The sequence below is a fragment of the Agelaius phoeniceus genome, chromosome 5, assembly GCF_051311805.1.
Source record: "Agelaius phoeniceus isolate bAgePho1 chromosome 5, bAgePho1.hap1, whole genome shotgun sequence".
Lineage (NCBI taxonomy): Eukaryota > Metazoa > Chordata > Aves > Passeriformes > Icteridae > Agelaius > Agelaius phoeniceus.
Genome location: NC_135269.1, coordinates 33,726,344 through 33,848,383, shown reverse-complemented (window position 1 = coordinate 33,848,383; position 122,040 = coordinate 33,726,344). Strand labels below are relative to the sequence as shown.

The 122,040-nt window shown below is 38.3% G+C and overlaps 2 protein-coding genes across 6 annotated transcripts; one reads left to right on the top strand and one right to left on the bottom strand.

Moving 5' to 3' along the window:
- Positions 1–8,353: 8,353 nt before the first annotated feature.
- On the bottom strand, positions 8,354–14,261 carry CCDC59 (coiled-coil domain containing 59). Its single transcript, XM_054631250.2, has 4 exons — positions 14,076–14,261; positions 12,627–12,849; positions 11,766–11,865; positions 8,354–9,222 (listed from the first exon to the last, which is right to left on the bottom strand). Exons 1-4 carry the CDS (start codon positions 14,209–14,211, stop codon positions 9,061–9,063), a joined length of 621 nt encoding a protein of 206 aa, XP_054487225.2. The 5' UTR covers positions 14,212–14,261; the 3' UTR covers positions 8,354–9,060.
- On the top strand, positions 14,248–121,465 carry METTL25 (methyltransferase like 25). Of its 5 annotated transcripts, none has more exons than XM_054631565.2 (12): positions 14,248–14,538; positions 18,476–18,640; positions 23,222–23,322; positions 29,532–30,164; positions 32,416–32,560; positions 41,871–41,965; positions 44,406–44,435; positions 45,530–45,603; positions 47,719–47,812; positions 58,436–58,510; positions 59,131–59,202; positions 60,777–61,048. In XM_054631565.2, exons 1-12 carry the CDS (start codon positions 14,286–14,288, stop codon positions 60,873–60,875), a joined length of 1,836 nt encoding a protein of 611 aa, XP_054487540.2. In that variant the 5' UTR covers positions 14,248–14,285; the 3' UTR covers positions 60,876–61,048. The 5 variants fall into 5 exon arrangements, 4 of the variants coding, with proteins under 4 accessions (XP_054487540.2, XP_077034898.1, XP_077034897.1 ...); XM_077178784.1 differs by lacking the exon at positions 14,248–14,538 and adding an exon at positions 15,312–15,656; XR_013182405.1 differs by lacking the exons at positions 59,131–59,202; positions 60,777–61,048 and adding an exon at positions 50,932–51,123.
- Positions 121,466–122,040: the final 575 nt, after the last annotated feature.

Below are 122,040 nucleotides of genomic sequence, written 5' to 3'. Positions count from 1 at the left end.
CATAAAGAAGCTGTCTAGCTATTTTACAACCTTATATTGTAATAACATTGTATTATTTGCTGGAATAAAGAGATGCCTGAATTGAAGTGCATGCCAGGGTCAGTAGTTTTTTCAAGTATTATTCCCCAGTATGTAATTTGTAAATAACAACTATAATTGAAATATAATTGAGGCATGGTCACTGGAACTGAGCTACAAAAATTTATAATTCTGTGAGATAACTCATCATCTGTCAGAGTGAAGGATAAGACCAAATATTCCTGATCTGAATGAAGTTATTTTGAAAATAATTATATAAGATTTTAAGAATAATCTTGGTACAGCTGATACCATTGAGTATAAAATCTTCAGTGAAAGGCTTCTTTTTTTCCCCTTAGAATCTATGCATACAAGATGATATAGATTATTTTAGAAAACAGGATAAAATACTTGTGAAAATATTCTTGTACTTCAGGACTGTTAGGCATTACAAATATAACAGCTAATGCTATTTTTATATGGAGTATCTCTGCCTCTTTATGATGCTCATTTTTTGAATAATACTAAATGAGCTGAATTTATGCACATAAATTAGTACTTCTACATTTTCATTTTTATTACATATATACATCACAGGGTTGCACAGATTAATAAAAAAATCCTTTTTATGTTCAACAGAGCAGAAACAAAGAAGGATAGCAAAATGAATATCAATAAAAAATTGTAGAAAGTCAATAGAGGAATAGGATATCCTTGTTAAAGGATAACAAGGGAACTCTATAGCTGACAGTAAGGAAAATAAAACTAACTTAAGCTCTATTTAGGACAGACGGAATCCTAACAATTCTATTTCAGCAAAAACTGATTAAAAATCATAAATGGCCTAAATTTTCAATAAATATTTCTACTTGCTACTTGGGGAAAAAGGAAAATGGGATACAAATTGTGTATTTACCATTTAAAAAATATTATTTAACAGGTTACAAGATGGCTAAGAACTTACTGGATGACTGCACTCAAGAGGGTCATGGGTTGCTGGTTGGAGATAGTGAAAAGTGGAATAACAGAAGGGTCTGTCCTGTCTTGTCTGACCTATTTATTAGCAACCTGGGCACAAAAGTGGGGCTACCAATTGCCATGCTCAAAGGCAAAGGCAGGACTTGGATTCAGACCTAGGCAGGCCAGAGGAACAGGTAAATAGGGGCAAGGACAAAGGGGAGTCCTGGACTTGGGTTGGAAGGACCTGGCACCACGTCACATGATGCACTCCTGAACTTTAGGGCATCCTGGCCTGGGTGTAAACACTGCTTCCATCACCAAGTGCTTTTGTACTTTACACTGTATTGTGAAAAGCAACAGAGCCAGTAGTGCTGGAATCCAATTCTGCAGAGGATGGAACTCCTGCCCATCTTGCCTTGGGTCAGTGCATAGGCTGAAACCTTCATTCTGTAACCCCATCTGAAGGCTGCCCTCACTCTCCCCAGTGGACTGGTCATCCAAGACTCAGGTCTCATGTGACACAGTAGAGTAACCTGGGCTCAGACTGACACTAAAGTGCTGTGAGAAGGTCTGTAAAGTGACAGAAGAGACAAAAGTCTCATCGAGGGGTAGTAATATTGATACAGTATCAATAGTAACTCAAAGATACAAGAGAGAAAATACCAGGATGCAAATATGAAAAGGCCCAATGGGAAAACAGGGAGGTTAGTTGGGATGGTCTCTTTAGTTTGGAATGAGTTGTGAAGCATTGGGTCAAACTGGCAGTGTTGTCAGTGTTGATGCTGCTGGTGGCAGACAGCATACTGAAGGGGTGAGGATATATGGTGGTGTCCAACCCTTCCTCCTTCTGAATGATTCCAGACTGTCTGCCAAGGTTTTTCACATCAGAGGTGGTGGGCACACTGTTGTTTAGGCTAACAGCTCATTCCTAGCTTCTCTTTAATGTTAAATAATAAATTTTTGCTGTTTTACTTTACAGGTGCATCTGACTTCAGGCTGTCTTCATGCCTGACTGAAGATGCCCAAGTGAACCAGCCCAAAAGGGAGTATAACAGCATTGCAGCAGCACAGCATCACATGGGTTGACCTTGGGGCACTGACTTGTCTCACAGATGGGTCACAATTTGCCAAGACTCCACTTAGTAATTGCAATTCCTCTGGAGACTCTCCACAAGCATTTCCCAGGAACAAGGAGCACAGAATAGGCATCTATAGACAAAATTACAAAGCCTGACCTTCTGGTACTTGTGCCTCCCCTACCTAGAACTGACTATGTGGATATTAGTCAAAACTCTAGCTAGATCTCATTTCACTTTGTTTTTCCTTCCCACACAGTTCTGCCAAAAAGACTTGATACAAAGTTGCTTTGAGAGACATCAACAGAGGAACAGTCAATGACAGATATCATCACCATTACGGCTGACAGACAGAGGTCCTGGGCTGAAACTGTGTCCAAGACCCAGAAAAGCAGATTAGGCAGAGGTTATCAAATCCCAGAACCTCACAGTGCTCCATTAACAATCCGTGTATATACATGTAATGGATGCCAATAACCAGCTTTTGGCCCTTTGTGGCATTCACATTCTCTGAACATGAGTCCTTTGCCCAGGATTTTTTCTCCTGGAAAGCTGAAAGGCAGAGAGAGGCCACAGAAAAAAAGAAAAACAACTCTTATTGCATTTGCTTCTCCTGTGTTGTGCTCATGTGGAATGTGTTTGGAGATTGCTTATCCAAGGTGATTGCTTGATTGGACTCTGGTGTGAGTTGTTTTCACTCATTGGCCAATTAGGGCCAAGCTGTGTCAGGACTCTGGAAAGAGTCATGAGTTTTCATTATTATCTTTTTAGCATTCAGTAAGTATCTTTTCTGTATTCTTTAGTATAGTATAGTATAGCATTCTTTAACATAATATGGTATAATAAAGTAATAAATTAGCCTTCTGATAAGATGGAGTCCTCCTCATCATTCTCTCCCCTTGCCAGGGTTGCCTGAATTTACAATAGCCCTTTACTCCCAGTTCTGTCTACAAGGTCACAGACTCCCCTGAAGCAACATCTCCAGCAGAATCACTGCAGGGGGATGCAGGCACATCCCCTGTGGCATTTTGGATTGGACTCCTAAAGCAGGGGCTCACGTGGCTAAAAGTATTTGAGCTGCCTGTGACACTGCAGCCACCAAAATGCTCAGCCACAGCTGTCAGCACCTGTGGGAGAAAGCTGAGCCCAGGGAAGCTGTGGAATTGTGATTAGTTTCTGCTGTAAGAAGGGTTTTTTGCTGATACTACTACCAGGGCAGCAAGTGGGAAATGAGGGATTGTGGCAAAGACTCTTAGCTTTGGATAAGAGTATAATGTAGTAGAAAACAAGGTGCTGTACAACGCACAATGGCTTGTAGAACAGTTAGCCTTGCTCAGCTTTCATGCCCCTATCAAGAGAAAAATATTGATAAACTGGCAATTCGCTCTGAGAAGAGTCCAAAAATTACTGAAGCAGATTCTATACTGCAAGACTTCAGAGTTCCATCTAAGTATTTCAGGAAGGATAAATACATAATACATATGCAACTATTACAATATCGTTTGTGTAACTGGCAGGAGATGGCCAAAATTTTAGGAAACAGCATAAAATTAAAACTAAGGGATATATCTGAGCAATTCAAGAAATTTTTCCATTGATTCTGTAATGCAGACAGAATTCTAAATTATAATCACAAAATTTTAAGGAAGATGAACACAATTTCAAATAGCTAGCAAGTTTTAAAGACTTCATTAAGCAGGGCTGCTGGGTTTTGTTCTTCATGTCCCTTCCTTTTTTTACATTTTTTAATCTACAAATTCCTGTCTCCTGATGAAATTTAGCTCCATGCCTCCACCCAGTGGGCTTTTCTTAACCAAGAACAAAAGGAGACCCTAAAAAGTGCATGCACACACTGTACAGCACCAGCAGCAACATTGGTGGTGTGAATTATTTCTTTCCATCTTTTCTGTAGAGTGGATCAGCTGAAATTTAGATACGTATTTGATATTTCCTTCTGCAGCTAGATAACCACAATTTGTGAGATCTTTAAAAACATTTTAATATTGCTTCCATCATACATTTGCCATTGCATAGAAACAGTAATTGGGAAGCATCCAAATCCAGTTGTCACCAGACAAAAACTTAAATTTCAGAGTGGGGTTTTTTTAATCTAAAAATCTGAAATTAGTTTTAATTTTTAAAATAAATGAGAAGCAGATTACAACACTGGCTTGTGATTATAAATAACCCTTTACTTTGTAGTATTTCTTTTCCATACGTAAACTAAGGAAAAGTATTTTCTATATTTTTTTTCTTTCCAAATGAGATTATTTATTGACTTGCAATGGCACCTCTGCCTTAAACTGGAAGAACTATCCTGGATATATATCCTAAAGAGCTTATAACAAAATTAGTTCTGTAGATGTCAACTTCGTGGTTAAATTACATATGGTATTTCAGATATATGCACTGGTTTTGTAAAACTGTGGTTCATATAAACTGAATAGTGTTTACACTAAGAAACACATGGTTGTTACCAGTTCTCCAATTGTCTTTTCTTTCCATTCCTTTCTTTTCTGTCAGGCCTCCTACTAAACTATGGTGTGTTACTATACATTAAAAAATATAAACTTAAGAGGAAGTGCACATTTAATATATCCAAGAAGAAAATACAGTTTAGGGAAACGCCTTTATGCCAAGCCATGAAGAAGAACAAGATCCCTTCCTTCGTTCCAGACTGAGAAATAAAAAATACACTTTTATGATCCCCCACCACTTTAATGACAACATCTTCCTTACTTCTAATACCAAATCCACTCCAGAATAAACCTTTTTCCCATACAATAGCTCTACTACTCTCTGCAAAGATCTGTTTACAATTTACTAATACTACCATAGAACTGAAACTAAAAGACAATGAAATCAAAAGATAATGAAAAGCTTTTCAGCCTGCAGCTGTTAACAGATAAGAAAATCTGAAATCTTCAGTACAAATTAGATTTTGGTGGAGTAGGAATAATAGCCCAAACATATTAAATAATGATTCAAACTGCAAAGAAGTTGAATACACTAATCTTCTGTTCTTACATTTCTTATACCATAGGTCAAAGAATCATTTCTATATCAAGTGCATAATTTTCTAGGAGACTGCACTGTTTTGAGAGATACCTAATACAAACTGACAGACAAAGATGCTTTGAGCTAGTCCTGCTTTTTGGAGAGGGGAGTGTATTGGTTTTTTTGTTGCATAATGTTGTGGATTTTTTACAGCTGCTAAAGGTCTGAGATAGCTTAATTTCACATTTGCCAAATGACATTCTAGGGAAATGGAAAGAGTCTTACCTACACATTACAGTTTCAGGTAAAGTTCACTTCTGATTTGTTTTCTCCCCTTTCCTTGATTTTCAGTTACAAGCTTTTCCTTCAATAGTTAATATCCAATCGTCACAATAACAATGTTTTTGGTTTGTGAATCCAAATCCAAGGAAGATAACTATCTTTTATAAAAGACTACAATACAACCCAAGAATCTTCAGAAAGTTAAAAATATTTTAAAATTGTCCTAGTGTCAAAATTATGACTATATTTTACTTTTATAGAATACCTGTACCTTTCAGAATCAAGGAATTTGGAAAACACTATTCATTTGGATTTTATGCAGAGAATGAAATGCACGCCCATCTTCTAATCAAAATCCTTAGGCTTTCTTCAGTTTTGAGTGCTGCAGGTATGAACAATATTCAGAATTTACTTGTGTCGTGGTTTGAGAGGAAGTAAGTTTTCTGGGGTATGCTGTGGTCACACCAATGGGTGCTCAGATTTGAATATTGGCACCTGGTGTGGCCACTGGGCACATGGATACGCCTCTGAGAACACAGGGGTTAAAAGCAGAGCACTCCCGGGGGAAGCTCTCTTGGGTTCTGGTGAGGAAAGAGAGTTCGGATCTCTCCCCCATCCAGCTGCGGGCTGGGCGGGGCAGGGGAGCCATGAGGCTGGGTGAGGTAGGCCGGGCCTTGGACAGAGATGGGAGGTGAAGAGGCCCCGATGGTGGAAGGGTGGGAGAAGCACCAGGAGGCATCGGGCAGCCCCCCCAGGAGAGAGAGAGAGAGAGTACAGGAGTACAGCCTGTGCTTGGGACTGTGCTACCTTGAAACTTGATAACATGGGCCGGCAGCACCGCTGAGAAGGACAAGGGAGCGGGGGAAGGAGTGCAGCGAGAAGGTGTCCGGGCCCTGTGGGAGTTCCTAAGAAGGCAGAGCCCGAGTTTTTAACCCTTTTTTGGACAATGAAAACTTTTGCAGAACATTAACCTTTCCTAGAAGAGAGATAGAGATGAAATGGAAGAAGGAAATGTGCAAGTGTGCAGGTCTGGGCAAGCGAAAGATGTCAGGAGAGTAGAGAAGAATCTTAGGTGGGAAGAGATGATGGAGTGGCCTTAGCTGGACTCTTCTTGTTATAGCCATGGACAGAACCATGTTCCTTGTGACACAGAGACTGCATTCAGGGGGAGGCAATGGCTCAGAGCCAAGAGAGTTCAGTGTTGAGACCCCTCGGCCCCAGGGGGTGAAATGTGGGGGGGGGACAGGTGTCCCAAAGGTGAGAGACTGTGCTCTTTTTGGAACAGGACAAAGCATCCTTAAAAGGACGACCCTAGAAGGAGCTCTGGTCCATGTGCAGTGGTGAGAGCACTGGACATGGAAGGAAGATGTCACGATGGCAGATGTTCTCCGGGCAGTGCCACGAGTGACATGGAAACACATGAGGCTTCAGCTGTGTTTCTAGGGGAAGCCTATGGCACAAGAGGGACTCCTTTCCTCTTGATGAACTGAGAATTGATTGTCTGAAGGGTGGTGATGGACCGAGAGGTGGTGATTTTGGGGATAGATGTATTGGAAATTTGGTGGGGGGAGGAGGAAATGTTTTTGGAAAGTTTTCATTTTCCCTGTGTGTTTCTTGTTAATTAAGAGTTGTAGTTTAGTTAATAAAGTTTTCGTTATTTCTAAGTGGGGGCCTGCTTTGCTTATTCCTGGTCACATCTCACAGCGGGGCACTGGCATTGTGCCAGTGTCAAACCATGACAACTTGGAATTTAAAACTTGGGTGAAAAATTTCTTTCAGTGTAGAAATATTTCCTAATATTCAGTCTAAACCTGGTGCAACTTGAGACACGATTTCCTCTTGTCCTGTCACTTGGTACCTGGGAGAAGAGGCTGACCTCCCTCTGGCTACAGTCTCCTTTCAGGCAGTTTCAGAGAGGGATAAGGTCTCTCCTGAAAGAGTGTCAAAGGTCTTGCTAAAGTTCAAGTAGTTAACATCCACACTTTCCCTTATCCACTAAGCACATCACCTTAACACAGAGATGAGGCTGGTCAAGCAGCACCTGCTTCTCATACTCCCGTGCTGGCTGTGCCTTATCTCCTGGTTGTCCTGCACCTGATGTGTGATGGCAGTCAGGGTGATCTGCTCCATGACCTTCCCTGGCATTGAGGTCAAACTGTGAGACCTGTAGTTCCTCAGATCCTCTTCTGGTTCTTCTTGTAAAAAAAAAAAAAAAAAAACAACAAAAAAAAAAAAAACTACTCTGCCAGAAATTAGTAAGGCTTAGGTTGCAACTTCAGGGAAAAAAACTAACAAGCTGTCAGAGAAACAATGAGGTAGCTTTTTATTTTTCATTTTTGTTTCTCTTTAGGTGATTAACATCAAGAATGTGTTTAAGCCCCACTGACTGACAGTGCAGCCCATTCCTAGGTGTGTTTCTTCTGAACAGATACAGCAAGTGAGGGTGTGGGCTGGAAGAGCTGCCCTGCCCCCACTCATGCAGTGAAAATTGGATAACTTGCTCTAATCCATAGTATGATGTGGAAGTGGAAGGTGTTCCTGTGTATGTTGTTAACTGTGTTTAGTACTCTTTCTGCATTCCCAAAGAAAATATTTGTTAAACACAAAACATTTCTAAGTTTTGGCATGATTTATTGCTCCTAGTACAAAGGCAATTTATGAGCGTACCTCCACTGCCTTCGGAGCAGATTAGTGTATGGATCAAGGAGCAGCAGCTCATACACTTGAACATTCAGCAACTGAAATTACCACAAAATGATATCTATATATAGAAGATTGGTTTTAAAATAACATTGACAACAGTAATCACTACCACCTGGACAACAAGGCACTGTTTTAAAATAAGAAGTGATCATAACATACTGCCTGAAAATCAGACCAGTGTTTACAGGTACGTATGTGAAGATATGGGTGTGTAAATTATATCCACAAAGTGGGATCCTCAACTACAGTTTCTCAACTGACAAATGTTGTGTTTTCTCAACTGGGTGATGGCAAGATATTAAAAAAAGACACAAATGTAGAGATAACCTCTCTTTTCAGGAAAATACATCAATCCAGTCTTGATAATATTGATCCAAATTGCTATTAATTAAAAGCTACATAGAAGAAAACAAATTTCATGACAAGGCTGTACACAAAAGGTAGAACAATTCACATGTTACAAGTTACAAAGCAGCTTTACGAATGGGACAAAATTATTTTACCAAGATTTTTATATCCAAACCACTTCTGAACCTTTGGCAAGTTTTATTCTTTGTGGAGAATGAGAAATAAAACTAGCCATCCAAGTATAGTATATGTACTTTGTTTTCATATGCCCAACCTACCGAAGAGCACACAAAACATGCTCCTAAATCTGGCCGTTCTTGAGATATCAAACACGTCACATACATCATTTTAATCCTCCCAAGTGAGTGCAATTTTAGTAGTCACAATTGCAGGAAGTATTAGATTCATGGTCAGATGGTGCTTCAGCCTATCATTTTGAATTCAAGATGTCACACAGCTAATAGAATTTAAGTTTAGAAATACAGACCATTTATTTCAAGGTACCAAATCCCTTTCACTCTCAGCATAGAATATATATTTTTCAGGATGAATATGTCATTACTGGACTGATGAGATAAATAAAGGCAATAACAAAAGTAATAGGGAAACAAAAAGACATTATTTATTAAATGTAATAAAATAAAATGTCCACAGCTAACTTAAATATATGCAGGGGTTATGTATTTTGCTGTATTTTCTGAAGAAGAAATTCTACTTGTAAATTTAGATTTGGCTGTCCTTTTTTTGTCTTCTTACTCAGTATTTTAAAAGCTTCCATTTTCTTTTTCTTGTACAACCGTTGAGCTTCTTCTCTTTGTTGTTTTCTTTTTTCTGCTTCCTGAAATTAAATAAATATGTAATATTATGAAACAATTACAAACCCTCTGGACTGTGAAGCTATTTATAAGCAATAAAGTTCATTTTTGTATAGGTACTGGCAATTAGGTATTGTACTGCCAATAGAAACTCCATTTCTCTAAAGCTGAATCAGGATGTTCTTGCAGCACATACTGCAATCAGAACAAATTATACAGCCTCAAGCTTCAAGAGAAGAACCAAGCCTTCTTTAGCAGAACATCCTACAATAAGGCTTGCTGCTGCAATGTATACTACTTCCTTTCTGTGAAATGTGCTCCTTGAATACTCTCTTTAAATGACAAACTGGCAAAAAATTGCCCACTTTCTCCTCTTGAGTGCAAGAAAGAAAAAAGGGATGCAGCAGCTGCCATGTGAATATCTTGCCAAACCAGACGTGCTAGGATACAGGACACCTCTGCACGGGACAGGCTGATAGGATATGGGACCTATCAGGACCATGTGTTGGGCAGGTTTGTGATACTAGGACAGCTTTATCTAGGGGAAATTAATCCAGACCAAACTACTAGTGACCTGCTCTCTTTAAAGCAACACAGACTCTGTCTTTACTTTTCAAAGAGATGGAATGAAAATACAAACCTTAATCAAATTTTTACCTGTAAAACCTTTCACAAAGCACACATGCAACCAAACTACTAGTGGAGCATTAAGCATATATGGATGGACTATTAACACTATATGGATAATCACCACAATGTTACATTCAGATTTTATCCAACATCTCACACCCCCTTCTCCAGCATTGTAATTTTACTCAGTAATTTGGGCAAACATCCACAAGCCAGATAAACAGCTTACTTCACTCATATCATGTCGTACCAAAATATGCAAGACATCACAAATCAGACTGAAAGACTGCTTCAGTTCATTTGGATAATTTCTTCTCATACAGTTTATTCTTTGAAATGCAATGCCATGCTGATCCCATAGACAAGCATTTCCGCATAATGCCTGAACAGATGATAATATATGGATCATATTTTTGTTTTCCACAGCATAGATGGCTTTAGTGATGTACAAAAACTAGTAAGAATTGCTCTCTGATATAAAATTTACAGGATATAATTCAAGGAAAGATTTCTAAACAGAAATCTAAGAAGCCTCAGGAAAAAAACTCCAAACATTCAAATAAATATGCATATGCAAAAATATGCACAGATAAACTCTCGTAGATAACCTCTTCAGAATCCTTGACTTATTTTACCATAATGACTAAGACAATTTATTCCCTCTTTTTTAAAAAAAATAGAGCAGCATCAGCTCTAACTTACCTGTAATTCACTTTCTATCTAATAATTTTTCTGTTGTTCAGCATATTCTTGAAAACAACATCCAAGTTAAGCTACCAACCAAATGCTTACTTCAAAGCAAGAACATTCATCTTACTGTCTAGTTGCTATTTACTTTCATATTTTTTCTGATCTTTACTAAATACTAGCTTTTTTTTCATCATGTTCCACCTAAGTACTCCACCTAAATGATTACTGTTATTGAGGCACTTAGCTCATGTTTTGCCTAACTTTCTTTAACAAAAATAAAAATGCCAACACCTGCACTCAGGCAACTCCTATGTGCTGCTCAAAAAGAACTCCCTGCAGTCTTGCTGGGGTTATGCTTATTCCCATCTTCTCTAAATAAGCTGGTCATAAAATTAATTTGACACCATCTGTAGCTAATACACAAAAAAGCAGCCATCAGCTGAATAATCATGTAACTCACCCAGAATCACAGATCAGCTTGCATAAAACTAAATATAGCTGAAAAAGCAGCATCTTTTATACAGCTATATATTCAATATTTATACTGTAGCTACTGAAATTTAGTATGTCATGAGGAAGTTACACAACTTGTACAATGCTACACTGTGTGCCATTTTACAGCACAACGAACACTGTCCTGGGAGAGAAAAAAACTAAATAAGGACCACTCAAATTAATAATTCAAGTGAGCTGATTGAAAATGATGATATTACAATATGTCCTGTAATAATTCCAATAAAATAATTCCAATTAAATTCAAATGAAGGGAATGACTAAAAATTTTAACTGTGAATACTATTAAATTTAATTGTTTCACTGTTGGTCAAAGTTCATAAAAAAGTAAAATGAAGACTGCATTATGATAATGCCATAAGAAACAGGATGGGTATTTCATTTTTCATCATAAGATGATGGTATTGCTATTACTTCCCCTTCTACAAAATTTAAGAGGTCTAATATAATCCACTGGGGTATGCAGATCAAGCTCTAAGCTTTTTTTCATGTACCAACTGACATAATAAAATCCTGCTACGGGCAACTGCAAGATGAAAATAGTAAGAACAAAGAGAATGATCCTTTGAACACCCACGTGCCTGAATACCACTGTCAAGTTGAAAAAGACTGAAAGAGTGAGTTCCAATACCTCCTATGGTCTTCCCTGGGTTCAGATGGAAGACAGGGAGGTGGGAATGGTATTAATCTGGATTTTGTTTAACATCAAGTAAGAACTCTGTTTAAGATTTACCTCTTTCTTTCTAGCACGCTCAGCCTTTATTTTCTCATAGTCTTCTTTTGCCTTCTGATTGGATGTTTTATTTTTAAAATTCTCTTGAGTCCCAACTGACCTGGGGGAAAAAGTACACCTTCTTGAGACACTGAGTACCATCAAGCAGACATAACCACAGCAGAATCACAGCACAGTCTTCCACTGCTTTTTGCACATTCAGGGAAGTTAACTACAAATACACATTTCAGAACACTCATCCTTCTACATTGAATGGATTCTTTGCACTACTCTTACATGATACCAACACCATGCCAGGCCATACACGAGCAGTCAGCAAGAAAACATAACAAACTGAACTTCTTCAATGCCAAATGTACCAAAGACCAGAGTGCACACAACTGTTAGTAATGCTGACACCTTATCTGCTGTATCTTCACACGGATGATGTTTCCTTAAGCTTAAAGACTGCCTAAAACAGTTTTCCCCATCATTCAAGCTCCTCAGAGCTAGAAAACTTGAACATACTACCTTAGAGCTGCATTCTCTCTTTCTAGTTCCAAGACATGGAAGCAAGTGCAGAGAGATGAGAATATTCATTTAGAAATATCACTCTCTTATGGAAAAACAATGAAAAATTTTTCCTTTATTCTCACCTCCATCTGCTGGCAATACTGTGCAATGACGCCTCACTGTCTCAAGTACCAAACTGTTATACTGCCATTTATTTTTCTAACAAGCAGGAAATCACATTTAAGACATAACAGCATTTTTAGTAAAGTAAATCACCACACTAAAGTCCATGTGAACTTTTAAGATCTAAAATATTTCTTTAGTGATGGAAAAAACTACTTTTTTTAAAGACATGCTTTGAAAACTTACTCGGCTGCTTTATTAAGCTTTTCTTCTGATGACACTGAATCATCTGGAGTCCTGCGCCGCTTCTTAAGCTTTGCTTCCTCTGCAAGGTAAAGATGTTTCAAGTGCTCTGGATAGGTATCTGTAAACTGATCATCCTGCTGGGAATGCACTTGTCTTCTCTTTTTCAGCAATTTCCTGTACTGCCGTTCAATCTTTTGTTTCCTCCGAAACGCAAATCCTCGTCCTGAAAGCACAAGGAAAAGGCAGTTAAACAAACCTGCACTAAAACAGCACCAAACCTTTCAGCTGTTTGAATGACAGGACCCTTGCCATCTGTCTTCTTCCCAAACTGAAAAAAGCCACAATTTCAATAAGGACCAGTCATAAGTTCAAGGAAAGAAGCACTATGATTAGGTCGTTCCCTACTGCAGCATTGCAGCTTGCACAGATTTACTGAAAATGACTGCCCAAACCCCGGGAGAGCACTGCAAACACTGCTGCTTAATGCCCACTCACCACTGCACCTTTGCCAATGCTTTCTGAATCCAGGGAAAAGATGTATTACCATTTCACTTCACTCCTACTTTTGACAGCTTCTAAAGCAATATGAAAATAGATTCTACAATAAGCTTCCAAAGGCAGTCTCAAGGAAACACTAGTAATAACTCTGGCAGCAGCAGCAGAAGCGTGCGGCAACTGTGACACAGGAAAAAAAGTCACTAAATCGTCCTATCACTCTACATTAATAATCCACTATATCTTTCCACTTAAATAGTATTTCCTGCTACTACTTTCTCTCTACACGTCTAGGAAGAGCTTTTCTACAACGACATCATAGAATCATTTCTGCTTAAAGGAAAGCTCAGACATTGGCTGTTTCAGGCTCGACCATTAAAGAAAACTTATCAAAGTTGAAGATGCCTTTTTTCCTCATGCCTTATTTTTTATTGCACTACTCTTAAGATCTACTGACTTTCAAAACATTCACCAACAAAACAGTTTCGAAAGGGAAGTCAAATTAGCCCCAACTTTTCCTTTTATTCTTTCTCCAAAGCTGCCACTTCAGCAAAGTGCTGCTTAAGGCCATGCTGTTTTTCCTATTCATTTTTACATCTGCATAACTACCTATCAACAATCTGAACCTTTCCTCAAACATGCTTCTTTTTAAATGTACGCTTATCTATGGAAAAAACCCAAAGCGAGTCCTAAACTCGCCACGCTTCCCAGGGGCTGCAATCCGAGCCCCGGAAGCTCCAGCTCACACAGGCCGCCACAGGCTGCCTCAGCCAGCCCTGCAGCCCCCAGCCCCAAGTCCACGGCCACGAACACCGGGGGCGAGGTGGGGCTGCGGGCTCCGCCAGCCCAAACCCCCCGCCAACCGGGACGCTCGGGTCGAGCCAGCTCGCAGCTGGGCCAGGGACTCGGGCCTCCTTCGGCGCTCCCTCCGGCACATCGGCGGCCCAGACTCACCCTCCTGGACACTGCCGACAACGCTGCGCAGCAGGACGGGCCTCCACCGCCGCTTTCGGCCGGGTCCGCGGGGCGCCGCGCCCGCCTTGACCGCCGCCGCCGGCGACCCAGGCCCATCGCGCTTCGCCGCCGCCATCGCGCTTCTGGCGCCGCGCACTGTGATGACGTCACCGAGCCGCGCCGCGGCGCTGACGGGCCGCGCGCGGGGCCATGTCGCGGCCGTCGCGCGCGCTCCCGGCCCAGCCGCCCCCGGCGGCCGCGGCGCGGGCGCTCCGGCGCGTGGCGCGGTTCGTGGGGCGCGCGCTGCCGCTGTGCCGCGCGCACACCGTGGAGTTCTTCACGCGCGGGCTCTGGGAGCGCCACGTGGCGCCGCGCCCCGACGCCGTGCTCGAGGCGCTGCGCGCGGCCGGGCCGCTAGCGCGCCCCCTGGCGGCGGGCTCGGGCACCGCGGCGGCTCCGTGCGGTGAGTGGGGCCGGCGGGCGTGGGGAGCGGCGGCGCTCGGCCGTGCCGGGGAACGGGACGCGGTCGGACCCGCCCCGCTTCAGAAAGGCCGCAGCCGGCCCGGGAATTCCACTGCCGGGGCTCGCGGTAATGCCGCTCGTGACGGTCCCATCAATTTCATCCTGTTCGTTTGGAAAGGGAACTCCAAACTGTCGGATTCCTTCACTCTGACTGAGCCCTGAGGAACACAATTAAAATGAAAAAAACCCCAAATCAAATAAAGCGTACAAGAAACCTCCACGAGTGGAAAGATGTAACATTGAAAGTTAAAAGAGTGTTGGAACTGGAGATGCAGAGGACAGCTGGAAAAGGCTTAAACGCCGCTTTCCTGTGTGTCTGTAATAGTGTCTGGCACGGGAAAGCAGCTGCTTTATTTCTGACGAGATCTGTTTAGGAAGCACTTCATATTTTTAATGATTTTCACGAAAGTGAAGAGGAAGCCAGCTAGGCTGCTGTGTTGCTGAATGTGCTGCAGTCCAAGTAGGAGGGGAAAGTAGCAGTAATGTTGCTTCAGGCAGGGCACGGAAATGAAGATAAAGCATCTGAAAGCTGTGGTGTTTGGGGGACTGAGCCCAAGCAGAGAGATCACTTTCAAATCCAAGGTGAAATCTCTGACAAAGCAGTTAGCTGAGAAAAGCCAGTGTCGTGCCAAAGCATATGGAGTGTAGATAGCTGTCACATTGCATTAGCTCTGAAATGCTACGGTAAATAAATGGCACTCGAGGCAGGAAAGTGTGTGCAGTGTGAGAGGAGGTTCCACAGAAAGTAGCATGTGCTTTTTGGCATAGAAAACAAGCTAAGATAATGATTTGGACTCAGAAAGAGATTGAAGAACTGTGAATTGCTACATCACTAGCAACATTTCTCTGTTGGATCTGAAGACCTCTCAAAATATTAACTGTAAGGCTCATTTTTAAAGGGTTGAATTATTTGGGAAAAATCTCACAGAGTTTATTTGTATATGGAAAAGACACTGGATTATGAATTACCTTGAAGAGCCAGATGGAAACAAGACAGTGGTCTGGTCAGCCAGCAGAAGTGTTGGGAAGCAGCAAGGGCAGGCTTAATGTTCTTGACAGGTAATGTCAGAGTCAGAATGGATTCAGAGCAATAGGACATAAAATTGAATGTAAATAGAGGAACAAAACTAATCAGATGCAATCATCATAAAGAAAACAGTAAAGGAAAATTACTCTGCTCTAACTTGTTTCTCTGGGAAAGTCCATGGAATGATTCAAACACCAAAGTGGTGGCCTGTAGAGTAGCATGAGAATCAGGAGGGCAGAGTATTGTTTTGTAGAATTCAAAATTGGATAATAATTTAATAATCTGCATTCAACATGCATGTTACAGAATCTGATGCAGAGATTACTGTAACAGAAGGACAATTTATGTCTAAAATATGGCATATCTTTTGAAGAGTATGAAGCTTTCATGCTGTGGCTAAAGTACAACGTTTCTTCGGTTTCTGCAGGAATTGTTTCTGCTAATTAAAATAAAAAAGAAAGAACTGCCCCTTTTTTCTGACTTTAAATTCTAGTATGCTAGTTAACACAATGCACTGTAGCAGAGTGGGCATATACTTGCTGATTTGTTGGTTTATGATTTACTCATTTGACTGCATGGTATCTGTCCATCCAGTCATATGATGAAAATACTTCATAATAGAATATGAGTTTTTCAGTGAAGATACCTGCAAGCATCTACTTACATTTGCAAATTGATGCACTGCTAGCCTGTATTAAAATTAGGAGGGAGAGAGAGACATGTAGTATCATAGCTTATTCGAGTGCATTAGTGCAACTCAATAACATGAGGGATCAGAAACTGACCATCTTGAAACCCAACATGAACAGAAATTACTCTTCTTGTTCAAAGTCATTTCCTTTTAATGACCATGTGAAGGATAGGACTCTTGTTTTCACTTGTACCCTGCAGAAAAATGTAAGATTGCTTTTTAGGTTCAGAAACTGGTTTGAATACATCAAAAAGCTGACACTTGCCATATTGCATTTTGCTAATCACGTCATTGCTGTAAATCGGACCCAGGCACAGACAAATCTGTGTTTAAGTATTTTCATAATTTACTGTAAATTACTGTTTGTACTGTGATTCCAACTTTGGGGCATGTATTTCTTTCCTCTCAAGATTTGTTTGCAAATGTATACACTAACTGGTTTAAACACAAGCTAGATTTTCTCTTGTGAGCATCCAGAGTACAAATGTGTCCAAAAACCTAACATTTTTTATATTCATAAATAATGCCAAGTTCACCAACTGCCATTCTGTAGCTTGAAGTTAGGCTTCAGATGCCTTAATGCAGTTGGTTCCTGTTTTTTAGTTATCAAGCTGGGACAAAAATTTAAGTTAGGTGAGTGTTATTATGGGTGATCTTATATGAGCGTCTGCTAGTTCTGTCATGTTCTTCCACCAGATAACCAAGTTAAGGAGTGTTATAGAACATAGGCATTGCTGCATTGGATTTCAGTTAAGTGGGATTTGTAAGAACAGTAATTATATTTTATGTCAGCTGCCGAAAAAGTGAAAGCACATCTATTTTCTTATCTTTCTGTAATAAATCTTACAGAAGAGACATTGTAAAGCAAAGTTGCCCCTTATTCCTGAAAGCTGCGGTCTTTATTTCTCATCTCTAATATCCTGTTACAATCTTACCCTTCATGAAGACTACACTAACTAAAATTTGTTCAGACAAGGAAGCTGTTTATGGAGAAACGTGGCTTTCTTTTTAGATTTTGTAACAGAGAGGAGTAAGTGCTGTGCAGACAATGAAACCATGTTAATATTTATGCTTTCTTAGATACAAAATTTGTTTGCTGTGCTTGTGCCTTTGTAGTGTCATATAATGAAAATTAACATGGTTTGGGACTGATTTCAGTGGACTGTAATATATGCATGACCTTTCATTGTGGTCATGCAAGGAAATTAAGAGCATTCAAGCTGAGGTCAATCAAAACAGCTGTATCCATTGTCATGCCAGATTCAGGAAAGCCACTGTGCTAGGTATGTACTTCCTCATAATCTACCTATGACACAAAAGACAAACCAGGAGACTTTTTGCAAATTTTTGTAATTGTCTGATTGCTGGACTGGGTGCCGTTTAAATATTGAAAAGAATTTCAAATATATAAAAATCATTAGCAAAACTATGTAGAATTCACAAATAGTTTTAGGTAAAATAGAGAGGAATTAGACAATTCAAAACAATCTCAGAATTAATAAATTATTCATACTAATATGTTTCCCTTAAAAATAGATGTACATTTTTGAAACTCAGTAGTAAGCAATACCAAAATGAGGTATTTCATCATCTAACAAATCCAACAAAATGTGTAGAAATCCAGTTCTACACATTGGAATCTAACTTTTATTCTGACCAACACCTGGTTGGAATAAAAATGAATTTAATTCTCCCAGTATTCATCAGTTACAAAGCAACTTGGGAAGTACCTGAATTGAGTGATTGTAAATCCAAACATTTCATAATAAATGAATACTAAGCAACTGCATTCCTTTAAAAAATCTAGCAGCATATATTGGCAGGTTGGGCTGACTAGGACATGTATAATGAGCAAGTCTGTAAACAGAAGAGAAGTGATAATGTTGACTGAATTAGCTTGTCATTTATACTGAAGTAGGTCTGCTGAAACAACAGATTTTGTCACATTTACACTGATTCAACTAAGAGCAAAATTTGACCTCAGTTCTGGAGGGGGAATGCAGCTGAAGAAAAATAATGAGTTTTCCCACTTAGGGAAGCAAGATAAATGGCCAGTTGTGTGTGATACTAAGTATTTATTACCTGTAGTTCTCTGTCAGCAGTATTAGAGAGCTGTTAAGCACTGCTTACAAAAATCTTTTCCTTTTGTTTTATGTGCAGATGATGACATCTTTTCCAGTGCATTTTGTGAAAACTCTGAGAAGCTTATCAATGTACATTTGTTTGCCCTGGCTGCTAAGTATTATTCTTTGTCCAACCTTGGAGTGTGCACCCCATTAGAAGATGTGCTTGAAGCACTGAAAGGAGACAGTGAAGGAGCAACAGGTATATTTTCATTTGTATTTTAATGTTTACTTATTCACTATAGGACTATACAAGAGGTTTGGTTTTGGAGGGTAGTTTGTTGTTTGAGGATCTTTTCCTACATGATCCTCACTTCCATTTTCATTTGTTCTTGGATAGTTTCTTTATTGTCTCTGTTTACGAAATGGATTCTCTTGCTAAAATTTGAGCATTTGGTGTCTATAGACCTCATCATGGGATTCAGTTTTAAAGGGGATGGGACAGAGAAGAGGGCACATCACTATATGAGATACCTTGTTAATTCTCTTTTTTTGTCTTGTCCCCAAGTGGCAAGAATCATAGTTTCTACTCATGCTTGTCTCAGAAGTATCACCCTAAAATATGGCAAATATATGATGTCTTAGAAAAAAAGATTTTATTAATTCTGTATTTTTGGGACTAATACCAATTATATGTGATAAAAGAAGAGTAATTTCATTTTCTGTAGTTAAAGAAATTGAATTAAAAGACTCTTAAATTGGCATCAAGTTGGACACTGGGAATCTTACCCTGCTTATAATTTTTGAATCAGATGATAAACTGACATTTGTCCTTATTTGGACTGCTGTCATTTCACTGCAAATGTGCTATTCATGGAGTCCTCAGCCTCTCTACATTTTGAAATTTCTCATTAGTTTTTAAGAGACAGACTGGGCAGCTCTCTGCCTTTGCCTTCTAGTGCCTTTTATCTCTGGCATGCATTAAAACTCCTGACATTTCTTATCCTTAGTGATAGCACCACTGTACAAATGTTGTGCATCTCTCCCATTTTCTACAGTGGCCTCTTTCCAATTTAGCCATTTTTCATGGTTGGCTCCTCAGGTTGTTTTAGAAGTACTGGAATGCCATTGCTGAGGTACTCCTAATGATTTGTAGTGCTCTCCTCTTCCTTTCTGGCTTCTTTCCTTATGCCCTTAGTTCATCAGAAACCCTTTTTTCTTCCTTGACAACTGTATGCTTCTTTTCTTTCCCACTAGCTTTTTCATTATTTTCATTTTTACTATATTTCATTCTCCATGTTCCTCTTAATTTTCTGTAATTCTCTAGTTCTACCTTCTTGTACTTGAGTTCATACCTGGATTAACTTTTTTCGCCAAAACTTTGAGGATTCTTTCATTTTCTTATCATGCAGAATGGACCATTCAGATATTCCTTCGTGAATAAGGGAGTTGCTGAATATTTTGATTTCTGTGTTGCAGAAGTGATGCTTGGTTGGGTTACCAGGGCCTGGGCTTGTATTTTTGCAGTACTTCTGAGCTGTACTTCTTGGGAAAAATAAAATGTGTTCCAAATGTGTACAATAGAATTATAATTCAGAACCTTTGTGCTGAATTGGCAGTAAATGTCAGTTAAATTAACTTAATTGAAGTTCCTGGTAATCATTTGGCAGAGGCAAAATACCAACTAAGGGATTCATAGTGTGGAAGTTGCCAAATGAAAGTTGAGATCATTGAGGTATTTTAGATATTTTGAACTAATTTCTGTATTTCAGAAGATATGTTTGTTCCCTGACATGCCAAAGCTTGCAAGTTGAAAGAAATGGAAGTCTGAGAAAACTGGCAACTTTATGATGGTGTTGCTTATATTCTGAAAAATATGCATCAAGATAATTCTGTTTATGTTTCAGATGTTTTTAGTTTATTTTCTTCCTCTAAGACAAACAGACTTTTGAGCCTATTCCCACAGTTTGCATACTTACATAGTTCTCTAGCTCCTTTGCAATCTTACTGTAGATATAGTGCTATCCTTCCTGGTAATAACTGGGAAGCACAAATATTTTAAGCATGTTGTGGACACAGCTACTCAGAATGGAGTTCTGAGTCTGAAGGGTATTCCCTTTGCTTCATAACCACCCACAAGAGAGGGCTGGATTGAGAGTACTCCACCTTTGCAGTGTGTTCAGGGCCATGGTAATAATCATGCCATGCAGTGAATACTAATGAATCCATCTTTAAATTCCATGTGCTGGAATATCACTCTCCTCAGGACGGGTTTTTTTGAGTATATGGTTAGTCCAGTTCCTCACTCTGGATCATGGATTTAGATCATCATAGTAAACTTCTGTATAGATGGTGTTTTGTGGTGTGGACTATGGATTTATACGTCTGTATCTGGTGTATCTGAATTTCCACACGTCTCTGCGGTATAAAACCCCTGCACCCTGCCACAGGAGATCTTAAAAACATCTGTGTTAGCTGTATATAAAAACAGTCTCTCCTCAATTTGCTCAGCTTCACAACTAAAGATGCAGCTGTAAACAGCACTACAGAGTTAAAGCAGTGCTTCAAATGGAATACAGGTACTCATGCTAGAGATTCCCAGTGGAAATGAGCAGCATTTCATTACCAACTAAAACTGGTAACACGAAGCTTTCTGTTACTCTATCATATCCAAGCTGCTTCTGTAAAGCATTTGAAACCACACTATCTTTTTTTCATCACAAAGGGAGATGGTTCTCTAAATTTCTGGTTTTTGAAATTAGTATTTGTTCTGCCTGCATCAGTTGTATACATAATAAGGAAATGTACATGTATAATGTACATGTGTAATTTTGTGAGAGCAGAAAGAATTTACACAGTTTGAGTCAAACTAATATTTTTTTTTTAATTCAAATTTTCAGTTGTCCAGGCAATATAGAACAGTCCCTAGATACATTTGTTTGCATTAGTTTGTAATATGTGCTTGTTTTTCAGAATAATGAAAAACCTATCAGAATTTTGCATAAAAAGCAGGGAAAAATTTATTTTAAAAAACATAATTTTCTCCAAAAGATATAGTTTTCCCTGAGCTGAAATATAAACAGTGTGTTATCCTGCAGAAAGTAGGGAAAGAAGTCAAAAAGTGCTTAAGAAGCTTTCGTAGCTAAGGTGATAAATAAACTATATATGTAGATATAAACAAATTATGCCTTTTCTATCTGAAACCTCAGCTTTTGTAAGTTAGGTAATTGTTCTGGATTTCTACCATGTTTGAAATGCTTAATTTGGATTAAGTACTCTCTGACAGTACTTCACCTAGCATTACCCCATTCAGTCTTTTGAGTTCATAATAGAGAAAAAAGTAAAGGTGCAGTGTGTGGTCATTGTCCAAAGTGACAGTGCTGCTTTGGAGAAAAAACAACTTTTATTTCTGTCAAGAAGTTAAATGTCTGTTTCTTCTCATACCAATTCTGCTTCTTTTTCTGATGAACCTATCCAGACACACAAATATTCAAACATAAACAAAAAGAGAGACTTCTTTTCTTTTTAAATTTTTTTTCCTGTCTATTTTTCTTTAACCTGATATGTTACAAATTAAGAGCTCTTTAGGATGCTGTATAGACCTTAACAATTTTAAAGTTAAGGAAATTCTTCAATGAGATGACAAACACTTGTTTCTGCTATTTGTATTGTTTAAGTCTTTTAGTCTATTTTTCCTTTTGTCAGTTCATAGAGTCTATATTAGATTTTAAGTATTGTCATAACAGTTTATTATAAAAACCCCAGATGTTTAAGAAATAGGCAGATCCCTTGGGGTTTGGGAAAAATAGAGAAAACACTGGGTTTCTTATGAGCTCAGTTCAATTCCCCACTCTCTTTTAAAGAAGTAACACACTTGGTTCTGCTCCCAGCATGATCTGATCAAGAAATGAGCATGGTTTTTGCCTAATGATCAGTGTCTGGACAGATGAATACATACTGTGCATAAAGCAGAAAATGGGAAAGTATATTAATCTGCCCAGTCATGTAGAAAAGTCCTGTTTTCTAGGAGCATGCTCATCACTAATGATCCAGTTTCTTCTACCATCACTCAGACTTACCATCAATTTAACTAGATCCAAGTGTACTGCAGCATTGGACCCCTAAGAGAAACATGTGGGTTTTTCCCAGGGAAGTGACTTCTGAGCTCCTGCTTTGGCTGGGTGGCGCAGAGGTTTGCAAGGGAGTGCTTGGTGTTCTCCACAAGCAGTTAACCCATGATGGAGGTTGACTCCATCTCATTAACACATTCTCCATCAACACTGAAATGAGTGATTTTCTGCCATAAAGGTGTAACAGTTCTATAACCAATCCAGAGGGTAAATAAAGAAAAGGAAAGTTCATCTTACTCTGAATTTTCCTAGGATCGCTCATAGCTTTTAGTAGAGATATCTCCCTCTTGATACTGTCAGCAAATCTGCAGCATTAACAGGCTGTGTGCAATGTGATTATTTATTGTCCCTGCCCTTATATTTCATTTATGGAAAAGTAAATGTGATAAATGAGACAAAAATAAATATTTTTCAATGAAAAGGAAGAAATAGTACCATTTTATAGTTGTAGCCATTGTCTAATACCTTGTCAGGTATTAAATATGCTACATCTTAAAAACACCTGAGTTTTACACGGTGTTGAATGTTTCTAATTCATCCATAGTTCAGAAGCTTACTCTTGTAATAATTTAGTGAGTTTTTAATTAAAAATTACTACTCTGAAAATATATAAACAGTGAAGTCTATAGTAGCTTTATTTTTTCCTGATTGATCAAGAATCCTTATTATTACAGGTTGTGTTAATGCGTATTTATTTTCCTAATCTGATACAGGTATCAAACCAGATGAGTTTATGAATAATAAGAAATCACATGAAGTGCAGGTGATGTCAGAGCTGGTAGACAGCATAGCAAATTATTGTGGGATAAAGCAGGTAAGAAAGCATTTCTTACTTTGTGTTACCAGGCACCTTCTGAATTATTCTCCTTTTTTTGTGCAAATACACCACTTTGATTTTCTGTCGCTGCTGTTCTTATTTTTCCTGTACCAAATTGGAGCTAAAGAAGAGCTGTTGGAGCCAAACTGAAGGACAATTTTGTTTACAAATGTATTGTTCCAAAGGAACTGCCTTTCAGTGACTCATAATCACTCATGAGTAATTTTAAAAAGTTAAGATCATCCTCTATGTGTTGAGCAGCTAAAAACTGTTCTGCTTTTTGGACCAGTACTGCCTTGTTTGTCAGTATTATATTGCTGGCAGTGTTGCACATGTGTCAGTAGGAGAGCTGCCTTGTGTCATGCACACAAGGGTGTCACGCAGAGACCAAGGCTGAATACCTTGAGAAATTTTGAAAGCTCCTCTTATTCTGACACAAGATTTAAATAATTTCCTATTGTTTAATGCTGTTCACCTCTGTTGAACATGGATTGAGATCTATAAATTGGAAATCTAGTTATGATGTTTTTAGTTTGAAGAGAGACCAAGTTAAGCAGAGATTTATGTGAGTGTGTATGAAATACATTTGGTAGAACATGTATGAGGCCTGGACACCCAACACCATTATCACCAAGCAATTACTGGCTGAGTTGGCTGTTATGTACATCACATGCTAGGTTTCTTTGGGTGGTGAAGAATTGCATGATTCCTTTCTCAAATTTGATTGTAGCTTAAACCTTTTTTTAATATACATGTAATTATGACTGCACATTACACTAAGATCATTGTTTCAGTAAAACCTTGTAGAGGTTTATTTATGGATCTGTTGACAAAACACGAGCCCCTCAGCAATACTTGACATTTTTGAGTACTATGTTTCATATTTTGTTAGACAAAGTGCACCAAAACCATTTCCTCAGTTTACATACATATGCTTTTTTGTAAGCTTTTTTAGTGGTAAACCTTATGTTAAATTCCATACTTTAGGCCTGTGTTGTGGTAAGGCTAAATTTTTCAGGTGAGCTGAGTTCGTTTATTCATTTTAATCTCTGTAATGCTGGTAACTGGCCAATGTAGCTTCATCCTTGCTTTAAACTGGAGGTGACATGGGACTCTCAACAGACATTTGTTTTCTTTCTACATCTGAGCTGCACTTGCTTTCCATGCAAGGAGCTGTAATTGTAAATGGAGACTTATTTCCTCCAGGCTAATATTCATTCCCACAAATATTTGTGGAGAACGAACTATATTTGTTTAAAACCAAAGGTTAATAAGGTACCTGCCCAGATTTTATAATGAAGGTATTTTCTCTGAGTATTCTTTGAGTATAGTTTTAAATGAATGTACCTGCAGCATCCCAGGTTGCTGTTGCTCCCACCACAGGGAAAACCCCAAAACTTGGATTCAGCTCTGAATTGCTGAAGCTGAACTTTGGTTAGGAGGTTATTTGGCTCAGACTGAATTTAATTTAGATAAGTAAATGATGCTGTACTCTTGCTAGATTTGGGTCAGGCCTTTGTGGCATCCTTGGAAACAGAGATCAAAATTCTCAGTTCCTGACCATCTGTTTTGTGAGGAACAGCTGATGAAGACAAAGTTTTAGGCAGTATTCTTACACCTGGGATTGTCAAGTAAATAGAGAGCTTTAATTAAGGCCAAACATTTCAGGGTGAGACGCAATCAGTTTGTGAGCATCTGCAATCACTTACAGCCATGGAAGGCGGGCTCTCCTGCAGCCCTTGAAGAGCCACCACAGTGACAAGTGTGGGTGCCCTCCACAGCCCCAAAGTAGGGGTGTGTCGTAACGGTGGGAGAGATGCGACACACCATATGCGATGAATAGCAAATCTCGAAGTTTATTGAAAGCTTACACATTTTTATATTAGTGTTAATGAAGCTTATGCATATTGCAAAATCTGAGCTCATTATTGGTTAAAGCACACTATAATCAAACACACTTACTTCTATCTCTTAACAATTATTTTGTTTCTATGTGTACATTCTTCTAATTTCTCTACCTTGGGATAACTACATTTTCTGGCAAGCAATTTTCTCCCCCGTCTTCCCGTTTTAGAGAAGGTCACTGTGACCTTCGTCAGTAATTAGGCACCGGTTGCTCAGTTCCCAGCTTGTTTCTCTTACCCTTATCCATTGGTATCACATCGGAATGTCTTTTCTCAGCTAACCAATTCTCCAAAAAGCTCTCTACAGGGGTGCTCTGTAGAGAACAGAAATACATCAGCAGCACACTTGTGGATGTCTTGTATTCTCTCATGAGAATTTTTTTTGCCTTGTTTACCTTTTGTTCCAGGCAAATATTAGTTTGTTCTGTCCTTTCACGTACTGAAAAAGCTGTAGGAGGGTATACTTTCCTTACAGTGCAATAGTAAGTGGTTTCTGCATTTGCTGGAAAGTGGTGTTTCATATAGCGTTTTCATTTGGATTTAAATAGTTCCTGTGAGATTCAGGATTGAAAGGAAAGCAAAAACCCTGTTCAGAAAGTAAAAAAGTAAAGCCATCTTAATAACTTAACCAAAGGTTTGATGTAGCTGGTTACTAATAAAATCACAAACCAATCCTTACTAAGTATTTGTCAATATGCTGCAGTTTCATCCAGGGATTAATACTTTTATCAGGTGGCTTGGAGTATCTCTATACATGGGGTTATTTTCTGTTTACTTTTTAAAAAAATTATAACATTAAATGAAAAATATTATTGCAGTGTATCACTGAATATGAAATGCTGACTTCTCTATAATAACTTTTTTCCATTTTAGTCATGCACTATAAGAATATTTATTTGTGCAAAGTTACAAATCTCTAATATATGAGAAGAGCTTTCCTGTTACTTTGGAAAATAAAGAAAAGCCTCCTTCTTAGTCTTTAAAAAGCAACTCCTTTTGTTTTTGTTTTCTTTCAACTTAAAAAAAAAGTTGCAATTATAAATTTTTAGGAGTTTTTCCTTATTGAATTTTTTCTCTCCTTCTTGCAAAACAAAATAATGTAGCATTTAATTAAAAAATCTAGAACCATGAAAACACACCACATGTTTTACAACAGCACATGTCCTCCGGGTGTTTCTTTCAGATATTACAGATCACTGACAGCTTGGAAAATGCCCTCCGTTTCACCTCCATACCCACGTTGTATAATGGGTGGTAGAGGATATTGCTCTCTGTTGGTATTTTATAATGTACAATAGTGAATAGCAAAATAAGAATAAAAGCAAAAATTTTATTGCCACTTTAATCACTTCTAGGTTTATGATTTTAATTTAAACATTAAAGCAAAATACCTAAAGGGCTTTTTTTTTCCAGTAGTTTGCTGACCCTTTTAAGCACTGTTCCTATCATATAAGTGGAACTTTATTTTTTATGAAATTCTTGATTAAACTCTGAAAAGAAGCCAGTGTTGACTCCTCTTTGCTTAAGCACACATTTGTTTTATTTAATGTATTGGTCAAAGTTTTCCTTGGAAATTGCAGCATGTGCAGCAAGACTTGGAGTGTATAATGTAAGGATGATTTAATTCTGCATTCAGCATCCATTACATTTGTGATTTGGTGCTGGGAAATGTTGGAATGCTTGATTGTGCCAGAAACTGTGTTTAAACATAGGACCCAACTCACTGTGGACAAGACCTTTGGAGTTTATTATATCATGGAAATTTCATTTTAAAGGTTCATGCTTGACAGATATGCTATGGATTGCTTATTACCTTTCCCCGTGTAATCAATGGAAGGTAAAGCAGGGACTAATTTAATTCAATTTATTTGTTTAGCCCAAGATCATTGCTTGCTATTTTTAGTCAACTTTTCCTTTTGTTTCTAAATCCCAGTGCTAATTTAACAATGTGTTACTATTTTCTATTTACTTGAGAAACCTTCCCCTGAGCTGCAGCTGGTCTCTATAGCCACTAGGGGTCACACTTAGGAATTATTCACTACCCCTCTCTTGGGTCCAAAAGCTGCTTTTTACGGAAAAAATTCAAAACTTGAAGTGGAGGTGTGCATATTCTACACAATTGCAATAGCTGTTAAACAAAAGGGTGGGTAAAATTATTCCTTCAACTCTTCTCTTTCATTTCAAATGACAGAAACACAGAATGGGTCTGGTTGCAAGGGAGCACAGTGGGTCACGTGGTCCAACCTTCCTGCTCAAGCAGGGTCATCCTAGAGCACGTGGCACAGGATGGTGCCCAGATTATTCCTTAATATATTAATATTCCAGTGCTCAGTCACCTGCACAGTAAAGAAGTTCTTCCTCATATTCAGGTGGAATTTCCTGTGCATCTGTTCCCACCTGTTGCCTCTTGTCCTATTGCTTGGCACCACCAAGAAGAGCCTGGAAACATCCTCTGACACACTCCCTTCACATACTTATACTCTCAGCTGTCTCCCTTCAAAACTGAACAGGCCCAGCTCCCTCAGCCTTTCCTCATAAGAGAGGTGCTCCAGTCCCCTCATGATCTTTGTTGCCCTCTGCTTGACGTGCTCCAGGAGCTCCAGGTCTCTCCTGTGCTGAGGTGCCCAGAACCGGGCACGGTGGTCCAGGTGTGGCCTCACTGGGGCTCAGTAGAGCAGAGTATTGGTGATGAATGTGACAAATGAATGACATTTTAAAAAGTATGCCTAGGTTATATAGATTCCATTTCATTTAATTCATTCCTGTACAGATTTATTTAAAAAAATTTTATGGTTGAAGCTTGTCTAGATTGCAAATATTAATCAATATCACATGATGACTACCCATGAGAATGCCATGTGCTACATGAATAAAGAATTTTTACCTAATAGTATTCTCCACTATTTTGCATAGTCCTTAGTGACTCAAATTTTTCTTTCTAATTCCATGGATGTCCAAATCTTTTTTATTACAATAATGAATAAATCTTTCTTTCTCATTGAGTAAGAATATTGAATATTTTTACAATTTTTACCTAATAGTATTCTCCACTATTTTGCATAGTCCTTAGTGACTCAAATTTTTCTTTCTAATTCCATGGATGTCCAAATCTTTTTTATTACAATAATGAATAAATCTTTCTTTCTCATTGAGTAAGAATATTGCTGTATTGAATATTTTTACCTGGTAAAAAAACTATGCAGTTGAGTTTAAGATGTATTAATGTAGTGTTTGATGCAATTTAGGTTTAACAGTAGCAGTGTAAGATTTCTTATGAGCTTGTGACGGACCAAGGACAAAACATAGATGTTCTTGAATCAAACACTTCCACGAACTTCTACAAAGAAGTCATTATATCTAGTCAATATTATTTTTTAGTAGATAACTGGACAGAAGTGAATGTTATAATTTTCTTTCCTTAGAGAAGTGTCACTCTGTCAATTCTTATAAAATATTGTGTTATGTATTTATTACATATTAAAACATACATTATATAAAGCTGTGATTATGTACTGAAAGGTCTCAGGTTACTCTTGCTTTTGCTAACACTTTGTAAGGGTATTTCCCTCCTGAGTTACATCAGTCACTGAACTAGCACCATATCAGCTGTAATACAAATTAAACTGGTACCTATCACTCCTTCCTCCAGAATGGGCAGTGGAAAGTACATGTGGATTATGAGACCCTTTGTTTATTAGAAAAGCATCCTCATGTTAAACAAAACTGTATGGGTTGTTTTCACAGAATTGGAAAGCAGAATAAACAAGCATTCTGACATAAAAGAGTATCAACATCACCCATCTTTAGGTCAGATCTGAAGGGATTAAATTAAGCACTGAAACTAAAGATGCTTTTTGCTGTACACCCACTGGTTGTAGGCTCCTCAGTGTGGAAATTAGGTGCCTAAAGCTGAATACTGTGAACTGTCTATTTGCTAACTCTGACCCAGTTCAGCAAGGGCAGGTGGAATTGATGGTGGTTTATGGTTATTTTTTTGGCAGAAGAAAGGTCTCTGTCAAAAAATGTACTGAAAGTCCTTACAAGAAGCAGGGCATGTGAATTGCATAAACATTGCAATGTCTGTTTTCTGGAGCACGTCAGTTAAGACTTAATTCTGTGTTTTAAAGTCAGAATGTGGACCAACAAAGCAAAAGAACTAAGTGCATTGAGAGGTATGGTGCTAATAAGGTAACTATTCAATCTATGCTTAAATTTTTAGGGAATAATTTTGCACTTAAAGTGTGCCTTGTTGCTCATTAATATAGCAATTTTCTTTTCCTTTATTTTTTCTCCATTATCTAGGTGATTGATATAGGTTCTGGGAAAGGCTACCTGAGTTCATTTTTGTCCATGCAATATAACTTAAAGGTTTATGGCATTGACTCCTCAAGCTCCAACACAAATGGTGCTCATGAAAGAAATAGAAAATTGAAGAAACACTGGAGAGCATATCAGAGTCGAGGAAAAGAAAACCTCAAAAGCCAGAGTTTGGAAATGTCAAATGACAGGCCAGTGGAACATGAACTTAATTGTAAAACAATCAATGAAGAGCTCTTAAATAATGCCAATAGTCTTCAAAATCAGGGCCAAGTGATTATCCAAGATTTAGTTCCTTCTTGTGGTTTCACAGAAATGGTTACACTTGAAACCAACACAGAAACTGAAGCTGATTTAGGGACTGGGACACAGTCTCATGAGACCAAACTTTCTGAAGAGGTTCTTGCTGTTCTAAATGTTCTTCCTGTTGATGCTGTAGAAGATTTTTCTTCATCTCATTGTAACTGTGGGGAACTCTGTGAAGAGGAAAAAGTACAAAGAAAAATGACATCTCTCAAGACTAAAGCAAGAAAGTCAAGTGAATCGAACCTGTATCTTCCATTGACCTCTTGCATCACTGCAGAAACAGAACTCAGTGACATCATAACAGATCTGGAGGTTATTTTACTCTAAATATTTACTGTATTTAGATTGTCTGTTGTCTTTATATTGCCATTTTAATGTGTACATGTTTGCTGAGTGTACATAGAGTACTATCTCTGGTGTAAATGAATATTCTGGCCCAATAATGGTTTTTAACCAGATAGCAGAAGTATGTCTATCATATAAGGATTGTATTTATATTTTGATATATGTGTTGGGATGTTTTTGAATCAGTCTTTAGAATTTATGAGGTAGATAATAATCAGCTAGCAAAGTTAAGAGCATATTCAATTATTTTACAACTGTCATTACAGAGAAAATCTAATTATTATGAATTTATTATTTTTTACCACATAGATGCATATATTAAGCATTCGAGTTTCAATTTTCCTAAAAGTTACTTTTTCAAGTTACATATTTTTATACCTTCATTCACACTGGGAAGGCATAGGAGAATTTATTGTGCATAGTATTCAATATGAAGATTTTGTAAAGAATTATTTTATTTTGACTTAACAAAATTACTTTTCTTTCATTTAGTAATTTACTAGCTAGCAGGGTTTGTGTCTACACAAATAAGCCCAAGTTCAGCTGCCAGTGGCACAAGTCTAGAAACTCTGAGGTTGTATGTTTAGTTTTTATGCCTGAACTAACATGCATTGATTGAGTAGATGCATTCAGTCTTTTATTGAATGATAAAAACTTCTCTGTGTTCAGTAGTGACCAAGCTATTTTATTCCAGGGTATAATAATCTCTGATTCAAGACCATTAGTTTGTGCTGATAGCCCTGTAATTTGAGCTATAAATGCAGCTGAGTATCTGAGAACATGTGGAGCAAACTCATGTCTGTCTGCAAAAGACGCCCTTGAGCAGCAGGGTTTGTTGATGAAGCATATGCCTATACATTTGCACAGCTGGATTGTGCATCCTCTTAGTGTGTAATTTGTACAATACTGAAGGTGGAAGAAATCCTATATCACTGCCTTTTTGATATAAAAAAATACTGTCATGGAACATGAAAGAGGAAAGCAGAAGTTTTCCTGTTTCAGACATGAATGCACTGTGTAATACAGCTGGGTGAGATAATCAGATAAAATCAGAATGATTATAGAATGGTATCTCAATTGAGTGACTCTGGCCTAATTTCTTGTTGATAACCTGGAAAAGTGACAGCTCTGGGTAGACTTTATAGCACATTCCATTATAGTACCTAAATGGGACCTTACAAGAAGGCTGGAGAGATAATTTTAAGAGGACATGTAATGATATAACAAGCCTTAAGATGAAGGAGGATAGATTTAGATCAGGTAGATACTAAAAGGAAATTCTTTACTGTAGGGGTGATGAGACACTGGAAAAAAATTGCCCAAAGTTGTGTATGCCACTAGAAGTGTTGAAGGCTGGGTTGGATGAGGCTTTGAGCAACCTGGTCTTGTGGGGCAGGGGGGTTGGAACTAGGTGATTCTAAGGTCCTTTCCAACCCTAATGACTTTTTGATTCTGTGAGTAATAAATATGTCTGTAATTCAAAGCAACACCATGTTTGCCACGTGGATCCCAACTGATAATGTCAGAAGGGAAATATCTTGTTATGAATGGTTAAAAGAGAGAGAATTTTCATGGAGAAATGGAGGCAAAAGCAAAGGAAAAAAGGAAAGTAGGAAATAGAATGGACAGAAGAGCAGAGCATCTGAAGCTGAAGTTCTTACTTTGTGCTGTGAAGGAGAATGCCATTTGTTGTTGAATAGTAGCAGACATACAGAGAAACTGTGAGTGATGGTGTTTGGAAAATGACAAAGCTGCTCTTCACCTTAAACCTGTATTTAGGAAGTTGCTTTGATTTCAACAACTTAAAACTAGCAGGAATGCCTTAGATAGGTTCAGCCAGATTTACAGCAAGAAATCTTTACTAAGAAAAGTAGCAGTGGTACTAATAACATGAACAGGAAACCTAAGAAAGACTAGAGAAAATGGTCTGTGATCAGTAAACATGTAGATATTCCCTTCCCTGCAGCTATGTTAGTCATAGTCTTGAACTTCTGCATCATGGCCAGTTTTCACCATATTTTCTTAGCATTGAAGAGCTTTGATTAGCGTTGAAAAATTCTAGAATAGAACAGCAGGAGTCCTCGTGGAGTTGGGTATTTCTAACTTACAGCTCACTATTTGCACCACATTTGGGTTTTGGAGTTTGTTTTTATTTGTGCTCTATCAGTTGATGAAGGAGATGATTTATTGTTGCCTTTTTTTTTCTTTTTCTTCTTAGGACTGTATGATGGTGGGTCTACATACATGTGGAGATCTTGCTGCAAATACTCTACGAATTTTTACTGCCAAGCCTGAAATCAAAGCCGTTTGCAGTGTGGGCTGCTGCTACCATCTGCTGTCAGAACAGTTTGAAAACCAAGAAGGTAATTCTGAGCTTAACATGTGGCTGCCAGTTTGCATGTTAAGAGTATTATACCTTTTAATTAATAACCTCCTTGTGTTTGTTCCTTTCCAGTGGCTTATTTAGTACTGGTTTTATTTGTTTTATGAGGGTCATTCACTCCCAGATGCATTGTTGCTTTTCCATTATGCCAAAGTTCCTAATATTTTTACTGAGATTAGGGACATAAGTGCATAGTGTTTTTATATGGTTATAACTACAGCTGGTTTTATTTCATTAACTCAATTATAAATGTACAGACTCTTTTAGTCCAGTATGTTTCCATCCTTTTGAAATATTTTGTACCACATTTTGTCCTTGGCTATCTGCGTGCAACATCCAGTTATGTTAATTTGTACATATGAAACAATGAGCAGAGTTAAGATTTTGTAATGTAAGGTAATACTCAACAAAACAGTCATCTGGGTACTGTGCCAGTCTTTGCCCATCATAAAACAGTACATATATAAGAGTTTTTCTTGGGAAGATAACATGAAAATTATTTGTGGATTCAGAATATAGGCATATTTTCTTACAAATGGGAAGGAGGGGGTTTCATTTTTGAGAGAAAGTTGGTATTTTTACTTGAAATTGTGTATAATGAAAAATACTTAAGGAACTGGCTTTCTTGAGACAAGTGGCACGTAGCTGATATGTCTAAATGACCATCTACTGACATGCTACAACCTGATCATCATATCAATAAATCTGAAAAAGGCATGGCTTGGGAAAATTTACTTCAGCTCTTTCAGGGAACTTCACAGACACAAAGGCATGTGAGACTCAGCTATTGCTCTTAAGGAGTTAGCTGCTTAAGTAGTCACAAGCACAGCTCCACACTGACCATGACACATGCTAGCTCTTTCTTGCTTTAATAATCTTTTCATGTTGTTTTTAATTAACTCTGCAACTCTTTTAAGAGTTTTTTTCAGTGTATTAGTCCTAGTAATTTCAAAATACTCCAGCTCACTCCAAAAGCAAAGAAAATACAATTGAAATTTCTATGCTACAAAAAAGCAGTTAGAGAAAAAATACACAATTACTTTTACATCAGAGTTTTAAGACATTAAAAACTTTTCAGGTGCTTCTCATTAAGTCTGAGTGTCTGAAACATTTGGTTCTTTCTTATTGCAAAGAGGACACGGCTTCCTGTGCTGGCTATATAGGATTACTTTTTTGCAGACCAGTGCATAAACTCAGACACCCCCAAAGGATCAGGCATGATAACCTTTTCAAAGTTCAAACAAACAGATATATGTACATGGTTAGAAGAGATACTGCAGTTTCATAGCAGTATGAAAATGAAGTCAAATTGCATGTTGAATTGATTTTACTCTGCTTGAAGGACAAAATTATTCTCAAAGGAGAACATTTGGACAGAACAAAAGGAAATGACAGTATACTTTTTTTGGGAAAGAATATATATATTGTCTTAATAATGCTCAAAATAATTTATTTTTTTTTTACTATTACTATGAGAGTGCATATTCTAAAGTGTATAATGCTGTTGTATTCCCCTACTAAGTCATCCACCATATGGCTTGTTCTTATATGTGCAGTGGAGGGCTAAGAGAACAAGGACTGACAATATCTAAGATTTAAGATTTCTTCAAATGGAAAATGGGAAAGAATTCAGACTGTATTTTGTGTCTGCATTTCCTGTGCATGGACTTCAAACTGACAAAGCATTCTGGAGGATGCTAGGGGACTCTGTCTCTTATCAGATGGTATTGGTCCAACAATTCAAGCAGTAAAAGAGCTCCTCTTGTAGCTGTCAGAAGCAAGTGGATTTTAATACTGCTTCCAGAATGGGCCAAATATAGCATTTAAATAGCAAGTAACCAGATCATGGCACCAGATCATGGCAGATCAAAGCAGGGCCAACTTAGATCGTTTCAGTCAGGGTCGTGTTTTGAATATCTCCAAGGACAGTGATACAGTAGCCCATTTCAATGTTTGCCCTCACCATGAATTTCTTTCCTTCATATCCATTCAGACTTTGTAGTTATTGTGCATTATCTATTGTCTTTTTCATTTTGCACTGCCAAGAATAGTCCAGCTTAATCCTTTTTGTTGTCTTTCCTTTAGGAAAACAGCAGTTAGATCCCTTCTTGGCTGCAGCCCTTTAGTGCTTTTGCCACCAATAAATTCATTTCAGTCATTATACTGGGCTGAAGAGCCCAGAGGAGCACTCCAGATACTCTCACAAGTGCTAACAAGGGAGAATAATCACATCCCTTAATCTGCAGGCTTCACTGTCAAGCTTCAGATTACTATTGATTTTCTACCTATTTTTGAATGCACCTGTCTGAGTCATATCTTTCAATTTTGTCTATAAAGATACGAAGGAAACTTTGCTGAAAGACTTCATAAAATCAAGATAAACTATGACTCTGCTGTCCCCTAATTCATGGAGCCAGTCACTGCCTCACAGAAGGCAGTAGTTTGTCAGTGCCTGATGAATTCCTGCCAGCTAGTGTCAACCTTCTTTGTGGGCCTGGACATGGTTTCCAGGAAAAAGTGCTCCATAAACTTGTTGAGACTATCTGAGCTTATTTAGGTGAAGATGAGTGTGGTTTTCACCTGTTTCCTGTAATCAGGATGGACATGACCTGGCAAAGATGATAGAGTATGGTTTTCATGGGGCACCGGTGAGTTATGTGGGCCTGCAATGCATCCCATGTGGCCACATGGAGATTTTGTGTATTTCTGGTTGGCCTGTGTGGTACCTCAGCCAGTATGATCTCTGCTGTAGATACTCCTTTGCTTGCCCAGGCTCTGACACTGAACTCAGGAAAGCTACTGGCTACTCTAGGCCATCAGTCAGAGATGGCAGACACATGTAGATGCTTTGTGTGGAGAGACTAGTTTGAATATTAGCAAGCAGGTTTAGAGCTACATCTCTGCAGTGACAGATCTTCTAGAAGCAAAGAGAATTGGGCAGAACTTGCTGCAACACAGGAAATTACTTACTCATTGGAAATCAGTCCAGTAAGCAAGGGCTTGGCTATGAGGACACAGTGGGAAGTTCTGTTACAAAGCATTCTACAGTTATTTTATCTTGACTGAGTAGCCTCAAAGTTTTTCAAAATCCGTTTTTAAAATGTCATTTGTTCTCTTTAAAAACTTTTTTTTTATTTTCTTGAGGTGTGCACCATTAAAGTCAAGGTTGTGGCAAGTCCACCTCAAAGCTCTTGCCCCCAAAGTAGCACATTTTCAATCTTTGCTGTGTCTTTAATGTAAACTCAAAGGGCTGTGCTTGTAAGCACAGTTGAAGCAGAGGAGCCAGCTCACAGAGGAGCTGCAATGGACTTCTGGGTGCCATAAATTGGTATGGCTGGACAGTATGTTCTTTGGCACTTAAGATTTAATACCAAGATCAGTCTTGATGAGGCCAATGAAAAATTACTTTTTCAGTTCATATTACAGTTTATATTAACTGGAATTAACTGGTATTCATGGGAATAAAATTTACCTGTTATGATGCCTAACCTAGTGTTTATAAGTCTGAAGTGTTGACAAAATATCAACAAAATGTTATTATGGTGTTTTTGTTGGGCTGCTGAATTACCTTGCTTATCACAAGTTTGGGATTTTTTTTTTTGTTTGTTTCTGAGATGACTTCAGTGAATAATGCGTTACATTTCTCACATACTCTAAAAATAGTACAGATATTGCAAGATTGGCTGATTCAGTTTGGTGTTGAACCTGCTGTGAATACTTTGTGAGCATTTCTGATGAAAGTAGGTGCCAGCAGTCACAATTGTGAATAATAATGCAATCAGTATATAGTGCCCTTCTATGTGTCTCTAAATAAGCTGAATTCATCTGGAAATTTTTGCAATGGGACCACGTTTCCAATTATGCTGGGAATAATTTTGAACTGTTAAGATCATGAAAGTCTTTGCTTTGATTCATTAGCAGCTAAAACAACCAAGAGGTGCTGTGTAACATCAAATTTCAACTCAATTTTAAAAAGTTGAAGCCAGTGTCTTTTAACACCTGTCTTTAAATTTCACTGCTGTTATAAGCATGTGAAATTCTAAGTTTCAGTTAATAAGGAATAATATGACAAGTCTTGGAAAATTCTAAGTAGTTTTACTTTGGCTCTCTCTAAGGAGAATTGTCTGTTTATATAGAGATTCTTGTATGGATAAAATATACATAGCCATTAGTATAATTGATTCCTTTGGGGGTTTTCTTCTCTGTTACTGCATTGGGTAGTCAATTACATCAGAGTAGAAAGGATTTTACTATTTATCAGAGATATTTTACATAAACCTATTTACATAGTGAGCCATTATGTCAGTTTTTCTGGGAAAAAAATCTGTTTGCTAATGATTTTTAGGCTAAAACAAACCCTGTGTCTCTGTTCAGGAGATATTCTTAGGATTTTTGGGAGCTGTTTTATCTTACATTCAGCTAACATGTTTTTGGAGTAATGTATCAGCTGGTCTATGATTATCCCTAAACAGAGAAGAACTGAAAATTTAACATATTTTAGAAAAGATTTTACTTTCCTTGAAAAGGAATTTGGGTTTCTGTGTTCTGGTTCTCTTCTTTCCATCCTCCATATCACCAAATACATCAATACCAGTCTAGAAACCAGTGAAATTCTTCAGTATTATATCCTTTCTTTTGAGGAAAATACACATGAATGTTGCTTTGCTTTGGAGCTACTGTTAAGACCCACCACAGAGATGGGGTAACTGAGATTCCCTTTCATATATCCCTTGGGGTGGAATAGAGTGAAACAAATGACAGGTTTATATATAAAGTGTGTGTGTGTGTGTGTGTGTGTGTGTGTGTGTGTGTGTGTGTGTGTGTAGGTATATATATTTTAGAACAATTGGGTTGCAATAGAAATGTAGCCATTTTGGTTGTTATCTATAGTAATATGACATTATAAAAGCATGAAAATATCACTGAAGAAAAAATATGAGGAAAGAAAGAAATTATTAGAGTAGCTAGCAGAGAGGAAAGATATCATTGCCCATCATTTTTGCACTTCAGGAGCACTTAGCACTTCAGATGTCCATTGGTTGAAGTGACAGTCACAGTCTTGATCTCTCAGGGGTGGGGCAAGAAACAAACACTTCAAGGCTCAGGTTCAGGTGGAAATGCCCAGGTACCTCCCCTGTGGGGGGAAGTTTTAATACTTTGGATCATGTGCAGTCCTCAGCACATGTGGTCACAGCACCAAGCCTGACAGAGTTCCAGAAGTGTTTGGGCAGTGCCCTCAGGCACATAGTGTGATCCTTGGGGATGGTGCTAAGAGGTGATCTTGATGATCCTTTGGGTCCCTTCCAACTCAGCATATTCTTTGATTCTGCAATTTGAAATAAGAGATAGATGTAGTTGTGTGGATGCATTCAGTGATAGCTGTCTGATAGAAGCTCTTTTGAGGTTGGCTTAAGTACGACAAAACATAAACTCCATCTTGTGTAAAGATTTCCAAAGTCAGGTCACTGCTGGGTAGAGAAGTTCTAAAGGCCTCCAGGAAGCTGTGGAAAGTAGCTTCTTAATAAGGCACTCTGAAAGAAGTCAGCAAAGCTTTTGCAGAATAAACTTTGACTATTAAAAGCTATTGAACATAATTAAGGGAACCAAAAGGGTTGCAAAGGGTAGTCAAAATTCACATACAGAATTTTATTAGACTTGTGAAACATGGGAAAGCCTTGAGTAAGGTGGATTCAGAGGACAAATACTACGAAACTGAATTTTCTAAAGGATTACTTACATAAATATAATGGCTTGGTATCACTCTGTTCCACTCAAATTTAAAAGATTACTCACTGTTTCAGGGTATTAGAGTACAGATGATTTATGTGTAGCCTAGGTATATTTTCAAAGATATTCCACAGCCAATGTCTTAAAATAGCTACCACTGATACCATGGCAACACAGGAAAACACTTCCAAGCAACAGATCAAAAAGCTTAATTTCCTTCTCAAGGCATTTTTAGATATTGCTGCATAGGAACCTTTCCATGTATTTGTGACACAGCTAACTAGTCACTAAACCCAAGATGTTTTCTATAAAAATTGATTCTGAAAAAAATATGAAACTTGAAAAAATACTAACAAGGTAAGCTTTACAAATGTTAAATGAAAAGTATTACCTATTGAAGTTATTATGGTATTTTTTCATTAATTAATGTAGCAAGAATATATTAAAACCTGAAACCATCTTACATTTGTACTTTTCTCAGTGTGTACAAAGTATGAGGTTAGAATTGAGAATGCCAAAGTTTTAATGCACATAATTAAAACATACTGTAGGTTTAGGTGTTGGAAATTATTTTGGTGACAGCTTATTCTGTTTCCTGGAATTAGAGAGCATTTTTCTTCCCCACTGTCCTCTGCTTTCCCCAGCAAAATCCTGCTTAGTCAGGGCACTTTTTTTGAAAAATACAAACTCAAGGAACAGTGAATTACATGGCCAAGGAAGATTTAATCTTTTCCATGAAGGAAAAAGGCAGTTTAGTAGTTATCTATTTTTTTGGGAATAACAGAAGTAGACTGAAAATCTACAATGTTGTGGAAGAGGCTATGGAGGATCTGAAAAAGGTTATTTGTGTTTTAGTACAACTTTGATGAAGTTCACAGTATATACAAAGACACAAAGTAGGGTATATGTGAAAAAAACTGAGGAGGGTAATAAAGAATAATTTCCACTGAAAAATCTCAGACAAAAAATGCCATTTTAATCCATTGAATTACATAATCAGCCAAAAGCAGCAATTAGGTTTAGGGTTGGGATTCAGAGATTCTGACAAAGCTTACAGCTCCAGGGTCACCAGGGCTGCCAAGGGGAACAGGATGCTGCACCAACATTGCTGTCTCCACAGCTTTCTGATCTGGCTCATCCCATGGAACTGAAGTCAGGCTCATTTTTTCCAGTAACATTAAAGCTTGTTGGTCCTGTTTTTCTATAATGACCATATTTTACTGTAAAGCTTTGTGAAGTAAAATTTGAATATTAGCACACTAAAAATTGCAGTATTATTCTTAGAAATGAAAATCGATGGAGGGACTAATATTAAAGGTATTGGAGAAGCTTGTCCCATTCTCTTGAACTTCCTTGTCATCATTTGTGCACATACAGAGTTGGCAAACGTGAAAAGGATTTTATGAAAAAAGGATTTTCATAGAAGTAATTCTGTCTGATTGGCTACTCTGTATTGAATTATAACATGGTTGCTTCATGCATTGTTGGACACTTGAGCTGTTTCCTGTGAAATGTTCCATGGAATACTTAAAATATACTTAAAATGTTTCTTGAATATTTTTTGAGATTTATACAGTTTAGAACTGCTGTTGTGTTAGATAGAAGCACAATATAGTGAGCTATATAGTATTAAGTATATCTGAAATAATTGCAGGCATTAAAAAAATCCAGTTTTTTAAAATATAGCTTGTAAATATATGAACTTTATAGCATGTTAATCCTAAAAATTTTTAAAGTGTGCTTGAGAGCAGACTGGATGTGAAAAAATAAGTAGAACTTAAAGCAATATTGTAGATGCGTGGTCAACTTTTGATATATGTGAAAAATTTATTTCTAACTTGAAGCATTAGTTTCCCTCTCTTTTTCTCCTACTTTACAGTTTCAGTAATTTAAATGAAGATGATGTTTTGACTGATAATCTTTTCCAAAGACTATCTGAATTATGCATTAATACAGTGCACTGATACTGACATTGTAGCTGACAGGGTAGTAACTTTAACTTGAATGAATGATTAGTTTGCCTGGAGGACACGGTATAAATTGGAAGAGATTTGCTTGAAAAGATCAAGGATTTAATCTTTCTAACTCAGTTTGCAAATTATTATTTTGAAATATTTTAACAATGATATTAGAAAGACATACAATAGGAACCATGTCAGTCATTGTTTTCTTGCACTCAGTAAGTTCTTACTGACATCCCTGCAGTAGAAATATCCATGTGTTCCATGTACTCCATAATTAGACTTGAAGTTCATTAATATTTTAGAGCTTGTCATGAGGCACTTAAAAATTCTTACTACATTTCTAGTGCTGAAACCACTTGCAATCTGTTTGGTCAAATTTCATCATTATTTCTAAAAAGTCTTCTTTCTCCTTCTGTTAATCATGCTAATAATTAAAATCCTATTCTAAATCATGATTCTTAAACCAATATTCAGCCCCTAAGAGCCTCTGGCATCCCTCAGGGTTAAAAGGAGAGCAAAGTGTGAGGTTGCCTGCAGAGGTTTCTTGCCTGCTTGCTGTTACTCTCTAATGGTCAGCTGAGACTGGGCACTTCTGCCAGAAAGCCAAAGGCTTTCCCTCCCTCCCATGAGTTGTGGAGAGGGTTCTTTATAGTTGTTTTTTTTCTTTGCTTAACTTTTATGGAGTGAATTTTACTTATATATCTCGACTGTTGGTAAATTTTCTGCTGTCCCCTCTTTTCAACCCCATTATATGATTTATTCTGAAATATGCCCCAGTCCCCTTCCTGTGCTAAAAAGCCAGGATCTCAGCCAATTTGTGGGTTTTTTTTTTAAAGAAAGCAGTAAATCTTATTCACTGTTCTAAAAATCAGCTGACAATGTGTTAATGAAAACTCTAAACATTTAGAGTTTGTGTACATTTAGACGTGACTATTAAGAACATCTATAAAGTAATCTCTGTACCAGTTTTCCCACATTTGCATTAGGGTTAAACATGAATAATTGTCTTGTTATTCAAAATACAAATGATACTGAAACTGAGCACAGATTGTGATGCAAATGCTTCTTGGCGTTTTGAAGAAACAGCAAGAGCCTTTGCAGCTGCTCTTTTCTGGAAAACAAACATTCTGCCTTACAGCAGAATGTTGTTTCAGAACTAGAATAAACAAATACATATTGTTCTGTGTGATGTTTGAAAGATGTTTGGGATAGAATAAGAAGACAATGAGAAGTGGGACTGAAGCCCTGCTGCATGGAATGACTGCTTGGCCTACATCTTGTGATTCATGGCATGGTGTAGGTTACCATGAGTGTCTGCAGACTTTTCTCTTGTCCCTGTGACTGCTTTTTCAGTGGATTTTTGTAAAGGGCACTCACTTAAAATTGTTTTGGAAAATGTGAAATTATCAGCAATTCAGCATAAACCAAAAACATCTGTTAGGGGGAAAACATGTTTTTTGTAGCACCACCACAAGTTTTGGTATTGGATGAGAGCAGTTAAGTGTTTCTACTACATTACCTACTGTTCATCTTGCTCAATCCATTGTGTAGTCTGTAAGAGGAAAAGCTGTGCCTTTGTTTTTTTCCTCTATATTGCAGAATGCCATGACCAAGTCTGGGGATTTCCCATGTGTCAGTACTTGAAGGATGAAGGCTGGTGCTGTGGTCGCAATGCTAGGATGTCAGCATGCTTGGTATGATTCCCCTTCCTTTCTTTTTCAACTGAGAGCTTTGTCCAGATGTTACAGGATTCATTGTTTTTGGCTTCTGATCCTGAAGCCATGACTTTAATCCAAGAATCTACAGGATAACATCATTAATGTTGTAAGCATGATGAATTATATCTAAAAAATATAGTATTGACCTTCCAGCTTTATAAATTTTATACTTGCTGGAGGTATGAAAAAATGAGTATTGATAGAAATGTATTTTAAGGGTGGACAGAAAGGCCAAAACTTTGCTGAAACCTAAACAAGGTAACCCCTCAGGATTATAGTTCTTGGCCAAGGACTTAGGGAGAAACAAGGTAATTTTAGAAGGATTGCAATCAGTAACTCCCTCAATGCCTTCATGATTCATAATATTGAATGTTCTAGCTGTTTAAAACCTGAACAACCCTGCCTATTCCAAAAACTAGAGGAGCTCTAAAAATCCATGTAGTTTAAGAGTCTGGAAACTTCTTTTTAACATTGCACCAAGAGAAGAAGTACTTTTAAAGACTTAGCCTCATCAAGATAGGATGATGAGCTGTTGTCTAATATGAAAAAACAGGTAGGTACTGAAAATTTTGACCACTGTCAGAATACCACTATTCCTTCCCTCTATTAATTTTTAATTTATGGTATTCAGATAAATCACATCAGTTTCTAGCTAAGCTCTGCTGCTAGGTCTGTACCTCCATTACAGAGTATTGACTAAAGACTCAGTGTGGACTAATGTATTGAGGTTATGTAAACTTGAACTACCATGATAATTAAATGCTGTCAGGAGAAAATACAGGAGGACAGTTGTTTAGGATCCATAAGGCTTAAATGTGTTACCCTTGGCAAAGTAAAGGAAAAGAATTGTTCATTTTAGAGATGTAGCTGTAAAACTCAGCAGAAGTGCTTTCTAAAGGGATTTGCCTTTTCTCTTTTTCTTGTCAGTGTCATACAATACCGGTCCTTCCTCAGCTGACACATTAGTTGTTTCCTATTCCATTTCTTTTGGAAAGAAAAAGGCTGGGCTGTTTTTCAGCAGTGGTAGGAAGATAAATTTTAAAAGCAAATGGCCCCCAAGAGGGTACTGATCTTCCTATATATATCTATTTTAGATTTCTCACAAATCACAGAAATTTGGCAATTAAAAACTTTTTGTTTGAATATTCACAAAAGGCAAAGAGTTCTCCTGTGTAACTAGATACTTCTCCTGTTATGTTTGTAGTTGTCCATATGCATTTTTCATGACTAGGATTTTCCTTGCCATGTAGAATGTACAAGGGAGCCAGCATAGAGCCACTAAGCACCCACATTTCTTGGGCTAATGGCTGGTTAGCAGAAAGTCTGCTGAGCAATGACACTCAGAGTTCAAATAGGTTGAATTACCAAGGGCCAGAGGTGTTGGGCAAGAGTTCCAGCTTCAGAGCCTTACAATAATATATCTTGGAAGCCATATCCATCTCCTCAGCAGCAGCAGATGGATGCTGTAGTAAGAACTTATGCAGCAGAAGGCAAACCTGATAGTTGGCCAAAGCCATGAATAGAGGAGCTGCAGCTATGTGGACTTTGTTTGAAGAGCAGTGTGAAATACCAGATCAGTTCTACCACAAGGAGAAGGAAGTGTGGGTGATTGTGTAACAGGCAGTCTTACTTACTGTAGTGAAGTTTGGGAATAAAGGTGATAATAATCTGTAAATGATGAGGCATTTTTGGTTTGCTACCTAATTTGATGTAGCATCAGATAATCAGATACTGAGGTTTTGTCTTCATTTCTGCTATGATCTTTAAAACTCTGATGAAAATTTTGTGGGCACACTATCTTTTCAACTGTGAAGGAGTATTACATGCTTCTAAATATTTGTTGTTCTTTATCACTATGCATGATAAAAACCATGTAGTCTCACATCTACATCAGCATTTATAGTACGAAGACTCTAGTGAAAAATAATGCACAGTATTTTAAACTGCAGTCTCTCTGAAGTTACTTATTTGCCTGTATATCAGCAGTCTGAGTAGTAGTGATTAAAACTAGTATTATCCATTGAACTAGTATTTACTTTTAAATAATTAAATATGCAAAATGTATTACTTGTACTTCAGTAGAAATATATTCAAGAAAAATGAATTTGCTTTTAGCACTTTCACAGAAAGTAATCCTCTGAAACTCTTGTACAATAGAAAGAAAAACAAGCAAATTTTCCATGTATATATTTCCACACAGTTGGATGTCATTGCTTCTCTATAAATAAACCAAAATAACAGGAGTAGCTGCTTATGAGTGCCTAAAGGTATTAACACTTTAAAGTGTACAAGCTCATGTTATGTCACACCATTAATCTTTTTAAATGTCATCTCCTCTGACTTTTATACAATGTGTTTATAAAATGTTATGATAAAGAATAAACATATCAGCAATTTAATTCCTTGACTCTTAAAGGCTTTGGAGAGAGTTGCAGTTGGCCAAATGGTAAGTAATACTGTTTATTTTAGCCATTCTAAGATAAAATGTGTTTTTTTCCCCTTGAATGTTCTTAATCCATGGCCTTTTTTTGAACTTCTGCATATCTGGAATCTGAAATACTGGCCTACACTATGTCAAATCCTGATAGATTGCATGTGTCATCACAAAATCACATTTTTATTGCTGTGCTTGTACTTAGTGAATCTGTTTTCTTTTTACAATTAAGAGTCTGAGAAAAAAAAAGCACAGCTTAAAATTTAAAGCATCAAACTACCCTTCCTAACTTCCTTTGCTATCTTTCAGCTAATGCATCAATTCAGTGCAAATGTCCTTCTTATATTCCTGGTTTGGATCACTCTATCCCAATGTTTTATCAACTAATGTAAAAATAGACATTGTTATGACAAAAGCTTGAACCTGTTAGAAACAGCATCATTCTCATTTTTAATCCCTGTATATTTTTTGTCTGTGAATATTTTGATTAATTTTTGTGCAAGTTATCCTTAAGGGATGGTGGGCACCAACTGTCCAAGTATTTAAAAGGCCAGGCTGAAAGACTTCTTTTCATATTCAATAAGCCCACTGGCCCTAGCAGTCTTTTTCTGTGTATTTTTAATTGGCAATCATTAACTGGTTTTATGCAAACATATTTTCCATAGACAAATGTATGAAATTCTTAGTATTATTTTTTTAGCATAGTACTTTCTACATGGTTCAGGCTACAGTCTGATTGCAGATCATTCAGCTAGGTAATTACTCCTTTTGTCTTCAAAACAACTTAGATAATTGTTGTTTATTTTGCATATTAGAATTCAGATCATGAACAGTGCATTTTCCTCTGTTGTCTTTCTTTCCATCAAGAGAGTCTGGGTTTCTTTTTTTTTTTCTTTCTTGCATTTATGGTTATGTTAGAATCTGACTTAAAAACATCATTTTAACTGGATGCAAGAACATTAGTAAATTATCCTCTTAAATCTGGTATGACCGATCATAAAGTATATAACTCAATAAATAGTTAGGGAAGCCAATACTGGTTTTGTTACTCTGATCCTAATTTCAGTGCCAATTTTAAATCCTTGCTGTTGTAAAACTTTTTGCAGCTGCCTACAGAATCATTGTTTTATCGAGCTGTTCTTCAGGTTATTATAGAAGAAATTTATGGTGTCACCAAAAGGTAGGAAGCTCTGAATTCACAGAATACCAACCAAAGATTGATCTGATTCTCTTCCACCTCTGTGTTGTAGAGAAAGTATGTTTTGGAAAGCAGAAGGACGTAGGAATCAGTCTCATCAGGTTGTATATACACATTGGTATTAAAATGCAAGGTAGATTTGCTTGTCCTCAATCCACATCACAAATGTATTGCCCTTCTTTTATCTGTAGCTGAAATAGGCCCCCTTTGGTACTGGGTACACAGGTAAAGCACATCTTCACACCTGAGAATACTCAGCAAATGCCCTGAAAGTCAGCGCAGTCCTGGGCTACCCTGTCATGCAGAAGTCCTGGCAGCTTTGATACTGCAGATGGGAAAAGGCATTTCTGTTTGTCCTGAGTAAAACTGCTGACAGCTTGATGGCCATCATGGCTCTAAAGAGCTACTCACTGCCTGTGCCTACACTGGCAAATGCTGCTTCCTTGTAGGAATGGGATTTGGAGAGCTGCTGCTGAGGATCTGACATCTACATTATACTCTTCTGTGGTTGCAGTTGGATGAGATTTTATCTTGTTCTGTGGGATGTATGCCTGTTAGCACTTGGACCACATCCAGAAGCACACCTTCCAGTTTAATTTAGTTTGAAAATAACCCATTTTTTGAGCTCTGATACTATTTCACGGTGTGAGCCAAGGCATAAGAGGTGGGAAAAACCAGAAAATTCACTTCAGAAGTATACTCCTGATCTAAAATAAGTGCTAATGCAAATACTCTTAAAACTTTTGCTGGATGTAGAGTCAGTCAGACAGCTTACCCTTCAGAAGGTCAAATTCCTGAAAGAAGAAATGCTTCTTTATTTTAAAATTGCATACACTATCACAAAAAAAGTCATGGCTGCTGAATTGCAGAGAAAAGAAAAACTGTGAGGTAGATTTTTCAATTTTTGAAGGAAGTATAATTTGGAGGAAATAATTAAGATCATATGTCTGTAATGGAAGACCTGTCTCACCCCCATGTTTTGGGTTTTTTTCTGAGCTAGATCTTAAATGCCCATCTTCCTAGGAATGATGTAACAACATAATTATTAACTGATTCACAGTCTGCATCAGCCTAAATGTTTAGGTGCATTTGAATATTAAATATGACAGCAAAAATTCTTTTCAATGAATGAGGGTCCTTGACAGCTAAACAGCATTAGAACTGCCACTGAGTGAAATCTTTTGAAATCTTTCTGTTGACTTCAGATGTTTGTTCTGGGTTTTAGGTAAGGAGATAGGTTTTACTAAGAATAAAGAGGGAGAAAAGTAGGATACTAAGATACTTCTGTTCAGTTTTTCACTGGGAGGGTGCAGGGAGAGGGTATTTCTTGTTAAGTTATTCAGTAGCTGAAAATTCTGTACCTGAATATTAAACTCCTACTCTAGAAGAGAAATGTTAGGCTCAGTCAAGAAAGTGAATTCAGACTTAAAAAAAAACTTTTGTATGTTTTTTCTCCAAGATATTTTAAGCACAGAGAAGAGAGCAAATATGAGTGATCTGCTAGGATTCATTCTTCCTATATGTTTTTTTAAGTTTTTGTGAATTATTTTAGCGTATTTTTTGAAACAAGACACATTTTCATCTGTCTTGAAATGCAAGCTATTGAGTTGTGAACAGGACAGAATTCTGGCATCATTTAGTGCAATAAAAATTGAAAGGATAAGAACACCAGGTAACAAGCAAAAGTCACATTTTTTCAATTCAGTGGTTGCTGTTAAATAAATTACAGCAGGATCATGGTAGATTATGGAAATAATTTAGAAGTATAGAAGGAAATGTGTCATTGGAAATAATAATTTTGTCATTCATATAAGGAAATTAAAAAATTTTAGTGAAGAAATTAAAAAGAAACGTCAACTCTCTCAGAGTTTTTGGTAAAATAATAACTGTATTATAACCATAATACAATTACACCGTTGCTGTGTCTAGAAGTTACTTCAAGTATTAGCTAGATTGTTTTAAGTGGAAGGGGGAAAAAGGAAAGTTGTTACTAACTTGGCAGTAGTAGCCATCCAACTGATTTATTTCTCCTGTTAAAAATATCTGAATTTTGTTGTTGGATGTATAAAAGCCTACACCTCAGTACTGTATTTGCAGTGATCGACATGTTGGAAAAACCTTCTCCAAATCATCCTCCTTCATAGATTATGTCAGACGGTCTCTGAAAAAGCTGGAACTGGATGATTCAAAGGTGAGTCACTAGTGACTATATGAAGTTGTTATATCTATATAATTTCTTAAGTCAGCACCACAATGCAGTGTTTGAGCCATTGAGTTGATTTATGTCATATATTGCTGTGTGAACATTATATTTGAAGACTTAATACCTTTAAATTAGTAAATGTTAAGGAAACAGATGAAGATTTTAAATCACTTTGTTAAAGAAAAAGAAGTAAATATAAAGTAGAGATTTAAAATAATTTTGAGGTTTTATTTATGTTCTTGAGTATCTTGTCTTATTCTTAGTCCTACAACTGCTCAATTGGTCAACAGATGGCAACATAGCATTAGGCATGGAATATGACTGTGTGAAGATCGCAACCATGTTGTGAGAACAAGTTGTGCAAAGGAGACACTAGAGAGTACTAGACAGATTGTTAACAAATTAAGTACAATCAAAGGAAAAGTGGGAGTGGCAAGAATGTAAAATATTTAAGTGTTTTTGCAGTCTCTGGTAATGTTTAAAACCTGTAGTCAAAATGTCAAATCACTTAAAATCTGCCAGGCACATCAAAGCATGAGCTAGGAGAAACAGGCAAAACCAAATAAGCGATTAAATTCAAATGACATTGGAATCATCCTGACAGCATTAAGAAAAGGACTTATGCCTGAAGTGTGCTGTATTTTAAAGGGATTATATTTAATTCTGTAGTTAGCAAATCACAACTAGAGAATGTAGTTACCTGTTTGCTTTTCTGTATGAATAGGTACTAACAAGATGCGTTCACCCCAGCTAGAAATAAAATTATGTCTTTCTTCATGTGTGTACAGTCACCCAAAAGCAATAGTGGACTGTTTGTGTAATAATCAGTTCACAAGATCATTGACTGAACTCTGCTAATGCAGATTTGTTCACTGTTTTTTTTAAAACCAGTAAGCATAGAAAGTTTGTGTCAAGAGGTCTGATTTTAGATATGTTGCCTTTTGCTAAGAAGGGTCTGGACAAATGCAGGTTGCCCTGAGACAAAGATGTCTGTCAACACTACTGCAAGCTGCACATTTATGTGGTTGCTAAAGACCTGATTCAAATAAATGCTTGCTTTTGCTCATGTTTCTCCTCATTTTATGTGCAGCTGGCTGCATACTGAAGACTGGATTTTATGCTGATGTAAACAATATTATTTTTTATTTCCCAGCTATATTGAAATCTGCAGCAGCACAAAACCAGTGCTATTTTGATACTACTGAGAGGAAAGTTGTTACTGCTCCCTTAACACTGGTTCTGACCCTGCAGTTTTCATGGTGGAGTCAGCACTGTATCTACACAATATTGGAGAATGTGTTAAATGCCTCTCTTCAGAAAAAAAAAATACTTACATAGCTAGAAATGTGATGAAGCCTAAACATTTGCTCTGAAAGACAACAAAATCAAAGAGAAATTTATGTGGAATTTGGGTTTTTAGCTCTATTTAGAAATGAACAAAAGAGCAGCTGTACTGCACAGACCAAATGTGTACTTTGTCTCTGGCAGTGGACAAAAACCAATGCATTGGGAAGAATATAGGGTGGGAGCAAGCATATATGAAGCACACTTCCAAAATAATCAAAAATGTCCTTGTCATTCACCAAAAAAAAAAAGGGACATAATAATTTTCTTAATGCATAAATATATTTAGGTTGTATTTAAAAAGCAACTAAAACTTAGTCACATTGTGTAATACAACCAGAGAACTATGAGAAAAAATTGTTTCCATATGGGTCTCTGTTTCACATGTGCAAAGATATTTTCTAAAATACAGAAGTCAAGAAACTGTGAGTCTCCAGTCTTTTACTAGGCTTTTCAGAATATTAAACAGAATTTCATCTCTGTATGATAATAAAAGTACTGGAAAGGAAAATAGAGGAGTAGAGGCACTGTTTTTAGGAGTGCCTGCCAGGGTTTGGTAGCTTGTCATGTATGGTAAAATCTTGCATGGTTTTTATCACTGAAGCTGAATCTGTACTGTGGGATGTAAACACTCTTCTAAACTTAATGGTTCATGATAAGCCTCACAGCTGCTTCCTTTATACACACCAATACCTCTGTTTCTGATCAAAAGGTAGCCCTGGGGCAATCCAGTCATTTTCCAGTGTGGACAGTTGTGGAGGCAGGATAAAGAGTGCAAGTATATAGAACACCTAACCTGCCTTGATACACATTTTTGTAAGTGTGTGCCTTTTGCTAAATATTACAGTGGTGAAGACTCACCAGGTATAATTATCCAAATACTAAGGTTTTTTTGGCTGTTGATTTTAAGTAAAGATAAGTTCTTGAATCCTGCCAATAATTCATGTGAAGAAACCCCTCTGTGTCTTTCCTTTGTGAAATAGATATGAAGTTTTTGCTTATGTGAAGCAAGAATTAGACTTTTTATGAAAAAAGTCTCAGTCAGAAATGAGTTAGAGTGAGACAACATAGTAAAACAGTTTCTCCACCAAAAAAAAAAAAATAGGCATTTATCAATAACCTAGTACCATTCATTGTTAAGAATTACTGTTCAAGGGCTGAAGTTTCCTATTAAGTGAGCCAAAATAATTTCCTACCTTCCATGGTGTTTCTTTTTTAGTGTGGGAGAGCCTGTCAATTAAACATGTAGATGCAAATGAAATCCTTTTTTCTGACTTGGTACAGAACCATTCCCTTCACACATCACTGCAGTAGTAAAAATGAGGTTTAAACCATGACTACTGAATTTCTGACAAAACAATCTCATTCTGTGAGGGCAGGGAAAGGTCTTGTAGTGTGAGCATGATGCTTCACAGGTATGGTTATATTGCTTATAGCATCAGAATTAATGGACTTGCTCTCTGGACCATGGATCATAAAATGATGTTAATGATCATCTAGTTCCAACCGCCCTGCTGTGGGCAGGGACACCTTTCACTAGGCCAGGTTGCTGAAAGCCCCATCCAGCCTGGCTTTGAACATCTCCCTTGCCAGAGATGGGGCATCCACCGCTTGTCTGCACAACTTGTGCCATGTCTCACCACCCCCATAGTGAGAATTTCTTCCTTATGTAATCTAAACCTATCCTCATTCATTTTAAGGCATTTCTCCTTGTCCTGTCACTACATGCCTTTGTGAAAAGTCCCTCTCCACCTCTCTTGTAGGTCCCCTTTAGGTGCTTTAAGGTCTCCTTGGAGCCTTCATTTCTCCAGGCTGCACAGTCCCAACACTCTTAGCCTGCTGGCCACAACTCTTTTAGTGCAGCCGTTCTGCGAATTCCTTATCCACCCAGCGGTCTCCTGTTTAGACACGAGGTTGTCATGTGGGATAATGGGAAATGTTTTGCACAAGTCCAGGTAATGATGTCAATTGCTCTTTCCTTATCTACAAATGCTGTAACCACTTCATAGAAGGCCACCAGATTTGAAGGCACAATTTGCTATCAATGACCATGTTGGTGTCACCAATCACCTCTTTATTTTCTATGTGTCGTAGCACAGTTTTCAGGAGGATCTGATGCATGATCTTAGGCATCAAGGTGAGACTGACTGACCTGTAGTTACCCAGGCCTTCAGTTTTTTTCCTTTTTGAAAATGAGTTATGGATTATGTTCCCCTTTTTCCATGGGAACTTTACTAGGCTGACATGACTTCTCAAATATGCTGGATAGTGTCTTAGCAACTTCTGCCAGTTCCTTCAAGGCCTACGGATGTATCTCATCAGGTCCTATGGACTTGTGCATCTTCAGGCTCCTAAGATGTTCTTGAGCCTGATCTTCTCCTACAGTGAGCAGTTCTTCATCCGTCCCTGCCTTTGTATTCTGAAGCTCAGGTGGGGTGGCGGAAACACTTGCTGGTGAAGACTCAGTCAAAAAAAATTTGTTATCTCAGCATTCTCCATAAGCTGTGCAACCAGTCTCCTGTTCTGGAGAGTGTGCACATGTACCTATTAAAGCTTTACTTGTTGCTCTTGATGTCAGTCAAGTTTAATTCTATGAGAGCTTTATCTTTCCTAACCTGATCCCTTGGTGCTTGGACAATATCTCTGTGTTCTTCCCCAGCTACTTGCTCTTGCTTCCACTCTTGATAGCTTTCCCTTTTGTTGTTTAGTTTGGCTAGAAGATCATTGTTCCTCCCTGCTGCCCTCATGGTATTTTTGCCTTACTTCCTCTTTAAGCTTGGAGTATTAACCAGATTTAATGGGCCTCTTTTCCCTCCAGGGCTTTATGCCATGGTACTCTGTCAAGCTGATCCCAGAAGTTTGGCCTCCTGAAGTCCAGGATGTTTAGTTTACTGTGTGCTCTTCTTGCTGCCCCAAGGACCTTGAATTCCACCATTTCATGGTCACTGCAGTTAGGGCTTCCCCTTAAGCTTCACATTCCCCACCAGGCATTCCTTATTGGTGAGAATTGAGAGCATTGGCTCCCCATTCCTTCTATGGGAAGGAAATACTCATCAATGCATTCCAGGAACCTCCTGGGTTGCTTATGCCCTGCTGTGTTGTCCCTCCAGCAGATACTGGTGTGGTTGAAGTGCCCCCTGAGGACAAGGGCTTGTGAAAGTGGGGCCGCTCCTTTCTGCTTGTAGAGGGCCATATCTAGGGATGCCTGCACAGGGCTGCAGTAATTGGATACATACCAAAGCAGTATTTTGTTCCTGATTGTTTTCTTTGTCATAGTTCACTCTGTTCCTACAGACTCTGTGTTGTACAGACAGAGCATTAAGGGTCACATAGATTTTGGAGACATTCTTTCTATCCCAAGATTTCTTTTTCCTTTTGTTCACTGTTTTACCTAATTAATGTAAATGGGGAACTCTCTTTTGGGAGAATGGAGCATTCATCCCTGTCCTCTCTCCTAGAGTAGCTGGCCCCTCTGATACTTGTTAGCCTTTTTGCTTTGAAGCTGCAAGAGCAATTCCTTCCTCTTCAGCTCAGAACACGTTTCAGCTGTTTGTATCTGCTTTGCAAATGCATTTAAAATGAAGCCTCTTTATTAACAGATCTGATTGATGCTTAAGGCAATAAGTGCTACAAATAGCATTGCCAAGGCAAAAAGTCCTCATATAAGTATTTATGTATTTCTAGAGTTTTTAAGAAAGAAAACTCAAAACTCCTTAGGTTTCCTGGTGTCCTGTTCTTACTGGGGTAGATTAGCAAAAGATCTTTCAAGGGGACTAGCTTAAGTTGATTAAATGGAGAAAGTACTTACAAAGCTAAGGCCTGGATATGTGTCTGACAGCCTTTGGAATCTATTGACTTGGTGCTTTTGCAAACTCCAGACTATTCAATTTTGAGTGTTAAAGCTGGTAGACAATACTGAAATAAGAATTTGTGCAAAAATACTTTTTTTTCCCCACTAATTGCTTACTTTTTATCAGACAAGTTTGGGGTTTTTTTTCATTTGATGAGTGGATATGAGTTACTCTTAGCTTATTACAGACTGTCCTTGACTTGTAAATTCTCCTCAGCAGTGACTCGTGGAATATCATGAAATGCAGTTTGCAAATGAAGGGAGATAACATGAAGCTTACTGTGTGGCTTAATTTTCTCTTGCTTTAAAAAATGTTGGAAAGCCACTTACTTAAGACTGGGAAACTGTCAGTAGTGGAATTGTGTAATACATTAAGACATGAACTAACCTGAATATATGCATCTGTACTGGTAACTAACAAGAATTTTTGCAAGAAATGGGGAAGAGAGGGACTTTTAGCCTAAGATTTCTTATTATCTTAGGGTCTACGCCACAGCCAGTATCAGTGTGGATATCTTGAAATGACAGTGAATATCTGAAACTTTCTGGTCTTTGCTAAGAATATTTGTAATTTGGTATGTTTTATTGTGTTCAGCCATTGGGCAAACACGGAGCCAAAGCCAAAACAATGCTCTCCACTTTCCCCTGAATCCTGAAAGAGCAATTAACTGAGACAGTCAAAGCAGTCAAAAAATGAAAGTACTACATGGATTTACACACTTAATGCATTTTGCAATTGTTGAAGAGTTGACTTTCTTCACTGTTTTCTTGGACAGAAGGAATTCCATCTCACAGACTTCCTGTGTCCTTTGTTAGTTGGGGAAGTACTAAATGACGGCTCAGGTAACACTTGCATAGCACTCTATAAAGTGTAATGCTGTTTTTAAGCATAACTGTTTTTCACATAGACAAAATATTATCCCGGTTATGGCACTATAGCATTTTACTCTGACAAGGAGTCCTAATAGATGTGACTTGTATCTCAATTAGGTATAATTATAAATAATATAGATTCCATTCATTTGAAGTGCATTTTAAACAAAGTTCTAAATAAACTTACGTCTTTCAGTAATTTCATTATCCATTTTACATTGTTTTACAATATATAACATTAAATTATTTTTAACTACCTTAGTCATGGAAAAGTTATACAATTTCCTGTTAGGTATGTTCTCCCAAATGTTTTGAACTGATCTAAGTCACTGCTCTGCTAGAAGGATTGCCTTACAATTTTCTTGTACTCTCATTAGCGTTCCTGATAGTGCTGGTACAAGTAGAGAGAGGAAACATGGAATTGTGCAGTGCAGGAAGAAGCAGTCCCTTTGAGGTAGCAAAGAGGAATTGCATCTAACAGACTGTGGAATAGCATCCTTCGGCTGTTTCTTCTCTGGAGAACATGTGCAGCATTGGGCAGTAAAAGAGACTTTGATTCAGTGAAAATACTCTTAGTCTAGGAAAGGATACAGAGCTGAAAAAATCCTCTGTAAACAAACATGAAGTGTGGTATCAGTAATTGCCCCACGCCTTATGCCTGAATATCTTCTTTTCAGCCTGTGCTCTATCAGCATGCTTGTGGGACTGCAGTCCAAGGTGGGTGTGCTCAGGTGTGTGGTATCTCACATGCTCTCAGAGCTCTGCTGCTTTCACAACAGATCACTGCATTCACAACAGATCAGTCAGCCCTATGGCTCATGTTTAGTGCCATCTCCACCACATGGTATTTAAGGTATATATGGTATACCTATATGGTATTGTTACAACTAGGTCACTGGAGACCTTGCCAGGTTGTCCTGCTTGTTCTGGCTGTTGAAGTGACAACATCAATCCACAAAGAAATCAGTTCAAAATAAAGCTTGCACCACCATCACAATGCAAAGAGACAAGGTCCTTTTTTGACAACCTGATAAAGACCAGGAGACATTGTAGCTGTATCAGGGAGGAAATACTGGCCAAAATGAAATGAAGGTCACTTCAGTGTCAGTAACAAAAGCTAGATCTTTGAGTGCAGAGTCATTATTAAGATAAATGTATATATTTGCGTTTTTTCATGTTTATAGTATCAACATCAAAATGTAAGAAAAAAGTTCAATGCATATATATGAAGAAATTTTTTTTGATACACAAATGAGTGACAACACAGAGAACAGTTGCTTGGACAACTTCAGTGGCTGAATGGGGCTTGCTTTGCATGTGGAAGTACAATTCTTCAAAAATGCCAAGAGTAAACTACTCCCACTTCACCTTAGAAGGAGAGCTGAAGTTTGTGTTAGGTACAGAAGGCAGGTGGAAAGCTATTGCAGTTTCAGATAAAGCCAATGTTATCTGGATTTTAGTTGTTTCCCAATAAATTCACCACATGGCTAACTACCAGTTACGTGTTTCATGCCCTTCTCTACCAACGGTTTTCAATGGACACTTTCTCTCTTTTCCAGCTGAGCTGTTACATTGAATTGGTTTGCTCACCAAACTGTTATCTGAGACACAGTTTGGAATAGTACCTAGTCTATCCATGACAGCAGGATGTGTTCAGTCAGAATGTGTGATAGGCAGGGAAGGAGTGGAAAAGCACATACTTGAGTACGGCAGTGTGCAAGAGACATTTTTGACCCACTTTTTATTTGCCAAACATTTCACAGCTTATTTTCTTTTAATTTGAATGCTTCATCTTGAAAAATAGAGAACTTTAAGGAAGCAAAAGCAGAAAGGTTCCAAGATCACATTTTTCCAAATATAGATCTTTGTATTTTAATTCCAAATAGCCTGTAATTTCAAAAATCCATTATACTAAAACCCTATTAATACTCAGTTGAAATGAAAAGCTTATAGGGCAGAGGTTAAATAAACTATTTTGTTTATTTAATGACCAGTATATTTTAGTTGGTTTGGCTGTTTAGAGGGGAAGAGAAAAACAAAAAGAAGTCTAAAATATTTGCACAGCTTCACAGGAAATAAAATAGCAATAAGACCAAAAAAATTCTTGTTAGTCCGCACTAGTACTGCTGGATAAGCTACTCAACCTTGCCTTTGCAGTTCGGAGAATTTATTTTCTAAATTTAAAAAATATGACTGAAATACTACAAAAGTTTTTTCTGATCTCTTGTTTTAAAGCAGAGTTAGAATTATGCATCATTCCTGAAAATAGTATTTGTCAGATCTTCTAAAAGCTTTTTGTGATTGAGACTGACAACCTTGCCAGTCCTTAATTAACCTCTAAGAGAAAATGTTTCTTCATGTTTTTGGCTGACTGGTTTGTTTGGGTTTTTTTTTGTTGCAATCCAAGCCCATTAGTTCTTGCCCTATGTACTACAGACATAGTGAAAAAACTGTTCCCTACTTCTTGGTGATAGCCTTGTAAAAACTATTATCCCCACTCTCAATTTTGTCTCATTTAGCCTGATCAGTTCCAGTTCTCTGAGTCTTTCTTCATAGGTCATGTTTTCTAGATCTCTGATCTATTTTCCCTCTCAGGGCTTTTTCAGACAGTTCATTTCTTTCTTTGAAATCTGATGCCCAAAAATGGATGCAGTATTCCAGCTAGAGCTTTTCCACTGCCAGAGTTGAAGGATTACTTCCTGCACTTTGCAGGCTGCTCTCCCATACATGTAACAGAATGGTGATTGTTTTTGGGGTTTCTTTTTTGCAGTAGCAAAACTATGACTCTCACTCAGCTTATGATCTGCTCTGTCTTCCAGACTGTCATTTGGTGCTCCCCATCCTGAACAGCTGATTTTTTCTGCCTGAGCCTAGTCCCTTCTGCTTTTTTGTGCAGCATTTCAAACTTCTTCTCTAAGCAATGCTCCAGTTTCTGAAAGTTATTTTAAGTTCTGGCAATGCCTTCCTGTTGCACATTTGCAGACTTTGCTAATGTGGTTTCTGTTCTATTGTCTGAATTCTTAATGAAAATACTGCATTCCTTAATGGACCTCCAGTCAGCAGGTCATTCCAGTTGCTCACAGACCCATTAGGAACCACTCTCTGGTTATGGCTGTTCAAACAGTCTTGCTGACATTTTGTACTTTATACTGAAGCTTGTTTCCCAAATTTGCTTATAAGATTATTAAGGGAAATGTTATCAAAAATCTTCCTGAAATCAAAATATATGAGAACCAGTTGTTTTTGTCTGTAATGAATCCTTTTACCCTCCTTACAAGTGAAGTAGACTGACTTGTGACTTATTCTCGATGAATTTGTGTTGATTATTACTCATTTGCTCTTCTTTGAGTGGTTTTAAATTCTTTATTTGTTCCATTTTTTCAGTGCATTGCATCTGAACTGTCTGTTCTATAATAAAAGACATATATCTGCTATCTGTCTGACATATTCTCTTTGAGAACTTCTCAGTGACAATGAGTAATAGTTCTGGGTCACTTCAGTCCTTTCTTGGCTGTCCCAGGATAAAGTTTATAATACTCACCTGATTTGAAAACTTACATATTTTTTAAATGTTTCCTGGTTTGTTTCCCTATTTTAGACAAAGATTTTACTTCTTTGCAACTGTATTAGCCACATGCTCTCAGATGATTCTTCTAACAAAATGTGCAAAAATTTATTAAGCACTTCAGTTTTCCTGGTCTTTTGTCATAGAGTCATAGAATCATTTGGGCTGAAAAAGACTTTTAAGAGTAGCAATTCCAACTGTTAACTCAGCACTGTAAGTCCACCACTAAGCCATGTCCCTCAGTGCCATATCTCCATGTCTGTCAGAGCCGTTACTTTTCTGCTAAGTTTGGATTCCCTCATTCCATAGCCATGACAGAACAGCCATCCTGCAAAAATCCCAGTACTGCATCAGGCTCTTCCAGCTCTGCTCTTCCCAGCAGCCTCCATCAGCAATAATGCTGCAATCCTACCTCCCACTTCTTTGGCCAGCTCAAGTGTGTTGTTCAGCGTCCAGGACTGTGGCCTGGCCAGCAGAGCAGACACATTGTGACCTTCAAAAGCCAGGAGATGTGGTGGTCTGGCTGCCCTTTAGAGAACATGCTTTGTGAAGAGCACTCATGGTCACAGCTGCAGCAGCTGCTCTGCTGCACTGGCCAGCAAGGGCTGAAAAGGCTTGGTCAAGTTCATGGACTGTCTGTGTATGAAGTTCAGCCCCAAATTGTGGCAATTACAGTCATAGCAGCAGTGCTGGCTACTCTCCACATCACTGTGTAATTCTCATTTAAGAATTACTGGAGTTTTCTGAATAATGGATATATGTCAGTATTTCATGTCAGTGGAAAATGCTGTGTGAAGAACAGTTACTCTAAATAAGAACTGAGAAACTGCTATTGGAAAATTATTATAAATATTAGCTAAGTGCTAATTTCAAAAATGAAACACAGATTTCATTTTGTAGTGTGACAATATTTAATTCTAAATTTCCCTTGAAAAAGTAACTACAATAACTCTGATATCTCTTTTTTAATCCCTTGCAGCTCCCAGACAGCTGTATAATGGATTACTATGAAAAGTACAAGCACAGAATGAATGAGCTTGAAGCATTTAATATGGTAAAAGTTATGGGATTAATACTAAAACCTTGCATATATATGTGCTAGTCTAGAACAAAGCCCTGTTAAGTTTTATGTGGAGGTGGTGTCTCACACTGTGGTATGCAATCTCAATAAACAAAGCAGTTCCCCCTTCCATACTTTGGAGCGTATCCTATTCCAGAACTATATTAGGTGTAAGTAAAGTAATAAAGTGAACACATGGTAGATTCTTTTTCAAGAGGGACTATTGCACTGGAAAATGGAATGTCAGTCTCCTTTTAAATCTAGACTGGTCTCCATGCAGTTATTTCATAAAAAACTCTTTTTATTGAAATTCATTATTTCCCTCTTTAAAATTGTTCTGCTACTTTTAATATTATTTTCTTGTTGGACAATGTCTGAAAAACAACTAAATAACATAGTTCCCTGACTTTATGGCATTCCATGTACTTTTGATCTTTAATATAATCCTTTTTGAAGATGTCCATCCCATAGGGAGAACTAGCAAGGTGACATTTATACAACAGAAACCTAAAAAATGATAGACCTTCCTGGAATTGTTGTGAGGAAATATAGCCATTTGGAAGTGTATTGCCTGTCTTTCCCAAAAGGATTATGGCATCTAATCTTTCTTTCAGTTGAAGGTTGTTCTGGCTCCTTGCATAGAAGTTTTGATACTTCTGGATCGTCTTTGCTACCTCAAGGAGCAGGTATTTTTGCATTCTCTTTTATGATACCTAAAGGCTACATCACAGAAATGAGGCTATTTCAGTCAGTTTATTACTGTGCAGATGAAAAGTCTCTGTTTCAGAATTATTATTCTCATCATATTTGCAAAAGTATAAGCATTCATGCCATTTAGTATAAACATATGCCCAGCAGATGTTTTTATTTTCAACAAAGCAGCAACAGTAAAGTTTATGCTCTCTTAATTGTATAGTAATTACTAGTCAATAGATAGTAAAAAATAAATTAATCAAAGATGCATCAAATCTCATTTTATACACCATAATGAGATATTTAATAATTTAAAATTTTTGGAAATGCTAAACAAATATTGTGCTGTTAATACTCAAACTTTCAATTAATGTGCTATGGAACATATAATTCAAAAAATTTTGAATTAGATCCAAAATGTTTATGACTTTCTTTTACTGTTTCTTAATTAAGATCAGTAATGAGAGAGAGTGCACTTTTTCTAACTGTATGGGTCAGCTGAGGTACATTTGACTAACATACAGCCTGGATATATTTTACAAGTATAGATCTGGGATATAATAAGCAAATGCTACTACATTTACTCCACAATGACTTCCATTACTACACTGTTTCTTCTAACACTGATTTGGAGCTTGGCCTGGTTAACTTGAAAGCACTGGTAATACTTTTTCTGCACCAATAAACATTTTTCACACAACTAATAATTTCCTAGGAGGAAATAGTAGCATCTTCCAGCTTCTGTTCTGGGCCATGTTCAAAATAAAATTTTTAAATAAAGTTTAAACTCATTCATATGAATAGCTGTGGTTTTCCTCTATAAACCTTTCATTTTAACAACTCCATTTTATCATAAGTGAAAACTCACTTTATTCTCTGTCATGGTGCACTTGGAACAACTGAATTGTAGTAAATGTATGCCTTTGTTCTAACTGGTATTTTTACAGAGAGGCAATTTGAAATAGTTAAATAATGATGTATTTTCCCAAATGCCAACTGGTTAAAAATTGCAGAGAAATGTATATGATTTCCAAGGTGGGAGATCAAACTTGCTGTATATACCACTAATTCACCTTTTCTAAATGTAATTTATGCATGGATTTAATCTTGTACTGAATGATTCACAGAATATCTTTAGGAAGAAAAACAAAAGTTATAAAAGCCAAATGCAGGATGATGACCAGATCCAGCCAGCCTGATTCATTTGAAAAGTCAGTTAATTAGCTTCAGTAGTAGAATGTGCAACATAAAATGAGTATGACATGATCCTTAATTTCTTTGCTCTAGTCCAGCCAAAAAGCAAAGCTTTATTGATGAAGCAGGTGGGAAGCTATCACTTGATAGCACCAGAAATAATTAAATTACTTTAAAATTGATCCTGTTATGGGCGTCCTTTTTTCACCACAAACTTTGCCCCATTTTCTTATTATATAAGTGGTTTTCCTGCTTTGCATTAGGATAATTCTATTTATTTTCAATTTTGTATTTCAAAATGTGGACTTAGTACAATATTTTAGCTTACAAGTCAAACAAATTTTTATGCACTTCAATCATACGTCATTTTCAGAAAAACATTGCCTGGTCTGGACTTGTGAAGTTATTTGATCCTGTGAAGTCCCCGAGATGCTATGCAGTTATTGCTCTGAAGAACCAGCCTTGTTCTTAAGTGGAAGCAAATTGCAAAGAGATTGGAAATTCTGAACTGATAGTCCTGTTTCCTCCCTTTTATTCTGTTATTTTTTATTGATTCCTCAAGTAAAATGTTTGCTTTTCAGATGCAAAAGAAAAAAGTGCAATGCTTCTTTGAATCTTCAGAAATAAATACCTCCTTTATAAATATGATTGTTTCCTTATGTCATTTATTAATGTTGAACATCTGACTTAGTTTATAAATGTTACGTTATAAGTGTGATTATTATTTTAAATAGCATTTCTATTTCTTCTTTTTAAGGTATTATGCTTGTATATCCTTTCTCTTGATACTTCTAATCTCAAGATAACCTCAATTTTTACCTGTAGCTGGTATCAGCAGTCTCAGACTAGGTAAATTTTTCTTTTCTGGATTCAGATGGTGCAGAGTATAAACAGAAAAAACCCTTGCACTGTAAACAAGAGGCTTGTAGGCACACAGTTTGTGGTAATTGGGAGTGGGGCTGGGGCCCAGCCTCATCCCCAGTGGGCTGCAGCTGTGGAAAGCAGGTGAGCAGCACTGACAGCAATGAGCCATGGAGTGCCCAGGGGCACTGACCAACCACCAAAGGGAACAGAGGGCACACAGGTGCAGTGCATCAACATCAGGGGTATAAAAGGTGGGGCTAAAGGACAAGAAGAGCAGACACTTGCGGCCTTCTGGAGTGATGTCAGTCTGTATGGGCATGTGCCTGAAGCCTTCTGATGGGGTATGGTGCTGCTCTGTATGGGTGAGTGCTTAAAGCCTTCTGAAATTGTATGAGGGTACTCTGTGCATTGTGGCCATCTCAACTGTGGTGGGTGCTGTGCCATGTGCTGTGGTAGAAGCTCATAGGCTAAGCAGGATCTTTGTACTGCATCTTCTTCTGGTCATCAGGACCAGCTTATTTATAGAGCAGCCTAGAAGAGCCTAAGTAGTGGCTACCTGCAGAGGACAGTTTTATATCAACCCCTTCTTCATTCAGGCATTTTCCTGGCATGCACTTGCTTGCCTGTCACTCTGAAAGTAAAATATGTGCTCTAATCCTGTGGGAGATTTCCCAGTGCTTAAGAATCAGCTGCCCTGCTGGGGTTCAGTCTGTAATCTTGGGGTTGTATTGGAAAGCTATTATCTGGCCCAAATCTGTTGGGTATAAATACTTTGTTACCCAAATGAATTAAAACTTCCCAGGCAGTTTCTTTTTAGCTGTGCTGTGTTCATGAGTGGGAAATTTATTTGTTGATGCATTTATCTCAATGGGTTGCCTAATTAAACTTGCACATTTTCCATCAATTAAAAAAAGAAAAAAGTTTGTTTTCTAAGTCCTAGTGCTTTTAGTGCTTTTAGTCCTAGAATTTTCTAGCATGTGTAAAATATAATTAACTACTAGTGCACAGAAAAAAAAGGACCACAAATAAATAATAAAATACAGCATTAAAGAAGAAAAAGGGGAGAAAGAAGAAAAGAGGAGGATACACACGGAAGATAAGAATGACAAAAAATATTTTTATATTAATTGTATAGTGACAGTAATGAGACTGAGATGCAGAATGGCTTTTGCACTGATGTGCTTTGTGAAATATTATGAGAGCCTGTGGACGTGACCACTCAAGAAAAGAGAAGTAAGGTAATTTTCTAACAAGTCGCATCTTTCTTGATGTATTCATTCACTTGGAAGAAATATTTTGGTTTTATGTCTGTCTAAAATCACTGCTATCTGTTTTAGAACTCCAGTCCTGAAGTCCATGGTTCCAGTATGATATTCTGATATTTGTTTGGTCTGAGTATATTCAATCCCTAGAGCTGCTGAACATCTTCAGTGCCTAAGGAAATTAATAGAAGCTGCTGGTCTGGAGCAGTAGAGCTAAGAGGAAAATGAGGGCTTCCATATATGCTACCTTTTGTTATACAGAGAGTACTGAGGAACCTAACAAGCTGCTGAATTTTTTTCCCAGGAGAGGAATCAAAAAGAAAGAAAATCTTTTCCTGACCTCTAAGCATCTGGAAGGAAGAAACCAATAATATCTGATATAAAAAGGCACTGCAAAAGTACATGATGTTAAAAAGAAAAAAGTTGAACAAGAATCCTAGAAAAATAGATTTTGTTATATTATGTTCTGCTAAGACACGATGACTAATTGTTACTGAAGTGTTACAGTGTTGTCATCCCTATCTTACATGCTGTTGAAAAAGTATACTTGGGGAAGAAATTGCCTTTTTTCTGAGTCTGTTCTTCTTTTTCAGACCAAATTCTAAAAACTGGGCATATATGATGTTTAAACAAAGCAAGCATAGTTTTCCACTGAGAACAAGGGCTTGAAAGTACCTTTTTATGGTCCAAAAATATTCATTTGAGCAAGCCCTGTCTGCTTTAATCTGAACACAGTTGAAGTTGCAAAGGGTATACAGACTAGTGTTAATTTTATGTGATGTGTGTAATGCTAGGTAAATTCAAAGTTGAATTTTTATTACTATCTTAAGAGAACATTTGCAACAGTTTAGAGAAAACAAGCACATCTCTAGGATTAGCACTAGTGCTTGTCTACTGTTTTAAAAGAGACTGAATAAATTTGCATTCCCTCCCCCAGCAGCTTCTCAGGCTCTTTCAGTAATTTTCATGCACTTTGTAGTCTATGCAGGCAAAACCAGGCAATGTGCTTCTTAGAATAATAACTATCAAGAGGTTTATGTGATGAGTTTGGATTCAAGCAAAGTCAGTTGCTGTCTGCTCTCAAAGCTGTTTCAAAGCTCTGGGTGCCTGAATACCTATGAGTTATTGTTTACACAGTGGAAAAATCCCTGACAGTAATCAAGATGAATAAAACCACTTTTCTTCATGGTTATTGCCAGAAGTTCTCCCATAAAGAAAACTGTATCCTAAATATGATGAAGTCTTTTCATCATAGATAGGAAAGAATCTCCATTTTCTTTCAGTGTGACAGACCATTATCTTGCTGTGCTCCCTAAGGAACAGAGGATATACCTGCTTTCCTTCAGGTGTTTGCCTGATTCTGTTTGTGGCACAGCAATGCATTCCCTAACAGGTTCGGAGTGTTTTATTCATCTTTCTTAGGGCTGAAACCTGTTCTTAGATGGAGGAATAAGAGTATATGCAGGGTGTGTGTGCAACATTAATATTCTGGAGATCAGTGCAGCCCTGAAATCTCCAAGCCTGTTTTTGTGACAAGCTGTAATTGGGCAGGTGGAGTGGGGTTCCTCAGGGGCTGGTACTGGGGCTGGTGCTGTTTAACATCCTTGTTGGAGACATGGACAGTGGGACTGAGTGCATCTCAGCAAGTTTGCAGGTGACACCAAGCTGTGTGGTGTGGTCAGTGTGCTGGAGGGAAGGGATGCCATCCAGAGGGACATGAACAGGCGTGAGAGATGGGCCTGCAAGAACCTCATGAAGGTCAACTAGGCTGAATGGAAGATCCTGTACCTGGTTTGGGGCAATCCCAAGCACAAACACAGGCTGGGCAGAGAATGGATTTAGATGAGCCCTGAGGAGAAGGACACGGGGGAATGGTCTCAAACTGAAGGGAGGGTAGGTTTAGATTAGATGTTAGGAAAAAATGATGAGGCACTGGAACAGGTTGCCAGAGAAGTTATGGACTCCTCATCCCAGGGAGTGTTCAAGCTCAAGTTGGATAGGACTCTAACACCTGGTCTAGTAGAGGGTGTCCCTGCCTGTGTCAGGGGGGTTGGAACTAGATGGTCTTCATGGTCCCTTCCAACTCACCCCATTCTGTGGCTCTAGGTCTGATTTCTCACTTGTAACATCACACCACAAAAAATTTTGTGCTCTTTTAGTTCCTGGGATTTTAGTTTCAAGGTTTTTTTTCTGAGTAAATATTAGGTATATTTTATGGTAAGTTATCTTCTTCATTGACATTATTCATTACTGTTAAAGTGCTTAATATCTGTTCAGAGTTAACATACTTTTGCTATGTCTTGATGGACTTAAAATCTTGAGACTCTATGTCCTCTGATGGCATGAAATCTGCACAGGGGAAGCATGCTAAATATATTTGGCTTTGTGGCAGCAATATGTCTTTTAAATGACTGGGGTGCTTATTGAAGCCAATGTTTACTTCTTTCCTAAAAGCTATCCCAAGTGTGTCTTTATATTGCCAAATATCACTGGTACTAAGGGCAAGTGGTAAAACAGGACCGGCACCAAGCAATGTGTGTTCACCCTGCTTATGTGTGAACTAGCCAACTTAGTGTGGTGCTTCAGGCTTTCCTTTCCCAGGGAAGTAACTGAATACCCATCATTGTAAGCATCTTTAAATCTCTTTATCCCATGCATTTTAGCATTCTCACTGAAATCCCTTCTCCTCCTTCCTGATGTGTAGCCTAGTGCACTGAAAAGAGGAGAATTCGTGCTAGGCTGCGGGCCATGACGAATTTTCAGTATTTGTAAGCAAATCAGAACTGAGGTACAGTCGTCCAGACACTTAAACCAGCCACCTAACCTTTAGAACTGTACTTTAGCTCCCTAAGTTTCTGAAATCCATTCAAAATTTAAATCCCAAAATCCTGCCAGATGGGACCATGGCCTAATTCTCTGGGAATCCAGCTGCGGTTCTCTCCCTATCTGAAATAACCAACTCAGATTGGTGGGTCTATATCCTGTTTCTCCAGGCAACTGCTGAATAAGATGGTTTCTTTGAATTTGCTTATCCCTGCTTGTTATCTCTGTCAATGTTGTATTTCAGTGCACTTTGAGATAGACTAAAATCCTTACGAGATTTAGGATGCCTCAGAGAAGCTACACCACAGTTAGGCTTCTTGTTGCTTTCTGCCTTAAATTAATTCCTGATGATCAGAAAGATTAGTAAGCACCAGACATCCTGAGAGGCATAGGCTATTAAAAATTACTGTGCACAATATCTTCTCTTCACAAGTCTTTCTCAATTCGAGAGCTCAAAAGCATTTTCTTCACAGGAATTCCAGAGCACATTATCATGAAACTCAGACATCTAAGGAAACCCACCAACATAATGAAGATTGACCTCAAACTGCAAAAACATGCTGTTGTTCACCAATCTTCCCAGTATAAACCTACATTCTCTTCAAGGCTGTTTGCAATGTTAGACACTTGTCTCACATTCACAGTGATGCTGTTAATGAAATCACGAGAGAATGACATTCTAGTCTCTGCTTTATGCTAAAAGGCCGCAGAACCCTTAGAATAGGTATGCCAAACATTCAAAGATTTCTTCTGATACCATTATTGAAATCCTTTGAACAGCTGTTTTCAGTCAGTTCAGTCTGTTACTTCAGTCACTTCTGACTGTCATCAACAGGTCTACAATGTCCTGTGGTTTATGTTCCGCAGGCGGACCTTGGACCAAGAATACACTTGTCCAAATGGTGAAGTATTTCAACTAATTGCTAGGAGTGGTAGCTATTCCTGGGTTTATTTATGGATTTTAGAGTAAATTTAAGTTGTTTTATCCAAGTGGAATCCTGCTATATACCATAATTTTCTCAGAAATGTGCATTTGAAGTACTCCAGAAAATAGTTTCTAGTTAACGATTAAATGTAGAAGAAATTGAAATTGTACTGTGTGGGATCTCAGCACATCGTTCCCGATGTCCAGAGATGCCAGGAGAACCCTTGGGGGGTCTCGAAAATCCTGGAATGTTGCCAAGAGTGTTTGGTGGCTTGATTTTGATCCATCCACAGAAGTAACAAGAGTCTGAGGACAAGAGAATCACTTTAGAGTAAAAGGTGTAAAAGAGACACATTTAGAGGGTGAGATATAGACTTTAAGGTTTTTGGTACAGGGGGGTTATGGAGACAAGATGGAGGGATCAGGGCGTGTCTTGTCCTTCTTCTTTCTTCTTCTTGTCCTCCATCTCCTGTGATGATGTTGGCACTTAGAGATTGGTTTATGGTGAAGGTGCACTTGCCAACATGGGCGAAAAGCATTGGGAAATAAAGGTAAATATTGTATACGTAGATTTCAGTATAAAAAGACATGACCGCCCCGTGGGTGGTCAGAGAGTGCCTGTGACTGCTTGCAGATCAGACCTCTGTTGGGCAGACAGAAAAATTTTGTAGATAAGAAATAATAAACCTGAAGACCGAAAAGCTGAAGAGTCCAGACTCGTCCTTTGCATCGCGTGCCACCCAAGAACCACCCTACCCGTGTCGGGGCAGAGACAGACAGCCGGACCCGACAGTACTGTGTGTGTTCTTGGGTAGGAAAGCACAGTATATGACAGGCTACATCATGAGGTGCACTGTTGGCCAGAATTTGATAATTCACAAATACAAAATGCATAGACAGGATTACATGGATTTGCAGTTACCATAAAGTGTATTTCTGGTCTTTATAAACCAGAGGAAGAAATGTAATTATGTTATTACCTGGAATACAGGAAAACTGGAACTTTCAGTAAGTAAACAGGAGAGTCACATTTTAAACTGCCTTACAATTTAGGAACTTGCTGCAAAAGTGACAATTTTCTGGGGGGCAACCATCTGATATACTGTTTGCCCCAGGAAATCAAGCTGTTTTCTACACAACACTTATTTTATACCTGTTCTATAATTCAAGTCTATGCTTGTTTTGGGGTTTTTTTTTGTGTAGTAGTTGATTATTAAATTATCTCTTTTTAGTATTTTGCAATTACATTCACAGTCATTATAAGGACTTTTTATTTCTTCTTGTAGCAAACACATGCTAACAAGATACAATTATTTAATATCTCTAAGATTAACAAAGACTGTCCAAAAGCAAAATATCACTTCTGAATTTAGCTGCAGTTTATCTGTGGATTAACAAATTCTGCATGTGAAACCTGTGAAACTCTAATGCTTTCATTAGAGAATTCTCAGATTTATATAAGTCTCTTTCTTTTTGCATCTTGACCAGTATGAGCTTACTGATGTAGATAAAGATGTTGTCAGGGTAGCTGGTATTGGGTTTCACATGGAATTTATCAGGAAAATCAAGATGCACTAAATCTACTGAGCCAACAAATCAGATTGTTAGACTGAAGCTGAGATGGCCTTAACACACTGTCAACTCTTTCATGACTCACTGATGAAAAGAGCAAAGCTGTCTGCTTACTGAATAACTGGGTAGTGTCTGGCACTGAAGGAGAAAATGCCAAAGCAGAAAGGAGCAGTGATCACCTCTCTCGATTATAGAGACTTTCAGAAACAATAATTAAAATGTACAGTTGTAAAGCCATGCTGTTTATTACACCTCCTATTATTAGAGTAATGAATAAAGACTGACAGCAGAAGCAACCATGCTGTTTCTCAACTATAAATCCTAAATTCACTTGTTAGTATTAGAAAGGCTAAAGTCATCAAGAGGACACACAGATGTTAAAAACTGCAAAAAGAGCTGTACATTGCTTGAATAAATGTGCCATTTGCTAAGCTTTTTATACTCTGAGGCATGAGCATCAATTCAAAGAACACAATTCACAAAATACTCAATGAACAGCATATAAAACAAGTTATATAAATTTTAAGTTCTCTGGTGTTTATTGAGAGACTATAATTAGCTAATACAGAAATGCTTTCATTTCACAGAGATTTTAGTTTTAATTTGAGAATATAAATAATGGTAGAGAGTCTCATAGTAAAAATGCATATCATTAGGATTAAGGTCTGGACAAATTCTTGATTTAAGTAAAAGATGTCTGTCCAAGAATGTAGTGAAGATCTGCATTGTCATTTGAGCCACTGGCTAATTTCTGTTGATTACCATGGGAGCAGGCTTGGATACAAAAGCATGCTGAAGACAAACATTGTGGATGATCAAATACCTTTTGTACAAGGACAGTTCCAAATTTACATTTCTGAAGGTGAAGAGATCATGCACGCTTCCTTTATCCAGACATATTGAAGTTGAACAGTATAGAAATTATTGTGAATGCTGGTTCGTCATTGAAATCTTCCCGATATACTGAGAGAAGGCTTAAATGGCTTTTTGTTAATTTTTTTAAAATTTCAGATAATATGTTTGAATGCATCAAAACTCTCAGGATTTTCTCTTCTCTCACTAGTCCTTAACAATGAGGGCACTGGATACAGTAACAGAGTTAAATGGCACTTTTTGTTCCCAAGAACAACTGAAGTGTCACAGCCTTTGACTGAATCCAATGGTATAATTCTCATGAACACCATTTAACTGAGTCTATGAACAAGAAAAATAAGATTTAGCCTTAATTCTTAAAAAAAGCAATACTTGTCACAGTACTTTAACAGAATATTTTCATAGCAAGATTTTACTTTGTATTCACTTTTCATTTTCCCCTATATTTCCTGTCTGTCTTTCTTCTATGCAGGAATTTTATAAAATATTGCGAAACAAGAAATCAAATTTATCTGAGTGATATATTTCACTAGTTAGCCACCTCTACCAGCTCTTCATAGGCAGCACATCTCTCATTCATGAACCATGTGTTAAAGATAGGAATGTTAATTAATAACTGAAGAATTCAATAGAACCTAAAAAATGTTGACTGTCAGACAAAAATTTTGACTGATTTTTATAATTCCATTTAGGATGTGTTTTAAGCATAGATTTCTATAGAAAACCTTTTTAATAGTGATTTTATGAAAATATTTTACAGCAGGATAATTGACTTGAAAATTATGTAACTGGAGGTAGAATCTCAGTGGAGAATTAAAATACTATTTCAGGTTGTCTGTGGGGAAAATGTAATAAAAATCCTGTTTGTTATGATTTAGCAACAACAGAAATATATATAAAGTGTATATATAGTATAAAAGGTATCACAATTATTCACTTCTAGTTTACTGAAATATTACAGCTTCATATGTTGCTAATTTACTTGTCTTTGGTGAACTGCACCTAAGATTTTGCAAGAGTAAATCTGGGAACATCCATGTTTTTATGCAGTTTGTTATCAGATGTTAATGTCAGCTTAATTCAGTGCTTTTTAGCTAGGTAAGGTTTGAGACCAGCTTCACATTTTGATTCTCCATCTCAGGAAAGGGAAGATAGACCCACTTTACACCAGGTAAAACTGCTGTAATATTTCCTGGTGTCCCAGAGGCCACATATGCCTGTTAGTCTGGGATTCCCCAAATTCATTCTATGCTTTGCAGCATCACCAGTCTGTGGTGCAGTGCTGCCCTGATATGGTTCTACTCCTGTATAGCCCAGGGGAGAAGCATGTGTGTATGCTCTGAGTGTTATCTGCAGGTTTTTGACAGGATAAACAAGAAAGAAGGAAAAAGGTTTATTACTCCTCCCACCCACTGCTTGTGTTTTGCCTTCAGGCACTTTGAGCTGAGTTTTCCCTTGCTGTCTAAGGGTAGCAGTGAACAGCTCACAAAGTTCTTGAGGAACAACCATTGCTCCTGCATAGCTCTTCTGTGTTATTGGGGCATGCTGCCACCAAAGGCTGGATAATTCCCTTTGTGGAAGTCAGCCTGATTTGTACCTGTATGTCCAGTCCTGGCTGAGAGCAGCCTTGCTTATGCAGTGGTGTGGTCAGTGAGGGAACTGCTTTCTGCAGGAAATGGGTGCAGGATTTACTTTCTCTTTTGGGAGTGTCATTGTGCTTTGCAGTGTGGTGGGGTGTGCTGTTCCAGGTTGTTCTGAGCATTTTTTATTGAACTGGAGTTCTTCCCTTAAACGGTGGAATCACAGGCTTGCCATCGAGCATTGCAATATATTTTATCATCCCCAGGTTACCTAGAGGACATTATTAAAGAGAAACAAAACCAGTTTTGTGTTCAGACTGGTGAATATTTTTATATGTGATAAATCATAAATATCCCCCTTTGTTGGCAGAAGAGCATATACACTACATGCCTTATCACTACAGATGCATTCTGAAAATCCTCTTAACAACAAAATGCTCTTCAAAGTGCTTTTCAAAAACTGACCTTCACTCTTTAAACATCTCCTCAGGGCAACTATCATTTCTATTATAAATGTAGTTTTTATATCCAATTACCATGGACTTCTTACCTGTTCTTTTTTTTTTTTTTCTTCAGTTGAGGGATAACAGGGTGTTAGAGAGAAGTACCGTTTTCCAGTTGAAGTAAAAGTTTGTAACATATATTTTGGAATAATTAAAATAAGATTTCATACAGATAAGAAATCTGACTTTTTGTAAATGCTGAAAAGGTCAGTTCCCACTGCAAAGTTTTAAACTTAGAAAGTTACAATGTCAATATACACAGTCAATATATGCAGTTTGTATGGCTTTCAAAAACAGCGATGTGCTGAGCAACATGAATTCCTGTGCTCTGCATTCCCAAAAACCTAAGGAAATTATTCTAGACAGACTTTTTTTTTCAAAAAAACCCTTATGTTTGTTATGAAAGCCAGCTACAGACATATTAATATTTTTAAGGTTTTTTCCTTTTTTTGTGTGTCTAACCAATGTATCTTCTGTTGAAAGTGACCTTAGAAGTGTTTACACTCAATTTCTGAAAAATTGTGTATTTGTTTGTTGGCTTAAAATGCCAAGGTTTTTTACCTCTGCATTTGTTGCTAAGTTGCCCTAAAAAGCAGACAGGAAATAAATACTTCCTATAAAAAACAAGGATTCTTCAGTAAACCCTTCCAGAAGAATACTACAAAGCATTCTCATTTTTTAACTAAATGTCACTTTTCTTTGTAAAAAGAATATTTTTCATCAAGTGTCTATTCCCTGCACAGAAGCACAGGAAAACATTTAAACAGACTGATTAATTTAATTTTTCACTTGGTTTATGTGAATTCTGATCCTAGATATAAAATACATTACCTACTTATATCTAATTTAAACCCTATTTGAAGAGCTAAAAAGCAGCCTGCAGGATTCCCACCTGATTCTGTCTCTTTGTTCACTGTGATTCCTCCCTGATGTGAATGTACTAACAGATCCTATTTATCTCTCATAATTGTCTTGAAGGATACATTAATTTCTTCAGGGAATAACTTGACCTGCAGATGGTTCACAAATGGTATGTAACAATTATTTTCCACTGCTTTGCTTTCTGACCGGATAATTTTTGCCATAAAGCAAGATCTGTTTGTGCAGACATTGGTTCATCTGCTTTCTCTCACAACTTCAGTCCAGTCTAGGTCACGAGGCACTGCATTGTGGTACAAATAAGCGGGAGATACCCTCCAGGATCATAAGCTAGCAACAATGGCAAATTAAGTGTTGATTAACAATGGTATATGAATTATGAACTGTATTTCCTGCTACTAAAAGAGTATCTGATCAAAATTAGTGGTTGTTACTACTCAGTGAAGAGCATTTACAAAAGTATCTATGGAACATGTACACCAAATAGGCACAAACAAAGCTAAAGAAATGCATTTTTAAAATAAATTAGGTAGTTAAAGAAAGTAAACATTTCTGAAACATATTTACCCCAGCCTTTTCTGCAAGCTTAATATGGTATGTGTAATATACACATTTAATATTTTTGTTTGTATCATGATCAAATTAAGTATGCTGTGAACCAATACCAGAGCATCTAGGAAGGAAATTCAGACATTTGATGCCAGAAAGAACAGTGCACGATAGCAGACTGAACACTGACAGAAAGGGCCCGAGAAATAGCCAAATATGTAGCAAATCGGACATACCACAGGATGTTTTGGAAACACAGCAACAATGGAAACTTTTTAGACTTTGTTTAGCTAAACCAGAAAACAAAAGCAAGAGTGATTGAATTAATTAATGAAAAGAAATATGTTGACCATTTGGAACATAGCAAATGTAAACCGAAAGAATTGAACAGAATATAAATTAGAATTGTTTCCAGTTAGTGTATCTATTTTTATACATTGCATGCTCAACAGACACAAAATTTTATAAATAATTATCTCTAATGGGAATACTCAAAGCCAGCTTGGTGAGCATTAAAGATGTGAGGCTACATGTTTGACTCAAATATGCTTGAATGTAACAATTTGATTTAGCAAAATTATCATGTGTGTACTGTCATGGTGTATAAATAAACCCCTTGCAGCATTGTGCTTAAATGGCACAGACTGATGCATTTCTGTAATTGATTTTACTGTGTCTAGATCTGTCTTTCACCATTTTTACAAATATTTCAGGATTTGATGAAAGTTGCAAATTAGACAAAGCCACAATCGTGTTTCCATTAAGTTTTATCTTGTTTCTCTGATTTCATTTTCACTTTTGTTTTTTCAGTTCTGGACAAGAAAGTCACCTTACCTTTTTGTATTGTTTTAGCAAGTATTCTCACTGCTGTCTGTTGAATATGAAATGAGGTAATACTGTCATGAAAGGAACGTCTTCCCAATTTCAATCTGTTATGTCAATCATTCAAACAAATCTAAGCATTACATAGTAACCCCAGGAGCTTTTAAATTCCCATTTCCCATTCCCTTATGCAAGCCTGTTTTAATGCTGCAGTGCTCAGTGAAGAAGCAGTGTTGAAAATCCTTGTTGGCTTTTCTTGGAATGGATTTCCTGCCTGGTTTTTTCCTAACCATTCCTGTGATGAATCCAGTGTCTGAGCATGCTGTTTTGTATTTATTTGGCATGGGTGAGTCTTTTTGCATTGTTCTCCTGCACCAACAGTGTGAAATACTTAAGGAGTAGCAGTTTCTGCTCAGATCTGAACAAAGACAGCTTTATGGTATCCTATCGGGCATTTGGAAGCCAGTATTTATTAGTGGTGAGAGCAAAAAGTGTTATTTGTTTAATGCATTTCCTGCTTTCTTAACTGCATGGTTCACCTCCAACACTTCCCACTGTTTGAGTGGGATAGTACTTGTTAAATTGAAGAGATCCTTTGTAGCCACTTGACTCCAAGCATTTCAACGAAAGCTGCCAAATGTGATTTCTTAGGGCTGTACCTTAATGCAAAAAACACTGGCAGGAGGAAGGAAGGGTTGGAGTTCACAAGCTTCCGTGTACCAGGAAAGTTAGCTTTACCTTCTGAAGATTACAGATGAAGTGTTGCATATTAGCAAGTTGTGGAGAAAGACATCTGTGGCAAAATTTTATAACTACTTTTACCAAGGATGCATAAGGATACAAGATTTGACCAGTTGCAAAGATTTCTATTATGTTTTTTGGGAAACAGAGATAAGTGGTTCAATTCCTCAGATCATAGCCTTCCTCCAGTTATGTGGTTACTGAAAGGAGATTTTTTTGAACCTTATGAAAGAGATTCATTATATGTAGTTCTTTGATATTGGCAGTAGTTCTGTGCATGCTCTTCTTCAAGAATTTATTCATTTTCTTGAAATGTTTTTAGGTTTTCCTTTATTAGTATGACAGTTAAACACCAGCCAAATAATCAGCACTCCTACCTGTATTCCTACCAGTCCAGGATATCTTGTATAGCCTAAGAAAAAGTGAATTGATGGTGACAGTTCTCTGTGTCACCTGTATAATCATAACTTCTTCTACTCAGTGAACAATATTAGGAATTTTCATGATCTCTGTACCATTGTTATGGCATGTAGCAAGGACATCAATACGTGTTCTCTTACAAAACAAGTATCAACAATCCAAACTAGTCCTCATACGTTTTTCCCCAGGAAGTTAAATTAAGGGGGTTTTTTATTAATAAAATGTTCTTTTTATTGTAGCAGGAGAAAAAAAAAAAAAGGAGGAAAATCAACCAATTTTCGCAATGTATTTTTTACTGTATAAACCAAATTTTGAATGTCAGTATCAAGCCTTCAAGGCATGAACTCTTAAAGCCACCGCCCCACATTAACTGAGGAACGTTATAGTTATCTTAAAAGTAAAATGCCTACATTTGCCAAGAAAATAAGCTTAAGTTTTGTCTGCTAGGTTTCCCTTCTTTCAGATTTCACTCTTGGGTCTATGTAGACATAAACATGTGTCATATGCTTCTATATTTTTAAAGTCCTACCTGGACTTTAAAAGTCTTACTGGAAAAGAAAACTGAATTCCAAGTGTTGAACTATAGGTTACTTTTGGTTGACTGGAATTGGTTCATGTACGGTTTTGGGTTCCATAAGCCCCTCTGTTAACCTTTGACTTACTCCAGTTCAAAGCATTGTCCACACTGTAGATTCCTGAAAATGGAAGTGCTTGACAGAGGCCTATTGTACAGACTCAGTATGGATTGTGTTCTTCTCAAGAAAACTCAGGTTATGTTGTACCGCAGTAATTGCAGAAGGATGACGATGTCACCTTGCCAGGCTTCTGGTAATTTTTCAGTCTTCTAAGCTTGCAGACCTCAGAAATCATTTACCCACAGAATATAAATTTTAGTATTTGCATGTGGATTTAGCTCACAACTGAATGTTTCCTGTTCAAAATTCTTTTTCCTCCAAACACAGGCAGAATACCTGTGAAGGTTCAGAGAAAGTCTTCAGATTTCTCTTCTGAGAATAAGGAAAAGAGATGCTACAGGGCCATGTAACAAGGGATGGAAAAAAATTATTTTTATACTGATGTGTGCTGTAAATCACTGGCTGTCACAGATAATCAGTTTTTCTCTGCTACCACCCCAGGCCTCCTGTGTCTCTATAGGCACAGGGTTCCACATCTCCCATCCATCCCATCTTTTGTAAGGTTATCTTCCAGCCCTGTTCACTGTAACTCACAGCCTTTCAATGCACACAGTGATAAGCACAAAGCTGGCAGGAAGATGAGCATTAATATGGGATGAATGCTCACTTCAGCCTTTCCAGTTCAGCATTGTGTCTGTATCCTGCTTGCCACTTCACATTCACTCATCTGCATCCTCCCTGATCTCTCACTGAGTCCATTGCTTATGCATCCAAGGGCACTCAGGCTTCACTGCATTAGGATGTTTTTATGTAAAAATGATGACATGGAAGATGTTCTGTTGGCACAGAGCCAGCTCAGCTCTGGCAAAGCTTGATATCCAGCCTAATTGATAGGTGACCTCCACTCACTAGAATTAAAAGAGCTACATGATCCCTAGTGACCCCTTCCAGAGCCATGTCTTTACATCTTTATCCCAGTGTATCATCTTCCACGTGTTTTACTTTCCTTATCAAAGATAGAAATAGCAATTTACACAATGTCAGGTTTCAAATCTTCCCAGTCCTCCAGTCAACCACTGAAGCCTTTTGTGAATTATGAAATAAGGTTAGTACTGGCACTGACAGCAGCATAAAGAATATGTTCATAGGTGCTTCTTCCTAGATTTAATCCTAAGAATATTGAAATCCTTTTCCATGCCTATTTTGCAAATAAGAATGAAGACTAATATAATAAACTGTGTTCTGCAGAACAAAGTGGAAATAGATGCGCTCTTTCTACATGTCAGCTTGCTCGCTTTTAGGACAATTACATTCACCTTTTCATGACTGGGCTTCTGAAGTAAAATTGGTTAACCTGCAACATTCTCCCTGTCTACTTTAGAGACTTCATAGAATAAAACTACAATATAAGTTACATGCATATATTACAGGAATAAAAAAAAATCAGTAGTATTTAAAGAGCACTTTAATACTTGAGTTTTAAAATCAATTTAAATATATACTGACATCCATGAAATGTATATTTAAATTTGCATTCATACCCAAAGCTATTGTGATGATGTGATTCTGGACTCTGAAATATGTAGGCGGGGGAAAAAAATTACAGATTAATGGCAAACTTATAAACTTTATTTTTTTTTCTTTTTTTAATATTAGATCTCAAGAATATTTGATTGTGTATACACCTATATCATTGTGTATCAAGAAAAATACACTGCTACGCATCTTCAGCTTTGACTGAGGCTCTTTTTTGTGAGTTGCTAAACTAGCAGGGAAGTTACAGATTTCACGAACCCTTCAAAAGCTGCAGGGAATGTATTGTGCTCTGCCGGGGTTCACTTTCTCTGTGTGCTGCCAGCTTACAACTCGGGCACTGAGGTCATGCTCTGACTGCACACTGGAGTCAGGTTTAGAGTCTACAGTGCAAGATCAAAAACCACACAGTGTAAAGGGTGCATTAACACCCTGTTGAGTGCTCTTAGTTTTACAGAGCAGTATTTGTATGACTACACCTGATCTCCATCAATATATTACTAGTGATCTGGAAATGCGTCAATCCAGTGTTAATGACTGGGAGATTACAACCCAAAGCAGGCATTTGTCAAGCACTTTGATACTTGTGCTTCCTAATGGATGCAGGATGCTAGAAAGGAAACTAAAAAACACAAACACCAGGATAGACAGAAAAGGCACACTCTGAAACTCACAGAAGTGGAGGAATGCTCTGCTTCATGTTACATGAAATGGTAGAGAGGTGTTCTTAATCACAGAATGAAAAGAGAAAATACAAGACTTTCGGACTTACAGAGGGTTGAAACACCTCAAATTATGGAGGCTAAGTTTCTGTATAGCAAATCACATTGGAAATCTGAAACAGAAGATACTAATTAATAGGGGATCCAGCTTCAAATCTTTAAAAATTTATTTGGATTTTTACCTTGAAGAAGTGAAGGCAATTTTGACCCAGAAGATGCAAAAGATTAACTGCTGCAATAAGGAAGAAATAAAGTGTGTGGAGATGAAAATCAGCATACGTGGAACAGTTCCGTGCATTGCAATAAACAACACAATTCCTGGCCTTCAGAAGAGAATGCAGACACTGTAAGTAATTACACCACATTGTAACAGTTTACTGGTGCCAGGAGAGAATGAAGAAACAGGAATTTTTAGACGTCATTGCATCAGAAGATGAATTAACCGCCAGTCCAAAACAAATGAAGCATTTATCTGTTTTAAGTTGGACACAGGTGCACGAGCCTGTGCAGCAAGAAACCACAATATTATCGCTGAAAAAAGGCCAGAGTTAGTAGAAGGTAACAGTTGGAGTTAAATAGGTGTGATCTTTTACCTATTAAGATAGGAAAAAAGTATGTGGGTAAAAATTATTTGGGAGCTTCGCAATTTCTGAACCCCCCAAAAAAGTGTTCCTTTTTAAAAATTATCTTCTTGAGAAGAATCATTGTTGAAAGAAACAAAATATTGAGGAAGAGTTTAAGGATGCTTTCCAGTAGATAACATATTTCTCAAAGGAGTACCTGCCAGGTCTGGCAGAACTGGCAGTTCACACTTCCCGCAAAGTTCTGCTTACTGTTAGGGATCCACACAGGATCTCTTAGCTGGCAGAAATAAGCCTGTGAGCAAGACCAGAAGCTTTGTGTGGTGCCAGACATTACCAAAGATTTAGATCTAAAACCTCACAGTTTAATTTGAGCATAAGGAACAGAAGCAAGGGATGAACATGCTAAAGCACGTGGGCAGCCAGCCCCTTGCAAGGGAATGTCAGTCTCCTGTAATTCCCAGAAGCATCTGTAGACCAGAGGAGGAGTCCATGAGGATCAGAGGAGGAGCCTATGCCCACTCAGCCACAGCCAGAGGGTGCCCTTTTGCCCCACCACCCAAGAGCCTGAGCTTAAAAACAGGGTGTTTGAGGCAGCTCTGCAAGAGGCGCATCTGAGAATTGAGTTAGAAATACATAAAGACCCAGGCCTAAGGTGTCAGGATCCTGAGAGCAGAACCTTCTGGATTGCCATGGATACTGAAGAGAAGATGATTTATATGTATGAGAGCAGAAACTTACAACAGCTGTTGTCACAGGACATTACAAGGATATCTCAAACTACGTCCATTTATTGGCCGTTCCAGTGAAAAGGGAGAGCTCAGGCCTGGGGAGAAGAAGATCTGCAGAGCTTGTAGCTGTATGTCTACTTACAGTTCTTAAAAAAAGATGGTCTCATCCCTCCTCTCCTATTTGGAACAGGAACATTTGGAATGTTCCATGGCACCACGGTCCTCAGGATCCTGGTCCCCTTCTCAGCGCTGCCCCACCCTGCCCATGGCCTGTGACACCATGTGAGCCCCTGAGCCACCATCGTGTGCCCCAGCAGCATCACTGCCCAGCTGCTCATGCACTCCTGCCAGCAGCCCATGGCTCAGCCCAGCCCCATCCCCAGGGAGGGCCCAGAGCCCTGGGACAGGCTGTCCTTGGCTGGGACAGTGGGATGGGCCTGGTGCCCTGCTGCACCCAGGAGCCTGCCCCCACTGCACCCCAGCATGCCAAACAGCATCCAAAACCAGGATAAATGACACAGCCCAGCACCTCTCCAGGGCTGCTTAGCAGGATTTTATCTTGTACCTGTGTTCCTCTAATTTCTGCCTCTGAATAGAGACATGATCCCTAGTCTACTTGTGCTCTGCTGGCATCTTGCAGATAGGTGGGACAATATTTTGAAATTTTTTCTTTATTAACATGATTTTCAGTTTATTTACAATTGGGTAAAAATAGTGGTAAGGAATTAAAACTTCAAGAAGCACTTTTATAACCAGAGCCATAATCTGTAGGCATTGGTTCATGGCTTGCTGCTCAGCTCAAAATGGTGCAGGAGTGAAAAGAGCTCTCTGCCAGGCTTCTTTAGTGGAAAACCAGAAAAGGAGTTGCTGAATAAAGGATCTCACTGAGAAACTGAAATGCATTTTAGCTGGTATCTGAGTGGCTAGAGTTGAAGTTCCTTTTCCCCAGAGGCAATCCTGTTGGTATCACATCTGAATTTTAGGGACTGAAATTTTAGGCACCCAGGAGATCTGGGTACTACTAATTAGTACCATTAAGGGATGGCAGAATCATGCATTTATATGCATAGTAAACTATCTGCATCTCACCAGCGTGAAAAACTCCACAGACAGGATTTACTTTCCTTAGTCTTTCTTATTATTTATACCTACTCCCTTATTCATTGTAGGATTCCCAAAAAAAAAGGTCTACAGTTTTTCTTGCAGAAAATTAGCAAGGACTACTGCTGGCTTTTAAAATATGAGTAGCAGGTGTTATTGTGTTATAATCACATAATAACTTAGGCTGGAAGGGACCTCTGAGGGTCAGCCCCAAAGCAGGGCTAACTCCAAAGGCAGCCAAAAGCTAAGATGAAGAAGATGTAGCAGTCTCCGTTTGTCATGAGAGTGGCCAGAACACAGCAGGTGGTGGGGATGCAGTCTAGCCTTCCTCACATCCCTTGGGCTGCTGAGATCACAACTGCAGCAAAAAGAGAAGGAAAAAGGGAGACAATTAAACACCTGTTTCTCCTGGCCATGTTCTGGAGGGATTTCTTGCTTCACCTGCATGTTATGTGGACAGCAGGAATTTCAGATGTGCTCTGAGAACGTCTCCCAGACCTGTGCAACAGCCTTGGGCAGGGGCTCCCAATTCCATCCCTCCAGTCCTAAATTAGATGGAGCACCAGGCGCAGACAGCACGGCTTAGCCCTGCCAACAAGAAATACGTGTGCACATGCCAAGAATAGGAGCTACAGATATCAATGTAAAGTCTGTGATGAAAACAAGAGTGCCTACAGAGTTTAAGCAAATCCAAGCTCTGTTAGCAGCTGCGCAGAGATTCACAGGGTTATATTTTTGTACATTGGCACTTACACGTGACTTAAATTTCACCTGGAACCATGTCCTTTTCTGGTGTCTGCATGCCACATTGTTTCTGGTTGCAAGAGCACAGCCCTGTGTTTATGCAGGTTTGTCTCTGCAGGTCATTAGCAACACTTGATCATTGCACTTTCCCTTCCAAATTCTATTTTCAAATTATAATTTACAGAATAAGTTCCTGACCTAATATATGTGGAATCACTTTTGTGAATGATGACAAAAAAAGACTGCTTTTTCTTATAAGTGTTAAATTGCTTGAAATTATGTTCTTCGTTTCTCTTAATTATTTTATCATTGAAAAAAAAAAAAAAGACGGTTTTTATTGGAAAACCACTAGTTAAAGTCTTTCTGCAAAGGAATTGTGCACTGCTTTCTATACCTCTAGCACCTGATTTGTGTGCCCAGAGCACATGCTTCATTAGCCCCTTTCACAAGCTAAGCATCTGCAGCTCCAAATGTAATGCAAATCACTTTTTAATGGTCACATTGACTAGATAGGAAATGCTTTTGTTGGAGCTATGACTTGTAGTTAATTAAGTCAATTAGCATGTGATATAAGCACTTCTGAGAAGACAAAGCTCAAGAATAGCTCTCAAAAAAAGGTGGAAGACTTTCATGCAGATAGAAAGGCTACAGAAGAGAAAGGGAATGAAGCAAGAGGAAGCTTAAAAATAAATTCTTAATGTATTCACTACTTTATCTAGTTTACAGCAGTCTCAGCTGATCTTCTATGAGAAACATATTTGTGGGGCAGAGAATCTACTTACTATGTCCGTGTAAGGATATAAAAACAGACTTTTTACTCAGCAGAGATGATGGGCAATAACATTTCTGCTGAGATCTTGCTTATATCATGAAATTATCTGATTTACCAACTGCACTTTTGACTGCCTTCCAAAATAAGACTTTTCTGCTTAACACCAGAAGAGAGTCTCAGAGTCTGGCAGTGAGGGTAAGGACTGTCCGTTCTTCAGAGTAACAACGAAGAAGTCTCCTGAGCCTTTAAACTGGAAATTTATCCCATTCCTTCTAGCACTGTTTCTCAAAGAAATGGGTAACAGTGAGATATTTTATAATTTACCCACCCTAGAAATATGCCGTCTATATATGAAGACTTGGGAATAAGTTGCATTGGTCTCTCAGATAGTCTGCTAAATTGGGTCCATATATGATCTGAAACATGCAATGACCAAGAGGTGTAAGTTATGATACATTCTTTTCAGTGTGCATGATACCTGGCTTTCATTTACTGGGAATTTTCAATGCTTTTGAGAAACCTGCTTTTGCTCAGTATAAAATAACAAATCTTTTGCAGTCTTTCCTAAAACAGTTTCAACCTTGTTATTGTTTTGCCAGTTGCTTCTTCTTTTATATCCTGGAATGAAACATGATTCTCAAAGAAAAATCTGATTCTGTCAGATAAAGTAGAAGTTCATTAGGATGCTAAACTACTTAATTGCTATTAGTAGTTAATTTTTATGCCCTTCTAACTATATTAATAAGAGAAAAACTGTCAAATCAGTTGGCAGGATTTTGAACAAAGGAAATGAGCTTTTATGCCTACGTTGCATTCTTATGCTTACATTGAAAATTTGCTAACTTCTGTTGCAAAATTTCAAACTACAAAATTGATGGCTATCCAGTGTTCCCTCCACCATGTAATTTTGTTGCATCCTTCCTCTTTTTTTCCCCTCTTTTTCTTCTTTCCACCCTGAATACTGTTTATCTTAATTAATTATAAGCTTGCAATTGGCTTTGTAAGACTGGACCTGACAGTCTCCAACTGATGTAGAATTTCATAGAAATGTATGAGATATATCTTTTGCAAGAGGGAAGCTTGGACAATTCTAATTGTTCAGTCTTCATCTAAAATTGAAATAGACTCTGCTCTAGTTCTGTCATATATATAAAGGTGCCTTGCAAAGGCACTCCCTTATCAACTATGTTCCATACTTGCTCCACAGCTTCCTTTCTGTTTTTTCTTATGAAGATGTTAGAATGGCCATCATCATTTGATCCATAATTTTATAGTGCTCAGTAGCAATGGCTAAAAGAGTTTCTGTTCCTCACCCTTTGGGTTTAGGAATGGGGTGTTTTGGTTTCTCTAAAAGTAAATAAAAAGGGTGGTTTTTTAGGAACATGTCCTAATCAAAGAGTTATAGTGAAGATGCAAGTCCTCTTGAAAACTCCTACACGGTTTTTATAGAAGAGTTAATTTTCTTTCCTCACAGAATTATCCTTGATCTTATCATTCAGTTCTGCAAAAGAGCAAAATACTTCGACTTACATTGACTTGAATAAAACAGAGGAGACTCAGTGCACTAAAGAATTGTGACCATTATTTGGTAAATCACTGTTGGTCTCTCAGATCTTGCCTATAGACACAGTTAAATTGTATTTAAATGTGTTAAATTCAGTAGCTGACAAGATTCTGTTCATCAGTGTAATTTATTGACATTCTAAGGTATTTTCTATTACCACACCATCTACTAGATAAAGTCTTTTCATTTTTAGAAAGTCTACAAAATACTAAACTGAATCTCTGTTCTTCACTGAAGGATCACACAGAGCAAATTAGTTTGGATATTTTACTCATGGTGCAATACTGCTTGCAAATCAGGATGCTCAAAAATACTGTACTTTTAGTTGTAATGTTACCTTTTGACAACACTACAGTACAATAAAAGATGTTTGAGCATTCTAATGCACTACAGGAAATGACATTAGGAAAAATAATTACTTAATTTTAATATCAGTTTCAATTAGAAACAGACTTATACAATTAAGGAGAAAGACAGTCTGGAAGAAAATATTTCAACCTGCTGAGTAGGAAATTAAAATCAGCACAATGTAAAAATCACCAGCAAAATAGTTCATCATATTCAAAGCTAGTAACTTTTTGTAACACTCTTGCACATCCACACTTGAATTTTTGTGCCAGCTGTTCCCATAGTGCTGCAGCTGCACATCCAGCTGAGACGTGCCCTAGGATTTGTGTTGGGCAGCAGTAGGGAGTAGATGTGGACCATCTCTATGAAGTCACTGCTGCTGGTTTTCTCCCTGCACCTCTGCAAGAGGCTGAGCAAGAAGGGGCTCATGGAGGTGACAAAGGTCATCAGCCAGCCAGAAGGGGTTCAGAAAGTACGTGAGTCATGACATGTATTTACTCTTGGAACTGGGTGCTCTGACAGTTCAGCACACCCAGCACCTGCTGGTTTTGCAAAAAATTGGATGACTCTTTTGCACAGCAGACCTTACATAAACAACTGTGTGCTGTTAAATTGTTGGCTCTCCTTCCATATTGACTGGCTTTAGAGACTAAAGGTTGAATTAAACAAATGTTTTATTCCACTGTGGCTTACACCACTATGATATCTTTACTTCCAGATGTCCGTGTTTTCTAAAGCTTCCTATTTGACGTTAATCTTTCTCTTACATGCTTTCCAGAAGAGAAGGTTTGAGTCAATCTGAAATGCGGACATTATAGGATAACTGAAGCCATTTGACTGTTCATACCATGTAGTTTTAGCAAAGAATCTGTATTTTGTATGTAGCAACACTTAAGGACTGGGAATATTCCACTCAAGCCTACCTATCTTCTCTATACAGTGGCTGAGAAGGACTGTTTTCATGCTGCTTGAGAAGTCTGAATGTGACAATTACTCAGATTAAGATTTAGGAATATGACAGAGGAAATTTTTAATGGCATTTTTCAGCACACTGGCAACAGCGCTCATCCCAGAAGATAAATGCTTCAGATCCAATTAAAGATTAGTGCTTAATAAAGAATTCTCTTTCCAAAGGAACAGGATAGACTATTAGATGTGCTGACTGCAGAATCACAGAGTGGACCACAATAACACACAGCAGTTTGGTTTAAAAAATCAAACAAAACAATCACAGGAAGACTGCTTTTCATTTGGACAGGCATTTGCAGTAAAAGTTAAAAGTCCCTCATAGAAGCCTTTTGGTGTATCACAGACTATATTTCATTCTAAACTGTCAAGTGATAAAAATGGTTTCACTATTCTGAAATCCTGTGCCTTCTGTCAAGCAAGAAGTGACAAGTGATCCTTTGCTCACTTCAGTTTCCATGAATCCTGAATTTGTGAGTCCTCTCTCACTTATGAGTCAGGAAGCACTGCCAGCTGTGACTGACATGTAATTACCAACTCCACATTAGTGATTGAACTGCTAAAAGTCAATAGACAAATTAGAGCTTCTTTCTAAGTGCACAGTGACCTACATGTAAAGAATTCTGTACAGGGTAGGAACCTGAGACTCAGGAAGAGAAAAATTTGGATGTGGTAAGTTGGAGGAAAATAACTATCAAAATCATTTATGCTGTTACATGCAAACAGTGCAGAGAAACAAAGTGACCAGCAGGTAAGAAATTGTATTGAAGCCACTGACCAAGATGCTGTTCTGCTGTTTAAGAATGGTAGCTAATTCATCAGCAGATGAGATGTTCAGATATGTACATGCACACCCAAGTTTGGTAATGATATTATCTAGCTAATAAATCTTTGTAAGAGGTTTAGCTGTGACTAGAAAGATAGAGTGATCAGGTCACAGATGGTTGTTTTCTTAGTCTTTATTAGTGTTCATCACTGAGCACACCTCACACCAGGAAGCGTGATATCACCCTTCCTAGCTATTGGTTTAGATTAGTTAACAATAATTTAAGGTTTCTACCTTGAGGAACTTTCCACTTAGGTAAATTCTTAATTTAACTGAAAATGCACATTAAAGCCTGTGGGACCTGGCCCAAAATGGTAGACATTAATTTTAAATAGTCATTTAAGTTCACGATTTTGAGTTAATTTAAAAAGAACAAAAACAAAGCATGAGAATCTGAAATAACAGTCTTCACATGGTTGCAAGTGATTATTAAAGGTTGAGTAAATTAGTGTGAATTTCTCATGTGCTAAGCTGTGTTGCCTCATCTAACTTAAGTGGGACAGTAAAGAAAAGCTATGGAGTAGGGGAATTTTAACTCAGAAGATGGAATTTTTATGTACTGACAAACCCAGATGCAGTCTACTTGTGTTTTGGTTTTTTTTCCAAAGATAGGCTGTAAAATGGTTTCACAAATTAAACTTATTTTTGTTTTCTGGGAAGGTAGAAAGGTTTGGCTGTGGGCTGAGAAACTCTCTGCTTCCATTTCTACTCCTGCAGAGTCATATGATAGACATTAGAATATTTTGAAGGCCAGGCTTTGGAGTGTGAAATCATCTCTGGAGAAGATCACAAGGGAAAGTTTCTCTTTTTGTATAAATATATATATCCCAAACAAAGGAGTGTAAATGCCTTGCTAACGTTCTACCGCTGGTATACAGATGTTACAAATCATGTTTATATTCATGAATATTCATTGCCTAAACAGTAGCAGGCATGAGAAAGTCTGAATGGGAAGCTTAATAGGAACAGTGTTGCTTATTATTATTATTATTATTATTATTATTATTATTATTATTATTATTATTATTATTATTATTATTTTAAAAGTGATTTAATTTTAAAAGTGACTTAAAATTCTCTTTTAAAAAATCTTTGATAGCTACGAACACTTGTATTATGGGGTACTTTATTATTGGATATTACTGGGATTTTTTTCCTGATCTAAGTGCAGACTATCAAACTAAAGCAACTGCAGTGTCTTAGAGCAGTGTTTTTGCACTAACTTCTACAATGTTTCATGGGAAGTCCTGAAGGATCTTGACTTATATCCTGAAAGAAAGAGGCAATAACAATCTGTCTTGGTTTAAGAGATTTAAAGAGGTGGACACTCTAAAACAAGTTTCCTCCCCTTAGTTCCAACCAATCCTCTCCCACCAATAAGGAACAGATACCACCAGATAAAAGTGAAAAAAAAAAAAAAAACCACAACAAAACAGTTGACTAAGAAGCAAAACTGAAAATGACAGTAAATAATATCTAGATACAAAATTGCTAAACCTCAGGAACTCCCTGACAACAAAGTGACACCCACATTGTTGGGGTACTGCCCCCTCCTGAGATAGCGGCTCCCTCTGCTGGCGGCAGGCAGGGAGAAAAAGGGAAAATGGCGGCTGGCCTACACACAAAATGGCGGCTGGTCTACGCACAAAATGGCGGCTGGCCTACACACAAAATGGCGGCTGGCCCACACACAAAATGGTGGCTGGCCCACACACAAAATGGCGGCTGGCCTACACACAAAATGGCGGCTGGCCTGCACACAAAATGGCGGCTGGCCTACGCACAAAATGGCGGCTGGCCTACACACAAAATGGCAGCTGGCCTACACACAAAATGGCGGCTGGCCTACACACAAAATGGCGGCTGGCCCACACACAAAATGGCGGCTGGCCCACACACAAAATGGCGGCTGGCCTACACACAAAATGGCAGCTGGCCTACACACAAAATGGTGGCTGGCCCACACACAAAATGGCGGCTGGCCTACACACAAAATGGCGGCTGGCCTACACACAAAATGGCGGCCCCCACGGGCGCCTGCATGGCTTGAAAGGCAGAGGGAAAATGGCGCCAGCTCTCTACCCCAGGATGGCGGCTGTCACAAGCAATTACCTCCTTTCCCTGTGTGTGCCCAGCCTGTGGGCAGAAAAGTGTGCTGCAGAAACGCTCCTTTTTCCACTGAAGCCTCATTACAGGTTCTTTAAAGGAAATGTTCCTGAACTCTTCCTTGCTGCGATCATTTTCTTTTTTCAGAAAACAAAACCAAGCCAAACAAACTCAGAGATCCATAAGCATACTTTGTGTGCAGCATGGAATAATCTTGGGGTTGCAGTTCTGTCCTAGCTCTTTAGAGGTGTTCCATATTTGAAATCTCCTTTGACATCCTACAATAATCTTCAAGTGGCCTTGTTGTAATCTTTGAGGATTATTTTATACTGGATGAAACAGGATGGAGTTAATGCACAGATGAAGGACTAACCTGCAATTAAGCTGTGGAATCACTCATGAACCTTAATCTCTTAGCCATGTGAGAGTTTCAAGATTTAGAAACAAACTTGTTTTTTCTCTCTTCTTTCCTGTCCCATGATTTTTGTTTTTATCACTTAAAAAGGGAATAGGAACATGTAGAAGAATAAAGCTGCAAAATGGGAATGTAAAGGCGACATCAATTCTTTAAAATATTTTGTCCTGAACAGAATGTTATTAAATTATTTTTATTTTGTGGGACTCTAGTAATGCCAAATGACTTTGTTCAGGCCTTGCATGACATAAAATGTGCCTGGAAGAGATGCAGCATGTCAGATGTTTTAATCTTGAATCTGTTGAGGTATCCTATGCAAATATCACAGTCCCAGCTACTGACTCTCACTAAGCAATGGGTGCTGTCATACCTTCTGGAAAAGGATATAAATAACCTTATTAACTGGACAAGGAAAAAGAAAGGTAGCCTGGAAAAGTCTTCTGTTCCAGAAAGAGAGTGAAATAGTAGCGCTGTTCATATTCACTAAGTTATTCCCATCTTCTAAATCATCTGTCATTTCAGATTTTGAAAAGAGTCTGAAAGTTGCAACAAAATATATCTGAGTGCAAGTCATGGATCTTGTCCTTGGTGTCATAATTTTGTACTGATACAATTTTCTTTCTGCGATAATATTGCGAAGTGAGAATTGTATGGAGAATCTATGGGTTGCTGATAAGCTGTTGATAGCATTTTGCACAGAGAAAATACTTTGTAGCATGCTTCTATAGTTTATTGCATGCTAAATCTTGGAATTTATAATTTAGAAATTAATAAGGAAGGGGTTTTTTTTTTTTTTTTTCACAAAATCAATTACAAATAGTATATTTTATTCAATATGCACAATTTTCATCTGGGTAAACAACAGATGTGGCCAAACACCTGGAGTTACACTGGACAGCATTTCAGCTGAAATGTTCCAACATTATTATAAATCTGTAAAAGAGGCACACCCTCTTTGATAGACACTGTTTTTTCTAGACTCAAGTGGTTTATTGTGCAGCTGGTCATCTGAAACCTTCCCAAAGTAGTCCAAGCTAACATTGCAGAAAAAGTATTCTATGTTTTCTCCATGAAATACTTACATTTGTTGCAGTGCTGTGCTTTTGTTAAACCTTGTATGACTATAGCAGTGCACAGGAAGCAGAGGTCACCACACATCAAGCTCCACCTGCCTCCAAACTTCAGCTGGGAAGTGGGCTGGGCACCAATTCACATAACATTGGCTCGAATTATCTGAAACTCTGAAGGAGTACTAGTCAGCAAATGGCCCCATATGGTGGGAGGAACGCTGTAAATGCTGCAGGAATAATTGACTTCTGGGAAAAGAATACAAACATTAAAGTGTTTGTAATTAATAACCATTTCAAGATGCTTGCCATGAATTGGAAACCTTTTTGCAAACTATCCTGCTTAACTAATCATCCTATACTAGTCTCTGTAATTTGTCCAGTGCCTCTGAGAGAAATTGCAAAACGTCTGATCTGTGCCCTTTAAAAGACATTAATAATAAAGTGAAATCCAAATGTGTTCATTTTAGCTCTGAAGTAAAGCTCAAGCTCCATGCTGAGCACAATTACAAATAATGTATGAACTACCATGATGCTAACTACAGATGTCCAGCTGGTGAAAAAGAGGGTAAGCTATGTTTGCAAGCACATATGCTTACAAAGTTTAAAAAGTATGACTTACCTTAATGTATTTTACCTTCCTAGCAGTGTACAACTTCTTGCTGATACCACAGTGTACTCAGCTGCAATTGGGTATTTTTATGGATATTCTGTAGAAGGAATGTTCTCAGAATAAGGACCCCAATATCCATAGGACTTTAATATGTCTTCAAAACATAGGGTAAACTGATTTTGTTTAAAAGGGGGAACTCAATAGTTTAAATGCAATAGCCATGAAAATGTTGCTAACACAAAGTTGTCCAAGGAAATGTTAAGTTTTCTGAAAATATTGGAGTGAAGCATTTTGTATGTAGTCTCTTATAATTCTTTGATTGAAGAGGCTCCTCCATTTGTTTTTTAAATTAGCATAAGATGAAAGAAGAATGATTTTTAAGCCAAAGTCAAGGTGTTGCTTCATCTCATAAAGATGACAAAATTGCAAATGCATCTGAAATTTTATCCATAGGTTACGTTGTGTTCTGAGACTGGTGCAGAAGCACAGCAGTCAGGCTGAAGAAGAGGGAGAGACCAAGCATATGTCAATGAGGAGTCTTGAGGGAGCAGTTGCAGAGACACAGATTAAATTTGAGATGTGAAGCCACAGCTAATTAACGAAAGCTATTTTAAAAATGGTTTGTGAGAGAAGTGTTTTATCAAAGACAGTGGCTGTTTTGTATCTATTTTATGTCTGAGAACAGAGGGGTGCATACCTTAATGACTGATAACAGTTTTGTTCCACTCTCTCTGAATGTCTGTTTTCAGTGGTCTTTTTTTGGCCATTTCAGTAACCCCAAATTGTACCTCACTGGAACATTCCTTTAAATGAAGGTAAAGCTTTAAATGAAGGATTAGCACAGTCTGTTAACCATCAGTTTAGACTTGTAGAAATAGCTGGTAGTATGTCTCCTAAAATAAGAAGGGGGACATGTGTGTCTGTTTTTCCACTGAAATACCCTGACTGGATACCCACTTTATGCACATGGCATCTCCACTCGGTGTTCTTGAGGTGGTTGGTTGTACTACACACTCATTTGTGTAGTACATACTACACAGGATAGACAGGAGGAGACATAATTCCTAGATGGGAATTAAAGAAAGACTGGACTGGTTAAAGAAGAAGTGAATGGGATGGGGCTTAGGGATGTGGCAAACATCCATTCTAGCCACAAGTGCTTTAGGGTCCTGGTATTATTATTTCTTCTCTGCCTCTTTGGGGTTTTATTAGGGTCAGGTGGAGCCAGAGGAAACCCCATACAGTGCAGGTACAATACAGCAACTTTGCCAATAAGCCAGAAGTCTTGTCTGAGGCCAAAGCAAGCAGGAATAGACATCTGCTTAAAAATTTGAAAAAATTAATAGTTCAGTGTCTTTTCTGACTGAAGAAAACTGGGGCTCTTTTTTGACTGAAGAAAACTGGAGCCTGCATCTCTCTCCAAATAAGTCCTCACCAAGCTGTCTTCTAAAACTCTTTTGAGGATTGTAGCACTGAAGGGGATGATGTTGTCCAGCTGTTGTAAAAAATAATTAAAAAACATAATGATAATCAATCCAATGGGATAAATGCAGTAGAATGCCACAGAAATTAAATTACTCAATCTGATAAAATTAGTATTGTAAAATATTATAGAAGTAATTTCCAAAGGTATCTAAATTCAGTCTAAATAATGTAATAGAGAAATATGTCCATTCTGTTAAAGGTGTATACTAGTTCTACACTGACTGTAGCAAGGTTTCTCTGTAAAGACAGAAAAAGATTAATTCCCATTTAAAATGATCTTTCATCCTTATGACAGTTCTTGTAACTGCTTAAAGTTTCCTGTAGTTTCACCCTTTCTCCCCAAACTAGACACTATTAATGCATTTTGCATTCATTTACTATACATTCCCTCTGGTCCATATATACATTATAATATTTGCAGGCAGAACATTCTATTTAACTAGTAATCTAAAGTCTCACATCTCGCCAAGAAAACTAAAGGGGTCTGAGTGGTGGAGATTAAAATGAAGAAGAAATTCCAGCACTGTAAATTGTAAAACTTTACACCTTACAGCTGCCAGCTGTAATCCACAAGGAGACAGTGTTCTTAAGCTCCCAGGAACTTAGACTGGGCCATTTTTTAGCAAATACTTTTGTTGTTCCTTCAGAAAGGGAAGAAAAGGGAAGACAGAAGTCCCAAACCCCAGAAGAGCCCTTACATGCAGAGTACATAGCATTCATGAGGAGTTATTTTGTCCTTGAGTGTGGAAGGATTGTGGTTACTTGATAAGATCTGTTAAGATTACACTTTTCTTGTTGTTGCAGTTGAAATATAACAGCTGAAATGTTACACAGGCTAAGTCATACTAAGCCTGAGAGGATTTTCACAATGTAACATTTACATAAGATAAGGACATGGTGGTTTCTAGTTCTTTTTAACTGAAATACCTTCATCTTACTATTACCACATGATTTCTATCTTAAACCAGCTTTTACCGTAAGATTAAATGTATTTTTTTGAAATCTATAACAAGGCTTATTTTAATAATCCATTTTCTTAATAACTTTAATAAATTAGCGTCAGACAAAATTCATGATGCAGTAAAGATTCCTGAAGTTACAGCTAACTTGCAGAAGTAAAGTAATACATTCAGCACTGAGGGGTGCTGGGCAGCACATTGCTGTTCTGAGACCTTCAAAAAGGAAAACCACATCTTATTCTGAGTAAATGAGAGGCCTAACAATTGCCTTTTTTTTTTTTTTCCTCTAACAAAAGAAGGAGCAATGGAAAACTATTTTGGGCAGGTCCAGGGAAGCCTGAATTGAAGAAGTGTGGCAAGGCAAGGGAAAGAAGGGGAAGACACTGGACAACTCTATGTATCTGTTTATCATATTTTGTCTGCCTGTGTCTTTGTGATGAGAGAGAGAAAAAGGGAAGAAAGAGGAAGAGGCATAAGAAATACCAAAGAATCAGTCAAAGGCCAGATCTCAAGATGAAATAGTCACAAATGTAGAGCTCAGAGGAAGTACTGGAAGACAAGAGAGAAAAACACCTTCTGAGCAAAACTGAGTGATAGTGTGTTCCTTGCTAGTGGCTATGGCTTATAAAGAAATCTCTGGATCCAGAATGAATTTTTTTTCCTGGTGCAAATATCCTAGAGAAGTCTCTATAAGATCTAGATACCCAAGGCAAGCAAAATAACCTAGAGCAAACAAAATAACACTTACAGTTCATTAGTTATTGGGGAAAAAATGAAATCTTCACAACACCAAAGTGCATTAGACAAGAAAGGGGCTTAGTAATCTCTGGGTTCATTAGTTTTAAATAGTGGTTAATTTTTCAAGTACTTCTTCATTGTACCTTTAAATTGCACCTTTCTTGTCAACTGATCTTGATTTTGTCTGAGGTTTCTTCCATGTCCATTTCTATGGAACATACTTTTTGATTAGTACCATAAAATGAAATAGAAAACAAATACCTTGTGTTATGGAGGAGCTCCATCAAGTCCCTGGACTTAGTTTGCTTTAATTCAGATTCACATAGGTAGCTTTAGTGCTAGTCAAGTCTGTGAGCAGAATTAGAGATACTTCCTTAAACCATGCTTGAAAGATTATTGTCTCTTACTCTGTCATTTTCAGCACAGCTGTCTCTTTATCACTTTTCTTCCAGCTAGAAAAGGGAAATCATAGGGAAATCTACTGCTATTCTGTGGTTCTTTTGGTCTGAAGTAAGCCACAGGAAAATGGAAGTAGTAAACACAAGAGAAAATGGAGTCCTATGCTGTTGTTAAGCTGCATTTACTTGGTTTGACCCAGGAATAAGCACATGAAATCTAAGATCCAAAGGAAACTTGTCTATATAATTCTGAAGTTTTCTTTTTGGTCCTGAAATCCTATGAATCTAAGTCCCTTCATGGCACTTTGGAGACAGGTTATAAAAACGAAAAACCCTTTTCACTGGGCGTGGAAGGAGCCTTTTTCCCTCTTAGCAGTCCATATGGTGTGCCTATAAAAAAGGTGACTCCACCACCAGGAAGCCTGACTGTCCAAAGAGCCAGCATTTAGTAAAAACATTTTCCTTGTAGGCAGTGGATGAACCTGCAAAAAATGTTCTAATGCTGGAATACAATCCTTTCCAGAAGTCACATTTTTACACAAATTTCCCATCAGTATCACTCTAAGAAGGCGCACTGCATTTAGTGTGAGCCCTAAAAAGCATGAACCAAAGTGTCATTTGAATCTCATGTCAAAACCAGCTACTCAGTGAGGAATTATCTCCTGGCAGTAGTAAAGAGAAATGTAAGAGAGACACAGATTTCAAAAGACTTCAGGATAGTTATGCTTTTCACATTTTAATCTTTTCTGACACAACAGAGCTACCTTCCCTGCCATCACTTTTCATCATTGAGTTTCTGTGGCAGGAAAACTGCATACAGAAGAGCTCTTATTCTCTAGCTGGAATCATAGATAAAGGGGCTTAAGTTGGAATATCTTAGACTATGAGTATTTTTCTACTTAAATATTGAGAAAAGCTTCAGAGAATGCATCACTTTGAAATAATTTTGATAAGGAACTATATATGTTTTGTAGAAAGCACTTTTAACATTTTTGACAAATTTCTGAGGGTTTGGGAAAATATGCTATTTCTTCAAGTTTTCCAGGCTTACTAGTTAAGCAAGACCTGTTGAAAGTATTACTTTAATAAATGATTCTACTCAGCTCAGTAAAGTCATTATTTCTCCATTTATCTTTTCTCTGTCAAATGCAAAATCCTATCCAAGTTTAAAAGGTTTATTTATTTATAATTATTATTAATATTACTCTTGCTTGTTTTGGCTATTATTTACAGTGGCTACATAGAGAACTTTTACACTATTAAGATTTATAGTGTGCAAAACTTATGTCAGTTGAGATACCTACAGTACTTTGAGTGATGAAGAGCTAGAAGAGGTGTGGTCAAGGAAAAGAGACTGATACACTGCTTTATTCACCCAATACAATTTAAGGGATAATTTGCTCATGTAACAGGTTCTGTATATTTTTCAAATACATCCTTATTCAAATATTTTCAATTTGTCAGTAACTATGCTTCTGTCTCCTTTGTTTGATCCCCACAAACTGATCTTATATAGCTGCATTTCAGAAATGACCCTGTTAATAATTTTTCATCTTTTCATAGAAGGATGTAAAAATTGCTATAAAAACATTCTGAAGAAGTTCAGAGTGACATGCTGAAAAGCCAGGTGACTGGAAAGAATAGTTTCACAGTTGGCCCACTTTTATTATCTTTTCCAGTATCTGAATATCTCTTATTTTATTCAAATTAAGCATGTTGTCATGCTTGCTAATTGCTTTTAATTTTCCTTGCTAATGTTTAATTCTAACTGTTAATGTTTCCTCAATAGGTTTTCCAGGGTCAAGCATTTTCTCTTTTTCTACAGCTTGTGTCAGTCACCAGATAAACTTGCAGGTTACCACAATATCCTGGACATGAAAATAACCTTAGTGCATTACTTTTTTCCAATGCTGCTAACCTGGCATGGGTAGTTTAAGAGAGTATATCTTTGAAAAAAAAAGTTCTTTCTTTGACTTCTTTTCCTTTTCTCAACACCGCAGTGATCTGTCAGGTTTATAACTGTACTGTGCATGGATACCTCTCCCTACTTGCTGTTTCATCATGTATCATTTCCAAATGCTCTGGAAGTGCTCAGTAAAGCTGAACAGTATCCCTTTTTTGAAGACTTATTGCATGTGAGTTCTAAAGCTGCATGTATTTTCTATGGATGCTTGAGTGCTTTATCATGCCTCCTTCTCTTTTTCCTCTTTCAGTTCACCTGTGGCCCAAGATATCTTATTCAATACATTTTTGTTGGGGCTCATTACACTGACATTGGTATTTTTATGGAAGTTTTCCTTTGATGTTGACTGTGAGATGAGTAGATTTCCTAAGGAAATGTACATCAAAGAATTTGTTCACTCTTTCATGGATGTTCTTTGGAGAGAAATGAGGGAGAGACATCTTGAAAATTAAGTTTAAATTACTCCTGAAAATGCATAAGCTGCAAACTGCTCATCTCAGTAAAAGTTCTAGCCAATGGAAAAGGCCAGCTGGGAGAGAAAGCCAGGTTCAGCCCATGTGAGTGGGAAGATGGAAGGGGTTAGTCAGGCCCTTCCAGAGCCAAGAGCTTTAAGAGATTTTCGCACCCACTGTCATCACTCTTCCCTCTCCCCACTCCCTTCAGCTATCCTTCAGCTTGTTTTCCTTGAGCTCTTTTCAACCACTGGCACTTTTTTTTTCTGGAGCAGCAGGAGCCAGCAAGCCTTGGCTGCATTTGCCCCTTCTGGCCATGCTTGCTCTGCCTTGGCCCACCATCATGCACCATCACCTCCCTGGAGCACTGACCCCTCCACTGCTCTCCTGTGCTCCCAGCTGCCTTTCTTCAGCCTCCCCTTCCTCCCATTCTGTTTGCCCTGCGCTGCATTTTCACCCAGCATCGTATTCTCATTGACACAAACTCTTCGTTACGTTTCCCCTGGCAAAATAAAGGACTCACTGAGCGAATAAAAATTATACCTGAATGCATGTCCATGAGAGACAGTGAGAGGATAAAAAGTAAAGAACAAGGAAAGCTACAACAAGGCCTGAGAGAAACAGTGGTACCCACTAAATCCTTTTCAGACTTCACTAAGCTAGTGTGCAAGGGAAAAGGAGACACGGAAATAATTCAAAGTGGGAAACAATAGGAGAAGAACCTTACTATGAGAGGAAAAATTCCTCATTTCATTGTCACAGACTGGGTTATAATACTACATGGAGGACTGAATCAGGAATTTACGTTGAAGGAACATAAATTTAAAGGAGTATTATTAAGGGCCTATGAATATGGGAAAAGGGAACAGGATAAGGTCATTATTCACCTGGAAGAATAATGTCTTTAATATTTTGCTATTAGGCTCTGACCTAATATGTAGCACATTACAGAAAAAAATTATTCATCTTATAATAATTCTAGATAAAGAAATTCAATAGTATTTTTTGCAGGGATTGTAAATATTATAGGTGAAATATAACTTTAAAAGGAAAGTAGAGAAATGGGCAGATGATTTAGATCCAGTTTTTGCTTTATAGATAATTGTATTGATTACTCAATTGCAAGTGACATGCCTGATTATTTTTTTACATTAAACAGTAAGTGCTTCATAAATCTAGGGAGTGAATCATGGTAATGACACACTTCCAAAATCATAGACTGGGAGATGCGCTAAATACTTTTAAAAGTTGCTTTTTTGTGTATCTGCATTGAGTACTCAAAAACGGTTGTATCACACCTTGCAGCAAATAACTTCAGTGAGGAACTAGAAATACCTTTCTAGTAGGAACCAGAAATACCTTTCTAGTATACCTTTCACACATGGAAAGTAAAGCTCTTCCATTTTAAATCTGCTTAAATTAAAGTGGGGACTTCCATATAAAAAGTTGGACAGTCTGACTGTTTGTGGAGAACATCTGTAATAGAGAGGTCCAAATCTTGTGCCATGTTGATAATTGTGTTCAGTTTGATTTGCAGAAAGTTGCCCTGGTAGTGGTAACTGCTCATCTTGGTTAAGTTATGCAACTGCTCCAGGCTGTTCGGCTCTCTTTTGGATCATACCTGAGTGGAGGCACTTAATCAGTCCCCTGACTTCCATGTGGACCTGGAGAGCCATTAGGAGATAAAGCTTTTGCTGAGGAAGGGCACCAAGCTGACACAGGCTGAGCTGTGGTTTTAAAACAAAGAGATTTTGTTGCTTCGGGGTACTGACATATGATAAAAGCACTATTTGTAGTGACAGTAGCATCAGAACAAAGAAAGAAATAATGGAAACCTCAGGTCGTATGCTCATCTATCCTAACATCTGTAAAGGAATAACCTTCTCTGAAATCCAGGTGGTCCACAAAGACAGGCACATAAAATGCCTAAATCAAAATACAAGCTTCAGATAATGGCTGAAATAGGTCCCTAGAGGATCTCCCTTCCTCGAACCAACTCTGTACATGACAGCCTGTAAAAGGGAGGAAAGAAACACAGATAATTTTATAATACCAGTTGTGAGAGCTGAGCATCGCCAGCGGATGAGACTGCTTCAGACCTACTGTTGTTTTAGGAGAATCCAACAATAAACGATGCTAGCAATGGCACAGATGAATCTTATAAAACACATTTAACTATTAAAGGTCTTGACACAAAGGTGAAGTAATTCCAGCTGTCCTGCTGGACCACATAAAAGTGATAAATGATGTCTAACTGAGATATTCATACTAGGTGCAAGTGACAGATGCAACCAGCATGATGGCAGATCAAGAGTTCTTGTAAATCTCATCAGGAGAGGCCATTTATTAAGGGCTTCAGCATCTCCAGCTCTTTCACGTCAGCAGATCTGACTGAATTTCTCTGTTAATAGACCTTACAAAGTTTCTGTGATTATCTTAGTCCTTTTTCTAAATTTTTGGTTGTGGATGATGAGCTACAGGAATGATAGTTGAAATGTTCCTTGACACACAGACCTTATTTCCACCCCCATTTTGGTTTCTAAGTGGCTGTATTCAGACATTTCCTGAGGCAAGCCTTTTCCAGCTGAGGAGCATAGATATTTTGAACAACAACACAGCACAGATATTTTGAGCAACAGCAGGAAAGTATATGTGGAACTGCTTTTTATGTCACTTTTCACATGCAGTAGTGATCCTGAGAGCAAGAAGCTGAACTTAAATAAACTGCATGAATCGTCCTTTTCTGAACATGTGGAGAGTAGACTGAGGCATTAATTCACATCTTCCCCAGTGAAGTTATAGTATATATATATACAATCTGTGAAAGCTATGGGCTGCATTAGTTGCCCTGTGTGACTCTGCAGTGATTTTCTCATAGTCCCTAGAGAATGAGTTCCCTCTGAACTGGGTCTGACCTAGATATCCACTCCAGTGTCATTGCAGACATCTTAAGACATTACAAATTAATTATAATCCTGGCCAAATTAAGTAAAGCAACTGAGCTAGTATAAATTGCGCAGCTGGGGTGAAAAATTAGTTTCTCAAATGATATTCATGTTATTGTTATACCCATTATCTGATTATTACAGATGACACTATTTATATATAATGAAACAAATGTGCTTTTTCTCAGTGTTCATGCTTGTTCTGTGTTTTCAGTTAAAATGCTTAGTTTTGGGAGTAACTATGAAGTGATGAGGGCAGACCTGGGGTCACAGGCTGGGGGATGAACAGATAGAGAACAGCCCTGCCCAGAAGGACTTGGGAGAGTTGGTGGATGAGAGGTTGGACATGACCCAGCAGTGTGCACTGGCAACGCAGGAATCAAACATATCCCGGGTTGCATCCAAAATGGTGTGGGCAGCAGGGCCAGGGAGAGGATTCTGCCCCTTTTCTCTGCTCTGCTCTGCTCTGCTCTGCTCTGCTCTGGTGAGATCCCACCTGCAGGGCTGCATCCAGCTTGGGGGTCCCAGCACAGGAGGGACATGGAGCTGTTGGAGTGGATCCAGAGGAGTCTACCAAGATGGTTAGAGGGATGCAGCACCTCACCTACGAGAGAAGGCTGACATAACTGGGATTGTTCAGGCTGGAGAAGAGAAGGCTTTGGGGTGGCCTAATTGCAGCCTCCTAGTACCAGAAGGGAGCCTACAGGAAATATGGAGAGAGAATTTTTACATGAGCCTGTAGTGACAGAACAAGGGGAAATGGCTTCAAACTGAAAGACAGTAGCTTTAGATTAGATCTTAGGAAGAAATTCTTGAATGTGAGGGTGATGAACCACTGGAACATGTTGCCCAGAGAAGCTGTGGATATCCCATCCCTGGCAGTGCTCAAAGCCATGTGGAATGGAGCCCATGGTAGAAGGATTGGAATGAGATGATCTTTAAGATCGCTTCCAACCTGAGCTGTTCTATGATTCTACGATTCTGTGGGTCTGTGATTCTATGACTCTACCCTGAACAGTGCAGACTGTCTGATGTGAGTGGCACAACTTGATACTGCAGTGATTCTGGCATGCCAGCACCAGCCATGGCTGGATTATGCCAGCTGCAGACCACAAGGTTTCACAAGGCACAGGCCTGACATAGTGACTCTATAAGACTGCAGAAAACAATTTCAAGAGTCCAGTGAAAATGACACAGCAAAGAATCAAAAAATGGGGCTTTGGAGGCAGAAAGGATAGACTCATTGGACCGCCTGAAAATCAGTTCTTTAGCTACACTGAAGTAGCTCCACTGACCACTGAAAAATAAAGGTTGTAAAACTAAGTCGCATCTCAAAGGAATACAAATTGGTATTCTTATTTATTTGGAGTTTTTGAAAAAGAGTGAGCATGCTTTTTTTATATATGTAAGGCCGTAACATGAAAAAAAATAAAATCAATGGAGGTGCAAAACTGATCCACTACCTAGTTAGTGTTATTCTAACCTCCTCTAAGATTCGTGGGTCCTGACTAAGGACTTGTTTATAAGCTGGTGATACTTTGCTCTCAATGCTACTTCAGTATCTATTGATCTATTTAAATTAAAGTTAGCTTGCCTATCTCAACATTTTATTGCAGTCTCAACATGATGCCAGTGTAGATGTATATACCTCAGATCTCCAACATTCAGGTCAGTAATGGTTTGTCAAGAAATTGTTAGGAGAGAATTCACAGGGAAAGAACTGTCTTAAAAATTTCTTCTTTCATTTCTGTTTTTTCTTGCACAAAGGGCAGTCTTGCATTTTCAGTCTGCATAGCCTCAGGCAATTCACACAGTACAGAATAATACTATTCTATTGAGAAATGAATTACAATGAGAGGTATTGGAGAGCTCTGTAACCTCAGAGAACACCAGAAAGTCAGTGTTTCACAGAGGTGTTGCAAAACTCCCCTTCAGCCAGGTGTTGCAAAACTCCCCTTCAGCCAGGTATTACAAAGTCACCGTGTGAGGAAACCTACCAATTACTCACTGAATACCTATCCAGGATGTTCAGGAAGGACACAGACTCAGAATTATATCTACTGAAACCTTGAGAATGGATTAAAGCATGTCAAGATCCATTTCCTGCATGTTTTCTAGCCATATTAGTAGCTGTCCTGCTTATGCACTAGCTTAAAGTCTCTTTGCTCTTGGGACACTTTGCCCACCTTCCTTTTTCAGTGACTTTAACATCTTTAGCTAGGGCAAAGGAGAGGATAGGTGTCTCACTGCACTGCTGTTAAGCAGTGGTTTCGTGAATCTACTGACTTGGCCCAATTAGGAACAGGATCATCAGGAAACCAAATGTGTGCCGAAAGCCTAACAGGAATTTGTAGACCTGTTAAGGAAACTACCCGGTCTGAGCATTCACAAGACTCTCTGGCAGTCTGGAACCAAAGCCCCTCCACAGTTCCAGTGAGCCCACAGGTGTCCCACACACCCCACTCATGGTCAGACCAAGTCTCCTGAGCAGTTGAACCCCAGGTTTTCCATAGCAAAGTCTTAGATGTCTCATTCCATAAAGCAGTAACACAAAAACAGCTTGGGCTGGTGCCTCCAAGGAGAAACCCCCAACAAAGGAACCCCTGGGCTTTTATACCTTCACAGTCTACCCAGGCAAAAGTCTTGCTCTTTTCCCTGAGTTCTCAGCTCCTGCTGTGTCTCCCAGTGTCCATCCACCTGGCTGGCACCACCTTCTTTGTGCCATTTGGTAACCAAAGGGCTGGCCTCTGGTCTTGGGATTCCTCCCAGAGCTCAGCCTGCATGTTATCTGCAGCTTGCAAATAGAGCTGCCTGCACCAGATGTGTTCCTCAAAAGACCATGCCTTCAGGTTGGCAACTAAGGTGCTGCCACCAAAATTAGCTCAAAATCAGCTACGGCAAAATATCATTATGTGATCATCTGTGACTGCTGCAGACCCTGTGCAGCTTAGTGGGGAGCAGTTTCAGCCAGTTTCATTCTAGGAAGGTAGATAACTTTGTATAGCTCTCTTCTAGATAACTTGTAGCATTTCACTGTTTCTGTACAGTGAAACAGTGCCAGTACATCTTACCCTTGATAGATCTCTCTTGGATGCTTTTTAATTTCTTATAACTAGTCTCTAGGGCACACCATAAATTTGCAGAGAATTATTCAATCTCTTTTTCATTTGTCTTTTCTTCTTTGTCCCTGCCTCCCAAAGCCCTATGATTAGAATTTTGAATGCACTCTTCATACACCTTAGTTTGCACATTACTGACTTTAGCTTGCATTTCTTACTTGCAACCTTCTGAAGTCACACCAATGACAACCAATCAATTATATAATGAAATATAATAAAGTAATAACATTTTTGTTTAATTGACAATTGTTTTGGTTAGCATCATATAAAGGCTTAATCTGGAGATAAACTACTCTGATTAATTCATTGTCCATACCCCTGATCCCCACCTTTAGTTTTAGAGGGACTTCTACTGTAGAGTCTTCATGGAGAACTTGTTTGGACAAGTGTACAAATGGAGGTGTCTTGCAGTGATGAGGCCTTATTCTCATTTTTGCTCAGTCATATACTTTCCTCCCCTCTCTCTGTGGGCACCTGAGGTGGATTTATGTTCTAAGCAATTATTTTTATGTATTGGATGAAAAATATCTGCTTAGTAATCACCTGCAGATGAAACTGGAAAGTCCCTGTCCCCTTAGATTATTGTCTGTCATCACCTACAGCCATTCCCTCTGTCAGAACTGCTAGATTCATTCCCTTTCCCAGCTCTCTGAGAATGCCACTAGTAGAACCAGTGACACTCTCCTCTCAATAGTCAAATTTGTCAGTATAGGAATACTTGGTAAATTTTTTGTTTTATTGTAATTTTTTTAAAGTATATTTTTAGAACTATGATCAAATCACCATAGTGCTCCTTGTCTTCAAAGCTCATGTTTGTCTCTCACTGTCTATGCTAGTGCCAAGTCAGAGTGGCTGCAGTGGATAACAGAAGGGATGTGTTGAAGCAGCAGCTCACAAGCTTTTCTTGGTCCATAATGCAGCCCTTAGCAGTCCTGTGCTCTGTCCTCAACTCTAACACTACTTGGGCCTGCAGGTGTCCATCCTCAAGCCCCAGAACAGACACTCATACCTGACTGCCTGCTTATTTCCTTCACAGACTTATCCTAACTGGCATCTTCTGTGTCTCTTAGTGCACAGGAAGGTTGCTCACATGGGAGAATGGTGCACAGACTCTAGCACCTCCTGTGAGAAGCTTGCAGCCCAGCTGAGGACAAAGTCCTGACAAGGGGCTCTCTGAAACAGACATGGAGAGCCCTTATTGAATGTACAAATACCCTGAAATGTCAGTTCACTTCGCTGCTCCATGCCAAAGACAGAAGGATCTTTTTTCTCCACCCTCTGTTACAGGGCCCAGGAGCCAAATACCCTCACTGAACAGACTGTTTCTCACTCTCCAGATGTTCGCCCACTCCTGGGCAGTGACATAGGAAAATGTGTCATGTAGCAGGAAGTTTAGCACTTCCTGCACATTCCTGAAAGCTTTTAATGAGGTTGAGGCTCATTAAGACACACCCAGCTCTCACACCATGGGAGCTGAAGTAAGGGCATAAAATACCAGATTAGTGTTAGAGCAAGTGAGAGGATACACCAAGCCTAGTCTGGAAAACTGGGAAAATCATTCTGGCGCTACAACATTTAAGAAGTCTTCTGAAGCCCTGCTTGGCTGCACAATCTGAAGAGAGAGAAGTGTGATGGAGGCCATAAGTAGGCAGCAATATGTCAATGAGACAGCCTGGCTGTCTGTCTCCTTCTTAAGCACAAAACCTGATATTTCTTTATTCTCCTTCTTCCATCAAACTACTGCCACCACCTTCAGCAGGTAACCAATAAAGTCTGAAAATCATTCACTGAGATCTGAGTCCATGCCCCTTCTTATCTGAACTGATCACTCTCCTTTTGTTGTTTAGTCAACATGTGCAGAGAGCAGCATGGAAATCAAAGGGTTCTTTCAGGTGCTGCTTCCTGGATGAAAATGTTCAGAATGGGGAAATCAGTTCACAGATCTTTTCCAGAGGATGGACTTCAAGTGAAGTGGTTAAGCAGACTAAATTCTATATTGACTAGGAAGTTCAAAGAGTCTACAAATGTAGATTTGTGTTGTTTATAATCTGTTCCACATGGGATTGCCTCTTAGACCTGCCTTGGACCTATCTCCATGACTCAGACAGAGGACCATGAATAAGGACAGAAAATAATGAGTTCTGCAATAAGGGAGATATCTGAGAACTTTCACAGTGGCACATGATCTCTCTTTGTGATGAAAGGGCCAGGTTGATGTACAGTACATTTCACTGAGAATGAACAGGTGTTCCCAGCACAAGAGGTTAATGTTCAACTAAAACGGAAAATATTTGTACTTTACAACCACCTTTTTCTGTCCTTCCTACAGTGCCTGCAACACCTCCTCCATGTGTTGATGGAGTGAGTACACCTCAGCTGTCTGCTTGTCTCCCTAGATCACCATCCTGCCCCTAAAAGAGCAGCTGAATATAGCACATTGCTGCGAGCCTGTCCAAACTGGGGGGGCCACACCACATTGATGAGGTGTGAAAGCATCCATTGCTTGAAAATCTCAAGCTGAAGCCCTAGATTTTATTAGGATTTAAAAGTTAAATTTTAGAGGGTGTGCATCCTTCATTCCTAAATTTTTCTTCCTGCTCTGAAGCAGGACGAAAAGCCACTTACTAAGTCTTGTTTTCTTTCCAAACAAATCCTAGAGCTTTAAGCACACTTTTTATTTGTCATATTACTTTAAATAGTAAGATGAAAGGGGCTGTCTTTATGTTCCCTGTATATCTTTCTGCAATTTGCCTAGCCCAAGCAGGAGTGCTAGTGTTTATATCCTCTATATTTCACATAGTACTCCCTCTGTGGCCAGAGGGTCTATGTATTATTGTTATTTTTGGTTCAGCTTTCAGGACTTGCATATTGCAAACAGCACCTTTTTTTTTTTTGTAAGGAGACAGTAAAACACTTTGCATTTGTCAATGTCTGTGTCTCTCAACTCGGTGCACTTTTGGAAAGCCATCTCCTCTGGTATTCACACTATATCATCCTCCACCACAAGACAATTAAAAATAAGATATTCCCAGTCCTGCCAGCTTTCTCTAAACAAAGCCTGTGAGTTGAGAATGAGCTCAGTATATGCATGACATGTATTGGCATGGACACACCAATGGGAGGGGAGCAGTTAGGGTAATTTGGGATATCCTAGGATACTTTGGAGAGAACTGTGGACCTCTCACTGTTATTCCTTCAGGGACCTTCATTTTCATTCATTTCAATAATGCACTTTCACCCTCAGACCATCAGCCTTCACAGACCCCAAACAAAGCACTGAAACAGAATGCCTGGGCATCAGGGTTTCCTATTTCTGCAGCTGCCCCAGAGAAATGGGATGAGAAGACAAGAGCAAAGGTTTATTCTCCATGAGGTGGTGGTTTGAGATGCATCTTCCTCTGGAACAGACAATGCATGTCCTCTAGCAAAGGTACAGTAGGGGTTCTGATGAAGGAGAGAGCTGCTGTAGTTTTTATACACAAAGCCGGCCCTGAACCTGATAAGGAGAAATGTGGTATTCTTATATCTTTAGCATGGCTAAAATCTCTATTTATTGTTGATATGAGTCAGTAAATGTACTGAAATGTACGTCAGAATACACACCTTGGAAAAGATGACTAATCAGACATAGTTTTAAAAAGTGCCTGAATGAATAACAGAGTAACATGAAATTCTTATTTGGAAGTGTCCATATAATTTAAATGCCATGTAAATATCAGTAATGGTTTGAATCTCGTACAATGTTTCAGAAACATTCACCTGCCTAATTCTCTTTAATATCAGAGCCTATAAGGCATACAAATATATTTGCAATAGTTTTCAAAGGTTTCAAATGCATATTAGCACTGAAAACTGGTTTGTGGTTTTGTTGTTGTGAACTTTTATTTACAGGCTGCTTGTCTTCACCAAAAGTTTGTCCACTGGTTGCTGGCTTTTTTTTTTTAATGTTCAAGCACTTTGAATAGTTTTGTTTGTCCTCAGTGTAACTAATCTCACAAATGGATTATTAGGCTTGTAGAATTTGTTTACATTTATGAATATTTTCCCTCATGGCTGAAACAGTTGGAGAGAGAAGTTTCTACTGAAACACTCCCTTTCTTTATAGAAAATGTACTTGTGTTTTGTTTGAAGGAGGCCATGTGCCCTGGCTAGGCTGCCATGAACTGGTGTATGGCTGCACATACAGTACACAGTGTACTTTTTTTGGTAATTTTCTTCATCTCTCCCAGTCTCTGCTTCTTTTAATCCCACAAATTCTAATAAACTGAAAGAGAAATCCTATGAAGGTTGGAGCTTTCAAACCAAAAATGCAGCACTTGAAAGGAAATAGTATGATCTCATCCATCCCTAATTTTTCGTGCCTTTTCTATGCCCAGTAGACAACTTTACTTTTATAAAACTTGACTCCTTGTCAGCCTTGAAAATACTATTTATTGACTTTGTCACTTCTATTTACTACAAGCTATTGCCTCTTGTATATGGCCATGCACAATGAGTTTCCAAACAAAATATGAAGTATTTTTTATGTTGATCAGGAGATCTAATTCCAAAGTCAAACTATTCTCCAACTGTGCATAAGTGAAGAAAAAGTTCTTCAATGTACTATGGTACAGTTTTGTACTCTTGTACATCTGACATAAAAATAATGTGCACTGGGCTTGATCCAACTGAGAGTGGCTTTGTGTTGATCCTGGACATTTCCAGAGCCCCCCAGGATCTCTAGTCGAAAAGTCTATTTTTGATTCTAATGGGAGAAAAGTGCTTCCTTCTATGGCTGCAGACTGCCAAATTATGCATCCCATGCTGGCTTTTCCTGACTGGCACTGCAATAATAGCTGCAGTAAAGATTTTAGTCTTTACCTCTAAAGCCAGTTTGGCATGAAAGATTGATAAGCTGATGACTCAAAACTAAATGTAGTATTTCATAAGAGAACATAGGCAGAAAGAGCTGCTGATTGTTTCCCCCTTTTGCACAGTAAATGAACTAACTAGCCAAATCCATTGTTAGGTATCTGTTAAAGGGCTTTTGTTTTCCCATAAATAACCCCTGCATGTTTTGAAAATGAAATCAGCCATCACAAGCAGGCTTTTGAGCATGCCATCAAGGCTGTATGCAGTCAGAAATGCTCAAGAAATCATTTGTCATGATTCAATCAATGGGCCAGAGCAAAAATCTAAAGAAAGGCTCAAGTAGAATAAATCAGCATCAGGTTCCATGCATACAATCACTTCAGAGAATGATTAATCCAGCAACAATTACATACTTATAGTATCCTGCATATTAAAGAAAAAAATACTGAAATGGGAAGAGTATTTTATTTATCAAAATAAGATGATAATAATATCATAGCTGCAGCCAGAGATGTAGGTAATAACAGGAAATTGCTGGACTGCCTCTGTTGACACCTTCCAGTACTGTAGATCCAAAGCTGGAATAGATCCCTGGTTCACTGAAGTACTTAAGCATGTGTTTCATTCCCAGTGAGTTCAAAGAGACTTAATCTTGTCCTTAAAGTAAGCATCTGCTTAAATATTTAAACTGAATGAGGACCTTTTTATTGGAAACATCCACTGACTTCCATAACTGCAGACTATTAGACTCCTAAATAGGACTTGCAGAACTGTGGAGATGGTCTTTAGTCATTCACCTATTTTGCTCTAGGCATGTGTCCTGTGTAGAGGCTACATGGTCCCTCAGGGCTATGTATTTATCCAGTCTTGGGATACCTAATGGATCTCTTCTCCGCAGTGATCATTGGCAGCCTGAAGTTGTGCTGGGGGGCTTTAGGTTGGATGTTAGAAAAATGTTCTTCATTTGTTGGGCACTGGAACAGGCTTTCCAGGGCAGTTGCCTCAGCACCAAGCCTGACAGAATTCAAAAACTGTTTGGACAATACTCTCAGGGACATGGTGTGACTTTTAGGGATGTCCTATGCAGGGCCAGGAGTTGGACTCGATGATCCTTGTGGGTGCCTTCCAACTCAGCTTCTTTTGTGAATATCCTTACTAGAAATCTCAGCTGATTAGGATGGTAGAGCCTGACTCAGCAAAACACTTGAACATGACTGCACAAACTGGATAATAAGATGACATTGGTTGGTGTTGGTCTAGGAATGCTCTGAATAAATACCACAGTTCCACTTGCTCCCAGTCCATTTTCCCAGAGGCCAGATACAGCTGTGAGGACACAGTTGGTTGGAACAGGGCCATAAGGCTCATGGGGTTGCAGAGCAAAGGGGGCTCTGGCGTTCTGCAAAGGTTCAGAGCAGAGGCCCTGCTGCAGGGGCGGGCAAGGTGGAAGCAATGGTGAAAGTGTCACGCTCAGCACACAAGGTTTGATGGGCCTTCATGTAAGCCCATTAAAGTCAATGAGAACGAAACACACACTATGCTCTGCAGAGATGGGATTACTCATGCACCTAAAATTAAACATGTGGTTAAGTGCTCTGCTGAACCAGGGCCAGAGAGATGGAAAATGAGCACTGCCAGTACTGATTCTCCCCCATCGTCTTTTCCACACAGCTGCCTCCTGACGCCTGCTGACTCTTTGGTAAATATGGACTGTAGCTGTAGTACTGTATTAATTACTAAAAGAAACTGGGCCATTTCCAAAGCCCTGGCCTTGCTGAGGTCTTGGACAAAACTTTCATTAACACCAAGTTAAGATCATAAAGATGGGATTCTGTAGCATAAGAACGGAGTTGTTCCTAACACAGTGGATAGAGATGAGATTTCCTATCACAGAACCAAATTAGTGGGAAAGTGCAACTACCAGATAAGTCTAGAGGAAAGGTAAATTTTCTGTTGGGAAATGTACATTACAGAGCTTCTTCTGCAGTTTTCTTTTGTGTGAACTTAATCAGTTGTGTGAACTTAATCTTTTAGCAGAAATAACTCTTACAGTACCAGAGAAAATTACATATGTCTGTGTACAGCAGATTTATTATTGAGACATTTGCTTATTTAGCAGGTGCATTAATTTGATCCAACATACGAAAGAATTGTGGTTGCATCAAATTGTTTCTTTAGTTTTAAAACAAAAAATGCAAGCTAGAATGGAATCTCTCTTTGAATCAGGGAAAATGTCATATGTGTGTGTTTGACATAAATGATTATTCATTTGACAAGCATCTGGAATTTATGTTGCATAAATTTGGTAAATCACCATATTCTTACATTTCCTCACCACTTTCTGAATGACATTCCAAGAGTTACATTCAATCTTCTTTTAGAATAGGCTATACTTCCTCTATCCATGTATGCATCCCATGAGAAAACATATCATATTGATATGTCAAATTATCTCAATATCAAAATTGAGGCAGAACATATCATACAAGAATATAAGTGATACTACAGATATCTACTACCTTAATAAACTATAATTTATTTTTGTATAAATTAGAAAGCTGTGGGGTTTTTTATAAACATTGATGATAAAGATTTGATGTACATTTTATTATCTTTGGAAATGTGGGCATTTATGATTGAAAAAAGCACTGAAAAGTAGACAGGATGCAGAATTTTAGAAAATTTTTTCGTCCCCTCTCACAGTGCAAAAAACTTAAAAACACTTTTAAAACTGCTTACCATGTGGTTTGTTCTGTTACATTAAATCAATATCAGAGTAAAGACCCAGGAATTCCAAGAATTTTTGCACAGGTCATTTAACTTATCTGCTCCTCTGCTTGTTACTGTATTATCAGTGTTTTACTGATAACTGCCTTTGAACCAATAAAGTAAAATAGAATTGGAATTGTAAAAAGCTTTATGATATTAGATAAAAACTGATAAGTAAGAATAAATTATTATGTCAAATATGTACTAAATATAACATGTAGTAGACACTACATCATAGTTAATAATAACCAATAATAATAATGCAATGCACAACAATCCTTTAAAAACCTGGTGTCTTTCATTACTGCCAGTAGATCTGGGTGTACAAGAGAAGATACTCCAGCTACTTGCTTTTTAATGGAAAAAGTGTGTTGCCAGGCTGGACACTTCTCAGTAAGGTTTTGTTAGATACAGACTAACTCCAGGAAATGTAGAACTGGGCACCTACTTCTGCTATGCTCCAGAAGACCATAAAGCATCTACAACTGTGCTTCAATATTTAACTACTTCTTTCTTGGTTCTTGCCTTGATAATCATCTTGGAAAATGCAAGCCAAGACAGTTGGTCTGTGTTGCTTTTTGTCAATCCTTAAATATTAAATGCATAGATGTTAGGTGTTTTAGGTGTAAGGGGGCAAATACAAATGCCATATAAACAAAAAAATAATTAATGTCCTTTCCCAAAATGAAAAGAACTCAGCCTCCACAATGTCCGTATCTTGCAAGAGCCATTTTCTTTAGTCATTGTTCCATATTTACACTTATCCAGTTGAAATCTGAAGACTGAGAGAAGCAGATCCATGTTAAACTTCTTGCCTGTAGCAGGCAGCTGAAGTACACAGTAGCTAAAGCTCAAAAAGGCTGCTGTCTGTCAGACTTTCCTGTTGAACAGTAGACCTGGGAGCTTGTATTTGCTTTTTTTGGCTGTAAAAAAATCACCTTAAGCTGAGCTCAAGTAAAATGCATTTTAAAAAAACCCATGTTTTTTTCCCCCCAGCATTACTGCTTATAAGGGAATGAGAGTGTTTAGGGAATGCAATCCAGGAAAGATGGCAGAGGACTTTTTGTGGCTGTGGCTAGATTACTATTAGAGTGGCTATAACTCTTACATGACCAGCTTGCTTTAAGAGACAGTGATATTTGGATGAATAAGCTAAAAGGCCTGGAAAGAGATAAAAGCGAGCAATGCTGCACTGTGGTGAGCAGAAATGGATGCCCAGGCATATCCTGGGGGAAGTACTAACCTGTGACAGGTTAGTCCTGGCACTGGGGTATGTCAGTTTTCTCTGCTTTCATCACAGTCATCTTCTTCCCCACTTCCCCTAACCATTTTACCAGGCATATTTTTATCATTTTTCCATATATTTTTAATATGTGTATTTTTGGTGACATTCTGAGTGTTGCAGAAAAATCTACTGTACAGGACCCAGGATTAAGAAGCCTGCATGATTTACCCATCCCACAAGCAAAGACTATAAGCTGGAATACCTCAGTCTATCAGTTTTTAGAGTGGCTTCAAGAAGATAAGGACCCTCTGTATAATACAGCTGAAGAAGCCAATTAGCCTGCAAGGCAGACAGGACATGTCAATTAAGAATGACCTACTTTCACTGGGCTGGTGGAGATTATGGGTATTTTCTGAACTGTGCTGGAGAGCAACCACAAATCACATGGCTCTGCTTGGGAAAAGTACCCATGAGAAGTGGGAATAATTTTGGCCTGAAAAATGAAGTTTTGTCAGTTTGGACAGCTATCTCACAGAGACAGGCTGTGCCTGTGGTACCCTCAGCTTACCAAGCAGGTGCTGAGCTGAGGGGTCACAAAGCTAGATTCAAGTAATAGAATTAAAGAGTGGCAGGTCATTTTATCTTCCTGGTAGACGGAGAGCAATACAAGAGCAGGAAGTATGAGGTAAGAACCACAAACAAAGCCTGGAGGGATGATTTGTTATGGTTTAGGATCATATGAGAAGTCTTGAAAGAGTGTCAACAAAACCTGGGTGTGGTAAAAGTGTGTCCTAGCAGAAGGTCTTAAAGCAGGCAACAAAACAATAGCAGGAGTTCATGTGGTCTAGACCAATGGCCAAATACAGGAAACCACAAAGTGTGCTTGCTGGCAGAGAGGAAGAAGTGCCTGAGAGCGGAAAATCACTGTTACAGCCAAGCAATATCCAGGAGGGACCCAGACACTTCCTCACAGAGCACCAGGAATTATGTGGGCGACCCTGGCTCCATGTTCTCAAGGATGGATCAGGACAGATGCCAGCAGTGAAAGCAGCATCCCTGTGGGAGTGTATACAAGGTGGGGGGAAAGCAGAGCAGCAGGGGGCATAGTTGAAGCTAGACAGAAGTACCCGTTCCACAGATACCCATCACACAAAGTGGTCTGTAAGATCAATTGGGGTCTGAAAGCAGTTTGTCCTGCAAATGACCTTAGGAAGGAGAGAGCAGCTGGCTAAGGGCCCTCTGTCAGTTAAGGAAAACAGAAATCTTTGGGATTATGTCAGAAAGTCATTGGTGTCTGTAGATGCTCACCCCTGGATCACCGTCACTCAGAAGAAAATCGAAGGGTCACACTGGCTGTGAGCTGCAGTGGTCCAGCTGCACAAGAGTGCAGGTGAGCCTGATGACCCAGCATCTGGGGATAAAGTAACACTGAGGTGTCAACAGGACTGAACAGAAAGAATCACTAGGTGGACTAGCACAAGATAAACTTGCAGCACGTGTGAGTGTTGCATGCTTTTTTGGTAAAAACTAACATACTGCAAAAATAGAGTAAAATAACCTTGATTTACAAGACTTTGGTAACTGTGCTGTTCTCAGTACATGCAGTTAACCTAATGGTGTAACTTCTAGTTAACTTCTCTGATAGGACTGAGAAAGCTACAGCGTGGGATCTGCCAGAACATCCCTACAGAAAAGCACTGCTTTTTTTGATTGCTGCTAGCAACTTAGTGTTGTCTGAAGCCATGCACAGCAGAAGCATTTGGTATTTTGCCAAAGCAAAAAGGAACGGGTGTTTTACCCAAACTGCTTGAAGGATTCAACTCCCTTTGTGTTTCATGCATACCTCTACAGTGTACCCCGAGCACCATGGAGGCAAAGCAAAGTCTGTGTGTGAGTCAGAAAGGAGACTGACACCAAGAAGTGATGGAAGCTGGCTGGAGTTGCCTGAAAAAACAGGGTGGAAGCAGGGACTAGTATCCAGTCCTTTGCCAGTCTGTCATCCAGCAGTGATAAGGAAGGAGTGACCACCAAGAGGCAGCATTTTCTTAATAGTTTTTCTAAGCTTTTCTGGCCTACTATCCCTATGACACCATTCAGATATCTGAAATAAATAAATAAATAAATAAATAAATAAAAGAGTGGTTGTGAAAATGGCCTTGAGAGCCTGTAAATGACAGTCAACAGGAGAGTGCCTTTCTGGAGAAGATTTGTAAAATGCCCTGACTTATGTGGAAGGTACCATTGATCGATATTTTACACTTTATTGTCATGCAGTGCAAAAGTGTGATTAATGGAACAATTAAATTCCCTTGCTTCCAGCAGAGACCTGAACCTTCATTCTGGTGGGGGTTTTTTTTTCAGTACCATAATGTTTAGCTAGTTTAAAGGTGTTCTTTAATTTCTTCTTGAGCTCCTATCCAAATTTTAAAGAGATACAGTGAAAAACTATGTCACATTGTCAGCAAAAACAATTAGATTATGATCCTTTAATCACTCATATTGAGCATGAAGTCCCTGATTCAGCAATGCATTTAAGTGTGCTTTGAATTTTAATTAGGTGTGACGATCATTGTTATTCAGAAAGGTGTTTAGGCGTATGCTTGTATGTTTTGCTGAACTGAAGCTTGAGAGCAATAAGAAGGCATCTGGCACTTACCTAAGAGCAATCCAGGGTGAGTCATAGTAGTGAAACTGAAGCTGTGGCCACAGAGAGTTACTGCATAGGGCAGTCTCCTAACCCTGTACTATAATAATCAAGAAAGAAAAAGATCTGCTTATCTCAGTCTTCAGATTCCTGACGTGTCTTTTTTTCTGGTTGAAACTGCATCATTTTACCAGGGTCCTTTCATTTCTTGTCAATCAAGGACGATGCATATGGGAATGTTTGTTTTTTTCATCACACTTTCCACTGGACAAATAATTCCCAGCACACAGGGGTGGCTGTTGAACAAACTCCTGCTGTAAAACCAGTTGAAAGGCTCCCATTGATTCTGAGGAAAGCGGCTTCAGGCCCTGGGTGAGTCACTGCATGGGCAGCACTTCTTGTGTTGTCTCTGTAATACAGCAGCAGATCAAGGTCTCTCAGCCAGTGACTAACAAATGCTGAGATTGGAGAATCACTTCCCAATCCTGAAGCCCTCTGACAGCAGGCTGCTGCCTCTTTCTAGCTGCTTCTTTCTTTCTAGCTGTCTCAGCCATCAGTGGGATCAAATCCTACCTCAGGACAGCAGACTGTCTCTAACAGCACCTGGCAGGGCTCTGGCAAGGACTGTACTTGAATGCAAGGCACCACTGCTCCACTTGCCTCATCATGATACTAAGGGGAGAATTCAACCCCCCTGTCAACTCAGAGTAATAAATGAGAGAACTCCCCAGCTGATTATCAGCTCTTTTACCTGCAATGTCCTGGACCATTTAAATCTTACTATGACTGATTAAAAAACATAATGGAAAATTGATTTTTTTCTGTGTTATAGGGGGAAAAATCAATGCAGATTAAGAACAAGAGAAACAGAGAAAGGGAAGAAATACAACTGCAAATTCCACTGGACTCAAACCCAAAACCAAGGGTATATATTCTAAACTGCAGGAACACACACTTTCTAAAGCCTCCTAAGTCTCTGCACTGGTAAAATAATCTCAAACAAACTTGAAAGCAGATTGAAAATAGATGGGGTGTCTCTAAGTGAAAAGAGACAGTTATCCTCTCCACCTGCTAACAAACACAGTTCTTTTTTTGTTATGAAATGTCTCTAACTTAAAATACTGCCTGAAAGTAAACTCCTTCATCAATTCATGATGAATTCTTCAAAGGCATTTTGGAAGACACTCTAAACCACTGGCTTTATTATAGCTTTATTTAGGATTTGAGGAGAGAGAATACTGCAATCAGAAAGGAAGAAAGACAGACAGAGGAAATGATTACCTTTCAACCCCTGTGATTTAGAAAGAATAACATGCTTCTTTCTTGATCTGTTATATTATATACTTACAGAGTAAAATTTGACAATGTGGCACTGAACTGTAACTGCCTGCTGAAGTGATATCATCCTCTAGTGTATACCAGGAACTTCTGGACCTGGAAATTCTGTGCCCTTTCTAGAATGTATCCTCCCGCTGCTTTTGGATTAATCACTGTATGCTCCCCTCTGTACTTTCCAGCAGAAGTGATTAATGGAAAGGGTGGGTAGCCATGCCCTCACTGCTGTGTAATCACTTCTCTTCATTTAGAATAAAGGTCAATTTTGACAGCAAAACTATTTTTTTAATTATTGTTTTCCTAAGTTCCTCAAACTCTTTTGACAAACCTAGGTAAGTTTTCCTCCTTTCTGAAGTTGTGCAGCCACACATATTTATTCCTCATGTAAAGGAGAAAAAAGTTTTTGCTGCAGTGCTCTGGGCATTTAAGACCTGCTAAAAGTACAGCACCAAATAGATACTTTTAACCCTGGTGGTGATGAGTGCATATCTGTCAGAGGATGTAGAGCTGAGCTTGCTTGTTCAGTTTTGGAGGCCTTCCCAAACATTTCACCATTCCACCTGATAAGGAAAATAGGCTGGGAAAAATGCTACACATTAATTGTGGCAAAGATTGTCCTGTCTCCATTTTGACAACGGGATTAAGAAAACATGATTTCTAATGGCTACACTGAGAATTAGGGATGTTTGACATCTGTTTCTGTAATTCTGTTCTCCCTAAGTTCTCTAAAAAGCATCCAAAGGCACCAGATTCTGTGATAGGAACACCAGAAGAAATACCTTGAGGAATACAACTGGGAAAATGGGCACTGCATATAAGTACTGGCCTCCAGAATTGCCTGCAGCAGGACCCTGAGCTCAGCATTGCAACCCTGTTCTCTCTTTTTTCCATCACGTCCTCTGCTATGTGAGTGTTTTTGTCTATCCACTGCCAAACTTTAAACATCAGAAAACTTTTAAACTCAAACTAAACCATTTGGCTTAAAAAGCTGCAATAAAAGTGAACATTGGAGAATATGAATCAGATAAATGTGTCCCTGTGACAAGAGTTTGTTTTCTCTACTGAAAAATAATTTGTTATTCCATATGTTTTGCCACTGAAGGTTTGCTTTTAGAAAGCATATTATAGAGACTATCAGAAATTTTCTCTGAAGCTGAGTTCAAATATGTGCAAAAAGTGGACATTTCTCTTTTTTGGTGTGTGTATAAATAACATTATAGAACTCTCCCCATAGACTGTATGGCAAAGATAGAAATGCATTTACAGATAACCTATGTAAGCCACACCAGCTTTGGTGTCTTTGTACCAAAGCAATGATGATGTAAGTTAGCTAAGGATTTGCTCCTCCTTCACAAAATTGGCTCGTGTCTCAGTTCCTTCTTGCTGGTAAAGTTCTTGGCTTACCAGCAGCAGTTTGGAGTCGTGTTTGGTACCAGCACCAGCCTTTTGCCTGGCTGGTGCTGCTTGGTGGCCCTGGGGCAACGCTTATCTGGCAGTATTCACCACTAACTTGTCAGAACCCTTTCAAGGTTGAATTCTTATTGAAGGAGGGTAGGAATTGCAAATAAAGAACATTTTTTCTTATTTGATTTCAGCCAGGGCCAGGGGAAAAAAGTACTTTGTGAGTTGTTTGTGGGTTATTTGTACACACAGAGGATTGTGTCACAGGATACTTTCAGCCAAGTACCATCTGCTGCTGCTAATGGAAACTGTCTAAACCGGCCCAAATTAGGCAAGTCTCTGAGATCAAACTATAAGAAGAATGAAGAATTTGCAGTCAGTTTAATTTTCAAAATGGCATTCTAAAATGTGTGGGTTTCTTCCAAGTCCCTCGCTAAAATAGGCTGCAATGTACAACAGTGCAGTGCTGAGGGTGAGTCCAGGGAAAGAGGGGTAACTCTGAGGTAATGGAAAAGACAGTTTCTTCAAAACAGTTGGAACATGCCCAGTGATTTGGATGGGTCTATACGTAGTGGGTGCTGGGAATAGGCTGGAGAGGCAGGAATCACCCGGGAAAATGTATTTCAGCAATGGACTTTAATAGCAACAAGACGACTGAGCAGACCTACCTTGCATGTTTGTGTGATTAATAGCTGTGGTGAAGGGTTAGTGAGTAACAGCCTGATGCCAAATGGATATCAATGGGATCAAACCATGCATTTGGCAGATATAGGAAGGAGCATTCATTGTTGTGCACAGAATAAAGGAGAGTGAGGCAGCAGCTCCCCGAACCCCCGGCAGAGCTCTGGCATATGAACAAGAATCCGGCTGTAACCCTGCACAATAAGGACCACGCATGTACACATGTGCACGCAATTACATGGCATGAATGTAACAAGAGAAAATTGAATATAAAATATCACAGAAAGCCAATAATTCTGGTTTATATCCTTCTTTCTCCTTGATGCATAAGAGAACCTGGTTATTTTTAAATCTGGGTTCTATTTACATAGCCAAATTTAATGCTCTTTCTTGTGCAAAATATGGTAGGAAGGAATTTAAAATGTCAACATTCTCTAGACCTGTTTATCTCTTTCCATGCCACACTGTATTAAGGAATAGACACTAGATGATTGAAACTGCAACAGTTCTGTTGAAGATGTGACAAGTTATACCAGCTGCAAACATGATCCAAAATCCCTGGCAATGTACCTGCCCTACAAAATAAGGATTTAATCACATGGTAGCCAGCATACAGGAAAATCCTTTTATTGATCATGGAGGCTGCATCTCTTACTCATTAGCAGATTGAGGAAATTAAATTAAAGATTTGACACAGGAAGTCATGAGATGTATTCAGCAGGACATTGTTGTTTTCCAAAAATTCTTAATGGAATTAGAAAGGAATAACATTCTTTTTACCAACTTTATCTAAAAATTATAACACAAACAATCTGATGGTAAATTTTCCTCAAGGTCGCTAGAGATTGATCAAAGTCCAAGTTTGCTATTACCAGTGTGGAAACACCATGGTATAGACAGGCCAGTTTGGTGATAGTAAATTTCATGGGAGATAGCCCTAGGTATATTTTCCAAGGTGTACTTTCCCAAGCAAACAAAGTAACCAAACATTACTAGAATTAAAAAAATAAGAAGATATCAAATAAATTAGAAAGCGGCTACTTTGCAAAAGACAGGGAGTTCTCTCCTCTCTGCCAATGTACATGGGAGGGAAAAGTACTGGAATAGAGTCTCCAAAGAATTTTATTTCTGGTGTGCACACTGGAGATTATAACCTTCATTTCATTGCATCCTATGGCACACATCATTGTAACTGGAATCCAGCATGTATATGCAATAGCCAGTAGTCAAGCCATCAACCCATTGTTCACAGAAAGTGTACAATTCTGTATTTATCTGTTTGAGTGACACAGCAGGGGAGAAATCTGGGTCACCTGCATTTCCTGAGTCACTGGATCACTTAAAAGCTGAAAATGCTCTGCAGGATTGATTAAACTTCTGCTACAAATCTTGTGTATAAAAAACCCTCACATGTTTCATATTTTGCATTTTACCATATTTGAAAATAAAAGAAGAAATTGCCTTATCTCCAAATTAACATAGAAATGTCCTTAAACCACTAAAAATGCAGTATGTTTATTTCATTAAAAATTAAATTTAATGTCACTTTATTGCTAGCATGTGCTAATTATATTTTGAAGTATGGAGACAGAGGCCACCCGAGATTTCAATTCAGGATTTCATGTATACAGAGAAGCTTTCCTCAAATTGAGCAAGCAGATGAGAAGAAACATTAATTCCTGCTAATTTAGTTGCTGTTTCTGCTATATTGTTAATTAAGAACTTAGAACTACTTGAATTATCCTCTCTGGGCTTGTCTACATTGCAGTAAAAAATGTCATTTAGTTCCAATATTATTATGAAAAATCAAACTGACTCTGTTTAGAGGGGTTCAAAGGTTTACTCCCTATAATAATTTCCCCTTGTTTATTTAACTCTTGAGAATTGTGCTTGTGCCGGTGTTAGATATGTTTTGGTAATGTTGACATATTCCCTCTGAAATAAGAGTAATCATGGTTTTCCTGGCTTTACTTCATGCTTATACAGCAGGAAGCCAGGATTGTACCGAGGTAAAGAAGTAAATTAGGTTATTCCATAGAAAATCTGAAGGGATTGAGGTGGAAATTACACTTGCATCTTTGGCTGCTTTTGCTCTGCTGTGGGATGAAGATCTGATCTTCCTGCCATAGAGATGTATCATTTTTTGTCCAATTTTCACAGCCAATATCCCAGGTTGTACATTTGAAGGACAAATAAAGTAGAAGCAGACAGATCTAGAGTAAAAACTGTCTTTCAACATCTGCATCACAAGGGAAGTGTCAATAGCCTGAAAAGTAGAGGACTTACAGACAGCACAATGATTCGCTTCTTTCTATGGGAAGGAAGATGACAAGGAACAGATTTTCAGCTGCTGATGAAACTTTTCCATCTACCGAGCAATACAGCTGCCAAGAAATTATGAGAGGCAGGATATGATACACAACTCATATTCCCTATCCTCCACCTGCACAAAATCTAGGCTGCACACCACAGACCTCTTGGTTATGTTGCAGGCATCCATCTGTCAAGTAGAACTTTTCTCAGAATTAGTGTCCTAGGCCAAATTAATCCCTGAGATAATTCCATTGTGTTTTGTCTAAGGAAATATCAATTACTGTGAATGGAAGGATGATCTCATGATGAAAGCAAATAAATGACTTGGAATCATGGCTGGGACCTTGGATAGATTCCTCTTCTGCTGAAGGGTTCTCATATGATTTGGATAAACTGACGCAAAGGCCAGTTGCCTTGATTTCCACCTGTATAAAATGAGACTAATTCTAATTTACTTCCAGAGCCATCTTTTAAGAATCTGTATTTCTTTGAGCTGTTTTGATAAGAAGAACTACAGAAAAGCCCAACCTAAAAAAAACAAACGAAACCAAACCAAACCAAATCAAACCAAACCAAACAAATTCCAAAATCCAAAACTGGCATATTGCTATTTTTATAAAGCATGAGAAAAACAGTAAGAGCATCATGTTCTGGGAGATGACAAATAGACATAGCTGCATTTAGTAAGTTTATACTGTCACTTACTCTGAACAAGAAGGATTAAAACCTCTTTTTGATCTCTCTCTGAGCTATCTCAAATGACATGGGAGATAAATATGCAAAGCAGATTAGGATTAGTCTAGAATGGAGTAATATTAAGAAAATAATCCTTGAAAATTCAAAAAAGACTAAAAATTACCTTTTTCTCTGCCACTGTGATATGCTTACCTATGAGTCATACAAATGCTCCTGCATGTTTTGTGCATAGAAGAAACTTCCCGTGAAGTGCCTTTTTTTCTCTGTAGAGAGAGTCTGCATAATTAGATTAGGTCAAGTTAAAAATGCATTGCTTTTCTCTCTCCCTTTCTCTCCCTCTCTCTCTCTCCAGCTCTGCAGCAATACTCTAGCTCCACTGACTGATCTAAAGTAGGAACTGGTGCCTCCCAGAAATGTACATCCTTAAGAAATGTGTTCAGTTAAAATCTCTTCCAAGTACTGATGAAAGTCCTGTGTGTGCTTGTTTGTCCTGCATCTATTTAACTTTTACTGTCATATCTACAATATTCCATACAGATTTCCATGAAATTTTACAGTTTTGGAGTTGCAACTTATTTTTACTTTGGCTGTCATTGCTGATATTATTATTATCATAACACTAGCAAAAAACCAAAAAAATCCCAAAACAAACAACCAACCAAAAAAAAAACCAACCAAAAAGCAATTTCTTAGAGAAAGCAGAAATACTGGTGTCTTTGAAGATTAACATGATCTTGTTAGCATGAAAGGAAAACAACAGCTTGGATTCCTAGTCCACAGAATCCAACAACATTACCTCTATGGATTCGTGACTAATTGTGAAAGCAGCACTTGGCTAAAGCATTCTTCTCTACTCCTTTTTCTGCATTTTTGATCAAATAAAATATTTTTTTCCTTCCTTAGATAACACCAGTTTATTCTTGACTGCATGGGTGTTTCAAAATGGACCAAAGTTTACATTTCTGAGGTTCATTAAGCTACATCTTTGGGTGTCATTTGGATTGTTCAAGATTTGGCACAGTATGTTATGACATTTCTTTGATGGTATCTGAGCGTAAGAACTGGCAAAAAAAATCCACTTATTATCCAATTATTCCTATAGTAACATTTAATATCCAGTTACCTCATTCTAATCAAAAACCCCAGCAGCTTTCAAGGGGTTAGCCTTTTTCTTCTCAGATGCTTTAAGGAAGTTGGCACAAATATTTTTTACAAGCTCCAGCAAATGAACCCAGTGTATAGAAATTGAAGTGTCTAATCTAATCTGTTGAGGGATCTGTACCACATGCATTACCCTGACATTTAAGGTCTCAGCCTCAGTGACCGGTTAACCAAATCTGTCACTGTGACAGACATGTATTTCTACATGCTGTGCCACAACTTAATCTTTCAGGCACCATTTAGGTGAAATATCTTGTAGCATGGTGACTCAGAGTCCATAATGTCTTTAATGAAGAAATTTTCCAACTGGTATTAAAACAGATAACTTTGGTTGTCATATTTGCAATAAAGCAAAACAAAGTGAATTTGCCTACTAGGCTCCACACAGTAGATCAGCTGTTAGACCAAGTAACTCTAGTTATCTTTACAATTACTGTTGTTATTATTATGTGTTATTACAACCCTACACCTCTTCCCTCTTCCCTGGCACCACAGCCTGTGACTTGCTGGAGGTGAAGACTGTTTTCAAAATATTTGCTTAATGACAGATCTGAACTTCTAAATTAGCTTTTCTGACACCTTGTGGTTCCTGTACATCACATTGTAAATCTGCTATGAGTCAGAATGTTGTCCGATATCTCTCAATGATAAAGTAAAATATCATGTTGTTTATAACTACATGCATTTAATATTTTTAACTAACTCTAAGAAGAGAAGGAATTCTTTTATCATTATTTGATTTCTACTCCCTTGTTTTCTTTTGTGGCGTTGTTTAACAGCATCAATATTTTTATGCTCAATTTGTCTCCAGGTTTCTGCGCTGGCTCTTTCCGGCTGTTGCCCCTGATGTGGCCTGGCTTGTGGAGTCCCAGAGCTGACAAGGGGGGTGCTGCATGCACATGTTGCCATCTGTATCTTTCTACAAAGCAGGTTATCTCCACTGGAGACAGCTCTTGCCATTGGGAGGAAGCCTGCCCTTTCTTTCTGCAAGGAACAAGAAATGTGTCTGCAAGATACAGACTTTGTGGATTCTTGTAGTGTAGCTAAATCTACTTGGACAGGCTGGTTCCAGCCACCCTGGAGCACTTGGGCTGTCCTGGGGAACAAGCACTCTACATGGTTACACATTTCATCCCACCCTTTCTTGACACTTGCTTTTATTAGACAGTGCCTGCCTTTGTTAAACTTTTTTCCCTGGAGGATCTATTTTGTTTCTAAAGCTTTTCTGCCAGACCCCATCTACTCCAGTCTGTAGTCCTACCTCTTTGAAGAAAAAATACATATGCTTTTGATGGATAACAAGAGGCCTCTGCCACTATGACTCAGCAGCAATTATACTGCTTTTTATGCAGAATTTATTAGGATGTTCTACAGAAGGAGCTGTACAAACCAAGTGTATGAATTCAGCAATTCCACTGCAGCAAGGAGGACTAAGTCATGATCACTGGGCTCTTGGCAGTAGGTCCAGAAGCATATTGAGAATTGGTGTCTGAAAGGAAGGATCACAGGTCTTCTGACAAAGAGCACCAACTCTTTAAAATCTAGGTTACTATATTCAGTGCTTCAGGCTGAAAAGTTTAATGCCAGATCAATCTGATCTGCTAATGGGTTCAATAAGGCCCCTCAAAGCTTTAATGTTCTGAAAAAAATGCACCCTCCCCCCATGTCTGCAATTACTGCCACTGATGGTGATAACACACTCCCTGAATCTAAGTAGAAGCAGCTGAGATGTTTGTGACACTTGGGGCAGACTTCCCAGGAGCACTTTGAGCATTGCTTGAAAAGAGGTCTTAATGCATTTCATATATTTCGAGGTTGCAAAGAACAGCATTAAATAATCACATAGGGGAGAAAGAAAACTTGTTAAAAGTTCCCCAATTTATTAGACACAGCTTGATGAACAGACTCCCATTCTTCTGGGACAGCATGATGTGCCACTTGATGGAAATCATGAGGAAACAGTTA

Excerpts from the sequence above, each read along its gene's own strand:
- CCDC59 (XM_054631250.2), bottom strand. The coding sequence starts at position 14,211 with ATGGCGGCGGCGAAGCGCGATGGGCCTGGGTCGCCGGCGGCGGCGGTC. Across the intron at positions 12,850-14,075 it reads TGTCGGCAGTGTCCAGGAGG|GACGAGGATTTGCGTTTCGG; the intron begins GTGAGTCTGGGC and ends TTGTGCTTTCAG. Across the intron at positions 9,223-11,765 it reads AGCGTGCTAGAAAGAAAGAG|GAAGCAGAAAAAAGAAAACA; the intron begins GTAAATCTTAAA and ends ATTTAATTTCAG.
- METTL25 (XM_054631565.2), top strand. The coding sequence starts at position 14,286 with ATGTCGCGGCCGTCGCGCGCGCTCCCGGCCCAGCCGCCCCCGGCGGCC. Across the intron at positions 41,966-44,405 it reads CTAGGATGTCAGCATGCTTG|GCTTTGGAGAGAGTTGCAGT; the intron begins GTATGATTCCCC and ends TGACTCTTAAAG. Across the intron at positions 58,511-59,130 it reads AGCTTGAAGCATTTAATATG|TTGAAGGTTGTTCTGGCTCC; the intron begins GTAAAAGTTATG and ends TCTTTCTTTCAG.